Source organism: Haliotis asinina, chromosome 1 (assembly GCF_037392515.1).
Source record: "Haliotis asinina isolate JCU_RB_2024 chromosome 1, JCU_Hal_asi_v2, whole genome shotgun sequence".
Lineage (NCBI taxonomy): Eukaryota > Metazoa > Mollusca > Gastropoda > Lepetellida > Haliotidae > Haliotis > Haliotis asinina.
In genome coordinates, this window is record NC_090280.1 from 93,083,711 (window position 1) to 93,227,889 (window position 144,179).

The 144,179-nt window shown below is 39.6% G+C and overlaps 5 protein-coding genes across 5 annotated transcripts in view; 2 read left to right on the forward strand and 3 right to left on the reverse strand.

Annotated features, from left to right (window-relative positions):
* Positions 1-772: 772 nt before the first annotated feature.
* LOC137277208 (sulfotransferase 1A1-like) lies at positions 773-28,846 on the reverse strand. The gene is made up of 7 exons (XM_067808884.1): positions 28,763-28,846; positions 28,396-28,542; positions 12,420-12,582; positions 4,417-4,737; positions 3,557-3,660; positions 3,155-3,302; positions 773-2,747 (listed from the first exon to the last, which is right to left on the reverse strand). The coding sequence occupies exons 1-7, from the start codon at positions 28,844-28,846 to the stop codon at positions 2,635-2,637; spliced, it is 1,080 nt and encodes a 359-aa protein (XP_067664985.1). The 3' UTR covers positions 773-2,634.
* Positions 28,847-33,632: 4,786 nt separating this feature from the next.
* LOC137277218 (sulfotransferase 1A2-like) lies at positions 33,633-55,571 on the reverse strand. Its single transcript, XM_067808893.1, has 6 exons — positions 55,497-55,571; positions 52,837-52,999; positions 50,347-50,667; positions 45,905-46,008; positions 45,207-45,354; positions 33,633-34,010 (listed from the first exon to the last, which is right to left on the reverse strand). Exons 1-6 carry the CDS (start codon positions 55,569-55,571, stop codon positions 33,898-33,900), a joined length of 924 nt encoding a protein of 307 aa, XP_067664994.1. The 3' UTR covers positions 33,633-33,897.
* Positions 55,572-57,259: 1,688 nt separating this feature from the next.
* Positions 57,260-81,516, reverse strand: LOC137255519 (uncharacterized). The gene is made up of 23 exons (XM_067792955.1): positions 81,311-81,516; positions 80,024-80,100; positions 79,530-79,645; positions 78,858-78,947; positions 78,545-78,688; positions 78,162-78,274; positions 77,605-77,705; positions 74,439-74,527; positions 73,908-74,023; positions 73,657-73,781; positions 72,889-72,981; positions 72,439-72,611; positions 70,261-70,356; positions 68,878-69,006; positions 67,992-68,141; positions 67,424-67,508; positions 66,944-67,056; positions 65,757-65,913; positions 63,980-64,117; positions 63,407-63,592; positions 62,617-62,829; positions 57,712-57,825; positions 57,260-57,468 (listed from the first exon to the last, which is right to left on the reverse strand). Exons 1-23 carry the CDS (start codon positions 81,415-81,417, stop codon positions 57,338-57,340), a joined length of 2,856 nt encoding a protein of 951 aa, XP_067649056.1. The 5' UTR covers positions 81,418-81,516; the 3' UTR covers positions 57,260-57,337.
* Positions 81,517-83,946: 2,430 nt separating this feature from the next.
* On the forward strand, positions 83,947-107,862 carry LOC137284394 (uncharacterized). Its single transcript, XM_067816185.1, has 23 exons — positions 83,947-84,144; positions 84,440-84,516; positions 86,289-86,404; positions 87,229-87,318; positions 87,716-87,856; positions 88,282-88,394; positions 89,430-89,530; positions 89,857-89,951; positions 90,674-90,789; positions 90,938-91,062; positions 91,458-91,550; positions 91,710-91,882; positions 93,305-93,400; positions 94,018-94,146; positions 95,537-95,689; positions 97,488-97,572; positions 98,214-98,326; positions 99,005-99,161; positions 99,398-99,535; positions 105,402-105,587; positions 106,472-106,684; positions 107,281-107,394; positions 107,710-107,862. The coding sequence occupies exons 1-23, from the start codon at positions 84,047-84,049 to the stop codon at positions 107,835-107,837; spliced, it is 2,850 nt and encodes a 949-aa protein (XP_067672286.1). The 5' UTR covers positions 83,947-84,046; the 3' UTR covers positions 107,838-107,862.
* A 31,167-nt stretch (positions 107,863-139,029) lies between these two features.
* Positions 139,030-144,179, forward strand: part of LOC137284402 (double-headed protease inhibitor, submandibular gland-like) — a 5,568-nt gene continuing 418 nt past the window's right edge. The window contains exons 1-4 of the mRNA XM_067816197.1: positions 139,030-139,139; positions 140,509-140,629; positions 141,693-141,893; positions 143,680-143,749. Of these exons, the coding sequence (XP_067672298.1) occupies positions 139,103-139,139; positions 140,509-140,629; positions 141,693-141,893; positions 143,680-143,749 (429 nt within the window). The 5' untranslated portion in view covers positions 139,030-139,102. The remainder of the gene's footprint in view (positions 139,140-140,508; positions 140,630-141,692; positions 141,894-143,679; positions 143,750-144,179) is intronic.

Sequence of the window (144,179 nt, forward strand, 5' to 3'; positions counted from 1 at the left end):
GCCCTGTGTCAAAAACAGGAAAGTGAGTTAAGGTATATATATTAGAAAAATAGAGTTTATCCGTAACATCACACCGGCACCTTATACAAGTGGAATACCATAATTATATTTCTATATTTTTCACCTCTACACTTCTTGGGGCAACTGAACAGCGTCTGGTCGTCTGTGAAGTGAACATTCCTGGCCATTTTGCTAAAAATGTCATGAAGTTGCAAATTGAAATGATCAACAAAAGCAAGTTACAATTCTTTCTTGTTCAAGTGCCACCAAATCACTCACACAATTACAAATGACAAATAAAACCCCCAAAACCACTCCTCATCGCAACACCTTTAGCATAATAAATTGAGTATAGATAATACACAGAGTGAGTGAGTGAGTTAACATTTAAAGTCTCATGGGCAATGTTTCAGTCATATTGTGACTGAAACAAGTTGTAAATACACTAGAAATGCATGTAAATTATAACAATCTGCCAACGAAGGAGTAAAATCTGCTGGCATATCACGCTCACTTATAAATGAAACTAGCGTATATGTCTAAAACTTGGGTTCAAATGCGGACAAGACAGTATTAGAATCGACTACAGATCGCCAACAGCTGAAGGAAGATCACCATACTAGGGACAGATGACACACTGACAACTAGCACTACCACACACTGTTTTCTGATTACATTGTTAACAGACAGATACTAATGGTCATCTCGAAGACATAGACTTGATTTCTAATACGTGCTCGTGTATTAAACGTAAATAACAACACCACATAGATTGCCCTGAATGTATAATACGCAGATACATGTCATACAAGAACATTGTTTTCCGAGTGTGAGAAAAACAAATAAACCCACTTATAATCGTACAACTGAATCAAATGTGCAATATTTTGTGTGCAAGTGGGTGTGCATTTAAGTCTAAGGAAGTCTTTCATTCTTCAAAGCAGAAGTTGCAAATGACAATCTTAGTCTGCAGCAGTTTCCGTCCGATCCAGTTATCCAGAAAAAAATGGATGCACTTTACACAGCATAACATCTCATGTCTGTCTGTGTAATTACATACTGTGAGAGACAGAACTCAGATGTACAAGACATATATCGATGTTTTTGTTCATGATGTATAGCCTTATAGGTGTTAAGTTCAAATGCGTGCGGTCAATGATTGAAGTTGTGCACTGCATATTGTCACCGACAGACAGGCAGCCAGGCACATAGGTGTCAATAAAACAGATACTGAGTTTTCTGTGTGACCGAGAATGCTTATCGCAATCAACATATTTATCTATGTTTCCACAGACTCGTATTAAAACATCTCAGTTTTCAAGCTGAGCTATTTTTAAGAATGGAATTAGCATTTCTAATGCCACACTTTCTTGAAAAGCTGGTTTGCAAATCTGCAACCAAGTATGGGACCAGTGCATTGTTATTAAAGCAGACACAAGATGCTTGTAATCATAAGAAACATCTTTTGTTCTCCAACTCTCTAATCCTTGCACGCGATAACCACTTGCTGTGTTTTTGTGAGTCGTCGTCCCGGTTCAAGTCGCGCAAATCATTGCGCATGCTCTAGGGGGCGCAGCGCAGCACAGCTGTTGAAACCACTTTTATCCCCAACCCCGGGATGAAATTTGTGAACCAAATTCCTCTCGAGGTAATAAAGTATATCTTATTTAAATTTATGAATCGTTTGAACCCCGATTTCTCGGGGTTTTTTTATCGCGTTAATTTTCAACTTCATAAGTTGAATTTGCATTTTTTGTTATATCTTATTGTAACTCCATGCCGAAAGGTACCAGAATCTGCAAAGTTGTGTTTTGCGTCGCATTTCACTACGAATTTAAATACGAAACGTGCAATATAATAGCCAGTTTTAACTACATATATAACAGATTCAGCTTCGGATAAAGTGCAAATTAGTTGTGAAAGTAATGTGAATGGAAATGAAAATCGTTATTGATATCAGGAGTTCGCCAAAAGGCAACATATGTCACATCTGGGATTTCACTTTCTTAGTAAAGTACAAATTCGGAAGTGGCGGTGGCTGAGCGGGCTAGGCGGCTGACTTTGCGTGCTAGCGATTAGGTGCATGGCTGTGAGGGTCCGGGTTCGAATCCCGGATGGGACTCAACCAAAAAATTACTAGAATTTGTACTTTACTAAAAAAGTGAAATCCCAAATATGGCATATGTTGCATGTGACCACTTTCTAAATGGCAGTGTGTAATCTTCGCCAAAAGGGTCAACATTTCCTATTTACAGACAGGCGCCACATGCAAGACGGCGGCCAGTAAGCAAACAATTTACATTATGCAGCCAGATGTCATACCATTATAGCTGCGCATACGATTTTTGAAAGAGTCGTTGAAAATCAGCTTATCCTTTGGAAATGATAAATGGAACGACCAAACGTTTTACAATATCGCAACAAAGTTAAACAAATCTCAAAAGTGAATGGGCAATGTACTTACATATACAGTGAATATCATACACCCAAACAGTGTGTCTACATGGCTGATACACCAAATTGATGGGCAAAAAATATCTAGATTAAATATTCTTTGTGATAAGAAGAACAAACCAAAAAACAATGCCAGTAGGATCAGTCACACGGCATTGATTTGAATAGTCAACAGACAGATCACAGTGTGTATTTGAACTGAAGGGGACAGTCAGCCATCTTCTCCCAGTAGAGCTGATCAAACCACTCGTTCTGGGCAACGGTGAACCAGTTCTTCCAGTCACCAACTCCACCTGTAAAAGCACATGGGTATCTTGTCATATTTCACTGCTGATTATTTCCATTTAGTCTATGATTTGGTTGGTTAGTCTTTTATTTAACGCAATATTCTAGCTATACGACATCTGTGAATAACCGGCCTGGACCAGACTACGATCAACCGCATCAGCATGGATCTAGGCAACTAAAATACAATGTACAATGACATGCATGAGCGAGTCTGACTTCCCAATCCCGTTAGTCCCCATTTGCGTCAAGCATGGGTTGCTGAAGAACATTTCTAACCCGAATCTTCACCTGTTTGTAGATTATGAACCACATGTCCGATATAGTGAGTGAGTGGGTTAATATTTAGAGTCACTTCGGCAATATTTCAGCCATAAAAGTGCGATATATTTGGGTGACATAACTGTATCCTTACCCTTTCTAAACACGCCGAGCTTTCTTGCCTTGTTCTTAGTGGAACCCATGGCTTTCATTGTTGTGTTGTCGTAGACTCTGGATAGGAAGTCATCTGTTCTCCCAACACCCAGGAACTCGCATATCCTCCTCATCTCTCGCATCTGATCCTGCAATTACATAAATCCTGCAACAACACCTCCAACATGTACAACGGTACAAAGGAATAGTCCTGCCTGGACACACATCAATGTTCACATGTGAAGATCCTGGTTAGATTTGGTATTCAGCAACCAATTCTTGTAAATGGCGACTAACAGGATTGGGTGGACATACTCGCTGACTGACACATTTCGTCGAATACCATGATGAACAGTATACCAGGAATGTAGTATGTAGTTCTCCATGTGGAGCAAAACCTCACCTGCTTTATGTCCTCGTAGAAAAGTGTCAACACAGGCAAGTCAGGATTTGTCTTTTTCACTTGCTCCCAGTCAATAATATGATCTATCCACGATCCATACATAACTGTAACCAGAGGCTATGTTGGTAAAGTGAGTAAGGGATTTGTAAGTGATGTGTAGTCATGTTCTAGCAATATTAGCAATATCATGACACCCGAAATATTCTTCATGCAGTGTACCCATGTGGAGATTTGAACCCGAGTCTTCGACTTGACGGGCGAACGCGGAAACCACATGGTTACCACAGGCTATTATATATCTTAAAAAGATATATAATATTGGTTTTGTGGTGATAAAGTAATCGACAAAGAAACTTTTACAAGACTTACTAACAGCTTAATCAAAATTTAGGACCATGGGAAGTATACTTTAGTAGGTAAACGCAAAAATAGACGCTATTAAATTATAAAAATGCACTATAAAATTATATAGGACAATAAAAAAATCTAGTTGATCACAAATAGATTATTGTAACTGGCAAGCAAAATATACCGTGGACAATACAGTATACAATAAATATGATAGGGACCATGCTGTCATGCTACTTGTAAGAACCCTGGCTGCATTTATATCCTTATTTCAAATGTTGGTGACTTTTGCACAGATTTGCCATACAATGAAGGAACATATTTATTTCGATTGAAAACACATGTAATGGGGACAATTAGTTAAGAAAGAGTACAAAAGAGATGGTAATAAGAGAGAAGGATATGATATGAGAGGACAGTGGTTGTGGTAAAATGAGACAGATGAAGATAAATAGATACGGATAAGGGATGTCCTATTATTTGTTATCATAACAGGCAGAGAAAATTCTCACACTTTCCCTGGAACAAAGGCTGCAAATAGTTTTCCCACTTCCCTCCGTACTTAGCACCTGGAATCGTTTTCGAGAAATTGTAGAAGGAGACAGCAACGTCCTTTGGGTTTCTTAGAACAGTGATGACTTTTATTCTCTTCTTCAGGACGTCTTCTGGCAGATGTTTCATCAGCAAATGAGAGCAGAGGAGCCTTGGAGACTGAAGGTCAGCATAACTCTCCTCTGCTGCATACTCTATGTAAGTTTGGGTCATTGTGACATCATCGTTAGTTATTTCACCCGTCAGGAGTTCTCGTGTGATTTCATAAACCCAATGGGTTCCTAGAAAGAGGAAAGCAACGAGAAACAATTTGCTTACAACATATTTTCAGTATTTTTGTTCAGATACTGAGGTGAGTATAACTCGAGTGTAAGTCCGTGTGTGTGTGTGTGTTGTAAGGTCTTCAGGCCCACATACCACTCAACACAGATATACAACACAAGGCGTTTACTGGACGAATACAAAGGCAAGACTGACTATAATCGAAATAGATCACGCGTCACAGTTCACGAGTCCGCGTGCTGGCGGAAACTAGTGTTCCTTGATGACCCTCAATCCTTACTCCCATCAACCCCGCGGATGAACCATCAAACAAGGTGGAATTTCACTAAGGTCAATTGGCCAATATTCCAAATTTTATGTTCTGAAAATCTTAAACCTGACAATTTCAGAAATGATACAGATCCCATGGAGTGAGTGAGTTAATATTTAACGTCACATCGGCAATATTTTAACCAAATCGTGACGAGAACATTTAATACTGAAATGAAATATATGGATGCTATAAAAACCTGTCAACGAGGGACAGTAAAACAACTAGAATATCACAAATGGGATTAAACCTAGTGTAGAAAGTTAAAACTAATATCACTATTTAGACAATACAATACAAAAACAGACTATAGATCGCCAACAACAGACGGTAGATCACCACACTAGGGACCATGGGGACTTACAGTACCTTTGCTACCTAGTTGGATATACACCATCCCTTCAGCTGCTGGCGATTGTACGAAAAGTTAGCCAGAATTAAAATGACATGAATACTACGATTAAAACCCTGGTAGACTTAAATTTACTGTGATTGTTTGTGGACTTACGTACCCTCTCAGGAGGACAATATTTTTACAATACTTCAACCCCCTTTGAGGGTACAGCCACCAACAATCCAAGTTACTAATTCAAACCACCAATCATTAAAATACATCTATTTACAGAACATGCTATTCAAAATTCAACCCCCCCAAGAAAATTCTTTTAAAAAATCTATAATTAAATGAGAATTAACGCTGGTAAAAAGATCCTTCATTGTTGTAACTGTAAAATACTTATCCCTTGTGATGGAGAATTCAATACAGTCAAGCACAATATGCTTGACCGTGACTCTCTCATCACAAGGGATAGAAAACGGTGGATCCTCACCTTTTAACAGGTGCACATGAGTATATCTAGTATGGCCAATACGACATCGTCTTAAAATAACCTCTTCAAATCTGGACTGACAGCCCAAGTCGGTGTAACCAATATACGGTTTTATTTCATGTAATTTATTTATACCTACTTGGGTGTTCCACTTCTTCTGCATCAGATCACGGACGTAAGTTCTAATGCTAACTTTATAATCAGAGTATGGAATAAGAAGTGGTGTCACAGATTTGTTGGGTGCTGCCTTTGCAGAAAAATCGGCCATTGCGTTACCGGAAATGCCTACGTGGCTGGGTAGCCAACAAAAGACGATGTCGTATTGGCCGGTGGCAAGATCATTATACAATTCAATAATTTCAATTAAAAGTGGATGTTTACAAGAGATATTTTTAATAGCATGAAGGCAAGAAAGAGAGTCGGAATAGATTATATAATGTTTACGTTTAGGGTGTCTTTGAATATATTTAAGAGTTGTTAATATGGCGTTAGCTTCAGCTGTAACAATAGAACTGTTATCTGGTAATCTAGACGATATTGTTCTGGATCCAGTGACAGTGGCACATGCCACTGCACCACCGTCCTTGGACCCATCTGTAAATAAGGATTTATAATTACTATATTTATGTTTCAATTGATTATATTCTTGTTTATACTGTAATTCATTCGTTTCTGTATTTTAAATGTCGTTAATGTTAGGTCAACTTGTGGCCTAACCAACTGCCAAGGAGGAGAAGAAAGAAGACGGGAAGGAGCTATGTTTTCCAGCTCAATGCTGGCAGCAGAAATAAGTAGTATTATTCTCAAACCAAGAGGCAGAACAAGAGAAGATTTCTTATTGTATAAATCCTCATACAGAGGATTGAAAACACAGTTATATGCAGGGTTTGACTCATTTGAAAATAGTTTTGTTACATACTGTAAAGCTAATGCTCAAGAGATGGTTCATCAGCCTTGACATACAGGCTGTCAACAGGTGAAGTTCTAAAGGAGCCAAGACAAAGTCTTAGACCTTGATAATGGATTGAATCTAATAGTTTTAAGTTGCTTTTGCAGGCTCCACCATAGACGATGGAGCCATAATCAAGTTTAGAACGCACGAGTGATCGATATAGATGGAGAAGGGTCGCTAGATCCTCCCCATTTAGAATTTGAAACCACTTTCAAGAAGTCAAGTGCTTTCAGGCATTTAGTTTTAAGTGACTTCATATGCGGTAAAAACGTTAAGTGTGAGTCCAAAATTGAGACCCAAGAACTTAGCTTCCTTCACAACTTTAACTGGTGTGCCATTTAGAGATAGTTCCGGGTCCTTATGTGGTTTATATTAACGACAAACATGTATGCAGTTAGTTTTCGATTTAGAAAATTTAAAGCCGTTTTCAAGACACCATTTATTAATCTTGTTTAAACACAACTGTAGTTGCCGTTCAATGGCATGCATATTTTTACCACGACAAGAAATATTAAAATCATCCACAAATAACGATCCATCAATTGAAGACGATGTCGTATTGGCCGGTGGCAAGATTATTATACAATTCAATAATTTCAATTAAAAGTGGATGTTTACAAGAGATATTTTAATAGCATGAAGGCAAGAAAGAGAGTCGGAATAGATTATATATTGTTTACGTTTAGGGTGTCTTTGAATATATTTAACGAATATATTAACGACAAACATGTATGCAGTTAGTTTTCAAATCAGACAACAAAATTAACAAAATTACAGAGTATAAGTAATGATACAGCTGCGTGAGTGGTAGTTTCATGTTTAGTCCACGTAATAAGCAGTTAGCGTGATCAACTGGTCTGATATTTTTGTTTCGCTACCAGAATTATCTTAGTTGAATAAGATTAAACACCATCGTTATATAATTTAATATACACTTTCTTTAAATGATGTCGTTTTCCCTGTTTAAAGCCTATTAGTACCAACCGAGTATTTTACAGTGTGAATTTGACCGTATTTCATCATTGCTTTTACAATTTAAAAGGCTTATGCATTATTCCCATCCGTTTCATTATAGCATGGCTGTAACTACTTAGGGGGTTCACGTCGTGCAAGATTAATTTAACAGTATTGGGGTGCATTTTCGAATCCCAATAAGCCTACATTGTTTTTGTATGCGATATGGGTTAAAGGCGAATAGATACGAAACCGGACATATACTACATACATACAAAATAACAATGTAAGACATGTGAGCCATAATTTGAATTCATCAACATGACCGAAGAGACCAACGTACCAGATGAGATGATAAACAATACCTAAGCGACAATGCATCAGTGTTCAAAGTGTCAATACCCGCGAAGATGTAATTGCCTCGTTGAAACAATAATGTATGCCGAAGTGGCCACCGAGTTTTCACTCCTGTTAATCCCATTCAAGAATGACTAATGTGGTACAATATCCCCAAAATATTTGTTATTCCTACCTTTTTTTAACCAAGACCCTAGTGAGTGAATTATTATCCCATCATGACAGAAGCTAGTGAGATAAGTTGATCGGCGTGTTTTCGTAACAAAGGCCAGTGGTTGAAATGTTAAATTGCATAAATGTGTCTGTGATGATGACAGTTTATATCACTGTTCTAGTGTACCGTTACATGTTTTTCAAACAGGAACAGAAAGAATTATGTTGGTCACGCGTGGATTCGTACAGCGTTAAACAGTGCGACAATATTCCAGTCATAATGATTCATCCATCCACTTCTAAGCATACACAATAGAAGAAGTTGTTATCCATAAATATTATATATTTAAATGTTGGGTTTTGTACATAGAGACCTTGAAACTGACAATCTGAGTTTGCACCCAGTTCCGTCCGACCCAGTCATCTGGGAAAAATGGAGGTAGTTTGTTTGCAACCCACAGACGTAATAACATGTCATGTGTGCAGGAATCGCACCTACCTGTCTGTGTAATTACATAATGTGACAGAGACAGACCCCAGGTGCACGAGCCATAAAGCAATGTAGTTTGTTTAAGGTGTATAGCCTGATAGGTGTTAAGTTGGTCAATGATTGAAATTGAGTATTGCATATTGTCATTAGCAGACAAGCAGAGTGACAGGTGACATTACGCTTTCTGACATAGACTACTTGTCCCAATCAATATATTTTCTATGTTTCTATATACATGATTTAAAACATTTCGGGTTTTCAATGAAATAAGCATTTCTAATTCTACACATTTGTTTTTAAAACATGGGTTGCAAATGTGCAGGTACTGTACCAGTGTATTGTTATTATTGCCGAACCAGGATGCATCTCTTGTTCTCGTTCACCGCAACGATAATCTTGCACACATCACTTGTGTTTATACGAGTTGGCTTCCCGGTTCAAGATAATCACTGCACATGTGCTACGGGTGGTGAACCCACTTTTCCCCCCTGCGCCGGGGAAGCGTTTTTTTAATCGCGTTATTTTTCAACTTCGTAACTTTGATTTGCATTTTTGATAATTTGTTACCGAACCGAATCAGAATCTGCAAAGAACTGTTTTGTGTTGCATGTGACCTTGAACCGACAAGACGCACTGGATATACTCTATAAAACGTCTTGTCCATGCAGCACCAACTGGCATTGTTTCGCTGTATTCCCCAAGTGGCCGTTCTCTGGCTTGCGCAATTATTTACCGCGGTGTCAACTCAAGGACAACCGAACCGGAACGATGACCGCTTATAGAGATAACCTGACAAACCACCAATTAACAGGTGTGAATACTCGGTTGCCACTTCGGCATAAATCATTGTTTCAACGAGGCAATTACATTTTCGCGGGTATTGTCACTTTGAACACTTTGTCACGGATAAAAGACCAAATAGTGGTTTCTTAATCGGATTATGGAATAAGAAGTGGTGTCACAGATTCGTTGAGTGCTGCCTTTGCAGCAAAATCGGGCATCGTGTTACCCGAAATTCCGACATGTCTGGGTAACCAACAAAAGACGATGTCGGACTGGCCAGTGGCAAGATCATTGTACAATTCAATGATTTCAATTAAAATTGGATGATTGCAAGAAATACTTTTTATAGCCTGAATGCAAGAGAGAGAATTTAAATAAATTATTTACTGTTTATGTTTAGGGTGTCTTTTAATATATTTAAGAGCCGTTAATATGGCGTTAGTTTCTACTGTAAAAATAGAGCTGTTGCCTGGTAATCTAGAAAATATTGTCCTGTATCCAAAGACAGTATCACAAGCTGCTGCGCCACCGTCCTTGGACGCATCGATCTGTAAATAAGGATTTGCATTTGCTATATTTACTTTTTAATTGATTATATCCCTGTTTATATTGTACGTCATTTGTAATGGAAGCTTTTTGCGGGTAAAAACTGATTGATACAACATGTTGGTTATTTACAATGGATTTTTTAACAAATGATTCCAACCGAGCCAAATGATCACTAGTACTTCTGTTTTTTCGAAACCCACACTGAATGTTCGTGATAAGATGATTATTCGTTTCTAAAAACCACACCAGTCGATTAATGACCATGCGTTCCATGGTTTTACAAACTCAACTCGCCAATGAAATAGGCCTATAGTTTGATGGATCAGTATGATCCCGGCCAGGCTTCGGTATGGGAACAAAACTGGCATTACGACACGACGGAGGAAAGTATCCAGTTGTCCAAATATTATCAAAAAATATTTAAAAGTGTTTCAAGACATGAGTTCGGTAAATGTTTTACAAGCTGATAGTAGATATTATCAACCCATGTTGTTGTATCAAACTCATGTAGTGAAATCATTATAATCTTCACCATTGTGAAATTAAGTTTCATTTTTAACTTGTTGGTTTTATAATTTTGAAATTGAGGATTAGATTAGATGATGAAGAATGGGAGCTAAAGTTTCACCCAACATTTGTGCAATGTCAGATTTATTGGTTATTATACTGGAGCCATCTCTCAGATGATGAACACTAGATTTGGAACCTTTACCCTTAATTTGCTGTATTATGTTTAAAAAGTGCTTCCAAGACTGTCGCCTATTTTGCTTAAACGTACGTCTAGCCTTGGCACTATTTATTTCTACATTATTTAAATTGTGAACGGTAGGACGCCGGAGAAAGTATTTCTCTGCCTTCTTCCTACACTTCCTGGCCTGTTCCCCCAAAGGGGGTTGAAGTATTGTACAATTATTGTCCTCCTGAGAGGGTACGTAAGTCCCAAAACATTCGATGTAAATTTAAGTCTACCAGGTTTTAATCGTAGTATTCTTGTTGTTTTGATTTTGGCTAGCATTTTGTACACACGCCAGCAATTGAAGGGATGGTGAAAATCCAGCTGGGGTTCATGCAGGTAGCAAAGGTACTGTAAGTATCCAAGGTCCCTAGTATGGTGATCTACCTTCTGTTGTTGGCGATCTCTAGCCTGTTTTAATATTGTATTGTCTAAATAGTGATATTAGTTTTAACTCTTCATACTAGGTTTAATTCAAATTGTGATATTCTAGTTTTTTTACTGTCCTTCGTTGACAGATTTTTACAATATGCATATATTTCATTTATGTGTTCATTTAAGTGTTTTCGTCACGATATGGCTGAGATACTGCCGATGTGACATTAAATATTAACGCACTTACTCACTCCTGGCCTGTTTGCAATCGTCAGTAAACCATGGTTTACCAATGTGTGGTGTCGCAGAGGACTTAGGAATAGTTTCATCAGCTATTTGATTTAGTTTATCAGAGAATAACTGAATAGGGTCCACAGCATTGACAAAGTTATCAGATTTTAATTCGTCAGTACAAAGTGTCTTAAATAAATTCCAGTTAGCCTTCGCAATATTCCACCTTGCCATAGTTGGATCATCAGGAGAATTGTGGGGAAATGGTCACTTTCACAAAGATCGTCATGGACCCACCATTCAAATTCACTATAAATATTTGGATCAGAGAGCGACAAATCAAGTTCAGTATACGTTCCTGTACCAGGATGCAAATATATGTCTGATCCATCATTACATATGCATAAACTATTATCTGCAATAAAGTCTTTTAGGATTTCCCCCCTGGCATTGACATTATTACTTCCCCATAGAGGGCTATGTCCATTTAGATCCCCCATGATGATACAGGTTCTTGTGAGCTTGTCAAACAGATTCTAAAGATCGGACTGTTGTACGAGAGAAGATGGGGAGATGTACAAGGAGCAAAGAGTGAAAGTTATGTGTAAAGAAAGACGAACTGCGACGGCTTGCAAGTTGCATTTTGGAGGCACAGGGCTATGGATGACACAAAAAAGGATGCGCCACCTGTAGCTTTGTTTCCCGGATGGGACTCAACCTTCGCAATAGTAGAATTACTAAGGAATTGTAATCCCCAAATATACAATGCATGCTGAAAATCTGTAAATATGATGATAAGATAATCGAAGGAACGGAAAAAATATAAATACCCTACTATGAAAATGAACAGGAACTATCGAAAAATAATCGAAAAGGCTTAGTAATGAGAAAGCCCAAGACCCATTGTAAAATTAGTAATCTATGTAACCAGAAATTAATCATATTTGTGTTTAATACCAAATACCTGATCTGGGATACGTGCACAGCATGATGTCATCGTCGCGTATTTTTACAGAACGTACATCATCAATGGTCCTCGTGATGGGCAAGTTTGGTAAATTGACTCCGTTGTCTTTTATCAACGTGCAGGTATCACCGCCGTCGTCAGGAACTTCCACTAGGTGAGCCTGAAGTGAAAAAGAGCTAAAGGGATGATTTAGTTTTACGCCGCTTTTAGCTCTATTTCAACAATATCACAGCTGGGACCCCATAAATGAACTTCACAATCTGCATCCATGTGATGAATCGAACCAGGGTTTTCGACCTGTCTAGCGAATGCTTTAACTACTAGGCTACCCTACTTTGTTCTGCACATAATGTATTCATGAGAAAAGGGTTGGGTGCAAGTTAGAAAACTTTCAACACCTCTCCGTAGTATTTACAGAACATTATTTACATACATTATACACTATGGACAGACAAGAAGGGAAAGAATGGAACAGTTCCAATAACTAGGAACATTTTTTTATTGACACATCTATGTATGAACAATTTTAAATATATTTTTATTTATATGAACAACCAGATCTGCCTTGCCATCTAATCGTAACTCAAAGTTTATATTCACATTGATAACACTTGGTAAAGTCATCATGGTAGTTCTCTGTTTAGTATATGATTGACAGTCAAATAGGTAATGATTTCGACAAATTTCACAAACATGATGGTTTTAATGATTCTCGGTCCATAGTCATAGTATTTAGGGGCAGTTATATGTGTTACATCAATATTGGATTTTTAAAAACTCAGTGACATGCTTTTTCTCACTTCAACTGGAAGTCGAAAACTTTATTCGTGAGACAGGAAGTGAGACGTCATCAGAATTACGAAGGTTATAGTTACTTTTAGATGCTACCTTCCCAGGAACAAGATCATTACGCCACTGACCCGAAATCAGAAAGAGGATACTTAAATGTGAACTGGAGTCTGGAGAACATGAGGGTGCATGTATGATGCTCATGTTCCGAATGTTTAACCTTGCAATAAATACAAAGCCAAAAGACAATATAAGTGTTGGCCAGTGTAATACATATTTTATAACGACCTATTAGTCATTATAACAAGGATCCCTGAAGATTCGGGTTACATTTCGTCTTCAGCTACCCATGCTTCTCGTCCGGGAAGATCCGCGTTAGAATGGGTTTTCGGCAAATAATATTCCAGATCTCACCCTTACTTTTGTGTTATCTTTCTGTCGTAGGTATAATTGATGCCAGTGTCACCCGTAAAGGTCCGTGATAGAATTGGCCTTCAGTAACCCAGGCCTATAAGACGCGAATAACGGGATCAGATGGTAAGGCTTGCTGACTTGGTTGACACATGTCATCGGTTCCCAGTTGCGCAGATCGATGCTCCTACCAACAATTCGGTTGTCATCAGGTTCGTAGCTTGCTGACGTTTGCTACGTTCAATGAACAGAGCTCCTGAACGCAGTCGTTTAACGTTTGACATCACCTGCAATGCCTTGAATAGCCTTTGATACCACAAACGGGTTGAACTTTAGTGGCGTCTTATCAAGAGTGTCGATAACTGTAAAGCGTGGCCAGTAGTCAATTGATTGTGTCGGTATGTGTTCATTATCATCTTCATCAATATCAAGTGGACGTTTTGCTTTTTATGGGAGTTTCGTTAGCTGGTTTCAAATGGTTCACCATCGTAGCTCCCCACCCACCATGGAGTATCACAAGGACAATGCTGAAAACAAGCGGATCTCCAGCTTGCAGCACCAAGGATACCCGTATGAAATATTCCAGCTGAAAGATTAATAGTTCCACCAGATTGGGCCATGAGCCACCGCCTTCTGGGCATACGACTCTAGGCAAAAACATACATAAAATGATGCATTTGAAATTACAATCTCAAAAAGGCTGGTCATGCATAAACAATCAAATTAACAGTTTTAAAAATTGAACATTACATTTCAGCCAATTGATAGAACTGGTTCAGTTCTAGGTGAAGTAAGGGGGCGAAGTGATGTGTTAGCACATTGAGCAAACTTGTTCAGTCTCCTGTTGCCCTCAACCACCAGACTACCGTCCTCCACTGACACGGGACGCAACCCACGGCAAACAGGTAGCCCAATTCGGTCGCTCGTTGCGACCAGCAATGGGGCGCTATGGACCTCGTTGACTGGGTCCCCACGGGTGATTGGCGAGCTTTTAGCGTGCCAGCACCAAACACGAGGAGGTGGCTCGCAACGGGTGCCTAATGTCATAGAAGTTCTCTCGATTACATGCTCTCAGAAGATGTGAAAACTCACGAATGAAAATCGTGAATGGAATGAGTGATGAAAGTATAGTCCGTTTGACTGATGAATTGCAATCGTACTCGAAAACTAATGAACATGTAATGGTCAATGGCAGGCTGATCATAATCAAAACATGTGACCAACACTGTGAGTTTTATTTTCAGAATTTATGCCCTGAAAATGTCTAACAAACTATACTAGCCACATAAAGAGTGAGTGAGTGAGTGAGTTAATATTTAACGTCACATCGGCAATATCTCAGCCATATCGTGACGAGAACATTTAATACTAAAATGAAATATATATCTATTGTAAAACAACTAGGATATCACAGATTAGAATATAAAACTAGTAACTATACCTAAAACAATGTATCTATACAGGACAATACAATGTAAAAATGGGCTATAGATTGCTAACAACTGAAGGTAGATCACCATACTAGGGACCATGGGGACTTACAGTACTTTTGCTACCTGCATGGACCCTAGCTGGATTTACATCATTCCCTCAACCGTCAGCAATTTGTGAAATCTAGCCATATAATAAAAAGACATTTATTCTACAATTAAAAATCTGGAAATTTAGAATTTACTTTCACTGTTTGTGGACTTACGTACCCTCTCAGGAGGACAATAGTTTTACAATACTTCAACCCCCTTTGAGGGTACAGCCACTAACAATTCTAGTTACAAATCTAAACAACCAATAATTAAAATATATCTATTTACAGCACATGTTATTCAAAATTCAACCAAAAAATCAAGTTCTTTTAAAAAAACCTATAATTAAATGAGAATTAATGTTTGTAAAAAGATCCTTGACAGTTTTGACATTGAAATATTTATCCCTTGTGATGGAGAATTCAACACAGTCAAGCAGAATATGTTTGACCGTGACTCTCTCATCACAAGGGATACAAAATGGAGGATCCTCACCTTTTAAAAGATATGAATGGTTAATCTAGTATGGCCAATACGACATCGTCTTAAAATAACCTCTTCAAATCTGGACTGACAGCCCAAGTAGGTGTAACCAATATACGGTTTTATTTCGTGTAATTTATTTATACCTACTTGGGTGTCCCACTTCTTCTGCATCAGATCACGGATGTAACTTCTAATGCTAGCTTTGTAATCAGTGTATGGAATAAGAAGTGGTGTCACAGATTTGTTGAGTGCTGCCCTAGCAGCAAGATCAGCCATTGTGTTACCGGAAATGCCTACATGGCTTGGTAACCAACAGAATACGATGTCGTATTGGCCAGTAGCAAGATTATTATACAATTCAATAATTTCAATTAAAAGTGGATGTTTACAAGAAATATTTTTAATCGCCTGAAGACAAGAAAGAGAGTCTGAATAGATTATATATTGTTTACGTTTAGGGTGTCTTTGAATATATTTAAGAGCTGTTAATATGGCGTTTGCTTCTGCAGTAAAAATAGAGCTGTTATCTGGAATTCTAGAAGATATTGTTCTGGTTCCAATGACAGTGGCACTAGCTACTGCACCACCGTCCTTGGATCCATCTGTAAATAAGGGTTTGTAATTGCTATATTTATGTTTCAATTGATGATATTCTTGTTTATATTGTAAGTCATTTGTTTCTGATTTTTTAAATGATGTTAATGTTAGGTCAGCTTGTGGGCTAACCAATTGCCAAGGAGGAGAAGAAAGAAGACGGGAAGGCGATATACTTTCCAGCTCTATACCGGCATCAGAAAGAAATGGTTTAATTCTGTGCCCAAGATCTGGTACGAGAGAAGACTTTTTGTTATACAAATCCTCATAAAGCGGATTGAATGCACAGTTATAGGCAGGGTTAGATTCATTAGAATATAATTTAGTAATGTATTGTAAAGACAATTTTATACGACGTTGAGTAAGAGATGGTTCATCGGCCTCAACGTAGAGACTATCAATAGGTGAAGTTCTGAAAGACCCAAGACAAAGTCTTAAGCCTTGATGGTGGACAGAGTCAAGAAGTTTAAGGTAGCTTTTGCAGGCTCCACCATATACGATGGAGCCATAATCAAGTTTCGAACGCACGAGTGATCGATGTAGATGTAAGAGGGTTGCTTGATCCCCTCCCCACTTTGAGTTGGAAACAACTTTCAACAGGTCAAGAGCCTTCAGGCATTTAGTTTTAAGGGACTTAATATGAAGCAGAAATGTTAAGTGGGAGTCAAAGATTAGGCCCAAGAACTTGGCCTCCTTTACAACTTTGATGGGAGTGCCATCTAGAGATAGTTCAGGGTCCTTATGTGGCTTATATTTTCTGCAAAAATGTATACAATTGGTTTTGGATTTAGAAAATTGAAAGCCGTTTTCAAGACACCATTTATTTATTTTGTTTAAACACAACTGCAGTTGCCGTTCAATAGTATGCATGTTTTTACCACGACAAGAAATATTAAAATCATCCACAAATAACGATCCATCAATTGAATCGTTTAAAACTTTTGATAAACTATTTATCTTTATGCTAAAAAGTGTAACAGACAAAATACTGCGTTGTGGAACATCCTGATTGTAATGATCAGACAGGGTAGAACCCACTCGAACTTGAAATTGTATATCATTTAAAAAGTTGGCTATAAATTGAGGTAAACGACCTCGCAAGCCGAAGTCATGTAAATCTCTTAAAATACCATATTTCCAGGTTGTGTCATATGCTTTTTCGAGATCAAAAAAGATAGACACAGCATGTTGTTTATTAATTAGTGCATTTTTAACAAATGATTCTAAACGCGCTAAGTGATCAACAGTACTTCTGTTTTTGCGGAAACCACACTGTATGTCAGTTATAAGGTTATTTGTTTCCAAGTACCAAACTAGTCGATTATTTATCATGCGTTCCACGGTCTTGCAAACACAGCTAGTTAATGAAATCGGACGATAATTGGATGGATCCGTATGATCACGTCCAGGTTTAGGTATTGGTACTACTATAGCGTCACGCCATGAAGGAGGAAAGTTGCCCGATGTCCAAATACCATCAAAAATATTTAGGAGAGTTTCCAGACAGGATTCTGGTAAATGTTTCAGGAGTTGATAATGTATGTTATCAGTTCCTGTAGCAGTATCATGAGCTTGATCAAGTGCAGTATGGAGTTCATGAATAGAAAATGTTTCATTATAATCTTCCCCATTATCAGAACTGAAATTAATAGTTTTCTTTTCTTGTTGTTTTTGATATTGCTGGAATTTTGGTACATAATTTGAAGAGGAAGAATGTTTAGCAAGGGTTTCACCCAGTTTATTAGCAATATCTGATTTATCAGTAAGCAATTGATCTCCCTGTTTAAGATGATGGACACTAGATTTAGCACCTTTACCTGTAATTTTCTGGACCATGTTCCATACCTTGGACATAGGTGTCCGAGAATTTAGTTTGGATACATAATTTTGCCAAGATTGGCGTTTGTTCTGTATAAAAGTACGCCGTGCTTTAGCATTTAAAATTTTAAATTTATTTAAATTATGCACCATAGGATGGCGACGGAATGTTCTGCCTTTTTCCTTGCCTTCCTAGCTTGTTTGCACGCATCGTTGAACCATGGTTTTCTTATGTGTGGAACTACAGAGGACTTTGGTTTACACTCATCAGCTATGGAATTCAGTTCATCAGAAAAGCATTTAATAGCATCGGGAACGTCAATAAAACGTTCAGGTGTAAGTTTTTCAGCACACAGTGTTTCATATAAAGCCCAGTTAGCCTTTTTAAAATTTTGTCTTGATGATGGAGGAACATCGGATGGAGTTACAGCTTTTAATACAGTAGGAAAATGGTCACTTCCACTTAGGTCATCGTGGACTGGCCATTCGAATTCATTTAGTAGTTCAGAATTTGTCAATGACAAGTCGAGAACAGAGTAGGTCCCTGTACCAGGATGTAAATATGTGCTGGAACCATCATTATAAATACATAAATCATTGTCAGAACAAAAGTCCTTCAACAATTTCCCTTTAGTGTTTATATTCACACTACCCCAGAGTGGGTTGTGCCCATTTAAATCTCCCATTGTAATACAGGGTTTTGGGAGTTGGTCATATAGAGCTTGCAGATCAGTTTTGGCAAACGTCGAAGACGGCGAAATATAGAGCGAGCATAGTGTAAACGCTACATGTAAAGTAATTCTCACAGCAGCAGCCTGCATATTAGTAATAAGTGGAACAGGGCTTTGAATAACGTTTTGTCTGACTAGAATGGATGATCCGCCAGTGGCTCTATCAGCCGGAGGTGAAAAACAATGATATGCATTAAAATGACGAAGGTAAAATGTATCTGTTTGTTTTAAATATGTCTCTTGGAGACATATCGCTGAAGGTGTAAAATCCTGGACTAATAGCTGTAATTCATGTAAATTAGTCCTCAGTCCTCTACAGTTCCACTGTACAATATTAGTGGAATAAACTATCTTTTGGGGGGATTTATTGGGGATCTACCCCGCACTCTTTTGGAGGGCGACAAGCTATGTGCCCTGGGATGGATGTGATCCGATACATCCATTTCCTCAAGTGATCCAAACTTGTTAAACAATTTGATTTTATTATCTGACCCCTTTGGTGCTCGATTTGATTTCGAAGTTTCTGGCCTTGTCTTGAATTTCGATTTTACAGTTTGTTTATCATGTCTATAAGACTGTGAAGGAGTTGTAGTCGAAGGAGTTATAGTCTTTTGCGTAGACTGAGCTGAGATAGACTGTGGAGGATCAGGTGAGATAGACTCAGGAATATCTGAATGTACCCATGTGAGGTCAGTCTGACATGAGCTTGACGAAGTTAGTACTGGCGTAGTTGTTCCTTTTGATAAGGTTTCAGATGTTTTTGTGACAGAGGCGTACGTTTCAGTGTGCTCAGTAGATTGTACAATCTTTCTTGCTTCAGCAAAACTGACGTTCCTGGAGAATTTGACTTTATTAATTTCCATTTGCTTTTTCCAGATGGGACATTCTTTTGGAAAGGATGAATGATTTCCTGAACAGTTTGCACATTCTTTGTGAATACTGTCACAATCTTCGGTTACATGTGTATTCTCAGCACAGTGAGCACATGTAACAGACAATGTGCAAGTATTAACACCATGTCCATACTTTTGACACTTAAAGCAGCGCAGGGGATTTGGAATATATATGTCAACATTGAGATTGCAGTAACCTGCTTTGATTGACTTTGGAGGTGTTGGAGCTGAAAATGAAAACAAATATGTATTGGTTTGGACAGTCTCATTATTTCTCCGTGTTGTGAAACGTTTGACGAAAGATACTCCTTGATCTTTCATCTCGGACATTATATCGAGCTCAGTCATGTCTGCTAGAAGACGCTCACGGTCTCGAACTATACCTTTGCTTGTATTCAGTGTTCTGTGGGCAGAAACTACTACCGGGACTCCGACAAACATATCAGTTGACAACAGGTTGGTAGCTTGTTGTTTTCTGCTACATTCAATCAGCAGTGAACCTGATCGCAAACGTTTGATATCTTTCACCTCACCTGCAATGCCAGAGATGCCTTTTGAAATTGCAAAGGGATTTAATTTCAAAGGAGTCTTGTCAAGTGTTTCAATAATCAAAAAACGTGGCCAGTGATCAATTTGTACAGAGGGTCGATGCTGATCGTCATTTTCCAATTGACGTTTGGTTTTTTTGTTAGGAGTTTGGTAATCCATGATTACTGGTATACTGGTTCGTCATCCGAGCTCCCCACCCACCACGGAGTATCACAAGGACAATGGTAAAGCAAGCGGGCCTCCAGCTTGCAGCACCAAGGATACTCGAATGATATACTCCAGCAGAAGAATCAAAAGATTAATAATTCCACCAGATTGGCCCATGAGCCACCGCCTTCTGGCATAGGACTCTAGGCAAAGTTCAGAACAACATATTTCAAATTACAAATATTTTACACAATGACGCCAAGACCAAAGTACACCAAGTCCAAATGATATTTGTGCAATGATAAATACAAGTATAATCCATGCACAGGGCTTGGCATGACCAGCCGATTGGTCGAACAGGGCCCATTCGACCACCCGTCTAGGCGAAGTCAGGGCCAAAGTGGTGTATTGAGCAACAGGAACACGGTTGCAAGCTCCTATTGCCCTCAACCACTAGGATCCCTTCCTCCGCCGACACAGGGCCGCAACCCACGGCAAACGGGTTGGTGGACCAAATATCCCCCCGGGTCCACTACGGGGGTGTCGGCGAGCTCTTGGCGTTACCCAGCACCCACCACGAGGCGGTGGCTCGCCACGGGTGCCAGCCACATAAAGAAACTGTGCATTGTCAAAATATTATCCCAGTTGACAAGTACGATAACAATGTGAAAGGTACATTTAAATGGAACTTTAATGGAGAGATCATGATACCCTAACAAGTCCGGAGAATTTCAACTGAAATGTCAGTCAAAATGACGTCACAAGTCCACAAACGGGACAGGGGTCAAAAGACCATGTCACAAGCTCAATAACGGGTATGTCCACCATCGGCATTGAGAACAGCAGTGTACCGACGACGCATACAGCCTATCAAACGTGCAAAGAAGGCTTGTGGGATGTCTCTCAAGTTCTGTTGCAAGGTCAAGGACGTCATCTGGTGGATGAGGAAGACGGCGTAGACGTGGATCCATCTCGTCCCAAACATGCTCTATCGAGGAGAGATCCGGTGAATTTGCATGTCAACGTTGTGGTTTTGCAAGAAATCCATAGCAACCCTTGTCGTATGAGGGCGGGCATTGTCCTGTTGGAAAGTTAATCCAGGACCATGACGTTGCAAAATGAATTGCCACAGGTTGAAGAATCTGATCCCTGTAACCCACAGTAGTTAAGTTGCCTTGAATAACCACCAAAGGAGTTCTTTGGCGTGCAGTTATTCCACCCCAAATCATCTAAGAACCACCTCAAAGCGATTCCTCTGTAAGACACAGGCCTGTGCATAACGTTATCCCATGCACGTTATCCCTATAGGCACGTAGACGTCCATCAATATGAGAAACCTGGACTCGTCTGTGAAAATAACATTTCTCCACAAAAAAGGCCTGCGGACATGTTTTCGGCACCATATTTGGCGAGCTTGTCGATGACGTTGTGTCAGGATAGGTCGAATGGCGGGACGTCGTGGTGTGATCCCGTGATGACGTAAATGTTGTCGAACTGTGTTGGGGTGAACACAGCGAAGTCCTGGGATGGTCCGGGCAGTCATCACTGCAGTCTGAAACCTGTGGCGACGATGGACACCTTATCCATGTGTCCTGTCTTGGCGTCGTTACACGTGGACGTCCAGAACGTGGCCAGTCAGTGTTGTCATTTGTGTTCTGGTAGCGTCTCACCAGTGCAGAAATTGTGTTCCGCTGGCAGTTGAAATGTGTAGCCATTTGTCGTTGAGACATTCCCCCACGTAACATCACAGTGGCCTGATGACGCTGTGTAGACGTTAGCCTTGGCATGCGGTGCGTTTCAATAGCTGTTTAATTTACAGAACGATCGCAAGGGCAGGGCTTGAGCTTTCTAAAGTGGCAGTATTGTGTGGCATTCATTTGCTCTGTTTCTTTTTCCCGGAATGCAGGTGAAACAACGTATTGCACGTCTCAGGGACGAAACCACTGATGTCAAGGAACGTGGCACGTGCATGCAATTTGGATACATGTCACTAATCTCTGGGTTTAAATCCTTAAGTGTCTACTCAAGTTTGATAAATTTAGATTTTAAATTAGTGTATGCACAGTTTCTTTATGTGCCTAGAATATCATTAACATTACTATTGCAAAGAAGGGAACAGTCACATGTTCGAGAAATGATGGCAATTCATCGGTCCGATTTTAAACCAAACGGAATATAGTAATGTGAAAGTTCACGTTTAAACCAAATCACACGGTGTTATGACACATATGTGTCATAACACCTTGTTATGAATCCATTTTACGAACTGCCATGTGGTACAAATGTTATTCATGACCTCATGTACTTTTGTAATAAAGTAATGAAAGGGTATTTTGTCTGGAGAGGCATTAATATAGGCTTTTTGCTTGTTTGCACAGTGCATCAGAAATTAATGTATAAATATGCCAGTATGAAAGAAGATTCGTGCGTCAAAGATTGAGTATATAGCTTTACGTTCAGCCTATCCACACCCTGCCGGTGAACAGTGCATAGTTCGAATGGCTGCCGAGCGAGCTTTCACCAAAGAAGGCGTAAGTGAGTTAAGATTTCAAGCCACATTTCCAATATTTCATCCACATCGTGACCACAAACAAGTTATAATTTTACAATAAATAAAGTTAAATTATAAAAATAACCAATGTCAGCAAAGAACAGTAATACAGCTATTATATCGCGGATCTCAGTTTAAAACCAAAAACTAAAGACGAAAGCATTTTACATATTGATGACATTGCCATATAGATCGCCAACAAGTGAGGGTAGTTCACCATGCTGGGGACCGTAGGAACTTTTGCCTACATTTGCCTCCTCCATGGGCCCTAGCTGGACAACAGAGAAGGAAGGTGGGGTGGGAATCACCCAATATTAGATGTGCACGAATGTTCACTCGCTAGGGCTGACTGCAGATATAGATAATAGAGATCGATCATCATTAATTAAATAGCGATCTATTGTCGATATCGGAGACGTAATTGTGAGCAAATATGAGAAGAATGTCCCAAAGTAATGAATATATTTCATGTCATCGGCGAGTGCCGGTGACATGTTTTTGTATGGAGTATTCATAAAACAGTCTATATTAGAGGCAGAGCATGAGTAAAGTCTGAACTTTGCATTTTCTGTGAGAAAAGTGTACCTTATTTCTACCTTCAAAGTTAGTGTATGATATTATCGATAACACAATTTCATGTCGACACTCACTACCAACTCTTCCTATAAACATAGATCCTTATACCCAGAGTCATCACTCGCTGTTCCAGAATGACTTTGCCGAATGTGGAAATGCAACGATATACTAATTCACACTCCTCAAACTGATATCGTGCTGAAAACTTACTTGAGACATGGTTCCAATATTTTAACAGTTCCAACGTATGTCGAGAAGTATGGCCTAAACGGCTGTCAGAGATCGATGTGCATACCAGGCGAGGTGTTGGATGTGAATAGTTAAAATTAGTGATAGTTAAATCCAGATTACAAGGGCAGCTGCAAGGTCAACTGCAGACAGCGAAGCAGGGTCATTGAGATTGGTTGGCTGCTTAGGAGTGAGTGAGTGAGTGAATTTAAGTCGAACTGGGCAATGTCTAAGCCATATTGTGACTAAAACAAGCTATAAATTTATAATTATTGAAAAAATATACACACTCGTCAACAACGCGAGTATCACAGATATATATTTAGAACTAGTGATTAAATGTGAAACAGTTTTGCTATAGAAGACGGTACAATCTGAAAACAGGGTACAGATCCGTACAGAACAACTTAAGGTAGATCACCATATCAGGGACCATGAGGATTTACAGTACCTTTGCTACAATGCTTGAATTCATAGCATCCCTTCAGCTGGCGTTAGCCAAGAATAAAATGTAAAATTTTGGTAAGATTAAACTGACAACGTTTTGGGACTGACGTACTCCTGCATATGAATGTGTGTGTGTTGCACGAACTGGACTGTGTTTAGCCTACATATGTGAAAGACAACAAATTGTTTTGCACTACACATCTGTAATAACATTATAGTCAGATAATATGATTAGGCATTCGGGTTCTGGATAAACATTGTGATGATGTCTCAGGACTAAAACCCCCTTGCAGATCAGGGCCATGTGTGATTTTGACAATCCCTGCTTGTCGTAGGAAACCATCAAAGTGATCGTGTTGTCAGACATACTGCATTAAAGTCTCGTCGATTGCCAAATTAGAACAATGGAGCAATGCAAGTGTAACGCCCAGAACTCTGTTCTAAACAGGAATCAATTCTATTATATTTCATGCTGGATGATCGGGGGAAATTTATATTACTGCATTATTTGTCTCATTATTTATAATTTTAGACGATCTTCGTTATATGTTTCAAACTAAGGAGAAACCACGTGTTGAAACTATGGAGAGGAACATGAAAAAACACAAAGATTATATTCAAGTTTGCAATCAGTATTCCTTCACGCAACCGATGATATGTGTCAACCAAATCAGCGAGCCTGACCACCCGATCCCGATAGTCGCCTCTTACGACAAGCATAGTCGCCTTTTATGGTAAGCATGGGTTGCTGAAGGCCTATTCTACCCCGGGGACCTTCACGGGTCATTGCTAATGAGAGTAATTGAATCGCCAACATTTCTTTCCTCTGCTCTACCAACTGCGGCGAGAGAGGCGATGATGTTGGGAATATATATAATGGCATTGAGACTGTATTGTAGATTCGTTGTAACCGGTATGGCGACATCGACATCCTCGATTGTTTTTTTAGATGTTTTACAGATGTTAGGGACCTATAATAGAGGCACAGGATGTTAATAGCCCTTAGTACAGGTATTGGATGTGGATGACCAATATGGCAGTTTGGTGGACAATATTTTGCAACGGCCGCCCTGAATGCTGATTTTTTTTGTTGGTGAACCTCTCACAGGCGCTAGATGTTTCTGAAATTTATTTCAGGTGGCTGATATTGATGGCCTGTATGGCAACTGTGTGACCCCGACGTATTAGAAAGTACCTTCAAAGACTACCAAAATATATAGTAAGGATGCAAATAAATAGTAAACATGGGGCAGGTACTCTGGTGGCATTGTGGTACAAAAATATCAAAACATAAACTGTCACATCAAATGGTGCAAAATCTCAGAAAATGCTGTTTTCATTTTATATGATAAAAAATTATTTTGACATGATCATGATTAACTCTACTCATGTGCCTGTATCCATTCAGAAGTTCAACTTGGTATGACAAGATGAGCGCCCAAGATAACTTATTAGAGCTGTTAGTTGTTTCTGTTAAAACTTTGCAGTGACAAAAGGCATAAAAAATCCCCTCAGAACAAGCAAAATATAGCACAGAGAAGTCTGAAATTTTCAAGAATTTGTATTCAGCAAAAACAAAGGCAAGATACAAAAGGTTCACAACAGAGGTTTCCTGTACAATGAGTCAAATCTAAAGTAATGGGGCACCAAATATTATGTAAACTCACCGAAGTCTTGGTGGGAGAGAGAGAAACAGTTTTACTGAATGTAACACAGCTACAGGTCAGGCAACGGTTGTGTAGGTCAAGCGTTGACAGATACAGGAGATGTATATATACCCCAGTTAATTTGTGTCCCGTCGTCGACATTATAACCAGCCTTTATATACAGTCACCAATTCGTGAATATTTGAGCGCAAACGACCATCACTATCAATGTGGAATTTTCTCGACCAGCCTCCCGGAAGTCAAAAGTTAATCAAAAGTAGGTAACTCTAAAGTGCTACCTTAAATGCCTGTCGCTAAAATACTAATAGGTCTGAACATTTATGAGTTCTCACTTAGACTTAGGTACTGGAAAATGTACGATTGCTTCAACTTTACCATGATCTGTCTGTACCTGGCTGTGCCCTACATAATACCCTAAAAATTCAACTTGTGCCTTCCCAAAGTCACTCTTGGCTAGATTTACAGTCAATGTTTGCTTCAGACAGTATTTCGAAGAAAGTTCTTTTCTTTTCAGATGGTCTTCCCACTCCATGTCGTAATCATGTAAGCCTTGGCACTGTCAAGACAAGAGGTCACCATGTCGGACCTGTGAAGGTCCCAGGGTAGAATAGGCTTTCAGCAACCAATGCTTTCCATAAAAGGCGACTATGCTTGTCGTAAGAGGCGAGTAACGGGATCGGGATCCCAATTGCGTCGATCGATGCTCATGTTGTTGGTCACTGGATTCTCTGGTCCAGACTGGATTATGTATGGACTACTGCCATATAGCTGGAATATTGCTAAGTGCGGTGTAAAATAAAACTCTCTCACTCACTCACAATTTTGATGAGTCTCTGGAACGTCGCGCAACACTTAGTATTGATACAGTCCATCTGGTGTAGTGAATGCCAATATTTTCCTTGCACAGTCTATGAGTGGAATTTGCCAGAAGCCCTTCTAAAAGTCAAACTTACTTATATATCTAGCTTGACCAATGCGATCGATGCAATTGTACACTCTTGGAATAGGATACGAATCAGTTCGTGAGAGTGCATTGACAGCTTTCATGCCAGCACAGCTGCGCCAACCACCTCCTCCATTCTTCGGCACAAGAACACATGGAGAACTCCATGGACTGTCACTGGCTTCAATAATGTCATTGTCCAACATGTATATCACTTCATTCTGCAGAATTTCACGTTTCACTGGATTCATCCGATATGGGTGCTGTTTTACAGGCACAACATCTGTATCATGGCTATTAACATCAGTTCGAGCAGGCACATCAGGAAATAAGCGACAGAACTCAAATCTGACATTTGAACTTTCTGTTCAGAGGGTAAATGTTTCTCATCAAGGTGAGCAAACACATCAAAATTTCTCAATTTTGGTGAAACATTATCACTAAGGTCATCAACTTTCACACTGCCAACACCATCATCAGTGTTGTCAACATGTTCACCATTGTCCTCAGTACAATCAGTACCTGGGGAGAGTTTGTCAATACAATTGACATTTTCGTTTCTCACCGGTCATGATATGTCATAATCATGTTTACATGACACTACCTCTTTTGTTTACGATGGCCATAGTCGGTGTCACTAACCTTATAGACAACGACATATGGACATATCTTGCTGTCAATGACTGACCAGGAATGGGAAGTGGAACTTACACTTTTTCACCACTAGTGGAATTTCTCTCTTTTGCCTTTCTGTCATACTTTTGTTTCATTTTGGCTTGCATGTTTTGTCTGGCCAACTCACTTACTTTTGAAAGTCTGACCCCAAATGTAGACACATAGTCTATTGATCATATTCTTTAAAGTTTGATAAAACCTCTCTAAAGCTACCTGTGACTCTGGATGATAAGCACTAGACTTAACTTGCTTAATACCTGACTGGTATATAACTTGTTGGAACACCGTACACATAAAGTTTGAGTCCTGATCAGACTAAACAAATCTAGCAAACCAACCGAGGTGAAAAACTGGATCAATGCCTTGATAATCACAGGAGCAACAATCCTATTAAGTGGAATGTCTTCAGGAACTCTGGTAGAAGCTCACATGATAGTGAGCAGATACTGATTACGAGACATAGTCTTAGGTAGTGGACCAACACGATCAATAATAACTCTACTGAAAGGTTCCTCAAAAGATGGTATAGGTTTCAAAGGAGCGGAAGGAATTTTCTGATTTGGTTTTCCAACAATCTGGCCTGCATGACAGGTCTTACAAAATTCAGCCACATCTTGTCTCAAACTGGGCCGAAAGAAATGTGCCAAAATTTTCCCACATGTTTAATTCACAACCAGATGACTTGCCATGGGACTTTTCATGCCTTTGAAATACTTTCGGTACCACTATTTCATAATACAATGTCTATTCATCCTCCACAAGAACATCCGGCGACCTATATTGCCTCATCAGAACACCACCCTTGTAGTAATAACAAACTGGAACCTTGTTAACCTCCTAAAAAGAAATAGCCTTGCTAGCCAACTTCTGTGCTTCAACATCCTCACTCTGCACACTAATAAGCTGCTCTCTGGAAAGACTGTGATCACTTGGTTCAGCACCAACTGTGGCCCCCATAAGGTCATTACCGATCAACAAATCGACACCAAGAGCTAGGAGAGATTCAAAAACACCAACTTTTTCCTCACCTGAAATCAGATCTGAAGTCAAATTCACAAAATGGTGATGAGCAGAAGAATTGCCATCTATAGCCTGAAGCAAGACATCAGAGTTCACAGAAGACTCATCAGAAAAAGGCAAAATATCCTTCAAAATCAGAGACTGAAGATAATAAGAGATCCACCAGGAAATGGACCCTTCTCAATGATATTACACTGGGGATAGGCAGCACCATGTGTTCTTCATGTATTCTCGACACTTTCGTACGACCATCTATAGGATAAAGCAAAACAAAAACCTGCTTTCATCTGACCTGTGGATACGTCTCCAGGTTCCAGTGTTCACGAGCTCTACACGACTGCTTGTGTCTGGCAGTAATGGCGGTGGTAGTAGCCATCTTGCTCTTAGTCCTGCATGGTTGAGTTGTTGATGAAACTTACTGGACGAGACTCCGTTACCTTGTTGCCATCCATCACGTAACTGCCCCTTTTCAACACTGCTGAATCCATACAGTGATTTCAAGCCCACTATAAAAAGTAATACTCGGGATCTCATGCACATAAGGTGGGACATCAATGTAGGAAGAAATGAATAGGGCTGTGTATTCAGCCATATATTGTATAGCGATGTATTTGCGATACATGTTCCTGAATTGCGATATATTATAAAAGAACAACAATTGATATTCACCCACATTGTAATTGTCTGTTCCCTTCAGATTGTATCACAGGATATTTGAATAGTGTGCATTGTATCGCTTCTTTCAAAGTAAAAAAGAAAAACCACAGCATTCTTCTGTATATAATTTTATTTTAGAAAACTTTGCAGAGATCGACATTCTCTGAGAGGTGTAACTGGTCCTTCGGGTAATGGATTGTGTATGTCACTAGTCCTTTCCAAAATGACTAGCCCAACACTTAACTTTAAGAAAAACTGTCAACAAGTCTTTCTTTTATCTTCAACTGCTGTCCAAGGAAAGTTAATACAGATAGTAATACTATTGTATGATCGTACATTTCATATATATGACAAATTCAACTGAAACTAGCTTACACAATGTCCGCCATCAACACACCCATATATGTACATATTTTAACCTCGCTAAATAGCAAAGCATGTTGAATTTAAAATAATTTAAAGATGATGAGCTAATGTGCATAGCTTTGTTACTCAAGAAACATGTGACTGAAGCCACAACATGATCTTGAAGTGCACGTTGTATTGCTTTATGTACTTATGTCTGCACCTATATGTTTGAATAAACATATCATTAACATGACGTATTTCATGAATGACGTTCGGTACACTTTCTAAAAAAGAAATGGTTTTACAAAACACCCCAGATGGGCAAAAGTCTGCAGTAGGTGAAGTGCACTTTTTAGGCTTAAGAATAATGAAAAAATAAAATAGTCAACTATACAGTCACCTGCTATCCCCTTCTTGGGTTGCCAGTCAAGACGTGATGAGGCAATTATACGACGATGTCTTGGCCACTGTCGGTTTACACACGACTATGTGCTGAAATCGGATGGGGGTAGACCTTCCATGTGTGTCTGTACAGTCGCCTGTTTCCCGATAGCCATGGCGTTTTTACCCCGTAACATGACACAACATTGAGAAATACCTCCGGTTTCGAAGCTCCATGTGAATAACACTCGGGAACGTTCATTTGATGGCGGGTATCCTTCGAAGTCTTAATCATAATATCACAATAGCCTTGCCAGGAGTAATTTCGCAGTTGTAAGAAGCGATGTTATTGGAAAATATTGGTTTCTAATGACGTTTTTTTGCTACAGTATGCAATAAAGTTTAGGATTGGTAAGAATCATGCACGTAACCTGTGACAGCCAATCAAATTACATCGATTGATACTGTCGTAAACAAACAATAATGCTATCATGAACGGGTTAATAAACAATCGCCATATGTATGTAAATTATGGATCATATTTGACGTATCGGGCTAGTGGGCGACCGATGGCAAATATCTTTTATGCAATTGTTTTCGCTTTAGTCATAGTGCTCAAACATGAAGCTCGTGGCGACGAAGTCACGTGACTTACCTAATATGATCACAAGAAAAGATGGACACAGTAACTTAAATATACGTTTGATCATTTTTTTATTTTGTTGTATTAGTATGCTTAATTTTAAGGACTTCCTCGAAACTATGATTCTTAGCTATTTGATAACTTTAAAGTGGACCCGTTGCCAATCATTTGGAAAGATTTCTGCCCAATCCCCACACACCACCACCCATATTAGGTGAATATACATCTATATATGTTTTTTTCTCACTATTACAATGTAGGGGGCATACGGACAGAAGTTTTGAGTGCGGTGTTGAATGGGATTAAATAGAACAAATGTATGTTGGTACATGATATACCTTTCGCAATACTAATTGTTGCAGCTGAGGTTTCTGTCACAAGGGATAACTATCTTAAATCACGAACCATGAAGGATCTTTTTAATAATGTTAATTATTGCATTTTAAAAAATAATTAGATTTGTTAAATGATTTGTAAATAGATAAATATTTTATGATGAGAAGTTTGAATTAGTAGCTGAGCTGAACGGTTAGTGACTGTATCCTCGAGGGGGTTAACACACTATAAAATTATTGTCCTGAGAGTAAGTAAGTCCCAAAACATTCAAAGTTCATTTGAACTTTCCACTGTTTTTAATCGCAGACTATGAGTGGTTTTGATTTAAGGCTGTAGTTGTGTCCAGTCACTAATGCCTAAAGAGATGATGTACCGTGAGTCCCCATGATCCCTAGTCTGGTGATCTACCTTTGGTTGTTGGCGATCTTCAGCCTGTTTTTATTTTGTACTGTCCGTACTATTTGTCAAATTTTACAGCTCCTTGCTAGTTTTAATTCTCTTGCTGTGATAATCTAGTTATTCCATTGCTCTTCGTTGGCAGTGTGTAACAATGTGATTGTGTTCCTTATGAATTTATTACTTTCAAGTTACAATATAAGAATGAAGATTTTTATGGATATCAACTTCTCTATTATGAGAACACAACGTTTCGGAGTTAATGCTTACTCCTTCATCAGGTTCTCATAATAAAGAAGTTGATATCCATAAAAATCTTCATTCTGAGGTTGGATTCTTTTAGCTGGTTGACGAAGGATGAAGAGTCGCTGATGTAGGACTTGCCATCTTTGCCAAATGGAGCGAGGAGACGTGAGAGCAACTGATGAAGGAGTAAGCATTAACTCCGACACGTTGTGTTCTCATAATAACACAACGTTTCGGAGTTAATGCTTACTCCTTCATCAGGTTCTCATAATAAAGAAGTTGATATCCATAAAAATCTTCATTCTGAGGTTGGATTCTTTTAGCTGGTTGACGAAGGATGAAGAGTCGCTGATGTAGGACTTGCCATCTTTGCCAAATGGAGCGAGGAGACGTGAGAGCAACTGATGAAGGAGTAAGCATTAACTCCGACACGTTGTGTTCTCATAATAACACAACGTTTCGGAGTTAATGCTTTCTCCTTCATCAGGTTCTCATAATAAAGAAGTTGATATCCATAAAAATCTTCATTCTGAGGTTGGATTCTTTTAGCTGGTTGACGAAGGATGAAGAGTCGCTGATGTAGGACTTGCCATCTTTGCCAAATGGAGCGAGGAGACGTGAGAGCAACTGATGAAGGAGTAAGCATTAACTCCGACACGTTGTGTTCTCATAATAAAGAAGTTGATATCCATAAAAATCTTCATTCTTATGTATTTCACTTCTAAATGCCCTTCAAAGACTTGAAGTTACAATATGGCTGAAATATTGCCATTGTTATTATATATTTCAACTCACTAACTGTTACATTTTCGTACTGCTGTTTACCGGTAATAGCGGTTATAGAAAGACATGAACTTCATGAACTGAAGCCATCAATTTATTGTACCTACTTGGGTTGGCAGTCAAGACGTGATGAGGCAAATGTAGGACGATGTCTCGGCCACTGTCGGTTTACACGCGACTATGTACGGAAATCGGATGGGGATAGACATCCCATGTGTGTCTTTACCGATAAGCATATTCTGCGTCATGTCGCCTGTAAAGTGAACATTGGTGTCTGGTTTGCTCGAATATGTCATGATTTTTGCTATATTAAATGTTCAACAAGTGCTTGGTTTGATCACTTCAAAAGACCCTTTCTCTGGATCAAGTGCGAAATAAATCACACGGTTACCAATGAAAAAAATCTTTCTCACAGTACCTTTAGGAGAATAGATTGAGTATAATTTATCCTTTGTCACTATTAACACTTTCAATCACAATTTTCCGTTTCCATTGTTAAAAGAAAGATACGGTCATCTTCATGACTTGGACTTGACGTGGGCTAATACGTGCTCGTGTTTATTAGACGTAAGAGACTACACCACATAAATTGCCTTTAATGTATAAAAGGATAAATGTCCTACATGCACATTGTTTTCCGTGTCCTTCAGATATGAAACGTTTGTGCAAAATAATACCCAGTCTTGACTTGACATCTAACGGATTCAGTTTTGGGCAAATTAGTTGTGGAAGTCAGGGAAATGAAAATCTGTAACAATATCTGGAGTTCGCTAAAAGGGCTAACATTTCCTGCACACTCGCTATTTAAATAACTCGTCTACATATATTTACAGACCGATGCCACATTCCAGCACTTCTTCGATGTGGAGGCGGCCTATCATCGAACCATGCAGATAAAACAGTGAGTGAGTCTATTTTTATGCCGCACTGAGCAATATCCCAGCTATATGGCGGCGGTCTGTAAATAATCGAGTGTGGACCAGACAATCCAGTGATCAACAACATGAGCATCGATCTGCACATTTGGGGACCGATGACATGTGTCAACCAAGTCAGTGAACCTGACCACCCGATCCCGTTAACTGCCTCTTACGACAAGCATAGTCGCCTATTATGGCAAGCATGGGTTGCTGAAGGCCTATTCTACCCCGGGACCTTCATGGGTTCGATAAAACAGACAAATGTAACATTATAGTTGCACATAGGTATTTCGAATGAGTCATTACAAAATAACTTGAATGCGTACTAAGCTTGCATATGTGGCCAATGTCATACTTTCAAACAGTTGTCTACGGGGCTGATATACACACATCCGATTGTTAAAATAGTGTGGAATAGACATTGATATTGATGAGACGTAAACAATACCAATGGGATCAATTGCACAGTATTTATTTGAATAGGGAACAGACAAATCGCAGTGTGTTTTTAAACCGAAGGGGGCAGTTGGCCATCCTCTCCTGGTAAAACTGATCAAACCACTCGTTCTGGGCGACTCCAACTGAGGGCAACATTGTTCAGGTTGCAATTTGTTGTATACACTTTGTGGATTGCAACGAATTTCAAGATGTGAACCTCCGAGCTGGACAATTTGCAACCTTTGATCATAGGCAAGGCTAATGTATAGTGCCAGTTAATCACAGTGTGTATTTAAACTGAAGGGGACAGTCGCCCATCTTCTCCTGGTAGAGCTGATCAAACCACTCGTTCTGGGCGACAGTGAACCAGTTCTTCCAGTCTCCCACTGTCCCTGTGAAAGAACATCAGCATTTTGTCATATTGTCATGCGACATATTCATCTACGCCACCACATGAGATCACTGTTCATTATTTAACATGTAATAATGCCTTTTAGCCTATGATTTGGTTGGCAGTTTTGTTGTTTAACGTTGCACTCAGAAATACTCCAGCTATCGTTCATCTACGCCACCACATAAGATCACTGCTCATTATTTAACATGTAATTATGCCTTTTAGCCTATGATTTGGTTGGCAATTTTGCTGTCTAACGTTGCACTCAGAAATATTCCAGCTGTTCGGTGGTGGCCACTATGTAATCGGCCTGGACCAGACAACCCAATGATCAACTGCATCAGCACAGATCTACGCAACTGAGATATGATGACATGCGTCAACGAGTTTGACCACCAAACCCCGTTAGTAGCCTCTTAGAGGTGGTGGGTTACCCTTCTACGTGGTTAAAGAACTGGCTCGTCACGCCGAAGATCCGAGTTCAATTCCCCACATGGGCACCTTGTGTAACACCCATTTCTGATGTCCCCACCATGATATTGCTGGTATATTGCTAAAAGCGGCGTAAAACCATACTCACTCACTTCTGAGAATCTTACGTCAAGCATGGGCTTCTGAAGACCAGTTCTAACCCGGTTCTCCAGGGGTTTCTAGCTGATGATCTACGAGTGCCACATATGTGGGTGAGATCTCTAAAAAACACGTCACAATTTAATTCTGGACTCACAATAGTCCAGAAACTCTCAGCACTGTGGCCACTCTCTCACAAGGGATTTCGCAAAATTAAACAGGCAGCTGTTATGTATGTGTGCTAAGGATGAAAAAATGAAAAAAAATTTTTTCGAAAACTCAAAATTTAAACTCGTTCGCCCATGGGCACGCCCATGGGCGAACAGTGGCCAATGGGTAGGCCCATGGGCAGGCCCATGGGCGAAAGTGTTTCATTTCATCCAGAATGAATGTTTTGGAGGTTGTAAATGAATGAAAAAATGTTAATAAGTATCATGACACAAATTTCAGCTTGTTGTGACTTGACTCTGCTAACTGACAGCGATTTTGAAAAATCTCGCCCATGGGTGAAAAACATATTGGCCCATGGACGAGAATAATTAATTTCATTGAATCTACATGTTTTTTTTCCAGGCTGTGCAGTTTTTCAATAAATGAACGTGTATTTATTATTGTCTTGACACGAGATTAAGCTTATTTTGACTTAATTCGGCTAATTAAGAGTGATTTTTCAAAAAGACTCGCCCATGGGCGAAAACCATTTGGCCCATGGGTGAGAATATTTACTTTTACTCAAAATACACCTTTTCCCATGTTTTGGAGGTTGTGAATGGATGAAAGTATGTTCATAAGTATCATGTCACAAAATTCAACTCATTTTGAATTAATTCCGTTAATTTAGAGCTATTTAACAAAATCTCAGCCATGGGTGAAAAACATTTTGGCCCATGGGCGAGAATATTTCCTTTTACCCCAAACACATCTTTTCCAATATTTGGAGGATGTAAATGAATAAAAGTACATTTATGAGTATCATGACAGAAATTTCAACTCACTTTGACTTAATTCCTCTAAATGAGAGCAATTTTGAAAACTCTCGCCCATGGGAGAAAGACATTTTGGCCCATGGGCGAGAATATTTGCCTTCACTCAAAATACATCTTTCCTAATGTTTTGGAGGATGTAAATGTATGAAAGTGCCGTTGTGAGTATCATGACACAAAATTCAACTGATTTTGACTTAATTTTGCGACTTTAGGAAGATTTTTTTAAAATATGCCAGAATAATCACTTTTACTCAAAATACATCTTTTCCCGTGTTTTGGATTTTGTAAATGAATGAGGATATATTTGTAAGTATCATGGCACAAAATTCAACTCATTTTGACTTAATTCTGCTAATTTGTAACAAGTATAGGATCTGGATTTCCACTTAAATTTTCATAGTTTTTTTTTTATTGTCTTGGGGGTTGTAAATTTATGAATGAAAGTGTGTTTATAAGTATCACGACAAAAAAAATGAAATCATTCCGGTCTTAATTCGACTAATCTCTCTCGTGGACGAAAATATTTTCGTTTGCTCGTTTTCTTTATTTTGCAAACATATGGTTTAAAAATAGATGAAATTCTAATGAAAATTCAGTTTAATTTCGTGAGTTTAGTTTTATGTCGCACTCAGCAATATCCCAGCAATATGGCGACGGCAATCCAGTGATCAACAGTGTGAGCATCTACCTGCACAATTGGGAACTGATGACATGTGTCAGCAAAAGTCAGCGAGCCTGACCACCCGATCCCGTTAGTCACCTCTTACGACAGGCATAGTCGCCTTTTATGGCAAGCATGGGTTGTTGAGGCCCTCTTCTACTCCAGATCTTCACGGGTCCCGAACACAGAGCTTTACTTCCAGCAACATATACAATACACTTAGAATACTAAGCCTTGAGATTCTTTTGAATTTAGGTATTCTATAAATATACCAAAATTCAACCTATATCTATGAAGCTGAAGTTATTTGTGAAAGCCCTAATCAAGAGTGACCAAACTCCAGTGACTATGCTGGGACACATTAATAAACGGTGTTGTGAGATCTTTAAACTGTATTGAAATATGTCTTGTCAATTCCACTGACATTCGCCAAATGTATCTACCTAGTAGTTTTAAGTGTACCTACCTTGGTAGGTCACTCGCTTGTTTTCTTTACCATTTGTACTAATTAGTATGCGCCTCCTCATGCTCCAATGCACACAGTGACCTGATTCGTCTCCATCGCAACTTAGGCTGCGTTTAACAGTACTTCAGCCAGTTTACTGTATCAGTCGAAATCTTACAATGAATGAATGAATGAATGAATGAATGAAGAGCAAGAAGTATATGTGAATGAATGAGAAAGATATAATAAAAGAAAGAAGTACATATGTGAATGAATGAAAGAATAAATGATACATCACGGCCATCCCTTCCAAAACATGCTAAAGAACGCAAAACTATCGTTAGATCACATGTGTTAACATCAGCTTGTTATTGTCTCCCTGGTCAGGCGTAACAATTGTCAGACAGGTTAAAACAACAAACTATCTGGTTGACTGCACAGCTACCTGTTGACGTAGTATACCCACAACACCTACTTTTCCTGCGTAACCTTCATCTACATCACCACCCTTAATATATTGAGCAGAGAGCACAGAAGGCCCTACAGCTGTAACCAATGAACCGTGGCGTCTCTCTGCTCCCAAGTTCCCAAGTGGGGGTGTCCTTTTCTACCTATTCCATTGATCTTTAAAACATCTAACACGCTCAACGCATGCATTTTTTTACTCAAATGTGATGTTATACATATCATAAGAGTATTTTTTATGTGTTAGTCAGTTGATAAATTATTATTTCATGATACATATATGTACAATATTTTGCTTCGATTCTGTAACTACCCACATTATGACATTGAGACCATTCTGATTTATCTAGTAAAATACGATTGTATAGTTTTGAGTTTGAATCTTGGCATATTTTACCGGTTTGCCACTTTTGCACTCTACCTATTTAAAGGGGGCGTGCATATTTTGGTGGTTTTTAGTATTCCATCTATTCATTTGGATTTATTAATTTATTTGTTTTTGTTTTGTTTTTTACAGCTAGTGGGCCTGTTAGTCTGCTTTGATAACTGTAAATTTATTCTGACGTTTGACGAGCGGAACATGAAGTGTTGTTATCATGTATGTTATGTAATTATATTATTGGTATGGAGCGGCATTGATATGTATGTTTATGCTTGACAATCCAGTCCCGATTACTTGAGGAGATTAGTTTAAACTATACATTAACGTATCCATACTATTAATGTGTAATCATTATATCGGGCTATGAGGAATACGTAATGTAATCAAGATTGACTTTGCGTTTACTTTTCTATTTTTTAAATAAATTTTCACTATTTTTGCTACACAGATTTACTTTGGCTTCCGTGATTGTTGTCTCTAAGTATTTTAGAAATTATGTTGTTGAGACAACTGGAACAGTTGATCTGCAGTCTTTCAAAATTCATTTTCACGAGATATATTCTCCCTTTTTACCAGTTCTCAGAATGAACATATAGCTGTTTACACAAAGGTATCTTCCCGTAAAATAAGTAGGACGAAACGTGAAGCATAGCAGCGCATTTGCCATAACTGAAGTTGTTAAAATGATCCTGAAAACTGTCATTTTCAACATTCACCTTGCAAGCAATTTTACCAAGAAACTAAATAACTCATTACTACTGGAAGGAGTGAACTGAAAGCCCATTTTAACTGAAGTCACTGATTGAACTCGCTAACATCGATTCACTTACATTCTGGTACACGTGTCTTATTTCGTTTCCTGAGGACACACATTTTACTTTTTTATAGAAAAGCCGTGTCTAATCCCACAAATCAACACCGTTGTCACTACACCAAACGATTTTGACCTCGACCCAAAACAAAGGTTTAACTTACAGGACTACCTGTAAGATATTCCTTTCTTGATAACGAGTTTAACAGCTACGCCGAAATGCTGCTTACCTTATAAGAAGTTGTATATCCATAGAACTTTCGTATTTTTTTCCAAATGATCATGACCTGAACAGATATTACTTTGTCAGAGACTTCATGAGTGATTTTCAAGTTCTAATCCACACACTGATTTCCACTTTTTCATCATTTTGACTTTTATCTCAGTTTGTTGAGTATCTCAGCATAACTCGCAAAGACAATGGAAACTGAGCGGAACGATGACGCTTTCTGTTTCTTCCGCGTTCACTTACGTAATTTCCGCAAAGCGCCTACGACAATTTGCACCGAAAAAGTCATGTCTCGTCCGCTGGTCTTGTTTATTGGAGTATAACAGCTGCCGCTTTCATGTGTATTTTACTTGTCATTTACAAAATTCATCCATGGATCACATTAGGTCATTAGGAGACACCAGCTTTGAAATGAACAGGTGTTCGTGAGTGTATATGGATGAAAAAGACTGATTGCGCAAGACGCGCAGCCAAATATCTCACATTCAAAGGAAATCTCGAATTGATTGTTCTATAAGGCGTCGAGCTGACCGGTTGGTTTTGGTGTTGTGTATAAACCTCCTTTGCAAGAACTTTGTCAAGCATACCTGCTTTGTCCTTTTGCAAGACCTGCACATATTAGTCTTTGAAAGACATTGACATTTATGTGCAGGTGCTCTGGAAAACCTTGTCCGGCACGATATTCCTTCCAATTTAGTTATTGTGTGCATGCTGCATTTCAATTTTGGAAATGTGCTTAAAACATATTTTGATTCTCAAAAAATGTGGTTCGTTTAGCAAGCAAAATATTGCTTTGATTAACACTTCACCAGTACTATACAATATTACAGAATACACAAAACCGGATACACAAAAACGACAAATTATAGCATTGTGATTAGGGGTATATGGGGTTATAGGAGTCCCTTTTTATTCACCGAGACAAGTCCTACACGCCCTGGTGGGGTGTGGATTCGGGGAGGGGATAGCGGAGGAGATGACCAAGACACACGTACTCCATACGCTATCATGGTCTTCCTTACTGCTTGAAGATCGACCTTTTCTCACTGTGGTCTATGATGACTTCGGTGAACGGAAAAGAACTTATTCACTGTGAAAACCAGAAAATAGTTGATCCGTCCACGATTTTATCATAAAACACAAAGCTTGATTTTTTAAATTTTTTAACAGGAAACTAATTAACTTGTCAAAAACCTTCTCACAAATGTTCAGTGTTTCTACAAAGAGCTAGTCAGACACAACAAACCATAATTCTATTTTTCATGTTTACTTATATGAAAGATGTATTTGATGTAATGATATGTATGCATATGTTATTATATGATAGTTCATGTGGATGACGACACATGCTTCATTTATATTTTGTATTAAATGCTGTATGGGTGAGGTACTGTAAAGCTTGTTCACCAGTCCCTATCAGAGTTACAAAACATACAAAAATACAACATGGAGATGTGTGGAGAAAATAGAGACATATGGAGAACAGCAATGTCATAACTGAACAGAAATCATTCCCTCTATTGGTGAAGGCCGTGTGGGATTAGTTAAACAAAGAAATCTAGTCGACCATGCCTCCTAATCCTCTTACTCCTTAAACAAACGACTTGCCTGGGCTGTCTAAAATTGAATTGAAATTTTTGTAAATTCGAGGTCTCGGGTAATACGTAAGGAGGTAATCAGGTGTCAACACTATGGCGTTCGACGCTCCGGACATGAAGGAAAACCAAATACGTTATAAAGTACAGTAATGTGGTCACTATGAGCGAGGCAGACAGTCTGATGAGCACAGCTCATTACGGAAATCTCTTGTCTTTGGAGCTGCTCGTTGAGACGCTGAAGCCTTCTGTCAAGTTCTTCTTTATTCTTTATTGTGGCCACTGTCTCACAATATGCAGTTTACATTGCTCACAGACCCTCGATTCACGATGACGCCAACTTTCTCGACTACTGTTCGTGCGACGACTATCATTCAGGAATTGGTTCCGCAGCTCATTCTTTCACCGAAGTCTGTGTGTATGTGTTTTAGCTCGTTAATTAGCGTAGAGACGAGTCTTCTGCTATTCACGGGCATTCTCGGGCACAAGTTCTCCAAGGTAGTCGACGCTCCGGGTGTCATTAGAACAGTGTTGAGCACTGTCACACTCCACTGCTTTTCGACAGTCCTGTTGTGTATTTGATAAAACAATCGACAATCCGGGTGTGAACCAAAAGAGGATACCACCATTCTCATCGGTGGATGAAATGGGATGAAGAAACCCGCATACTCTTCATCACATTGCTACACCGTATTTACCATAACGAATGTTTAAATATCACTTTATGTAAAAAGAGCATCAAAACAAGCTGAAACCATGTATTATATTTAAGAATGAAGATTATTATGGATATCAACTTCTTTATGAGAGAACACAACGTTTCGGAGTTAATGCTTACTCCTTCATCAGGTGTTGTGTTCTGTCATAAAGAAGTTGATATCCATAATAATCTTCATTCTTATGTATTTTCACTTCTAAATGACATTCAAAGACTTCATGTATTATATTAACATGGTACTAACTATAGTCGATTCGAACCACTGCTTTACAGTTCACTGACTGGATGCAGGCTTTTCCCACGTGGCGGGGTAAAAATTATCTATTCTCCCTCGCAAGGCCACGTGAACCAATCAGAAATGGACATTCTTAAATGAGGTAGGAGAAATGTGCCTTGTACGTTCTTATGAACCTTGATCTTTCAGGTACATTTCATCACTTGTGTACAAATAATGGTCTAGCATAATGTTTCAAACACTTTAATACGTATTGATGCAGGGGCTCCATATATGTTCTTGTTTACGTCCCGCTCGTCAAACGTCAGAATAAATTTACAGGTATCAAAGCAGACTCACTCGCTGGGCCACTTGCAATAAAAAACCCAAACAAAGCAAAAACAGGTAAATCAGTTAATTTAAACAAATAGATGGAATACTAAAAACAACCAAAATATTAGTATGCACGCCCCATTAAAAAAGATAGAGCGCTAAAGTGGCAAGATTCAAACTCAAAACTCTTCAATCGTATTTTACTAGATAAATCAAAATGGTCTCAATGTCATAATGTGGGTAGTTACAGAATCAAAGCAAAATATTTTACATGTTTATGTACGATTTATTTAGCAAAGCCAGAAAAATCCCCGACAAACACGGCCGCTTCTCCTCAATACGTGGGTTTGTGAGAGTGAGGGTACTCCCTGCAAGGCTCACTCCCATTAGTTAACAAGGCGTCCTCCCATTTTATGTATTTTTTACTCGATAGGTACGGAAAATTAATTAGGCGATGTGGGTATGTCATGACTGGTTGATTTCTCAGGATTAGGTGAACTGGGTATGGCAGAGTCGATATACTATGATCATAGGGGATTTAGCAACCATGTTGGAGTGAAGGAATGACAAAACTCTGCGATAGATTAATGAGTGTCTTTTTTAAGCATTATGAAAATGGGAATGGTAAATTAACACAAAATGCCCTAGACCTGTCCAGCGTGTCATACATACATATATATATATATATATATATATCATAGAATAATAATTTATCAACTGAATAATACATAAAAATACTCTTATGATTATGTATAACATCACATTTTAATAAAAAGATGCATGCGTTGAGCGTGTTAGATGTTTTAAGATTAATGGAAGAGGTAGAGAAGGACACCCCCACTTGGGAACTTGGGAGCAGAGAGACGCCACGGTTCAGTGGTTACAGCTGTAGGGCCTTCCTTGCTCTCTGCTCAATATATTAAGGGTGGTGATGTAGATGAAGGTTACGCAGGAAAAGTAGGTGTTGTGGGTATACTACGTCAACAGGTAGCTGTGCAGTCAACCAGATAGTTTGTTGTTTTAACCTGTCTGACAATTGTTACGCCTGACCAGGGAGACAATAACAAGCTGATGTTAACACATGTGATCTAACGATAGTTTTGCGTTCTTTAGCATGTTTTGGAAGGGATGGCCGTGATGTATCATTTATTCTTTCATTCATTCACATATGTACTTCTTTCTTTTATTATATCTTTCTCATTCATTCACATATGCACTTCTTTCTTTTATCATTTCTTTCATTCATTCAGATATACTTCTTGCTATTCATTCATTCATTCATTCATTGTAAGATTTCGACTGATACAATAAACTGGCTGAAGTACTGTTAAACGCAGCCTAAGTTGCGATGGAGACGAATCAGGTCACTGTGTGCATTGGAGCATGAGGAGGCGCATACTAATTAGTACAAATGGTAAAGGAAACAAGCGAGTGACCTACCCCTGTTGTGGATAAGTTCTGGTCTGACAAATAGGAGAATACCCCATAAAACCTCGGACGAGGAAAAACCGGCACGGGCAAACGGGAATTACTAAAAATGGAGACCACACTATTAAAACGAAACATGCTAAACTGGGTAGGTACACTTAAAACTACTAGGTAGGTACATTTGGTGAATGTCAGCGGAATTGGCAAGACATGTTTCAATACAGGTTAAAGATCTCACAGCACCATTTATTATTGTGTCCCAGCATAGTCACTGGAGTTTGGTCACTCTTGATTAGGGCTTTCACAAATAACTTCAACTTCATAGATATAGGTTGAATTTTGGTATATTTATAGAATACCTAAATTCAAAAGAATCTCAAGGCTTAGTATTCTAAGTGTATTGTATATGTTGCTGGAAGTAAAGCTCTGTGTTCGGGACCCGTGAAGATCTGGAGTAGAAGAGGGCCTCAACAACCCATGCTTGCCATAAAAGGCGACTATGCTTGTCGTAAGAGGTGACTAACGGGATCGGGTGGTCAGGCTCGCTGACTTGGTTGACACATGTCATCAGTTCCCAATTGTGCAGGTCGATGCTCATGCTGTTGATCACTGGATTGTCTGATCCAAACTCGATTATCTACAAACTGCCGCCATATTGCTGGGATATTACTGAGTGCAACATAAAACTAAACTCACGAAATTAAACTGAATTGTCATTAGAATTTCATCTATTTTTAAACCATATGTTTGCAAAATAAAGAAAACGAGCAAACGAATATATTTTCGTCCACGAGAGAGATTAGTCGAATTAAGACCGGAATGATTTCATTTTTTTTTGTCGTGATACTTATAAACACACTTTCATTCATATATTTACAACCTCCAAGACAATAAAAAAAGCTATGAAAATTTAAGTGGAAGTCCAGATTCTTGTACTTGTTACAAATTAGCAGAATTAAGACAAAATGAGTTGGATTTTGTGCCATGATACATATAAATATATCCTCATTCATTTACAAAATCCAAAACACGGGAAAAGATGTATTTTGAGTAAAAGTGATTATTCTGGCATATTTTTAAAAATCTTCCTGAATTCGCAAAATTAAGTCAAAATCAGTTGAATTTTGTGTCATGATACTCATAATGGCACTTTCATACATTTACATCCTCCAAAACATTAGGAAAGATGTATTTGGAGTGAAAAGGAAAGATTTTCGCTCATGGGCCCAATGTTTTTCGCCCATGGGCGAGATGTTTTTGAAAATCGGTCTCAATAAGCAGAATTAAGTCATAATGAGTTGGATTTTGTGCCATGATACTCATATATATATCCTCATTCATTTACACCTCCAAACCACAGGAAAAGATGTATTTTGAGTGAAGGCAAATATTCCCGTCCATGGGCCAAAATGTCTTTCTCCCATGGGCGAGAGTTTTCAAAATTGCTCTCATTTAGAGGAATTAAGTCAAAGTGAGTTGAAATTTCTGTCATGATACTCATAAATGTACTTTTATTCATTTACATCCTCCAAATATTGGAAAAGATGTGTTTGGGGTAAAAGGAAATATTCTCGCCCATGGGCCAAAATGTTTTTCACCCATGGCTGAGATTTTGTTAAATAGCTCTAAATTAACGGAATTAATTCAAAATGAGTTGAATTTTGTGACATGATACTTATGAACATACTTTCATCCATTCACAACCTCCAAAACATGGGAAAAGGTGTATTTTGAGTAAAAGTAAATATTCTCACCCATGGGCCAAATGGTTTTCGCCCATGGGCGAGTCTTTTTGAAAAATCACTCTTAATTAGCCGAATTAAGTCAAAATAAGCTTAATTTCGTGTCAAGACAATAATAAATACACGTTCATTTATTGAAAAACTGCACAGCCTGGAAAAAAAACAACATGTAGTTTCAATGAAATTAATTATTCTCGTCCATGGGCCAATATGTTTTTCACCCATGGGCGAGATTTTTCAAAATCGCTGTCAGTTAGCAGAGTCAAGTCACAACAAGCTGAAATTTGTGTCATGATACTTATTAACATTTTTTCATTCATTTACAACCTCCAAAACATTCATTCTGGATGAAATGAAACACTTTCGCCCATGGGCCTGCCCATGGGCCTACCCATTGGCCACTGTTCGCCCATGGGCGTGCCCATGGGCGAACGAGTTTAAATTTTGAGTTTTCGAAAAAAAATTTTTTTCATTTTTTCATCCTTAGCACACATACATAACAGCTGCCTGTTTAATTTTGCGAAATCGCTTGTGCGAGAGTGGCCACAGTGCTGAGAGTTTCTGGACTTTTGTGAGTCCAGAATTAAATTGTGACGTGTTAAAATGTATCCTTACCCTTTCTAAACACGCCGATTTCTCTTGCCTCTTCCTTAGTGGCACCCATGGCTTTCATTGTTGTGTTGGCACACACTCTGGACAGGAAGTCATCCGTTCTCTCAACACCCAGGAACTCGCATATCTTCCTCATCTCCCGCATCTGATCCTGAAGTAACATACGTCCTGTACCAACATCTCCAACATATACAGCAGTACATTGGAATAGTCATATTACGTACACTGTATCTAAGGGCTACCTGGAAACACTTCAGTCTTCACATGTGGAGGTCGATATACTCAGATATCCGCGTTTGAATCGATCTTCAGTAACCCATGCTTGGGATCGGGTGGTCGGGGTCTCTGAGTTGTTTGGCACATGTCATAATTTCCAAAATGAATACACCAGTGCTCATGCTGTTGATCAGTGGATTGTCTTGTCCAGATTCGATTATTTACAGATCGACACAATGCAAATTTAATATTGCTGAGTGTGGCGTTAAACATAGCATTTGTTTACTTGTTACATCACCATGTCCTGCCGAACGAGTCCATCACTTGTCCTATTGAATCTGCTTAGTTCAACTCTACGTTGTCTTTTCATTTGATGTGAATAAATTTCACGTTTACCTTTTATCTACATGAATGAACCCAGTTATCAGTATCACGCATCGATAGTGTCACAGGAATATGGTTCTCCATGTGATACCAATCCTTACCTGCTTTATGTCCTCATAGAAGAGAGTCAGCACAGGCAGGTCAGGATTTGTCCTTTTCACTTCTTCCCAGTCAGTGATATAATCTATCCATGATCCATACATAACTGTAACCAAAGGCTATATATTGTCTATATTGGTAAAGTATGGTGAGTATGAGAGTTGTAATGAGCTTTTCGCAATGTTCCAGCAATATCACGTGCTTTACACAATGTATCCATGTGAGTGAGTGAGTTAATATTTATCGTCGATGAGTTAATATCGGCAATATTTCAGATACTAGAACAATTAACGATTATTTTTCATATAGCAATAAAATTAGAAATTAAAACCCTGTAGACGACCGAGCAATAACAAGACAACCTGTGAAAACAGGCTATAGATTGCCAACAGGTGAAGGTAGATATCACCATACAAGGACCATTGGGATTTATGGTCCATTTGCTACCTGCTTTGGTTTCCCATGAGGACAATATTCCTACAGTACTATAACAGCTCCATCCCCTGCAACCCACATACACCCTTTCCGAATACAGCCACTAACAATATCAGTTACGTATCAAAGCTTTTAAAATATTTATCCATGTACAAATCGGCACCCGTGATAAGCCACCTCCTCGTGGTGGGTGCTCCGTTGTTATTTAGTCCAGCATCCCCTTTGCAGTAGGTTGCTTCCCTGTGTCGGTGCTTGACAGGAGCTTTGCGCAATCCAACACTTTGGTCCTTACCCCACATAGACGGGTGGTTGAACAGGTCCGATTCTGATACATTTGATTTAAAGCAATGTAGTTGTTATCACTCTTTTTCTACTCCAGGGGATAAAGCGACTGCACGTGCAACTATATTAGCTAGACATAACATCATTCATAACAGTGTTCATCTTAATACCAGTCTCCATGCCGTAGCAATGCACATTGCGGTTACTCTTTGTTCTTTGTGCATTACACCTTGGTTTAAATATATTTTTATTTCAAAATGTGATGATATCTGGATAGGTGAAGAAACTAAGAAGCTTATATCAACGCCGCTCCAGTGTTCCAACAGGTCGACATGTAGTTTAAGTTGTTCGACGACAAAGATCAATAGTAGGACCAAATAATATACAACTGTTGGTTACGCCTAGTAACCAAGTCAGTTGCTGCAGAAGATCGTGTTACATCTAGTTTCTCTTACATTCAATATATATGCATAGATCACAATCGATAAAAACGGTTACTTTTTGAAATGGTGTGGTGTAATGAGTTGAGAATATCACTATTTATTACGTTATTCAATGCACCATTGCCGTATAAAGTTGTTTTTTGGCCATAAAAATAGTTGACATTAGATTCGTAATATATAGTTATGACAATTGAAGAGATAGTGGCGAACTTTCATGTTTCCGCTATATGCCGCTTATATCTGTCTGCGTTTAGATCGCTACAGTCGAGCTTGAGGCGACAGTTGATGATTAGACAAAATCTCGTTCCAGCATTCAAATCAAAGTACGAGAGTTTTGAGTCTTGAGCATTTTTCATGCCCAGGTGTCACAGCCTGTGGTACGACATTGAACCTTGGGGTGTAGCTGATGTGATATATAAGTTTTGGTATCCTACTCTCAGAAGTTATCGAACAGCTCACATTGACAGCAAGAGACCCCCCTCACAGCAGTGAAAATGAATAAAATTGAGTATGGAGCAGTAATTAAGTTTTTAGTTCTTGAAGGAAACTCGGCGAAGAACATTGAAGAAAGGCTTTCAGCAGTGTATGGGAAGTCTTCCCCTTCATCTGCCAATGAATTTAAGCATGGTAGAGAGAGTCTTGAAGATGACCCCCATCCAGGTCGCCCAACAACAAGCACTAGTCAGGAAAACATTGACAGATGCATAGACTTGTGCTTGAAAATCGTCGAATTACACTCCACGAGTTAGAGGAGACCACAGGCATTTCACACGGATCCATAGAGGCGATTCTTCATGAACATCTCCTCATGTCTAAGGTGTGCGCAAGATGGGTGCCAAGAATGCTTACAGATGAAATGAAGCAAACAAGGGTCACCATAAGCAACTCCATGCTAACCAGATACAACAAGAATAGCAAAGGCGTCATCCACATAGATTATTTTACCAAAAGGAAAAACAATGAATGGGGAATATTACGCTATCTTGTTGAGGCAAGTACACATCTCTCGCGTTGCAGCCGCTGCTGTCCAGGAATGTACGAAATCTTGCCGCCCCCTCGCCCCCCTACTCTCTAGACCTGGCACCAAGTGATTACCATCTGTTCCCAAATCTCAAGAAACACTTGCGTGGTCGTAGATTTTAGGATGATAGTGAGCTTATTGCTGCTACTGAGGCTTGGTCTGAAGACCAAAATGGCGCCTTCTACAGAGATGGCATCAGCGCCTGGCAGAAAAAATGGAACAAGTGTCTTGACTCACAAGGGGACTATGTTGAAAAATAAATGTGGTTCATACCAATATTTTGTATTTTTCTATGCAAGGTTCAAAACTTATTGACATCCCCTCGTAGTTATGAGTTTCTGCTGGGTTTATCATTGTTTTAAACTGACTGAGCATTAACAAATCCATCAGGCAATGCATTCCACGACATAATCGCACTTGGTAAGAATGGTTGTGAATATCTTTGTGTTCTACAGTTAATAATTTGAATAGAAGTACTATTCCTAAGATTATAGTTGCTTTGTTCAAATACTCTTCCTGGTACAAGGTTGGTCAAATAATCTGGAGTCAGACAATAATACTGGTGTCATCTTTCTTTCAGTGTACTATTTCTGGTTTCCCTGTATAGTTTATGATCACTTGTGCCACGAACCGCGCCGCATATGGACCGTAAGGCGTCAAAATGCAAGTTCTCCAGTAAGTTTGCCTGTTCAATCGTACAATTATCCCAGACATGACTACAGTAGTCAAAAAGTGGTAAGATAAAAGAATTATAGGAGTGTTCCGAGATAAACGGTATTTCAAATTTCTCAGACAATTGATCATTGGGCTAATTTTCTTCATCATGTCGCCTATATGAACTTTCCAAGAACAATCGCTTTGAAGTGTAATACCTAGATGTTTATGGTTGTCAACTTCTTTAATAACTTCGCCATTCATTAATAAGTGGGGTCTGACAAAATGTTTTGCGTGAATTTTTTTGCCAAATCTCTGTTTAAAGTTGCGGCTGCTGTGACTTGGTCATCTATTATCGCATATATCAATGTATCATCTGCAAAGAGGCGAATGTTGTTATCTATACCGTCACCAATGACATTAATATAGATGATAAAGAGAAGCGGATCTAAAACGGAACCTTGGGGAACACCAGCTTACACTGTTTTAATATCTGAACTTTAACCATTTATTACCACTCTCTGCATTACACCTCTGTGATCAATTACCAAAGGAAGACAACAGAAAATACTTCCTCAGACATCCTTTCGCTGATAACTTAAATTAGGCACGAGAACATTAGAAGGCATTAGAACTACATAGCATGTGACTTAATAATTAAAAATAAATTTTGGACAAGATGTTACAGCAAGAGCTGGAGATCCCCAGCAACTGAAGGTTTTCTTGCTACCTTCATTGACCCTAGATGGATTTACATCGTCCCTTCAGATGTTGACAACTGTGCTCAAATTGCTCTCCAAGCAAGATAAATTTAGGCATCTCTCCAAACAAGATAAACAGACACACAGACACAGACACACACACACACAGACAGACACACACACACACACACACACACACACACAGAGAGAGAGAGAGAGGTAGATCACCAGACAAAGGACCATGGGGAATTAAGATATCTCAGCTGCATGGACCTTTGCTGGATTTACACCATCCCTTCAGGCACTGGTGACTGGACACAGCCATAACTCAAAACCACACATATTCTGGAATGAAAACAGGGGAAAGATCAAATGAACTTTGAATGTTTTGGGACTTACGTACCCTCTCAGGACGATAATCATACAGTACGTTAACCCCCCTAGAGGATACAGCCACTAACAATCTCAGTTACTAATTCAAACTTTCAATTATAAAATGTTTATCTATTTACAAATCATTTAACGAATCTAATTATTTTAAAAATGCAATAATTAAAAGATATGACAACCAACATTGTTAACTTAACCTCGGCATCATTTCATTATTGTTGTAGTGACAAGAAAGGTTTCATATTTATTAAAAGTCATCAAAATAACCAGTCATCGAAGGAAAAATAGCCAACGTATCACAGATGGTGTTTACAAATAGCATGCAACTATCTTGTTTACGATGACAATACAATGTAAAAACGGGCTATAAGTCCCAAACAGCTGATGGTAGATCACCACAAAAGGGTTCATTTTAAGGGGGAACAGATGAAAATAAAAGAACAGGACGATGAGAAAACAGAGAACAATGGTTGTTTGTCATTGGAATTTTGATCATTATAGATAGAATGAATACTTACACTTTCCCTGGAACATAGGCTGCAAATAGTTCTCCCACTTCCCATTGTATTTAGCATCTGGAAACGTTTTCGAGAAATTGTAGAAGGAGACAGCTACGTCCTTTGGGTTTCTCAGAACAGTGATGACTTTTACTCTCTTCTTCAGAACGTCTTCTGGCAGATGTTTCATCAGCAAATGAGAACTGAGGAGCCTCGGAGACTGGAGGTTGGCATACTTCTCTTCTGACTCATATTCCATGAATCCCTGGACCATTGTGACCCCATCGTTCGTTACTTCACCCGCGAGGAGCTCACGTGTTATTTCAAAAACCCAGTGGGTGCCTAGGAAGAGGATAGCAACGAGAAATGATGCCCTTTGAGCATGTTCTCAGTACTTGTGTTCTCGAGTATTCTTGACGCTGGATTGAATGAACACGATTTACGTCGCATTAGCAATGTTCCAGCGGCATCAAGACAACAGAAATGGGCTCCACAAACTGTACCCATGTCGGGAAATCGAACCTAGGTCATCAGCGTGACGAACGACCGCTTTACCCACTATCTTAACCATATTGTCTGCTTCCTTGAACGGCATTGAAGGAAAATTAAGTTCTCTGAAAAGTCAACTTCTTTACTGCAAAGACTGCGTGAGTGCGAAGTTCCGGTTCAGGTACTATCCGAGCAAGTGGTAGATAGGTGGGGTGGGTGGGTGGGGGGGTGGGTGGAGTGGGGGAAGCTGGGGTTAGTGTTGCCTTGTGTCCTAACGTTACCCTGTGTTACGTACCAATTTCGCCAACAGGGTCTAGGTGGGTAGGTGGGGGCTAGTAAAAAATGAAATTATTGGGATTAAGGAAAACGACCATATCAAAAAAAATTAAAAAGGAATTGGTTTGGTAAGACAGATACAAGGAGAGAAATTAAAGAAAGAAAAAGGTGGGGGGAAATGAAAATAATTGATTGAGAGCAGAGACAGGCGGTGAGAGTACGTTATCTGAGGTCAGCGCTATTAAGGTGGTGACCTTGACCTAGGTTGACCTACTGTTTACATACAGCAAGTAAGGCGAGGTTGGCGAAGCAAGCTAGGTTGGCTGTAGATGGGGTGGGGGCGAACATCGGAGAAGCCGACCTGTCGATGTGTTTTGGGTAGCTTGAGTATATGGAGATGTGTTAATTTGGGTTGTTTATTTATGGTTTAGATTTGTCAGCAAGGTTTGATTGTTGAATATAGGTAGAGATTGCCTGTAAGGTGTAAGAGGATTTAAGAGTAGTGTTGGGTTGTAGTGGTATTTACCTTGTGAAGGTTTGTGATATGTGATGACTGTAGCTGGCATTCTGTAAATATATAGGTGATAGTTTCAGGTAATTTACAGTGGGAACAGACCCCATTGGTGTGTTTGTTCTGTTTATATAGATTATGGTTTATGTTTGTAGAGCCCGAAATGAGCCTCGAGGTGCATTTATCTATGAATTTATTTTTGGGGACGGCCTGTATTGATTTAAGTGGTGAAGTAATGATATATTTGTTTGACGTAAAGTTAGCTTCGTAATTTCTTTTTTGTGTGATATTTTTGATGATTTGTTTGAATTCTGCGTTAGAGGTGTGTTGATTTAAGGATGCTGAGGGGTGGGTGAGGGCAAGTTTTGCAGTGGTATCTAGGCTATGTGAGTGGTCAGGAATAGGAAAGTGATGGATTTATTGGAAAGGCTTACATAGTGGATCTGTAGTGCAATATTGTGGATGATGTCGTTGCGAAAGTTAGAGTGTTTATTGTGTATTTGTTCGACAGCATTTAGTGAGTCGGTTATTATTGGAAATTGTGATTGTTTAAGGTTGGGGATAATATGGAGGGCAGATAGGATTGCAGGCAATTCAGCTGTGGTGGTTGTGGTATAGTTTGTATAGTAAAGGTTAGTTTAATGATGAGGGATGGGGATGGGTTGTTGCTGTACATACAACATGATACATGGACTTGTAGCAAGGAGAATAAGGTTGAAGAGAGTAGTTTCGTGTACATATTGATTCGTTGTGATTACAACCACAAAAGGCATGTAGAAACCAGTGGACGAGGTATGGGTGTATTTGTGGAGATCTTTTATTAGGTGGTGATAGGCTGATCCTTGATCCCTGTTCAAGGTGGGGTTCTATCCATAGAACTTGATTTGCCTTTACATTGTCTGCTGTTTTCTGCTGTATATATTTAATCGCACAACTTAAACATGTCTGACTATAATGAGGAGATAACAGAGGGACGAGAAATGCATGTGTCTATTAGTCGAACTTAAGACAAGATAGTCAAGACAAGTTAAGAAAACCCAAGACATTTTGAAAGCAAAACGCAAGTTCATTATTATACCGAGAAATCAAAATGAATGCATATTTAATTGCCAATAGTTCTGCACCAATGAAGGCTTTCGTAACTATGCTTACAAACATCAATAGTTTTAACTGATGTACGTTATCTTTCATCGCACAGGGAGGTAGCGGAATTCATGATTCGAAAATGTTTTTACCTGATTTGGGATACGTGCAGAGCATGACGTCATCATCGCGTAGTTTCACAGAACGAACATCATTGATGGTAACGCCGTCTGGGAAGACTGGTAAATTGGCCCCGTTGTCTTTTATCAACGTGTAGGTATCACCACCGTCGTCAGGAACTTCCACAAGGTGAGCCTGAAGTCAGAAAGACGATTCTGAAATGTGGCACTAGGTTAAGCAAGTTTCCATTATCATTCTTCAGAAGCCCATGCTTGCCACAAAGGGTTATTAACTGGATCGGGTGGTCAGACTGACTTGTTTAAAACATGTCCCTCAACGTATCCCATTTACGTACATCGATGCTCATACTTTGATCACGGGTTTGTGCGGTCCGGGCTCGATTATTTCTAGACAGCTGCAACATAGCTGGAATATTTCGGCGTTAAACGAATAAGCAAACAAACTACAACCATTTTACAAACGTTTCAGCAGCGTGACGAAAGTACTTCTGGAGGTAGGGTGAGATAGAAAACAGTCAAAATGTGTTTTAGAGACTTTATTTATTCAGACTAATACAAAGAACATACCAATGTTCACATTCCCTTTTGTATATGTGGTAGGTATAAATCCCAAGGTTCCCATCATAGCTTTCTATAAGGACTTCTCACTTTGTGTGATGGTGTGGGCTCAAATCCCTTTAGGAACTCAATCCAGCAACCGTACAAGGACCAGTACTTTACTGACAGAGAATGTCAAATTGATTTCACTACATTCGCCAGGGACTGAAGGGATGTTGTAAATCCAACTAAGGTCCATGCAGGCAACAAAGGCACTAAAAGTCCCCATGCTCCCAAGTATAGTGATCCACGTTCAGTTACTTGATCTATTGTCTATTGTACTGTCTTGCATTATAGTATAAGTTTTAGTTACATGCTACACTCTTCACCGGATACAGTTGTATAGCTTCTAACATTGTTGATCTTCAGTGATAAATAATTGTCCTCGTCATGATACTCTGCCGATATGGTGACAAATGTGAACTCACTAACTCATAGTAGTGTGTTGTTTTGTTGTTGGTTGTTTTAGTACAGTGTACTCCATTCACCGTCATCCCGTATAAAATCAAGTCTCAAATCAACATGGAGTGAGTGAGTTAGTTTGTTTTACGCCGCTTTTAGCAATATTCCAGCTATATCACGGCGGGGGACACCAGAAAAAATCAACATGGACGCCATGGAGACTGACTACGGACTATACACGAGATATGCTCAGTCATTAACACAGTCACTGTATTGAACTTTGGATAGTGTATCAGTATGTAAAATGTGTGAGTATAGTTCAGTGTATCAGTATATAAAACACATGCTTCAGTGTGTGAGTATAGTATATCTCATAAAACAAGACGTGTGAATATAGTCCAATGTATTATCGGAGGATGAGAGTGACCCAGTGTCAAATATGCACGAATGTTCACGCTATTGCTGACCGTTGCCATAGATCATAGAGATCAGTCACACAACTGGAGAGTTGTGGTGTCATGCATTACATAGATAATTGGTAATACAGCCTCCTGAACAAAATTTAGAAGTAGAATACAATAAAGTCCGAAAACTGTATTTTTTTCACTCGCTAGGACTGACCGTTGCCATAGATCATAAAGATCGGTCACACAACTGAAGAGTTGTGGTGTCATGCATTACATAGATAATTGATAAAACAGCCTCCTGAACAAAATTTAGAAGTAGAACACAATAAAGTACGAAAACTGTATTTTTTGTGAGACCCCAAAACTGACGTCAGTGTATGATATTGTTCCTATATACGACATTACGACATTTCCGATGGTTCATCGATGGTTATAGCGAGGCCTATCACTCGCCATGTTCGACGGACCTTGCTGTGATGTCGGTATGTGATTCATCCTACCCAACGTCCTGACAACTTACTTGTGACATGGTTTCAGTATTTTAACAGCTGCAAAGTATATCCAGAGGTGTAGACAAAACGGCTGTCAGAGATTGATGTGGCCTCCAGACGAGGTGCTGGTACTGAACTGTGTAATGGTGAAAAAACCCAGGTACAAGAGTAGCTGCGAGGCCATTAATGCAGGTCAGCGTCACAGTAGTGACCAAGTGACCGTGACCTACATCTGCGGGTTCAGGATAAGTGATGATAGTTCCTGTTGCAATGTTACTCCCTAAGGTCTCGTGAAAATCTATCTATCTACATTGTACCTGCCTGCCCGCCTGCCTGCGTACAATGCAGCACGTCCGTAACGCCCAGGGTATGCAGTCGGGGTCGATTCCCCATATGGGTACAATGGCTGTTCTCAGCCGTGATATTCCCAAACTATTGCCAAATGCGGCGTATAACTAAACTCAGTCATTGGTAAATCTGTGCGCTGATATATATTGACGTTCTCGGCTGTTTAATGACTTCATGGCATATTGAATGTTATAATAAAACTTATCTTGGGAAATGGAAATGTCTAGTGTCACGGAACTCTGGTATTGTAGTCCAGTGTAGCTGTGTTACAGATCTCTGGTATTGTAGTTCAGTGTCACAGATCTCTGATATTGTACTCCAGTGTCAAAGGTCTCCCATATTGTAGTCCAGTGTAACTGTGTCATAGATCTCTGATATTGTAGTCTTGTGTCACAGATCTCTGATATTGCAGTCTAGAATCACAAACCTTTGATGTTGTAGTCCAGTGTCCCAGATGTCTGGCATCATAGTCTAGTGTAGCTGTGTCACAGATCTCTGACATTGTAGTCTTTTGTCAGAGATCTCTGGTAGTGAAGTCCGGCGTCACAGATTTCTGATACTGTAGTCTAGTATCACAGATCTTTGATATTGTGCCTAAGGGCAGCTGTGTCGAAGACCGTTGATACTGTAGTCTTGTATCACAGATCTCTGTTCTTGCAGTTGCTCAGTGTCACAGATTTCTGATACTGTACTCTAGTGTCACAGATCTCTTATACTGTACTCTAGTGTCACACTTCTCTGATCGTCTAGACTTGTGTCACAGATCTCTGATATTGTACTCCAGTGTCAAAGGTCTCCCATATTGTAGTCCAGTGTAGCTGTGTCACAGATCTCTGATATTCTGGTCTTGTGTCACGGATCTCTGATATTGAAGTCAAGTGTCACAGATCTCTGATACTTAGTCTAATATCAAAGATCTTTGATATTGTGGCTGAGGGGAGCTGTGTCACAGATCTTTGATACTGTTGTCTTGTGTCACAGATCTCTGTTATTACAGTCCATTCTCACAGATCTCTGATACTGTAGTTCAGTATCACAGATCTCTGATATTGTACTCCAGTGTCAAAGGTCTCTCCTATTGTAGTCCAGTGTAGCTGTGTCACAGATCTCCGATATTGCTGTTTTGTGCCACAGATCTCTGATCTTGTAGTCCAGCGTAGCTATGTCACAGATCTCTGATACTGAGGTCCAGTGTCACAGGTCTCTGATCTTGTTACCCAGTGTTCCAGATCTCCGATCTTGTAGACATGTGTAGCTATGTCACAGATCTCTAATATTGTAGACATGTGTCTGATAGTGTAGTCTAGTGTCACAGGTCTCTGATCTTGTAGTCCGGTGTCACAGATATCTGATATTGTACTCCTGTGTCAAAGGTCTAGCATGTTGTAGTCCAGTCTAGCTGTGTCACAGATCACTGACATTGTAGTCTTGTGTCACAGATCTCTGATGTTGTAGTCCGGTGTCACAGATCTCTGATGTTGTAGTCCGGTGTCACAGATCTCTGATCTTGTAGTTCATTTTTAACTGTCACAGATCTCTGATATTGTAGTCTAGTGTCACAGATCTCTGGACCCGTGAAGGGCCCGGGGTAGAATAGGCCTTCAGCAACCCATGCTTTTCCCCAAAAGACGATTATACTTGTCGTAAGAGGCGACTAACGGGATCAGGTGGTCAGACTCGCTGACTTGGTTGACACATATCATCGGTTCCCAGTTGAGCAGATCGTCGTTGTCACTGGATTGTGTGGTTCAGACTCGATTATTTACAGGCTGCCGCCATGTAACTGGAATATTGCTGAGTATGGCGTAAAACTAAACGCACTCACTCACAGATCTCTTGTAGTCCGGTGTCGTAGATCTCTGATATTGTAGTCCAGTATAGCCGTGTCACAGATCTCTGATATTGAAGTCCAGTGTCACAGATCTCTGATAGTCTAGCTCTGTGTAGCTGTGTCACAGATCTCTGATATTAAAGTCCAGTGTCACACATCCCTGATACTAGAATCAAGTGTCACAGATCTCTGATCTTCTAATCTTCTGTCATAGATCTCTGATGTTGTAAGTGTAGTACAACGTAACGAGTCCCGGTGGCGTGAATCGATGCTCATTACGTAGTGCACTTGTTTGGCTATCGATACCTTGTAAATCCGAAATTATTGCTGACGTGTTAAACAACACTTGTAAATACAACTTAGCTATATAGAGATTAATTTATGAAAAAACAAAACAGAGATCACAGCTTCGGATACATTTAGTAGTCAGTAGACTATTAGACGCTTGATGGTACAGTTCTTTGAGTAGCATCGGGACGGAAGTAGGCAGTGACGGGAAGGTTCCGGTGAGAACCACAACGTTGCCAGAAGTACGTCGCCCTCTCGAAGCAATTATCACCAAGGTTATCTGGAAATCAGACTCACGATTAGGAATATACCAGTGGCGTTAGCCTCTTCTAGCTGTTGCGAAACTTTCAGCATGGAAACGGTAGAAATTGCCATATTTTGTTTTTGTGTATTTTCAGTAATTTCAAGAAAAGAGATCACCATCGTTGACATCAAATCCATGTTTCTGTTCAGACCTCTAGCACAACAACCCATACAACTAATGCTAAACAATTTAAAGAAGACTAAAAACAGAAATTCTTACCAGATCCAGCGTTGGTAGCGCCCCACGCGTCATAGAAAAATGGTTTCAGCTGCTTGTCACCGGGACAAGACGTTATCTTGATCCAACATCCCGCACCTGCATTACGGACGGTACCTGCAAAATGTGTCATACGGGTCATCAACATTCCGCACCTCCATTACGGATGGTACCTGCAGTATCTGTCATACAGGTCATCACCATCTGCATTACGGAAGCTGCGTGCAATATGTGTTATGAAGTCGTCATACAGGTCATCAATACGTGACACCTTTAATAAGTTCACAATAACAGACACCAGCATTGATGGCTGTACCCTGAGGGTCATCCAAATTGCCATATGCATCCGGAACCTGTATTGTAGGTTATTAACATCGGGAACCTGTATTGTAGGTCACTAACATCGGGAACCTGTATTATACATCATTAACATCCGGGAACTTTCATAAAGGTGAACAACATCCGGGATCTGTCATTAAGATCATCAACATCCAAGGCCTGTAATAAAGGTCATTATTACCCACGTGGTACTTCTGAAAGGTGTTTCATAACAAAGTGACACATATGTGTCATAACACATTCGAGTGATTTGATTGGCTAATACGTGAACTTTGACATTACTGGTACTACTTTCACCACTCATTCCAGTCATGATTTTCATTCAAGTTACAAACGAAAACACTTCTATGGAATTTGATAAAATTTATTTCATTTAGTGTGGTTACGAGCATTTTTTTTCAATTCTATGATAACTCAAGTTTCTGTAATAAAAACGAAAATAAAACAATCTATAAAAATACGTAAACAAATACATCTAGCAGGTCTCTCATGAGTGTAAACAAATATGGCGTCGCCCGTAAAAGTTATTGATTTCGTCAAAATTGACTGACTATTGGTTGGAAGAGTTGTGAATGTTATCAAGAGATTGAATACCTTCTGCGTGTATGTTGTCAGGACTGCACAGTAACACACAACATCAAAAGACGAGCGGCGCTCTTGTATGTTTATCACTGCCACTGTCAGCCGCATCCATTCGCGTCCTCCCGCACAAACATATTGTCACTGCCATACCTCCCGTCGTTTCTTATGTAGGGGTCAAAGGCACTTCCCAGAATCTGAACACAATAGGCTTGAAATCGTCTTCGTTCGAGGTTGTAGGCTTTGTTTTCAGACCCAACTTTAGGTGGAGTCTTCAACATAAACGTCGAATCTCGACAAGTGGGATTTCCAAGCCGAGATGAGGCGTCACTGGCATCCTGCGCACAGCGTCACCGAATTATTTACAGTAACTCGTCCTCCGTTGAAGAACATTAAGCTCAACTATTTGAGACGTACAGTTCCCTGTTATTCATATTCATCTTTTCTGTTGAGTTTGTTGCTCCTAATTAAATTCTTCCTATAATCTTTTTCTTTGTGAACACTATTCAACATGATGACTAGCCCGACAGTGATGGCCGACTGACGTTCAGGCAAGATTTAGGTCACGTAGTCAAGTTCAAAATATTTACACTTCACAAGTGTTTTGATGAATTACATTATTGCTCTTGAAAAGAAATCCTCAACTGAAAAGAATTAAAGTTTGATTACGACTTGATTCTGTCTTAATTTGTTTATTTTCTTGTGATTAGGTACGGTATAGGAAAATTAATACATTGCCTCTACGCAGCGTATGTTTTCCTGGAGTGAAGCGGTTGACAATCCAATCACCAATATGGTGTATTAATCAGCGTTACATGGTTCTATATAGAAAAGCAAAATATTGCTTTATTTTAACGATATTTTCACTTTTTAGAACGTGGGTAATAAAAAGGATACAAAACTTGTTCCCCTTTCATATCAAGTTTATGTCCCTCGCTAAAGAAGCTCGAGACAAACCAAAATTATTTCACGAGGCACATAAACTTCATATGAAAGGGGAAGCTCGTTTAACATCCTATACTTAACATCCAGCACCCGAGGGCCCTCGGGATGATATTGTTTTCAGGGGCTGACATGACTGCCAAAAGGGAAAAAAAGTCTTATCGTAACCTTTTCATTGTCGCCGATAGACTTTTTATTTCTCTATAATTTTATCAGAAGGCTACGTCGCCACTGTCTTTTATATATAGGTAGTTGTACGTCCTACCCGCATTTGACTCACCTCCATAATCACAGGCTTCTACACCAGTGACGTTTGACAATTTGAATTCTCACTCAGTTGTCATCCGTCAGGCATCACACACACATGCATGACTGACACAAGTTATCGATGTTGTATAAGTCACAGATGAGCACCCTCTCTATGTTTTTTCTCTATTTCGTAGTTCGAAATGTTTAATTATTATCAGTTAAGTACCTTAAGTTGCTTATTGTTACTAATTGTACATAAAGTAAACATATCTATCACGCATCACTTACTAAGTTAAGCACCAGCACGTAAAACAGTGTGTGAAATTATAATTAGTATCTAGTTTGTAAACCTTTTACTATCCACATAAACAATATTTAGCAATAACAATATGTATCACCTCTATGTGACGACGTCATGTAAACAATGACCATTATTCAGTTGTTATCATAATTATAACGGATGACACCGTTCTATGTAACTGTCAATTAATTAACATGCTTGACTGATTCACAGTCAGTTGTCATCCGTCAGCCATCAGATATGCATGAGTAACACAACATCTTACTAATGTATAGTTCACAGGCAATAAACGAGACGTTTTACACACATGAGGATCTCTGTCCGGTATTTTGTCTGACTTGCAAGACTAAGGCTTGAGCCCGCCACATCATCGTATAACACATTTGTAAATACTGAAACAGTCAATTACGATTGAAAGAAACAATTGTAAACTGTTTATTCATAGCAATTACACTGGGATACCCCTACACCCATTGCAATGCCCATTACCATTTCTTGATTGACAGCAACACGAGCAGACAATGTAAGCTACTTAACTGTAAAATAAACTAGAGTCCGTCTATAGACGTTTGGAGCATTTTCATTCCATACCAGTTTAGTAACCGGGCAATACGGTCGATACGTATTTTCGACCTTGTTGGTCAATATGGCCATATGCCGAAAGCCGGCATTGTATGTTCCAAATGGTGAATGTTCTTGATAGGACGTGGTATAGGATAAAGGTCCATAATACCCAGCACCTGTAATAAAGGTCCTTATCATCCAGCACCTGTAATAAAGGTCCTTAATATCTAACACCTGTAATAAGGGTCTTCACCACCCAGCACCTGTAATTAAGGTCCTTATCATCCAGCACCTGTAATAAAGGTCCTTAATATCCAACACCTGTAATAAGGGTCTTCACCACCCAGCACCTGTAATTAAGGTCCTTATCATCCAGCACCTGTAATAAAGGTCCTTATCATCCAGCACCTGTAATAAAGGTCTTTACCACCCAGCACCTGTAATAAAGGTCCTTATCATCCAGCACCTGTAATAAAGGTCCTTAATATCCAACACCTGTAATAAGGGTCTTCACCACCCAGCACCTGTAATTAAGGTCCTTATCATCCAGCACCTGTAATAAAGGTCCTTATCATCCAGCACCTGTAATAAAGGTCTTTACCACCCAGCACCTGTAATAAAGGTCCTTATCATCCAGCACCTGTAATAAAGGTCTTTACCACCCAGCACCTGTAATAAAGGTCTTTACCACCCAGCACCTGTAATAAAGCTTCTTAACATCCAGCACCTGCAATAAAGGTCATTAACATCAGCACCTCTGAAAAAGGTCATTAACATCCAACACCTGTAAGGCACAGAATATGTAGTACATGTCATACACTTCCGCTAACTTGAATACAGCTATCGACTATGTTGTATATAATACACATAATTATAATGGGCAGCTATTCATGTCATCAATATACGGCAGTTGTAATATAGTTCACCTTCAGTCAGCAATTCACAGTCTGTGAAAGTTCAAACGACATTTCTTTCAGATTTTATGTAAAAGGTGTCAGAACTTATGAATTCTCAAGGTACGTCCCACCGAGATTATTCCAGCTGTAAGTCATGATCTTAATGCGCCCATTTTATTAATGTGAAAAATGCGTCTGCACTCTTCTCGCATTATTACAATGACGCATTTCAGTGACCTTGTGACGATGTGATAACTAGCCGCCCTCAACAGGCAGCATGGGTTGATTACTCCCCAGAGCGTTGAGCTGGTTGACATCCCTTGATTAAGGGGACACTCCAGCGCCTTGAACATGTACTAGTTACATCTACATGTGCGCTATACAAATATCATAAACGATATTATCCCATGAAAACATGCAGAATAATTGTTGTGATACAGGCATACCCATTGTTTTAATATCCAGGACACTTGTTCCGATACAGATATACCCACTGTTCTAATACTCAGGTCAGTTGTTATGATACGCACAAACCCATTGGTCGAATGTACAGGCTAATTGTTCTGACAAAGACACGCCCATTTTTCGAATAGTTAGGTCAGTTGTTTTGATACAGACATACCCACTGGCTTAATATTCAGGCCAATCGTTCTGTCATAAACATACCCATTGTTCTAGTATTGAGACCAGTTGTTCTGATACAGCTACACTCATTGGCCAGTTACTCGGATATTAATGAAACCATTCTTTCGGCACGTTTGTTCTGATATAGAGACCAATTGTTGTTCCACTGATCATTTGTTGCCTTGAAAATACGTGTTTTATTCATAATGGTTTGAGTCACACAACATATGCGTATTCAAATAATTCTGTATATAATACGACAATAGCTACTTGTATAGTTTCCACGCACTTGTGCATGCTCAAAGTGCTAACGCGTTGTTAGATGGTTAACATGAATGGGTGCCACCGGTCCGGGTACCCATTCACCGCTGGCATAAGTGTAAGTGATGTTCACAAAGACGTGAGAGCACCTACCTGTTGGCATAAATATGCTTGAGATGGGATACTGGGGGTCAGATCCACAATAGGTCCAGATTGCTCTTGCCCGTGATAAACAACCCTCCACATCGGTACTTGCATTTTGGGCTTGTTCTGCATGGGAATCGCGATGTATACCAGCATGGGCGTAATGTTTGGGGCACTGTTCAAATGCATTGTAGCAACCAGTTCCAGCAATGGTCATGGCACCTGAAATGGATGTCGTAGATTGCACCTCAGTCTACATGTTATGTAGGTCTTTTAGTGGGTAAGTCTGGCGAGGCGCTATTTCCGGTACCACATTTCCGGTGGCACGCGTATATTCAAGAATCAAGTCCTGGTTACAAACTGCCCTAAATCGTATGTTACAATTGATCAGACTCTAAATGGCACTGTGTGTTCATACACAGCCACTTGTCCGACTCTATTTTGGAGGAAGCCACGGGGGTTAGTTGGGTTAGACGAGTGATATATTTTGTGTTCCAGTTCCTAATTATAACGTGTGTTTCAGAGACGAATTCGTTGGATCGAAAGTGAAAAGTTTTGGTTTTTTTTAAATTATCTAATCGTCTCAAAAGAGGCATTTAAGAGCATTAAATATTACGTACGTAAGATCTTGAAGTAAAGGAAACATATTGGCGTGGCACTTTCTTGTTGTCTCAAGGATCAAGGCTGTATCTTATTTTCTACACATTTACACCGTGATTTAGGCAAGTCTCATTCTGTTATAAACGTATCTGAGACTCCGATCCATCCCACATACCGACCGTGTCTTACATATACCAACCTGTTGGACCGAACACAGCCGTGAGTGAATGGCTGCCACTGGATCCACAGTATTTCCACTGGTCAGCAGCCCGAATGAGACACCTTGCCTCCCTTGTCCACACAGGGTCATTCTTCTGGTCACCCATGTCCCGGAACACACGGGGTCGAGGATGTCTGGGACACTGGTCAGTGATGAACCAACACCCTGAAAGTGATTAGTCAGTTTCAGAGACGTATCCAGGATTAGTACAAACGAATACACCTTTCCCAATCAGGAAGATTTATTGTTGTTTAACGCCCCACTCAGCACTATTCCAACTTTATGACGGCGGTTTCCAATAAACGAGTCTGGTGTATTCAGTCCAATGATCAACATCATGAGAATCAGTCTGTGCAATTGGAATACGATTATATGTGTCATCCAGCAGGCCAAACCACCCTAGACGAATCTTATGAAAAGCATCGGTTGCTGAAGACCCTTTCTACCTTAAATCTTCATGGGCATTGTCAGAGATACGACTTGTTCCTTAACAGCGGCTTGGCGATCAGTGTTACAGGATCCTCGCCACACGTACATAATGGAGAATCTCACCTTCTGTAATATTTGGGTATAACAGGTTTGGTCCAGACCCGTCGGAGATATACGGTGTTGCAGGAACCTTTGTTTCCGGGGCAACCGTAGACTGATCACACGGTTGAGGAGTCGGAGATGCCGGTATTGTTGGCAAGACTGAGGAAAGAGTCATATACTGACAATTAGTAGTTATATTTTGTGAATGAAATGGTGGAAACACATTGAAACATTTTATTCGAGTAATATTAAAGGTCACACGCAACGTAAAACACAACTTTGCAGATTCTGATACCTTTAGGTATCCACTTACCGAAACAAATCATGAAAAGTGCCAATTCAGTCTATAAAGTTGAAAAAAACGCGATGAAAAAAAGCCCGCGAAATCGGAGTTCAAACGATTCACTAAATTCTCTCCCCCCCCCCTCCCCGAGCGCTGGGGAAAAAAACTGGTTTTAATAGCTGTGCTGCGCTGCGCCAATAACGCATGCGCAGTGAATAGGTTCGCGGAGCTTGAAACAGTATGCATACTCGGAGTATGAGGTCGTGAGCAGTAGTCTAATCTTGGTTGTGTACACAAACAACTAAATAATCTACTCGTTACATAAACAAACTTTTTGATTGTAGTAAGCAGCCTCAGAGAAAGCTCAATGCCTGGTTTATTGACACCTGTATGTCTGCCTGGCTGTCTGCTAAAGACATTATACAATAGACAGCTTCAATCATTGACCACATGCAATTTGAACTTAATACCTATCAGACTATAGGCCATAAACAACACAAGTTGATTTATGACTCGTGCACCCGAGTCCAGTCTCTGCCACATTATGTAATTAGGCAGGTATGATACTTGTACACATGACATGGTTTTATGTCTATGGGTTGCAAACAAACTACATCCATTTTTTCGGATGACTGGATTTGACGGAAACTGGTGCAAACTCTTTCAAGTCCTGGTTTGTATTTGGACGAATGACAGTTTCCTCTCACGCAGTAGTTCACCATCTCTGCTGAGCTGATTTTTTATTTGATCGAACTCAAATTCAGAGAACGGGTATATACAAAACCCAACATCTCTATATAAATTTCTCTAGGGATAACAACTCATTCTAGAGTAAATGATTTTGTTTCACAACAGTATATGAATCCATACTGAAACGATGCATCAAGTACAATAAAAGAAGTTGTTATCCATGTTATTCTTGTGACTGGCTATACTTCTAAAAAGTCCATCAAACAGATCATCTTTCTGTACACACAATGAGCCCTCAGCGTATCAGCAAATGAACCAGCCAATCGGAAGTCGTCGTTACCCTTGAGTGCACCGCCACACGCTATGACTGGGTTCGGTCTCCCGAGGGCTTCGTTTCGAGGAAAGTAAGCCCAAGTACATAATATTGCACGTTTGAATCGCGATTGTACGCTCATAATTTTGTGTATTTGTTTTTTAACAAGCAGCAATGTATATTAGGTGTCATGAATAAGTGATAACTGTGTTTTAATTATGTTTGATTTTTTGGTTGCATGTGACCTTTAAGGATTAACTGCAGCATGTAACGCAACATTAGTTCTACTTACTACAGGATAACATAGACATTCATAAAAAGTTGTGTTAAATAATTGTAACCAAGTTCGGTTAAGTATTAACGATGAAGCATACATATCTCAAAGTGAGTGAGTCAGTGATTTAACGGAAAATCGACAATACTGAAGATATATAGTCATGTTTCAAAAAAGTTAAAAAAAACTCCAGTTAATGTAACGCTATTACAGGCTGGGGTGATCGAAATACCCTCACCTGTCTTCAAGTACGTTGGACCTGTGCTTTGACGTGGTCCGACATTTTTCAGAGCTATTGGTTCTTCAAAGTTTACACCATTTGCCCATTGTTTGGCGCCACAACGAAGTCGGAAATCCCCGTTCTCCGGAGAGTAAAAACTGGATTTCTGGAGTACCTAGAAACCAGATACCTCCGTCAGACGCATGTCCTGAATACGTGTTATATTTTAAACACGCAAGTGAGTGTTTTGATAATGGAAACTCACCATACAAATAATACACACACGTGGAGTGGGGAGTTGGATAATAACCAGATGTCTTTTCATGTAAACTCTTGATGAAATTGGTGTCAAACACACTTCGCTTCCTCGATACGAGTTTCAGGTAAGGGAGTAATGTCATTTCGGTGTACAACTGTGAACAGGTTTTGGAATAACCCAATCATGTTGCAGAAGGATGTCTACTGTGCGAGTCCGTGCCGTTCATTACCATGGAACACCAAAATATCACATTTATTTCAAACTATAAGCCTCACCTCTGCTTTTTGTTTTTTAGAAAACACATCTTGCAGTTGAGTAACAGTGAATTCTTGTGTCAGACACTTCAACTGCAGTCTGAAGCACCTTTTTCGCAATGCTCTTGGACAAGTTATTAGTTTCGATAACATCTCAGTCTCCCCACATCTCCACAATATCTAATGAGCGATAACATATGGAAAGAAAGTGCAAATGGATGATGATGGAGATGAGGACGACGATGATGAGGATGAGGATGAGGATGAGGATGAGGATGAGGATGATACAGTTATATCTAAATACATTTAATATTCGGTAACATACGAAAGGTAAGTGGACAAGGAAAATGATGATCAAGATGATCAAGACGATGGCGAGAAGGATTGAGTGAGTTTAGTCTTATGCTGCACTCAGCAATATTCCAGTTATATGGCGGCGGTCTGTACATAATCGAGTCTGGACCATACAATCCAGTGATCAACAGCATAGGCATCGATCTGCACAACTGGGAACCGATGACATGTGTCAACCAAGTCATCGAGCCTGACCACCCGATCCCGTTAGTCGCCTCTAACGACAGGCATAGTCGCTGTTTGGAGCAAGCATGGGTTGGTGAAGACTTATTCTACCCCGGATCTTCACGGGTCAGGATGATGATGTTGATGACGACGACGATGACACAGCCACTTACCACATGGTCTTCGTGGACATCGAAATATCTCTTGTAAGCAAAGTTTGGCTGAAAGTAGAGGACCCCCTTCTGATTCCCCTGGTTCCAGAAGATGTTCTTGTAGATCTGATTACCTGTGGATACCATGTCTACTTGTACACATTCTGGGTGAGATGGTCGAATTTGTCAAATTAAAGGTTTACTTGCACCTATGTTCTGAACGCCATTCACAAACATGCATTATTGCGAGTTATGACACTTTTTGATTGTTTTGTAAGGGCGAAAACGGGACAAGGTAATACCTAGGACTCCCAACATAATATGTCTTCCTGTATAAAGGAGCGGTGGGGTAGGCTAGTGGTTGAAGCGTTTGCTGGTTACGCGGAAGAGCCGGGTTCGATTCCCCACATGGGTACAATCTGTGAAGCCCATTTCTGGTGTCCCTCGCCGTGATAAGCGGCGTAAAATCGAAATCACTCACTCACACACTGCATGGTTTACCTTCAGGGTAAAGAGGCGTCCCAGTTTCTAACGTACTCATCTGAGGGTATTTCGCTTTCCACAGAGCACCTTTGTATGGAACAGACTGAAATAAAGTGAAATTCATATATTACCCTTTCCAGTTATAAATGCATTATCAGCCAGCGTAATATCTGTGTCAGTACATGTACAATCCATTTCTCGGTACCGGTTGTGAATGAGTTAGTGAACCACAACCAGTAACATTTCAGTTGATCGTGTGGTCTTTCAGGGAGAGGGTGAGGGCCAGAAACGATGGCATAAATTCATCCATCATTAATCTTCACGTTATTTGGAAAAGCACAAAAGCACACAATTTGGTGGTCACCCGGCAACGAGGTCACATAGTTTGGGGAAAATGTTCATACGAATTCTCAATGGGTCCAGAACAGTCACTTTTTTACTGTTCACCTGCATCTGTTACGAGGAGGACAACATAGCACAATAGTTACAACAAAATAAACTTGTAGGATATGTAACATCAATGTCTAATTGCCGTCACATACACGTGAAAACAAGTGAATGTGTATTATGGCACATATCAACCTACAGCCAGATCTTGGTCAAGTACTAGATGAACGTCGAAATTAGGCGATGACCCTCTGGCGTCTACTTGTATGCTCTCCGATACACTATCGTACATGACGTTGTAGCGGATGATGTTGTCACGGCCGCCACCGATGTTGGCATGGATGTCGTTCTACCAAAAGAATCGTGAATGATGTGAAGCTCTTATGATAATGAAAATTGTAGTTCAGCGTTTTGATACAGGTTCCTATACGATCCTATACGTTATGTTGTAACTATGCAAGCATACTTGACAACTTGGACAAGAGTCCGCATGAAAACGTCGGACAATATGAATAAAGTTGTAGAAGCTGCCGCTTTCTCCTCTCCCCATCCAATCTGTAAACCTAATCTGTAGTCTCCCAGCTATATGGTGATCATAACAATGAACATAACGATCTAGGTAACAGGGATATACAACGTGAATCAACCATGTCAACGTGTCTGACCACTGACCCTGTTGATCTCGGACATTCGTATTCACACACGTTATTGCTGTTGTGCAGGTCATTAACGAACACGCGGTCCCCTGCTCGAATTGTGGCTTCAGTCTTTGGGGTTGACACATTTTTGTAACTGACTTGGTACCTTATGTGTCTCAGTTTTCAATATGCGGACATAAATTCTGTACATTTGGCATACCATTATGAAAACTTAAACATCAACATTGCCTTTCTTGACACCGCCTTTTGCCCATACAATAAATCCGGTGTAAGTCTATTGCACCAATGTGTCGAAATGGTATGAAAGTGGTATTTCATTTGGCTGTTTTTATCTGTGTCTTCGTGTTTTTTATCACAACGTGGTTTCGTCTGATGGAGATACAAGCATGTTCTGCAATTAACGTTGTATTTTAATGTTATACTCACGTGGTAGAAGACGTTGTGTTCAACGGTGACGCTGGAGTACTGGTCGTCCAGCATGATGCCCCTGACACCGGACCCTGGCATTAACCTGATAGTATCGTGGATGTGGTTGTATCGGATCATGTTGCCTCGCTGCCATTGGGGAACATAAAAACATACAAATGCCCTTAAGAGAAAAAAAAACCCCATCAAACATACATACGGTATTACTGGGCACAGAACATTCGGCACCATCATGGGGAGGAGGGATAGCATACTGGTTAGAGCTTTATACAATATCATTCAATATTTCATGGTGTCCTGCGCCGTAATATTGCTGGAATATAGCTAAAGGCGATGAACAACTAAACACACTCACTCACTCAACCCTGTTCATACAAGTGTTTCTATTCAAAAGAACCCATTTGTGCATGCAAAAGCATGCGTTTCGACCTTCAGACGTGACTATGTAAATTTGAAAAAGTCGGATAAGTACTCAGACATGTACAATCGGTAATGGTATCGCGCAGTTTGATTTTCATTGTCAAAACAGACACTGATTGACACGAACAGGTCACAGGTCCTGGGAGCGTTAAATGTATACGTACACAGGGTTTTCCAGGAATGTATCATTTCTTTTGTCATAGCATATAGTTACGACACAATGACAATCGTCCGAATTGTTTTCAGCAAATATTTCTGATTTACTGACGTTTATTGAAAGGGTCTTGCCATTTTTATGTTTTGAAATTAGCGTGACCATTATCTTGAATTCAAAAATAAAATGGGATTTAGCAGGAAGTCCGTGTTCATGACGAGGTATCCATTTCGCACCTGGCAGGTAGACACGAGACAAATCAGTTCTCAAACGCCCAGAGTCGCTGTCAGCCAGATAGAGGCAGATCTCAAGAAACTGTTGGATCTCAAATATATCGAACAATCATACACTGGGGAGGTTACTCTTTATTCCAGATACTTCGTACAACCATTCGACGAGTACTTCAAAATGCCTCCAGATGTGCTTCAAAATGCATCACTTCAAATAAATAAACACACAACACAAAATTCTGTGTTATGGTCAGTTTTCTGTTGTCATGTTTAATACCAGGATCCAGTGATTTTCGGTGTGAATTCCAGATCCGTCAAGATTGTAATGTTTGATCTTTCAGTACTTGCATTGCACCTATCCTTCTAGTATATTACTGTAATATCCGAACCAAATAATATTCCTAAAAGCAGCGTCAAACCTAAATAACATTTTGTGTAATTTTACTCAGAGTAAAAGTAATAGCCTCAAACCTAAATAACCTTTTGTGTAATTTTACTCAGAGGTAAAATAACAGCGTCAAACCTAAATATAATTTGTAATTTTAACACGGAAGATGCACGAGGTAGATGAGGACTTACAAAAGACCAACTCCTTGTAGCATGGAAAGCACCACAGTCGCTGGCATTGAGGCAGGTGTGGTGGACGTGATTATACTCCATCACGTGGTCGTTACCCTGGAGAGCAAGATACTTTTATGAATATTCTTTAGAAAATGCAAACATTAAAGGTCACATGCAACGTAAAACACAACTTTGCAGATTCTGGTACCTTTCGGTATGCACTTACCGAAACAAATCATAAAAAATGCCAATTCAACCTATAAAGTTGAAAAAAACGCGATGAAAAAAAGCCCGCGAAATCGGAGTTCAAAATTCACTAAATCCCCCCCAGCGCTGGGGGGAAAACTGGTTTCAACAGCTGTGCTGCGCTGCGTCCATAACGCATGCGCAGTGAATAGGTTCGCGGAGCTTGAAACAGTATGCATGCCCAGCGTCTGAGGTCGTGAGCAGTAGTCTAATCTTGGTTGTGTACACAAACAAGTAAATGATCTACTCGTTACGTAAAACAAACTTGTTGATCTGTCACAGAGAAAGCTCAGTGTCTGGTTTATTCACACCTAGATGTCTGCCTGCCTGTCTGCTAAAGACAACATGCAGTACACAGCTTCAATCATTGACCACGGGCAATTTGAACTTAACACCTATCAGAGTATACGACATAAAGAAAATACGTTGATTTATGACTCGCGCACCCGAGTCCCGTGTCTGCCACATTATGTAATTCGGCACGTGTGATACACATGACATGTTTTTATGTCTGTGGGTAGCAAACAAACTACATTCACTTTTTTCGGATGACTGGATCTGACGGAAACTGGTGTAAACTCTTGTCAGTTTCAAGTCCTGCCTTGTACTTGGACGAATGACAGATTCCAGCCACGCTGTTGTTTACCATCTCTACTGATAAGATTTTTGATTGGATCGAGCGCAAATTCAGAGAGCATGTATTTTCCAAACCCAACATCTCTATATACATTCTTCATGGATAACGACTTGTTTTAGTGTATATGATTTTGTTTGACAACAGTATATGAATGCATACTGAAACGACGCATCAAGTACACAAAAAGAAGTTGTTATCCATAAAGAATCTTACTTTCTTGTGACTGGCTATACTTCTAAAATGCCCATCAAACAGATCATCTGTCTGTACACACAATTAACCCTCAGCAGATCAGCAAATGAAACAGCCAATCAGAATCCATCGTTACTCTTGAGTGCACATCCAGGTGCTAAGACTGGGTTCGGTCTCCCGAGGGCTTCGTTTCGGGGGAAGTAAGCCCAAGTACAAAATATTGCACTTTTGAATCGCGATTGTACGCTTGAAATTTTGTTTATTTGTTTTTTTAAAGCAGCAATGTATATTATATGTCATGAATAAGTGATAAATGTGTTTTAATCATGTTTGATTTTTTGGTTGCATGTGACCTTTAATGAAACAATTAATTAAACAAACAAAAAGACTTAATCTTGAGTACACCTTACAACCCGACATGCCGGCGTTATACACACTGGTATTCTATTTATTAGAATTGGTCGGGCTCGCTGACACATTTCATCGTATCCCACTTGCGTAGATAGGTGCACATGCTGTTGATCACTGGGTTGTCTGATCCAAACTCGATTATTCACAGATCATTTCTCCATATGCCTGGTATATTGCCGCGTGCAGCGTTAAAGAACAACAGACCAAAAAACTACTATCTATTTCTACCTTGGCCATGATTTTGCGTAATACGGGTGCTATTTTGTCAATCCAGCCCATGTACAAGTTACGGAAATAACAATTTTAGACCAAATCTTGGAGAGCTACTAGGAATGATACTACACTGTGCTGGTTGATTAACGTTTGTATATACCAAGGTAATTCCTGATTAGGCTTGTTAGTTATATAAGTTTGCAGTTGATTAACGTTTGTATATACCAAGGTAATTCCTGAGTAGGCTTGTTAGTTATATACGTTTGCAGTTGATTAACGTTTGTATATACCAAGATAATTCCTGATTGTTTCGAGATGTTGTCTAGAGCAATCTGCTTATATAGTCGCAATGGCATTTTAAGTAATGGGTGGTAACACATTCTACAGTTTCACCAGTTGGTTGTGTAAGAAAACAATGGAATGTTACGTGTTTTGCCAGATTGTGTGAACACACCGCGAGAAAAATACGTATCCACTATTCCTGAAAAGGTACACACGTCGAACTTGATGGCAGCATACTGTCCATCATGGATGTGGTTGTACCGTATGAGGTTGCTGACACCATCAACGTGTACTGCGTCCTGTCCAACTGCCCCCACCCGACTGTAACTCCAGATGTGGTTGTCTTCAACCACGTTACCGGAGGCGATGAGGTTGACACGGTCACCGCCTGCAGAAATATGTTTCATCCTACAAATTAGCTTGCTTTATTTTTAGCTATATAAGTTTGCAGTTTACATTCATTCGAAGTCTTCAGCAGGGTGAAAACGGTCACCGCCTTAAGAAATATATTTCAAGCAGTAATGTATATTTCATGTGTAGGAAATCAGAAGTTGTAAGCTGAAAATATACTTTTGTAATTCACTACTCAAATCAATCAACAATCCACTAGACTCAGACCGAAATACAATAATGTACATGTGATGAATACTATCGACAATAATTACCAAACAGATCTATTCCTCCACCCCCATGATGTATTTCACACCTGGACACGGTGACGGACCGACAGTCTCCTCCACAGTGGAACACGTACGAACCTGGAATACATATTCTTTGAAAATGACTAAATAAAAAAGGGAGAGAGGAAAGGAGTTTGTGGAGGGGGGGCATATTTTTAAAAATCCCGAAGGAGTTACCAAAGCAGTATGTTATGGCGTGACTTTAGGAAGGTGTAAGGAGATAAACATACTGTGCTGGAAATATATGGTATGTAACGAAACTGTAATAGCTCTAAAGGTGATTTAAAACCGATGCCGTAGCCAAGACGATACTAAATTTTATTTAAAACCGAACGCGTACAGTGAGGTTATAAATACAATATTTAGAGCTATTCTAATTTCGTTATATACGTCTCCTTTTCCAACACAGTACGTTTATCTCTAGTCTACCATAACCGCGTTATTCAGATCTTAAACACTTACAAAATGGAATGGAAAATCAGAGGTATATAACGTGATTATATACCTCTGAATGACTTTGATTAACCAATCACAATCCAGTATTTACTGAAGTCATGGTAGAATTTGCGTTCATCTGCATGCACTTGAAACGTGTTGAGATATCACTGTGACTTAATCTTTCGTGCGTCACGCCGAAGATCCCGTTCTGATTTCTCACGCTGTACAATGTTTGAAGCATATATTCTGGTATAATATAACACAGGAAATACAAATTATTATTCTGCGTCACTTAATCGATTGCAAATTCGTTACCTGTATTTTTCAGCTCAAGTTGCCTCAGTTCTACATTGGACACGTTTTGGGCATTGATTCCGAAGTGTCGACAGGCTTCAAGGGTAAAGTCCTCAAACCTCAGGTTGGACACACCAGGGTCAAGCCTGAAAAAGTTTTTGATAAGCTGAAAGATGTGCATACAAATGTATACACATCTTATGCGTTGTCCTTACATTTTCGCAAATCACAATAGAGTGTAAATGAAGGGCATGTGATGTAATCAGACTTACTTGATACAGTCATCAAGCATTGACGCATACACAATATCTGATGACTTCAAAGAACCTGTCTGTGTATTGGGCCACATGTACAGAATCCCTGTACTTCTGTCTATGTAGTACTCCCCCTGCAACAAAGTACACAATATATGATGACGCCAGGGTACCTGTCGGTGTATTAGGTCACATGTACAGAATCCCCGTACTCCTGCTAGTATTCTCCTGCAACTACGTACACAATGTCTAATGACGTCAGAGAACATTCCGATATGTTGGGTCACACGCACAGAACCCCCGCACCTTTGTCTATGTTAGTACTCGCCCTACAACAAAGTACACATAATCTGATGACGTCAGGAAACCTGCTTCAAAATGTTTGCCCCTGGAGTTATCGTGTTGGAATGTTGCTTAAAGTGACGTTAACCCGTACTGGTGTAAATCTATGTCAAAGAATAGAAGCGTCACAGTCATGGATCGGTTTTTGCATGCCAGTCCCAGAACCGGTGATGATCAATGATCTGTATACAACAATGTGAAACTCACGGGTTCGTCAATTTCCGAGAGCATGTTTATCACCCGGAAGTAGCCGCCTTGTGAGGTGATTCCAGTCAAGTTGCCGTGGTTGTAGGTACCTGTCAGAATAAACACAGCATATATGCTCTGCCTGCACACATCTTTCACGAAAATATCCGACATACCTCCATTATACACAGAGGTATTCGTCACTGTTTATCAGAACTGGTCTTCAGCAATCCATGCTTGTCTTAAAAGCCGACTAAAGGGATCAGGATTGCTGACCTGGTTGACACATGTCATCGTGTCCCAGTTGTGTCAACAGATGCTCATGCTGATGATCTCTGGATTATCTTGTGAAGACGCCAATATTTACGTAATCAATAACGTTACTTTTCTCCATAGTCATTACATGCATTCACCCTCCAAACCTTTCAAATTACTGGAAGCAGTGTGTGAGTGAGTGAAACATTAAATTCCAGATCTGAATTGTTCCACCCATTTAGCGAACAGACTGCGAGTGGGAAAGAGAGTTTTTAACACCACTTTGAAAAATATTTCTGTTGGTGTCAGTTTAATGTTGTAAAAAGCAGTAGCGATACTTTCTTAAATGTTTACCATTGTGGTGAAACGTACAAGCTCCAGATATCGGGGCGGTGGGGTAGCCTATAGCTAGTGGTTAAAGCATTCGCTCGTCACGCCGAAGACCCGGGTTCGATTCCTCACATGGGTACAATGTGTGAGACCCATTGTCTGGTGTCCCCCGCCGTGATATCGATGGAATATTGGTAAAAGCGACGTAAAACCAAACTCACTTACTCCAAATATCAGTCTAAATAACGCGAACCCAGAGTAAACCCATGATTACACCTGTCCTGCGTGGTCGCAGCTGGTTCCGGCGATTTACGCCGCCGTAGACGACAAGATCATCAGGGCCACAGTGCATGGTTAAGTAGGTTTAACCTGACTTCAACCACACTGTCCAGTAACTCCCGGCACAACCCGAAATTAAACATACACAAAGAAACCTTTGGTACAATACAGAATGAGAAGACTCACACATTTCTCATATGTATTACACATGTGCACTGTAAAGCACGCCATTTGCGAATTGAATGGAGCAATTTGTTTGTCAAACGCAATAATCAAAATATTCATGTGAAATCATTTACATTCAACTTAACATTAAGAACGTCATTGATTGTAGCTAGTATCTTCATAGAAAAGTTCACATGAGCACACACACACACGCACACACGTTTGTTGACTGAAACCTGACATCTATTGATGAAACTAAACGTATTCTACACTTGTGAGGATTAATAACGCACTTTCCCCCCAAAACACTCAAAGTAAATTAAGCTTACCAAAGGTAGTAATTTTCTGATTTTATTTTTCAGATTTTTTGCTAAATATACCTGCAATCACCAAGGGCTGAAGGGATAGTGCAAATGGGACTGGGGCCCATGCTGGTAGCAGGATCCTTGACGATCACAGTTCTACAACCCGTTTTGTATATTTTATTATCTTGCATAATAGCATATGATAGTATGTTGTATAAAGTTTAAATTACATGCTACTTTTATATCCCTATCTGTGTAGCACTATTCATTTTACTGTTCATAATTAACAGTTTCTTAATTAATAGTTTTATTAATCTTTAATATAAAATGTACATGTTCCCGTCACGATATGGCTGAAATATTGCCGATGTCAAAATAAAAATTAACTCACTCGCTCCCTTATGTCCATAATATGGCTAACATATAGTCTACGTGACCCAGTGACTCTATAAAGGCAGAAGCAAAATAACACGAAAGACGATTCATTCATTACTGTTGTTGTTTACATTGCTAACGCATTATCAGCGATAAACAATGAACGCCTTCTCTTCATAAGTGAAACAACCCTGGCCCCATGCCCCGGTGGTCCTTGTCAGCCAAAGTGATGGTGTGGTTCACAGTATCTGTTGTACTACAACTAACCTGGCCGCATGCCCCAAAGGTCCTTGTTAGCCAAAGTGATGGTGTGGTTCACAGTATCTATTGTACTACAACTAACCTGGTCGCATGCCCCAAAGGTCCTTGTTAGCCAAAGTGATGGTGTGTTTCACAGTATCTATTGCACTACAACTAACCTGGTCGCATGCCATGGCGGTCCTTGTCAGCCAAAGTGATGGTGTGGTTCACAGTATCTATTGTACTACAACTAACCTGGTCGCATGCCATGGCGGTCCTTGTCAGCCAAAGTGATGGTGTGGCTCACAGTATCTATTGTACTACAACTAACCTGGTCGCATGCCCGGCGGTCCTTGTCAGCTAGAGTGATGGTGTGGTTCACAGTATCTATTGTACTACAACTAACCTGGTCGCATGCCCCGGCGGTCATTGTCAGCCAAAGTGATGGTGTGGTTCACAGTATCTATTGTACTACAACTAACCTGGTCGCATGCCATGGCGGTCCTTGTCAGCCAAAGTGATGGTGTGGCTCACAGTATCTATTGTACTACAACTAACCTGGTCGCATGCCCGGCGGTCCTTGTCAGCTAGAGTGATGGTGTGGTTCACAGTATCTATTGTACTACAACTAACCTGGTCGCATGCCCCGGCGGTCCTTGTCAGCTAGAGTGATGGTGTGGTTCACAGTATCTATTGTACTACAACTAACCTGGTCGCATGCCCCGTCGGTCCTTGTCAGCCAAAGTGATGGTGTGGTTCACAGTATCTATTGTACTACAACTAACCTGGTCGCATGCCCCGGCGGTCCTTGTCAGCCAAAGTGATGGTGTGGTTCACAGTATCTATTGTACTACAACTAACCTGGTCGCATGCCCGGCGGTCCTTGTCAGCCAAAGTGATGGTGTGGTTCACAGTATCTATTGTACTACAACTAACCTGGTCGCATGCCCGGCGGTCCTTGTCAGCCAAAGTGATGGTGTGGTTCACAGTATCTATTGTACTACAACTAACCTGGTCGCATGCCCCGGCGGTCCTTGTCAGCCAAAGTGATGGTGTGGTTCACAGTATCTATTGTACTACAACTAACCTGGTCGCATGCCCGGCGGTCCTTGTCAGCCAAAGTGATGGTGTGGTTCACAGTATCTATTGTACTACAACTAACCTGGTCGCATGCCCCGGCGGTCCTTGTCAGCCAAAGTGATGGTGTGGTTCACAGTATCTATTGTACTACAACTAACCTGGTCGCATGCCATGGCGGTCCTTGTCAGCCAAAGTGATGGTGTGGTTCACAGTATCTATTGTCCGTATCTTGAACGCCAAGTCCGCCCAGCTCCAGTACCTAGTGCGGCAGCCAAGACACTCGTGTTATCGTTCTCGTGTTTACCAAACGATTATAAGTCAGCATTTAGAAACTAAGAAGGAAATTAATTATGATATCTGATTTCTCCAATGCTAAGTGAGTGAGTCAGCTTAGTTTTTACGCCACCTTTGGCAATATTCCAGCAATAGGGAAACACAGGAAATGGGCCTCACACCTTTCAGTTTTTGAGTAACCCAACCTGGGTCTTCAGCGTAACGAACGAAGGCTTTAACCAATAGGTTACCTCAGTGACCTCAAATCTTACGAACATTAAGGGGTTTTAATTCGTCAACTGAGGATCAGGCAATGTGATGTAATAATAAACTTCACATGAATGTGCCCATTTAAAAGATTTCGCGAGCATATGTACTATTTTTGTTAAGTGCTTATATTGAAGTAGAAAGGTCGTTTCACTGTAGTGTGAGAAAGACTCACCAGAATCCATATGCCCATGGCTCCTTTTCATTCGCCCACCTCGAGTCACGGTTCGTGTTGTACGAGAACACGTATCCATGCACATCCGGTACAGCCGTGATATCTATAAAGTCCTGCAACGTTAAAATAGAAACGTTAAAATAAAATAGGTCGCATTACTTTGACTCATTTGGGAATCCTCTAAAACATTTTGATGAAATACTTTAAACATGTAATTAATAAGCATCTCCATTTTTGCTGCTTTTAGCTCAAACAATGTTTGTAACATGAACAGTTGCTATTATTTTTTCGATTTTTGATCCGCAGAAACTGGCCCCATTCCGATTCACTCAGAGTCTAGTGTGCGTGTCTTACGATATGATACGCCACGTGTCATGACTCACGTGGTTAGGCCACCTGGCCAGGGTGAGGGGTTTACCATTGATGAACAGCTCCAAGGGGGCCAGTCTGTAGGTGAACCAACGGTCTATAGACGACAAACGGCCATAGTTTGTGATTCCCACATTTGGCAGGTGAATCTGTTTGATCTGGCCAAACAATTATTCAAACATTAAACTAGCGCTCATAAAGAAGAAACTGACGTTAAACAACATAAAATACATTCCCTTATTGCATTTAGATTATCTTTACAAATTTGACAGTAAACGTCACTATAATGAACCAGATAGTGTTGCTCTTAATGTGCGAGCTACTCACATGTGTCCGAGCTTCATTGGTCCACATTCGCAGGAGCGATTGGTCTGTGACGTCCTTGAACTGACTGACGGGAAGACGTCGTCCTCCTGTCTAAAACGTAGCAACAAGTTTGGTTTCATTACCACCAACTAAGCAAATTGACGAAGAAGTTCCCTTGTTCCTAGTACACATTTATATCACGTGCACATCCTAGCGTTATTATCCAGGAACAGGCAGACATACATACGCCTCCTGTCCTTGGTAAACATACCTACCACGGGCACCTCGTCTCCTTGGTAAACATGCACATCACATACACCTCCTCTCCATGGTATACATAAATACCACGTACACCCCCTCTCCTTGGTAGACATACATACCACGTACACCTCCTCTCCTTGGTAGACATACATACCACGTACACCCCCTCTCCTTGTTAGGCATACATACCACGTACACCCCCTCTCCTTGGTAGACATACATACCACGTACACCTCCTCTCCTTGGTAGACATACATACCACGTACACCCCCTCTCCTTGGTAGACATAATACCACGTACACCTCCTCTCCTTGGTAGACATACATACCACGTACACCCCCTCTCCTTGTTAGGCATACATACCACGTACACCTCCTCTCCTTGGTAACATACATGCCACGTACACCTCCTGTCCTTGGTAGACATACATACCACGTGCACCTCCTGTCCCTGGTAAGCTCTGAAGGTGACTGGAGACTGGTAGCCTTGTGTGAAGTGAAGCGTTGCCGGGAGATCATAATACCCCTTCATCATCTCAACGTTGATGGCTGTCAATGTATATATGAAACATGGCTAGTGACCAGATAGTGGTTGTGGGGTTAAAATGAAATCTAGACAAAAACAAATATAATTCATAACTAGAACTATACCAATAGCAATCTATGGACGCTTAGAATTGGACGACCGTTTATATATACAATTATTGCAAGAAAGTGCATACGAAGGACTAAATCGAGGTAAAGTCATACATGGTTATTAAATATTTGATCCATTTAAAGGTATAACTCCATATAGTCTGCATTGCCTGTTATGACCTGAGCTGCCTACTGTTACAGCTATGGACATGTAGACATTTGGGTGTTACGGATTAACAATAACGTGCATCCATATACTGCTTTTTACGTTTGATATGCAAAGTTACTCACTATTTCCTTTTACCCCGGGGCTTTCCAACAGCTGAAGCACTTTTGGGAGAGTCTTGACTGGATGGTGCACATCTGACCTGCGTATGTGTACGTGAGTGAGGCAATGGTAATAACGATGAGAACAGGAATTACAATATAAGTACAGCCTTGGTCACATCGATAATGAGCATGATCAACATCATGAGCATCGGTCTACACTGTTGGGATGCGATGACACGACTCAACCACGTCAGTGAGCTTGACCACTCTAGTCTCCTAGTCTGACAAGAACGGGTTGCCGAAGATCTATTCTAAGTCGGATCTTCAGGGCTGCATGTGAGAGTTATAAACACAAATAGATTAATTATGACTAAAATTGAAGAAGGATGGGAACATGTTTCATCTGATCTAGTCGTTCATCACCACTCGCCGCTTTCCGTAACCTCCAAGAAGTCTCATGTGCTAGTTACGTGCGAAAATACGACAAACCAATCAACGCAAAGAATGATTGCAATACTTTGATAAAAATAATCACCTGGGCCAGTATTTCAGTCGTGGCATTATGTCATTGTTTGAAGATCATGGAAAATATATATCATCATATTTAAAATACAAACAACATAGCTCACAAAACTATGAATTACTGAGCACAATACCACGGATGGTGAGAGATTCGAATACACGCAAGCGCTTTTGGTTATATAACAGCTTACAGTGGCCTAACTGAATATATTTCTGACGATCTGACGCCTTGCTTTGCTTCTAACCCCAAGACCGGGTTCGATTCCTACATGATTATGATGTCTCCACGCCGTGATATATGTGTGGAACCAAACTCACTAACTCATTCAACATTACAACACCGCCCAAGGTTTTTAAGTTACGGACAATGATATCAGCTTGTGATGATGAATAAACCAGGGCAATCCTTGTCTCGTCATTATTATCGGATCCTATTTCACTGAGATTACACGAAGGCTGTGCCTATCGGTTTTGTAAGGCGTGTCACATTTATTTGTGCGTGTCACATTTTTTTATTTCCATTCAAACAAAATTATTATGATCTGGCCGTGTCCCGATCATCAATCTGTGCACAATAAGAACGCGTGTGAGATCGAGTGTGGCTCAACTCATTGACAGTGCTAATCTTCCCAAGCTGTATTTCTGAGAGAAAAAGAATGTGTTCCTCCCTCGTCACTAATTTTCTAATAAAAAGTTTTTAAAAAGTCCAACCGTCCTAGTTACGTTTGAAAAAAGTGTGCCCCAAAAACATTTCTTTTTCATGTAGCCTGATAGAAATGAACGTACCCAGTATTGGTGTCGGACCCAGTGGGGGACACATACAATTCCACCGTCTTCCCCAACGACGATGTCAGAAACGTCAAAGCAATGGCGAACACCACAAACCCAAACATCGTGCTAGGTCAGTGAATGTCCGACTGTACTGTAATTTGCATTCACTGCTTGACTGCCTCAAGGTCCCTCGGGGGACTGTCATATGGTATGCAGACTGTACGGTTTGAGATAGCCTACATACCTGATAAGCTTGGATACATGACTGTCAAAACGTAAGAAAACTCAACTTTTATTCATGTCGTCAGCATTGTTAAGTTATGCATTTAAACTGTTCTGAAATACTTTCACGGAAAAATACTGAGATAAAATCCAATGACATGACAGATTTCTTCCCTTACTTTGTGATAATAATCCGCTGGTTTCATTTTAGACAGATGAATTGCTTACCAACTCAAAATCAAATAATTGCAACAAAATCAAATTTACAGAGTCGCATGAAATCGGCTGAACAAATGTGATGATTTGTGTTATAATTTTGGACACCCAAATAAAACATTTTTAAACACTTCTAGCTGTTTCTTATCGTCACTTCTAGCTGCTTCTTATCGAGTGGGTAATCAACAAGCGTGTGTAGTAAGATTTCAATTTCACACATGTAACGCGCGATAGGACACTTGGCTGTTCTACCAGCAAGTGGGGACAGTCTGCTAATAATCGAGTCTGACCAGACAAGCGAGTGAGCAGCATCACTATTGAGCAACGCAGATTGGTAGAAGTCAGCGAGTCTGCCTTCCCGATCCCGCTGGTCGCCTCATACGACAGGCGTGTTACCGAAGACCAGTTCTTACCCGTATCTTCACGGATCGACGACATATATTGCGTCATGTATAGCGTATTGCAGTCTATTGGCCATATTACATTCAAACCTTGCTACATGATTGGAACAAAATTCTGCGATATTCCATCATCAATAGATTTGATGAACAGATTTTCAAATACGGTTGTAATAATACCGATGTGACTGTGACGTTTAACACGATCACTAAAATCACTGTATTTAGGCATCTATAGTCCTCACAAAACGTATAGCGACACAATTTTTTATTCTCGTTACATTTTCATTTATTGCAATTGCAAATCATGGAATAATGCAATAGAAAGATGAAACATATGTACCTACGATTAACAAAATGAAATGGCATTAAGCAATAACAGATTTACAAATCATCAAAAGCATGTATCCGTGAAATGTGTTGCACTGATGAAGAAAAATGTTAATATCAAGGTTAAAGAAAGTGAAGCAGTGTTCAGTTAAGCAGTGTTCAGTAACGCGAACGACCACCATAAGCACAAATACGAGCTTTTACACGTCTTTGCATTGACCAAATGAGACTTCAAAGTTGCTGTTGTGGACTGTTCTTCCATTCCCTCTGGAAAGCCTCAGCAAGGCCATCCAACGTCTGAGGGTGAGCATGGAAACCGTAAACAAAAGTTCCAATAATGCTCCAACTATGTTGAATGGGATTCAGACCAGGTGACCTTGCAAGCCAGTCCATTGGTGTGTAATGTTGCTGATCTAACAAATATCATTAAGAACTCCTTTTCTGGCGTTATTATCCAGGAACAGGCATTATCATCTATAACAATGATCTTAGGACGCGCGTGTTGTAGCAGAGTAATGATTACACATAGGTTTACAACGATCAGGTGTATGTGTGAAGAGTGGAGCACATTCATGCCACACATCTTTCACCCTCTCTCAATGAGGGTGGTTTTGTTCGATTGATGTTGTCAATGTTATCATAAAAATCAATTTGACAATCACCAAAGGTTATGTATTCTTGGAATATTCACCTTTTGGTAACATGCAGGCAAAAGTCTCTATCGAGATTAATAAAATTAATTACGCTGTAAATACTTGTTGTTTAAGTTTTTGTGAGATGTATACATACATGTTTGTATGCCAGCTAATCATACATGCAGACCGGATAAGAAAAGATAACAAATCAACAAAATTACATAACATATGTTAATCTCTCTGATCTAGTCATACCTTCAGAACCCTGAAGATCCGTATAAGGATCCGTAGCTCAGTCTTTGAGAAAATACCAAGTCTAAGACCAAATTTGATCTTAACTCCTAAGACTGCCCCTGAGTAGACTTAAGACAATATTTGTTGCAATAAACATGGCTGAAGTGATTCGACTCGTTCGTCGGCTTCGTTCTAGGAGAAAGAGACTACATATTCAAAGGACATTCAGGGATCGTTTCAACCGTATGGAATTGTACAACGACGATCACTATTCGGGCGATACTGATTTCGTCGTTTTACCATTTTTTTCATAGTTGATTTAATCGGCGATGAACTTGCACATCCCACTCAGCGTTCTCACAGTCTCCCACCCATCATTCAACTACTGATATTCCTTCAGTTTGTTGCGACTGGTGCTATTCACCTTTTAGTTGCACAGTCATTTTCTGTAAGCAAGGCAACAGCCGGCAGGTGTGTCCGAAGAGTGGCAGATTCACTCTGCAGACTCGCCTCCCGATTCATCGCATTTCCGACAAACAAGCAATATTTTATGTCCACTGACGAATATTTACTGGTGTGTGTGTTCTAGCTTATCGTGTATGTAGACCAGCTAAGTAAAGATAACAATTCAACATATGTAACATGTGCCAAATTCCCTGTGAAGACCTAGCTACACAGTGGCATTTCTGTTCAGGGGACATAGTGAATCTGTGACCATGCTTGGGTTTGTGGTGTTCATCACATTTCTGACATGTTCGTTTGGGAAGACGGTGGAGTTGTATGTGTCCCCCATCGGCTCCGACAAAAACACAGGGTACGTCTGTCACCAATAAGGATAGATCTCGACAGATAAATAGCGTTTTATGGATCTCAGAGAAAAGAATGCACCAGTATTGACATCAACGGATCTTACTATTGCAGTCTATATTGTACTTTTTCTTGCATAATCGCAGATCTTGGTCATGAAGTCAAGAAAAAATATATGTTAAGGAGATACTTTAAAATAGTTAGAGCGAATCAGTCGGTAATCCTTTACGAAATTCATACGAAGGAGGTTGAGGAAGAGATCTAGAAATTACGTTTTAACCCACACCAACTCCTACACCTAGGTTAGATGTACACCATCCGGTGAAGACTCTCCACAGAGCACTTCAACTGTTGGAATCACCCGGGATAAAAGGAAACGGTAAGCAAATGTTTGTCTTTCTATGCCAGCTGTAAAAAGCATGTTTGTATTTATGTGATAGCTGTGACACTAAGAGCAGATGAATATATTCTATAAGAATAAATATATATTCTTTTCAAAACAGCGAAGGGCAATTTCACTTTAAATTTACGATTGAATGAGTGCAACGCCACTTGCAGTGCCTCATGGCCATGGTTATCTGTACAGTAATGCCCATGATTATCTGTACAGTAATGACCATGGTTATCTGTACAGTAATGACCATGGTTTTCTGTACAGTAATGACCATGATTATCTGTACAGTAATGGCCATGGTTATCTGTACAGTAATGCCCATGATTATCTGTACAGTAATGACATGGTTATCTGTACAGTAATGGCCATGGTTATCTGTACAGTAATGACCATGGTTATCTGTACAGTAATGGCCATGGTTATCTGTACAGTAATGGCCATGGTTATTTGTACAGTAATGACCATGGTTATCTGTACAGTAATGCCCATGATTATCTGTACAGTAATGACCATGGTTATCTGTACAGTAATGCCCATGATTAACTGTACAGTAATGACCATGGTTATCTGTACAGTAATGCCCTGGTTATTTGTACAGTAATGACCATGGTTATCTGTACAGTAATGCCCTGGTTATTTGTACAGTAATGACCATGGTTATTTGTACAGTAATGGCCATGGTTATCTGTACAGTAATGGCTATTAAAAGATGATTGGGGGAAATGTGCATGTCTACAATTTTCATTTTCAATATAAAAAGAAATATTACAACTGTGTGATGCATGGTGATTGCCAAAATCAGTGGTCTAAAGTGATTCATCAACCTTCTTTGAAACTGTCAAAATCAAGAATGACACCCCATGCACACGTATGGGGCTGCTGCGTCATGAGTTGTATTATGGATGCTGACAAATGAAGTGTGTGAGTTGATATTTAACTCCACATCGGCAGTGTTTATGCCATATCGTGACGAGAAAATGTTTGGCATTAAATGGAATACGTGTATTGTAGAAAAACCTGTCGTCAAAGGACAGTAGAAGAACTAGAATATCACCATCACTTAAAACTAGCGTGGAAAGGTAAAACTAATTGCACTATTGGGACAATACAATATAAAAATTGGGATAGACATTGTCAACAAGTGAAGGTACATCACCATGCCAAGGTCCAAGAACTAAGCGCTCTTCTAAATTTATTACTTTCAAAGTACCGCACATGTAAGCGAGATGCATTACAGTGTACCCCGCTGTCAACGGCAAATCATTCGGTACTTCGAGGTAGTACGTCACTATCTCCAATAACATTGACTCCGCATGATGTACGGACGTTACCGATGTTTTGCTAAAAGGGAGATAACTCTAAGTTTGTTTTGTCGTCTGTGAAAAGTATCGATGGCATCGGTGGCCTCGCATTCCAATAAATAAGTGTTTTGACAAAACGTTCAGATGTAGTCCCTGTGAATATTAAAAAGGGGAACTGCACCGCGCCGATTTTACTAAGACAATTCTTTCCGGAAAAACAGCAAGATGAAATATTCCTATTCACACAGGTTGGTTGAAGTGTACGACCCGGTACCCATGTTTCAAACAGTTCAAAATTAACATTGAGGTTTTCGGTAAGGGAAATACGTTCGTTATTGGTCCCTCGGGACCCATGGGTTGGTGTACCCTCCATGTTAACATAAACAAACATCGATTTTACATCAACCCATGCCCCCCTAGTGACCAGTGAACAACTTATGATATATACATTGACAGCCATCAACGTTGACATGATGAAGGGGTATTATGACCTCCCGACAACTCTCCACTTCACACATGGCTACCAGTCTCCAGTCACCTTCAGGGCATACCAAGGACAGGAGGTGCACGTGGTATGTATGTCTACCAAGGACTGGTGGTGCATGTGGTATGTATGTCTACCAGGGACAGGTAGTGCACGTTAGATGTACATTTGCCAAGGACAGGAGGTGCATATGGTATGTACGTCTACCAGTTACAGGTGTACGTAGTGGTGCACAGGTGGTGCACTTGCTACGTATATTTACCGAGGACTGGAAGTGCACGTGGTACGTACGCTTACCAGGATCGTGAGGTGCACGTGGTATGCATGTTTACCGAGGATTGGAGGTGCATGTGGTATGTATGTGTACCAAGGACAGGAGGTGCTCGTGGTACGTACGTTTACCAGACTCGGGAGGTGCACGTCGTATGTATGTTTACCAGGGACAGGAGGCGCATATGGTATTATGTTTATCAAGGACAGGAGGTTATGTGGTACTTATGTTTGCCATGGACATGAAGTGCGCGTGCTACATGTGTGTACCAAGGACATTAGGTGCATGTGGTATGTATGGTTTTCCACAGGCGTTGACTACAATCTTAGAGATATTGATCTAGACAGATAATTATATACGCCCCAGGTACCTTTGTGGGGCGATAAAATAGGTAGGCAGACATAATATTTGCATGACACATGACATTTAAGCGATTCGGGTATTGTCGAAAACTATCATCGGAACACGTGGACAGTGTGTACCAGGTCGCTCGCTTCATGTCAATAGATTAATCGAATGAAAGCCAAATGGGTGTTATGTTTCGCTATGATATTCACTGACACATTGCACAAACAAAAGCAGCGTCCTTGCCGGTTCGTTTACATGCTGATGATGGTGTCAAACCGATCCCATTGGTTTAGACAGGTGGAAGTCGTCTACCTGTCAATCAGTTCAAGGACGTCACTGACCCAGCGCTTCTACGTTTATGGGGCAAGGACGCTCAGAGACACGTGAGTCAGTGGCGGTTTGTGTGACTTACGTAAGATGTCACACGGGCAGTGTTTCGGACAAACAGCATTGATAAGAAATATACTAGCAAAATAAGCTGAAATCTGTCCACAAAACACAGTAAACAGTCTAAAGCAAATGTGTATTTATTAAGTACGTGGTACTGTATAAGTACAAAATATTACAATGCATTTCAGTACATGGTAAAACGAAATATGGTTTTGATAACAAGAACAACTGGATCGCTGAACTGGTTGGATTGTTAACCACTGTTTCTTTTTTCTGTATAATTGTGAAAAAATAACAATTAGAGGACGTTTCAAACGACGAATGCATGTTAACTAACAGAGATTTCCTTGTTATGATGTCAGTGCTTAGCTTCAAATAATTATTTGGCAGATCAAACAGATTCACCTGCCATCTGTAGGAATCGCAAACTATGGTCATTTGTCCTCCTACGGTTGGTATATCTACAGACATGCCCCTTTGGAGCTGTTCATCAACGGTGAACCCCTCACCCTGGCAAGGTGGCCAAACCACGTAAGACACGGACACTTTACATTGAGTAATGTGTCGGAAAGGGACACAAGTAGCGATTAGGCGTGTTACAAACATGTATATGCTTGTTCTTTTGGATCGGAAAGAGACAATTGTGTGCAGCTTAAAATCTGCAAAAGTTATTGGTAAATCCATTAGATGTTACGCATGTGACAAAACTAACGATGTGTAGTACGTCAGGAGGCTATGATCAAAATTTTGTTAGTAAACCAAACACACAACAATATTTAGTGTGTACACACCGGTACATACACCGATATTTCCACCCGTTCGCGTTGATTCCCTGGTATCAGGCTAACTGCACCCCGGCTAACTGCCTCCCGGACATCTGTCCCTTGACAACTGGAGGGGACAATGGACGCAGTTGTCCAGGAGGCAGTTAGCCTAGGCCCGATTCCCTGCTGCAGGACTTCATAGATATCACGGCTGTGCCAGATAGGTATGGATACCAGTTCTCATACAACACGAACCGTGACTCGAGGTGGGCGAATGAAAAGGAACCATGGGCATATGGGTTCTGGTGAGTCTTTCTCACACTGCAATGTGACTCTTCTGTTTCAAGAGATGCGTTTTCCAGAAACCCATATAAGATATAAATAAACGGTCAAATTGGCGTTAGGCTTGTAATGATGTCGTTGAAATGGAGTTTGATACAATTCTCAGTTAAGCAAATCTTACTTATCCTTTGCTTATTCATTAATTTCGAGCATAACAATCCATTGACAGTATGCTCTAAGCGGATAAAAAGACATCGTCGGCAATATACTAGCATGCACAGGCAACCGTCCTGCCTCGTACATACATTCATAAATACGGCATCCTAGTGGTGTAATTTTCGCTTCCTGCTCGCACTGTTCGTTATGAAGGGCTCTTTCGGTCACCCACGTAAAGATTTAACTACTTTGGTATGATGAACATGGTTACACATGACTTTTACACAGATGTTAAACGAAATATTCCTGCAAGATTGGCACCGCGCCCTGTTTTTGTCGAGGAAATGTTTTTTATTATAAACAGCGAAAATCCACTACTGAAACTGAAACCTACCTCAAGGTTATAAATGTGAAGAATTTACGGTAGCAAGACTAAGAGACTCACACCATGATCTCTTTGTGGAAACAGGAAGGCACACAAATATCTCTAGGGAAAATAGCTATTGTAAACTTTGTATTATGCATATCATACAAGACAAATATAATCTACCTCCTGTATGTCCATTGCAGAGAAAACAGAGAAAAATATGTGTCTAATTATTATAATAGACACCCAAACACTCATAAATTTATCGCTCTACTGACTTCGAATAATTCTCTAATTCCTCGAAATGTATCAGCATTTATATTCAATGCTTCAAACTTTAGAAAGGTTGTCATGTCTTAATTGTGTCATGTAATATTCACGTACTGTGTAATTGCACAACACAGGCTTGTGGCCTCCTTAGTAGAGAACGGATTGAAAGCCTCTTCTGTACAAATGAAACAAATCTAGATTCATATTTATAATTATATATATGTTTATTCTGAAATAATGTCAATATCATATTTCATATCATTAGGTACTGGAGCTGGGCTGACTACTCTGCGAAGATAAGTGAAATAAATACCGCGAATCACACCATCACATTGGCTTCCAAAGATTCCCATGGTATGCGACCAGGTAAGCTTCAACGCTGAAGGTAACACACCCGTTACTAGTTCATTATTCAAAGGGGTGGTGGGTAGCCTGTTGGTTAAAGCGTTTGGTCGTCACGCCGAAGACCCGGTTTCGATATGGGTACGATATGTCAGTAACACATGCTTGTCGTAGGCGGCGACTAACTGCTTCTAGCGGTCAGGCTCGCTGACTTGGTTGACGTGTGGTATGACGCACATGCTGTTGATCACTGGATTGTATGGCCCAGACTCGATTATTTACAGATCGTCGAAATGTAACTTTAATATAAACGGCAATCAATCAATAATATTGTTGTGATGCTATATTAGGTGTCTATAACCATGGCAACTTGACCGGACTCGCGTTCGCCAACCAAGGTGGCTACTTCCGGGTTATGAACATGATCTCGGAACTTGACGAGCCTGTGAGTTTCAAACTGGACATTATATTCAAACAGAAACTATGATTTGCGCTTGTGTGTCCACTGACGTTCCTGAAGCGATCTCAGACCTAGTGTAAATTAAATAATTTCAATACGGCAATAACAGCCTTGAAACGTCGTTAAGAAGGGTTGAAAAATTCAATCCTTTCCAAAGTGCTATGTATTCTTGCTTTTACCCAGATTTTAAATACATTCTATATGTATTTTAAAGACTACATACCATTATGCAAAAGACGTACACAGATGTAAATCGTGCTTCAGGTTCAGCAGTATGTGTCTAGCTACATTAAGCACATGACATCACTACAGATCTGTAGTCTAGACTATCACCACAAATAAGTTCGTTTTGTTTAAATAACACAAACTGGGTGTGAAATCTAAATGAACGGACCGCTGAAAATCAATCATGACACAACATACAAGCATGTGTTGCGGTAACGTCAGTACTCGTCATACACAAAACGTGCCCCAATAGATAACAAACAACGGAAGGTGGTGTAGCCCAGTGGATAAAGCGTTCCGGGTTCGATTCCCCTCTTAGATACGTTGTGTAGTGTCCCATGCCGAGATATTGCTAAAATCGGCGTAGACCCACTCACTCACTACAAACAGCCGTAGTTTTAAGACGACTTCATACGTATGGTGTTATATTCTGACAGTACATGTTCATCTGACGTCATCGGATGCTGTGTCCTTTGTTGCAGGGAGAATACTACATAGACAGAAGTACGGGGATTCTGTATATGTGGCCCAATACAGAGACAGGTTCTTTGACGTCATCAGATATTGTGTATGCGTCAGTGGTTGATGACTGTATCAAGTAAGTCTAAATACGTCATGGAATTATCCACCAGTTCGTCCCCTATAGTTCCTTCAAACGTGTTTTGGTTAAAACGTGATATTTTACACATCAAACTGTCTGTATGTCATTAATGAGCATTTTCCCATTTCACAAATATGTTTTTCAGACTTGACCCTGGTGTGTCCAACCTGAGGTTTGAGGACTTTACCCTGGAAGCCTGTCGACACTTCGGAATCAACGCCCAAAACGTGTCCAATGTAGAACTGCGGCAACTGGAGCTGAAAAATACAGGTAAACAATTAACAACCGATTGACAATGAAATTACGATATTTCTAGCATACTGACTTCAAACATTGTGCAGAGTGAGTAATCACGATTTCACTCATACCTTGTCACATCTTTACTATACCTAGCCCTGCCCTACTCATATGTAGTCACGCCTTCACTCATACCTAGTCACGCCTTCACTCATACCTAGTCACGCCTTCACTCATACCTAGTCACGCCTTCACTCATACCTAGTCACGCCTTAACTCATACCTTGTCACACTCATATCTAATCATACCTTCACGCATACCTAGACTAGTTATTACATTGTTTCACCATCTACCCTCTACCTTTTCGCATTGTTTTCCTTTCTCTCCCTGTTTCATTTAGTCATTTACCAAAAAACCTGTATTCCAGGTTCCTACGTGTTCCACTGTGGAGGAGACTGTCGGTTCGTCACCGTGTCCAGGTGTGAAATACATGATGGAGATGGAGGCATTGAAATATTTGGTAACTCTTGTTGCTGGTGTTTATCTCATCTATATCTTTCGGTATGCGTTTAGTCTGTCTGCTGACGTCATGGTGCATTGAATTGTAAAGTGCAAAAGTATATTTTCAACATTACAACTTACATGAATCATACATTGCTAGCTACATGGATATTCTTAGGCGGTGACCGTGTCAACCTCATCGCCTCCGGTAACGTGGTGGAAGACAACCATATATGGCGGTACAGTCGGGAGGGGGCAGTTGGACAGAACGCTGTGCACAGTGTTGGAGTCAACAACCTCATACGATACAACCACATCCACGACGGTCAATATGCTGCCATCAAGTTCGACGTATGTACACTTTCACGAATATGGGAATATTTATAAATTGTTCGTGTTGTACAACTCTTCACACATTCTGGCAAAATATGTGTCATTCCATTGTTTTCTTCCACAACCACATTAGCGAAAGAGTTGAATGTATTATCACACATTGTTTGAAATACGAATGCGATGTGGCTCCAACATCAGACTGTATGAACTGATGGTTCTAAATAACATCTCGAAAGTATCAGGAATTATCTTAGCATAATACAAATGTTAACCAACCAGTGGAGTATAGTATGATTCCTATTAGCTTTCCAAGATTTGGTTTGAACATGTTGTTTCCGTAACTTGTCCACAAGAGATTGGATCGGCAAAGCAGCATCAGTAATAATCAATTTTACCGTCAGTAAATAATACCAGATTCATAAAAACCAAGGCATGATTCATTTTGCTTATATATACACCAGTGTGTGTAATGGCGTAAACATGTACTGAGTAAACATTTAAAGTCGCAATATGTGACTATGACACCTACTGATTAATAAAGACTATCTTTAGTGATATGTCAAACCGTGACTATGACACCTACTGATAAGTAAAGATTATCTTTAGTGATATGTCATGCCGCGACTATGACACCTACTGATTAATAAAGCATATCATTAGCGATATGAAAACCTATCAACAAAGGGCATTAAAATAAGTAGAATATCACACGTTTTAGATTTAAACAAGCAAGTAACCATACAATAAATATTCTCTAACCGAAACTATGGGGACTTACATTACCTTTGCTACCGGCATGACCCCTAGCTGGATTTATATGACCCCCTCAGGTGTTGTTAATCTGATTCAGCCAGCACTGAAACTAACATACTGTATGTGTATGAGAACCCGGTAGACATCTACAGAGGGAAAGAGGGGGAGATCACATGAAGGCGCAAGTGTTCCTATACTTATTTTCCAAGGTTTCATCAAAAGCTTTGTATCGCACATGAAGAAACCTGGAAAAAATATAGGGACACATGTGAGCGAGTAAAAAATTATAGTCACATTGGAAATATTTCATGGCGTGACTTAAAAGTTTATAGTCCACACTAGACACAATTAAACTGTGAAAACCTGACAACGAAGAGCAGTAAAATAGGGAAAGCAGGGAACACGCGTGCTTTCATGTGGTCCCCTATTTTCTTTCCATCTTTAGGTATGACCCTTACCTGGATTTATGTCATCCTCTCAGATGTTGGCCATTATGAACAAAGATAGCCATGAACTAAAGTCTTCTTGTATTGTGTAGGCATGGGGGATAAGCTTTATACACCTATACATTTTTGTAATCAGGGTTTAATCTTATTGTTTGTTAAAAATGATAAAATCATGAACGGATGCCTAAAGTTTTCAATATCGTTTTCAATATGAATATATATAAAGTATCTTGGTCTCCAGGGTAACGACCACGTGATGGAATATAATCACGTCCACCACAACTGCCTCAATGCCAGCGACTGTGGTGCTTTCCATGCTACAAGGAGTTGGTCTTTCGTAAGTCCTCATCTTCCTTGCCTTGTTTGATATCATACGTTCACAAAGGGAAGTGACTGTATGCCTAACGCCAATTCAGTGTAATTTAGTGTAATATCATGGCGGGTCCACTTAGTGTACGACAAACTGCTTAATAGAAACCCGTAAAGATCTGGGATAGAATTGGTCTTCAGTAACCCACGCTGTGAAAAGGCGACTGACGGGATTTGGTGGTCGGCTCGGTGATTTGGTTCACACATATCATCATATGCTGATTGCGTAGATCGATGCCTATGATCTTGATCACTGGATTGTCTGGTTCAGACTCAGTTACATGTATTTACAGACCACCTCCATATAGCTAGAATATTGGGATTAACGACAAACCAATCAACCGACCAACCAACCTCACTAGAAACCATAAACCAAAGATGGTATATATCTATAAGACATTTGAATGGCTATGCAAACAGTTATATGTTAATTCATTTGGCTGAATATCATTTAAACTGAAAGCTACACTAGCCTGAAGATGTTTCAGACTTCCAGATTGTGTATTCGTCATCCGCATATGTAGTACATATGAGCCATGAAACAGACTCGAAATAGCTATGCTCCTTGTAACTATTACCTGGCAGCGAGGCAACAAGATCCGGTACAACCACATCCACGATACCATCAGACTAATGCCGGGAGCTTCTGTGAGAGGCGTCATGCTGGATGACCAGTACTCCAGCGTCACCATTGAGCACAACGTCTTCTACCGCGTAAGTTTTATAATGTGAATACTGTGTACACGCGAAGCTCGTACTGCACAACACAACGTTAAAACGTATCTGCCATGTAAAATCACGGGGCGATAAAGACGGATTAGACAAAGAACAGGAAGTGACGTGCGTTGGATCTACATGATGTGAAGTGAGGTAGTATTTTAAGTCACATCGCTGGTATTTCAGCCATATCGTGACTAAAGAATGGCATCATGGCTGCTAGATACATATCTGAAATGAGTGACCCGTGGATGACACGTCATTGTATTCAAATTGTTTAGATCGATGCTCATGTTGTTGATCATTGATCCAGTTGTTGATCATTGATCCAGAATCGAATACATACAACCGGCCTTTATATAGCCGGAACAAACATACAATAAACTGATATGTGTCCACAGCAGGAAGAACTACCTATGAAAATCAGCCCAGCTGTTGAGATACTCCAATTGTTTTTACATAAAGGACCGAGAACTGTTTCCATGGTCAGCTGTATGAGGGGTGTCCCAAAAGTGGTCGGCCTCACCTGGGGAATTGAAACTGCTTTTAAGTCTTGTTTTTTCTACATATACTCTTAAATGAAAGTACGTGAACCTGAACTTTGGAGTCGAGAAGAAAGAAAACTCTTTGAGGAACGTTACATTGACCTATCTATGCAGAATCATTTCACGCTTTCACCACATGTAGACACAATGTATGGGAAGAACGAGCACAACGTGGGAGCCTCCTAAACGTGCATGGGGTGTCATTATGAATCTTGACGTTTTTCAGGCAGGTCGATAAATCACTGCAGACATTTTTTTCCGATAATTATCCTGTATCTGTGCATGGTCAGGGATCCAGGGTCAAATCACACACTAGTGACTGAAACTTGTAAACCTGAAATTTTCATTTCATACTCCAGTCACCTAACAAGGGGGATAACTGAACAAACAGCTTTGCTTTGAATGAAAGCCATGTGGTGATGAATTTTCAAAACATCCATTCTTATTGTATCAACACTGATTCAACCCTATATATCTTCCAATTTCGGCAATCGTACATTGAAAGTACAGTTCCCTAATATGTTTGAGGAGTGTACTATCTGTCACGTTCACGCAAATTGCTTTTGTCATGTTCCAGCCTCACGATGCCCGTTTTCTTTGACTTTTATTCTTGCTAACGTCTTTAACCACATATGTGAAATTCTGGATATGTCTTTGCTTATGATTTCTTCAAAATAAAAGCCCAGTTTTTCTTACATTGGACATCGAGAATATAGTGAGGCCGATCACTTTTGGGACACGCCTCGTAACCTGTCACCACGACGAATGACAGTGGCTGTGCGCAATATATGTGCATTATTCATGTACTGAGTGTATGTAATAGTGTCCCTTGCATTTTGTAGAACGACATCCATGCCAACATTGGTGGCGGTCGTGACAACATCATCCGCTACAACGTCATGTACGACAGTGTATCGGAGAGTATACAAGTGGACGGCAGGGGGGCAACGTCGCAGTTTGACTTCAGAAACAAAACACTACAGAGAGACCTAGCTGTAAGACAATGACTAACCATAACTATACATGTGTATGTCATATCCATAGTGATATTTGGGGCTAAATTGTGAAGCATGTCACTTATAAAGCCATGAACCGGTTTCAGATCAAGTAACTGAGTCCTGACCTTGTGGTGTCGCCTACGCCAAGCGATATATAATATATACTGAACAGCAAAAGAAACGCAAACTTTTTCTCAAGTTTCTTAAGATGGAGGCATGAAAATGAAGGCTTACTTTATTGAGATTTCATTATTGTAGCAGGGCGTGGAGTCATCCCATCGATGACATCCTTACCTTGCCAGCTTGCTGACGGGATTAACCTCTTTGGTCATGTGGACAAGGCATCCGACTTCGGAACAAAAGGTCCGTCGTTCGAATCCCATCACGGGACTCGGAAATTTTTTGGCCGCGACATCGGTGCCCAACATTGGTGGGGCTGAGCACGTTCATATCATATGAGAGGAAAATAAGTACCCAACTATGTAGCTCTGGACGTGCCTTCTGTTGACAGGGGAGTATGAAGCAAGGCGTGGAGTCATCCCACAGATGACATCCTTACCTTGTCAGCTTTCTGACGGGGTTAACCTCTTTGGTCATGTGGACAAGGCATCTGACTTCGGAATATAAGCACCGTAGTTCGAATCCCATCACGGGACACAGACATTTTGTGGCCGCGACATTATATTTTCGAAACTTGCGTTTCTTTTGCTGTTTAGTATACTTCAGTTCACCCAGACGTAGATGGGTCAGTTAAAACGTTTAGAGACATCAGCAGTAGTTCAGCCATATCGTGACTAAAACAAACTGTGCATCGATACGAAATAAACCTTCATGGTTATATCTGCCAGGAAACGTAAAGTCACTATAATGTCACAGACATAATTACAACTGGAAGCATTAACATAGAATATAGGACATAAATGAATAAAACCGGGCTATACATCGCCTGCAAATTAAGGTAGAGACCCATACTAGTGCGTTAGTTTCAGCTTATAGTCACATCCAAGGTATGAATTATATTTGGAAAGTCACTAAACAGGAGGGATAGTTAAGTAAAATGTTGCTAATCAATTTCCAATATCACACTTTACTGGTCCTGCAAATATCCATATTAAAATGCAACAAAATGCTCAACTCTAGTAAGCTTTTTGTACAGATCTTCGTGTGACAAGTGGTAATCACTAATTTAAACATTTAAACTGGCACACAACTGTAAAATTAAACCACAATTACGGACAAGACAACATAAAAACAGGCTATAGATTGCCAAGAACTGACGGCAGATCACCGTGGGCATTACAGTACTATTGCTTTCTGCACTGACCCATCTGGATTTATATGATCCCTTCAGCTGTTTTTCGGTTGTTCAGCCACATTTCTAACTGGTGATAGTTTTGACCTAATTCTGCTTCTTGTTTGTCATCATATATTCAAAGCCAAACTGCGGGTGAAAAATCACCAACTCTATCTCTAAAGATAGTTTCTTGATCTTAAAGAAAAAGAATTATGATTACGAATTAAGAAAAAGAACCAAAAGAAAAGAAAGAAAAGAAAAGAAAACAAAGCGAAAAAACCCAACAAAAACAACAAAAACTCAAAAACCACAACACAAAAAGAATTCTGGTTGCGAATTTTAAAAAAATTACGAGGGTGGTTTAGATATGTCTTGTGTAGCATTATCATTATCATTATAATTTACTTGATTAACCATTTCGTATGTAATATAATAACAGTGATTCGATCTCCAATGCAAGTACGAAAATATACAAAGAAAACATCCCACTCTTTTCTTCAGTCTGTTGCATACCCAAATGCCCTGTGGACAGCAAAGTACCCCGAAATGGCGACGCTGTTCACAGGAACGCCGCGCTATCCAGAAGGTAGCTACATTTATTACTCACCTGTTCAAGATGTCACTTCTTAATAAATCTACAGTGTTATAGTTCATTGTGTAATAACATCACAGCTGCACATTGAACATTACATCGCGTGCTGCCGGACCCATTTGCAATGGGCCACATGACCAAGTGTACGCGTGGCTCATTTGTTTTTTAAATATGTTGCCATACTGGACATTATTTAGTATTCTCTATATACAATGTGTATATGACGGAGGTGAGGAATCATAACCGCTTTCCATGTACATGTCCAGGTGTATATCAAAGGCAGATAGTACATGCTTGGAACAATGAAATCGGCCACAATAATACGAAACGTTTGAATGTATGTGTTCAGGTGTATATGGAAGGCAGATACTGTATGCATGGAATGTGTGAGCATCGTCCTGCATTTCTACTAATGTATCTATATCTGCTTGCGTTTGGCGTAGAATTGGCCATCCTTTAAATAGATATCGATAAAAATATTAAGAAACTCTTTCAATGTATGTGTTCAGGTGTATGTGCAAGGCAGATATTGTATGCATGGAGTCTGTGTGTATCCTTCTGTGTTTCTACTCATGCATATATCTCTTCTTGTGTTTGGTGGTATCAGACCAATCATACTCTACTCGGATTCACAGGTAACCAGATCTACAAGAACGTCTTCTGGAACAGGGGGAGTCAAAAATGGATTGTCTACACAAACATACAATTTCTTGACAGAAGGTACTTCGACTCCCATGATAACCATATGGTAAGTAGTCCTATCATCATCGTTATCATCATCGTCATCATCATCATCATCATCATCATCATCATCAAACTACGAAGGTTGATTGAGTCTGAGATGGAAGGAGGGTAAATCATTTGTTTGGGGATTGCTGATTATATCATAGGTGAGTGGGTTTACCTTTACCCTAATATTAGCAATAATCAAGGAATATTACGCCGGAGAACACCAAACCTAGGCTCTAGATATAGTACCTATATTGGGTATAGAACCCGGGTTTTTCTCGTGACAAAGGTGTCAGCTCATTGGGTTGAAGAGCATTTAACACACTCACCAGTAACAGCACGATCTGCATCTAAGATGACGTTTCTACGTGGTCGTAACATCATGCTTTAAGTTAAGTCTACATGAACGTCCAACTTTGCATACAGAGGAAATGATTTTAGCATTTGAGACACATTCGGTAATGGCCACCTGTAATGGTCAAGTACAAGCTTCTTGTCTTACAGGGGCACGTTGACAATGTGGTGGGAGCTTTCCTTTTTGCAGAGATGCGTCCTATATTGGTTCGCCAGAAACCTATGATTATGTAATCGTGTCCCAAACGACTGACTCAAAACCAGAAGAGAAGAAGAAGATATCGAGAAGACACAATCATAATTACTACGTTGATCGATTCTAATGCTGTGTCTCTGGTTTTAGGCACGTCGAAAATCAGACTTTTACGCCCCGGATAATGGTGATTTACGACTTCGCTGCAGCGCCAAACAATGGGCAAATGACGTTAACTTTCAAGAACCAATATCTCTGAAAGACGTTGGCCCACGTCAAAGCACAGGTCCAACTTACATGAGGACAGGTTAGGGACATAATAGCCAGCATATATGCAACAGAGTCGTTGTTGGTCTTATGTAAAAGTGTTCGTTTTTTACTCTAAGGAAATATACTCTTATAGTCTTATAGTCGATCATTCAGTTACACAAAATTGGGTCCTGTCCATATCAATACTTAAGGTTAATTAAGGACTGAATGCACATACATATATCTTTGTCATTGTATATCTCACTGCGACTTGTAATGTGTATTTTGCCTCAGTGTTACCAACATTCCCAGCATCTCCAACTCCAAAGCCATGTGATCAGTCTACAGTTGCTCCGGAAACGAAGGTTCCTGCAACACCGTATATCTCGGACGGGTCTGGACCAAATGTGTTATACCCTAACATTACAGAAGGTTAGGTGAACGTTCGACTCCACTAGTTAGCCTGGTGATGGTGAACTAGGTGAAGTAGGTGAACTAGAAGGGTGATCCAGTGGGCTGAAAATGATTAGTGATAACTGAACTCCCTATCCCGACGCCACGATCATCCGAACCCTACACTTTTGCAAAGAAAAGTGAGTGAGTGAGTTTAGATTTAACGTCACATCAGCAATATTTCAGCCGTATCGTGACAAAACACAAGTTAAAACTACATAAAAAGTAAATGATAAAACACTGTCAACTATGGACAGTAACATAACAACTATATCACAGATTTCAGTTGAAAAATGAACTCTAAAACATTTTAACATTCATGACAATATCATATAAAAACATAGACTATAGACTGCCAACAACTGAAGGGAGATCACCATGCCAGGGACCATAGGGATTACAGTACATTAGCTTCCTGCATGGACCCTATCTGATTAGACAGAGATTAAATCATATCCATAAATTAATATATACTGAAGGTAAAATTTGAAGCAACACTAAATGTTTAGTTATATCCTACAAAAATCTACATCATTGTTCAACTCCTGAATGCAATTTATCATACGCCCAATATGTTACCTTAACATCTAAGCACATGTTTTGCACGTGCATTTCTCAGCATACTCGTGCACTAAACAAATGGAAAGGTGGTGTCTGATTCGTGAAAACACGATATTGAGCACAGGGTTTTGAGAACTGCGTTCGTGGTGAAATGGCGCGAAATCGGATGTCTGAAGCTCAACATGGCAAATTGTTGGCATGAAAAACGGTGGAATGTCTTTGAGACAGATAGCGAACCGTATGAATGTTTCTCATTGCGTTGTCAGTAGACTCTTAAAAAAATATCGCCAGACGGGCGAGGTCAAGGTCAGACCAAGTCAAGGTCGTCCACGAAAGACGTCTGCAAGGTATGATCGCCTGTTGCTACGGATGGCACATGAAAACCCATTCCACTCCACTAACCAGTTGCGTCAGAGCTGGCAGCATGCAACTGGCGTTAACGTTTCGCGGGAACTGGTTAATAAACGTTTACTCCGTGGGGGTTTAACAGCACGCAGGCCTATGAAAAGGCCCAGATTGACTGATCGTCACAAACATCAACGTTTGTTATGGACTCAGCAACGTCAACGCTGGAACTTACGCACATGGCGTAGGGTAATACGGTTCGATGAATCCAGGTTCAATCTCTACGTTAGTGACGGAAGTCGCCGAGTTAGACGTGGCAACAGAGACGAACCTAACCCACGATATGTTGTGCCTACAGTAGCTTAGGGTGGTGGATCAGTGATGGTGTGGGCAGCCTTTACCTACGACGCCAAGGTTGATATCAAAGTTGTCCAAGGGACAATGAATACTGCAAAATACGGTCGTGACATCATTTAAAACACCGTCGTTCCATTCATACACGCTTATCCAAATGCTGCCCACATTTACCAAGATGACAATGCTCGTCCTCATAGGGCTAGGCTTGTTCAGGACCTTAAACAACAACATGGCATTGATTCTATGGATTGGCCAAGTCTGAGTTCAGATTTGAATCCAATTGAACATGTCTGGGACGCTATTGGGAGGCGTATTTATCGTCGTGGTCAACCAGTTAACAATCTCAGAGAGCTTTGAGATGCAAATGTGTACGAATGGAGCCGCCTTCCTATGCCTTTCCTGAGGAACCTGGTACTGTCTATGAGAAGTCGTTGTCAAGAGGTGATTAACAGTCATGGCGGATACACCCGTTATACACCCGATTCTGCATAACTTTTGACGCAATTAATGACGTCATTCTGCTTCTCTGAATGCCATAGAATGTTTCCCGAACACTTACTGTACAATAATATGGACCTTTCTTCAATGAATTGACAAACATTTTCAGGTAACATTTCAGTGATTTGACACACCTGTAAAGAAAGTGCTGCTGTTCAGTCAACTGAAAGAAATGAACGTTTCCTTCCTTATGTTGTCATTATCTATACCTCTTCCTCTGTATATGTCATAGATATGTATAGATGTGAGAAACCCTTACTTTTGCATAGAATCGAATATATCTAAATTAAAGATCGTGAAATATTGGTGCTGCTTCAAATTTTACCTTCAGTTTAATCTATATTCTAAGGGTAGAAAGAATGGTATGTTTAAAGTTACTGTGAACGTTTTAGGACTTTTGTACCCCTACAGTCTACATGCACAGCAACTCAGATGCTCATTTAAACTACCAATAGTAAAATATATATCTATTTACAAATCAGATATCAAAATTTATGCAACAATTCAGTTTCCCTTAAAAATTTAATGATTGAGTGATACTTGACGTTAAAGAGAGCCCAAACTGTTTTGACACTGAATTACGTATACTTGTGATGGAAAACCCAATCAAACAGGACATGCTTGACTCACAAAAGAAACATCTGGAACATGTTTTCGTTCTGTTTTGATATTCATTTCGCTGAATTCTGAATCACTGTATATAGCTATTTTCCTTTCTTCCGCTTTAGAACAGTTGAGAGATCCTGCATTGCTAACCTATTATGTAAAATCAAATTTATTGCTATGCCTGCCGATAACCCGATCTAGTACCCGCACGTACATCCACATAACAACAGGAAATCAACAAGACGTATGGTTAATGACATAATGCAACACCATGTGGCAATCGGGTTACTCAGCTATTTCACGTGTTCTAGTAGCAATAGGAAATGTTTGAAAATCAGTAGCTTACGTGCTAATAAACATGTATTATTCAGGTTCCTTAGTCTGTCGTACAGACCCTGAAGTATATATATCCAAGAAAGCCCACGCAAGTCTAGAAAATGTGGCAAGTCTAGATTTCAATAGCTTCTGAAAATGAAGTCGCAGGGCTCCATTTCATTGTATTATTTTTTTTCTCACTATGAACGTTTTTTCAGTAAAATATGTTCATTTCAGAGATAGTTTACAGGTTCCTGTGAAACTGAAATTGCGTGTAACATACTATGATTGGAATTGAAAGCTTCTTGCGACTTTTTGTTCTTGTGCCTGCTTTAATCACATGCTACAAATGGTGGTATCATCCTGATTTTACTATTGTTACTACAGCTTGCTGGTGACACTGAATCTAATCCAGGTCTTGTTGTTCAGACACACAACTTGTCAATCTTTCACTTGAATGTTAGAAGCATTCGGAATAAGCAAGCTTATTTGTCAGAATTTCTATTTGAATATAATGTTGTTTGTTTAGACACAAGTATAGATAATGAAACATTAGCCTGGGAAAACTTTCATGACCCGATACGTAGAGATAGAGATGCTTTTGGGGATGTGGTTATGATGTATATTTCTCGACATTTAACTTTTGACAGACTTCCAAATCTTGAACATTTGTGCGATGAATCTGTATGGGTTAAATATATATCTTCCTCAAAAGCCATTAATCATATGTACAGTTTACAGGCCTGAGCGTAATGCTGCCAACTTTTGGAGCAGATTTGACAATAGTATTGAAAATGCTTTAGATATTTCAAGTAAAGTTACTTTTGTCGGTGACTTGAATGAAAATTTACTTTCCACAGCCAAACTGAACCTAACACATATCTTTCTCAGAAACAACTTACGTAATATCATAACGGAACCAACACATGCCACCAAGACAACCAGCACTCTACTTGATCCAATAGTTGTTAGTGATGAAGTTGATGTTGAAAGTGTTGTTGTTGATTTTGACAGCAATATAAGTGATCACAAAGGCACGTTTGTCCACGTTTATGTACATGTATCAACCAAAGTTGCCTATCCCAGAAAGGTTTGGTGTCACAGTAATGCTGATTATGAAAAACTGAACGCACGTGTTAGCAGTACTCACTGGGTGTCACTGTTTACTGACTGTTCCAATTTTGAAGATGTTTTCTGTATATTTTATGAACGTTTTAATGATTATACTAAACAATGTATTCCTTCTAGAGTCGTGATGATAAGACCTAAAGACAAACCATGGTTTGACTCAAATATTCGACGTGAAAGTAGGAAGCGGGATCGACTGAGGAAAAAAGCCAAGAGAACACAAAATGAAACTGATGTTATGAAATACAGAAAGCAGTGTAATAAAGTCAATAACAAAACGTTATTCAAAATTGCACTTTTATTCAAATCTTGGTGAATTTTTGAAATATTCGAACTTTATGGTGTTACATAATTTGATCAAGACGTCAGGTTCTGCTTCTTTCATTCCCGCCCTGGAAAGAAATGCTGACGAAGATGGTCCATCAGCTTTGTCAGATTTTGATAAAGCTAACATGTTAAATAAATATTTTGAGTCTATATCAAATTTAAATGGTGCCGATACCACTTGTTCAACACAGTTTGAAAAGCGTATCGATGTGAAAATAGAAATTATTAAAATCGAGGTTAATGAGGTTTCAGATATCATTATCATTTTACCTTTTTAAGAACGCTCCTGGGCCAGACTAGATTAGTCACCACTTACTCAGAAAAAGTGTTACTTCCGTTAGTCCTGTTTAGTGCATATTGTTTAACTTGTCACTTAACTTGTGTGAGTATCCTCAGCAATGGAAGCATGCAAATATTATGCCCTTGTTCAAGAAAGGTGATCATTCGGTTGTGTCGAATTATCGCCCAATTTCACTCATTAGTTGTGTTGGAAAGTTATTTGAAAGAGTTGTGTTTAAGCATGTTTATAATTTCTTTGTGTCTAATGATCTTTTATACAAATACCAGTGTGGCTTCCGGAGAGGCCATTCTACCGTGCAACAAAGTGTAGAAATGTATCAACAAATTTGTACATCACTTGATAACACAGAATACTATTGTATGGTCTTTTGCGATGTACCAAAGGCTTTTGACAGAGTTTGGCACAGAGGGCTTATGCTTACATTAGAGATGTATGGAGTTCGCGGAAAGCTCCTTGATTGATTTAACAGTTATGTAACTGGTCGAAATCAGTCAGTTTTTGTTAATGGGTCGCTATCCAAGCCTGTGGTATTGAAAGCAGGAGTTCCCCAGGGATCATTTCTAGGCCCTTTTTATTGTGCATGTAAACGAGAAAGCCGATAAGTTACATTGTATAACTCGGCTTTTCGCTGACGACACTTCATTGGGAACATTTTCAAAGGACAAACAGGTGATGGAGAGGATCATGAATGAAAATCTTGAACTGTTAAGTGATTGGACAAAGGCCTGGTTAATTTCTTACAATCCGGAAAAAAACTGATGCTATATTATTTACTTTGAAAGATGGCCGAATTGGCAACAATTTTAAGTTTGATAGCTGCAATATAAAAACAGTCCACTTTCATATTAAACATTTGGGTTTAACCTTCACGTCTAATGGACGCCGGCATCGTCATATTGAAAACATTGTTCAAAAACATCTATAATGGTCGGTGTATTTCGGAAATTAAAGTTCCTACTAAATAGAACAAGACTATCCAAAATATACACTGTATTCATCCGTGTGCGCATGCAAGGTATGGGATGGATGTTTGGTAGAACAATCCAATAGACTGGAGAAACTCCAGCTTGAAGCAGCTCGCATTGTTACCGGTCTTCAAAGAAATGCATCTTCCCGTGCGTTGTACTACGAAACTAGACGGGATGAACTTTCCGAGAGGAGGAGAAAACGAAACTAACATTATTTTATAAAATTCAAAAAGGTCCGACACCAGGGTTTCTACAAGATTTACTCCCACTTGTAGTAGGCAACCAGACAAGTTATGAGTTAAGAAATTATGATAACTTTACTCAACCATGTACTAGACTACTAAAATATGTTTAAATCAATCATTCATTTCGCAGCCATGGGTCTCCTCGTTTAAACAAAATACTGGATACGCCTCTTAAATTGACTAATCATTTTCAGGGTGTTGGTTCATCACTGACCAGTGTCCGAGACATCCTCGACCCCGTATGCTCCGGGACACGGGTGACCAGAAGAATGACTCTGTGTGGACACGGGAGGCAAGGTGTCTCAGTCGGGCTGTCGACCAGTGGAAATACTGTGGATCTAGTATCAGCCATTCACTCACGGCTGTGTTCGGTCCAACAGGTTGGTACACAAATACAGAACCGGGTCGGTGTGTAGGATGGATTGTAGTGACAAATACATTCAAAACAGAATGTGACTTGTCTAAATCATGATGGCACAAGTCTAATGTGTAAAATTCCAGATAGAAACAGTGCAATGGTACTCTAGCAACAGTTACTTCTAAACCAATGAAACTATGAGGCCAAGAAACTTTGCTCTAGTTGAAATTCAAATCGTTTCGCATGAATTATTTAAACAACGAATAACATGAGTCTTATAGAGGCCTTGACCCTCTAAAGGCCTCTATACTACTAATATGGTCTTTTGGACGAATGTGTACATCCGGTCCCTAAGCCAGATATACATTATGTGATTGTTGTTTTTTTTTTGGTTTTTTATTTAACGCTGCACTAAGCAATATTGTAGCCATATGGCGGCTATCTCTTCAGAGAGTCTATAGCATCGCAAAATATGGACAAAATGTTTCGATTTGTCAAACAAAACCATTTTATGTTCAAGTACCAAATGTCATTTCTAGAAGTCATTAAATGTCTAATCATGGTTTGTGTGGCAAATAGAATTAAAATCTCTTGCACAAATTACTATATCATTTTTGGGAGCAAATTCCGGGTTGAATATGGAATATTTGATGTTTAAAGTTTCAGGAAATGTCCACTTAATGACTCGCTTATTGTAATTAATTGGCACGAGAACCCAGTGATCGACATCATGACCAGTCTGCGCAGTTGAGATTTGATAACATGCAAGACCCAGTTCAACCTATGAAAACTACGCTATTTGTAACTTATAAGGTACAGCACGGTACACAACAGCAAGTCACGTTGACCTAAGAGACCATAAAACTGTTTATATGAACGTGATGCAGATGATGGACTCTCTTTTAGGAGCTATGACCGTTGCCGGAAGTGGGTGCTTCATGGCTTTTGAACAATGCCCTAAACATCCCGCAAGACCCGGACTTCATCATGATGTTTATGCAGAACGTACACAGAATGCCAGTACAAACATCGACGGATGTTTATCACGAGCAAGGGCTCAGTGGGCGTATTGCGGAGCCGACCGCCGGTATCCCGTCACGAGTTTATTCCTGCCTACAGGTTAGTGCACTCGATTCATATTTTCACATACTGTAAGCCCGATTCATATATTCAGGCAAGAGATATATATAGTCGAGCCCTAAAGTCTCGAAGTTGGTTAACGTTTCGAACACTCGAATTGTTCCCTACTTCCCTAGATCCGGACCAGTTCTACACAACGACAAGATTGTTTTCTGCACGATTCGAAAATGACGGTTATTAGACGGTTGTTCAAGATTCCGTAACGTGTGTACCCATCGTTGACATAACTAGAGACCACTACGTCTATTGACATTGACCAAATTAAATTAGAAAGGGCCATAATGTTTCATCAAGTTGATTAAAAGTATGGGGCTGAAAATGGAGACCATAAATTATGTCCCAAGGTGCAGAATAACCTTTGTGGCAGGTGTTCTTTTGTTACTGAGGCACCTGTATACAAAGGGTGGTGCGCTGTTGACCCATATCACATGTACCGTTTGCTGACGAAGGGTTGTTATATGCTCTTGCATATCTTACCTGTATAACAGGTATTGATTTCTGGTGATAGGTGCCGATGTTTTAGCATCTGTATGACGTACGTAACGGACACTAAAAGTGATCACAACATATTGCAGGTGCTGTCCGCAGTGCAGGTGCTGGATGTTGGATCAAGATATCTTCCTGTCCAGCCGATAAACATCTGAAACCATTCTTCTATGATGCATGGGGGGCCTCCAACATAGGATCAGGTGAACATTTCTGCCCAATGAGTTAAAGAAGAAAAGATATTTACTGCGTCTTGATAACAGGTCTTGGTTTTAATGTCTGCTTGATCGATAGCTATATCTCTTTTTGTCACTGACATTGTCTATATTATAAGATATAAAAGGTGTGCCGAAGATTTTTTTTACCTGCACGCTGAATGTGTGCTTATTTGACATGGAGGTTGTCCAAGATGGCTACGCATCAGCCACTAAATTTTGAAGGAAACAGACGAGTAGCTGATGGAGCTTTCACAGAACGCTGTTTCATGAAATTGGCTGAGTGCATAAACATATTTCCAGATGGCCTTGAGGACGAGTGTTTCGAGAGGGCGACATTCTTCTGGCAACATTGTGGCTCTCACAGGAACTTCCCTGTCACCGCCTACTTCCGACCGCTAGCTACTCATAAACGTGTACCATCGAGCTGAATACATTCTGAAGAGCATTGAAATATATACTATTTCGTTCTGTTTTGCCACTGCATTGATTTACTTTACTGTCTTTGCACAAGCCAGTCGTTAAAAAAACAACTATTGCGATAGCGAATAGTCTGGTGCGACATAGTATTCTGATAGCAATTGTCTTTTTCAACATGCTACTGCAATTGTCTAATGCGACCACCGATTACAATAGTTTTTCTCTCCTTGATTTATCTCATTTGACGTCCTTTCCCAAATGGATGTTTAATTAATATGAAATGAAAACATGCTGAAGTCTCTTTTAGTAACCTACAAGAAACTTGAAACACAAACCAAGTAAAAGGTTAAAACATAGAACTGAAGCTGCAAGCCTCCACCCAAATAGCCTGCATTATGCGCAAGAAAATTACTAAACTATCGATAGTCACTCACGCTATCGATGCATCGATAGTTTTTCGTTTCTACCATCGATTAATACCTATTGGAGATTCAACAAATTTAATCCAAATTTAGTCCTCTGAAAACCACTGCTGATCGTAATTTGCGACCGAATTGGGCGAAGTGTTTCTTGTGGGCTGCAATCTTGTATCTTTGGTGGAAGTGATTCTGTTAGTCGAAGGTACTGAGATATAATCAGTTTCCGTTTGCTCAATCCAAGACGTCTGTCCTGACTAAACCTAAATCGGTGGTAGAATGAGCCCCTGGTCTCTCCTAGCCCTGTTGTTAGGGTTAATCTGCCGTGACAAAAGGCTTATTAGTCCCTTTTGAACCAGCCATGTAAAACACAGCTAATGATGGTTATAGTTATGTGATGAGTGATCACTATGTTCAGTCCCATGTAATTGAGTGATCACTATGTTCAGTCCCATGTAATTGAGTGATCACTATGTTCAGTCCCATGTAATTGAGTGATCACTATGTTCAGTCCCATGTAATTGAGTGATCACTATGTTCAGTCCCATCTATTTTTTTTAAAAATCGTTTATACGAATGAAAGATATGCACTTCGAATCTTGGTCGGAATCATTACTCCTATCCAGAAACTGTTCATATTGACATCAGAGGAAATCGTACATAGGATTTAAAGAATCGAAACAATGAGCAAGGTTACAATGAATGGCAGTACAACTTTCAAATACAGTGTTATGAAGTCACAAATTTTAACAGCTGGCTCACAAATCTACAATACCAACTAAATTCTATTGATTACCACAGGCTTGTCGACGTACTGGCTGAACATTTGTTGACGGCAGTTGAAATGGGGTGCAAACGATGATGAAAAAGGTGAGCTAACGATGCCAGCAGACAGACGAGGGTAAATCCAAAGCAGACGTGTGTTAGTCCTGTCATGCTTCTCTAACTGGAAGCGCCATAGTTACTCTGAGTTTTTTAATGAGGATTCATTTCAAGTTTTTGTTCAAGCATGATTGTACCCAAATGGTAGGCATAACCTCCAAATGATAGAATTTTCTGCTGACCCAGCAAAATGGTTGCCAGTTTACCCAACGTCCTCGCGCTGACAAAACTGTAAACCTGACAGCTATTGTAAATAAAAGCTATTATGTAGCAGTTTAATATAAACTTTTGTAATCAATAGCAACAAACAAATTATTATTCAAACAATGGATTCATTACATACGAGGGGATGTCAATAAGTTTTGAGCCTTGCCTAGAAAAACACAAAATATTGGTATGAACTACATTTATTTTTCAACATAGTCCCATAGTCAAGACACTTGTTCCATCTTTTCTGCCAGGCGCTGATGCCATCTCTGTAGAAGGCGCCATTTTGGTCTTCAAACCAAGCCTCAGTAGCAGCAATAAGCTCATTATCATCCTGAAATCTACGACCACGCAAGTGGTCCTTGAGATTTGGGAACAGATGGTAATCACTTGGTGCCAGGTCTGCAGAGTAGAGGGGATGCGGCAAGATTTCGCACCCGCATTCCTGGACAGCAGCGGCTGCAAAGCGAGAGGTGTGTACTGGAGCATTGTCTTGATGTAGATGAATACCACGTCTGATCTTACCTCGGCGCTTCTCCTTGACTGACTGTCGCACTTGCCTCAACAAGTTATAAGCGTAATATTCCCCATCCATTGTTCTTCCTTTTGGTAAGTAATCTATGCGGATGACGCCTTTGCTATCCCAGAAGACTGTCGCCATTACCTTCTGCACTGATCTGGAGGCTTTGAACTTTTTGGTTTGGGGAGAAGTGACATGTTTCCATTCCATGGATTCTTGTTTGCTCTCAGGATCATAGTGGTGGATCCAGGTTTCATCACAGGGTACTAGCCTAAAGTGAAAATCTTCTGGATTCTTGTATCTGGTTAGCATGGAGTTGCTTATGGTGACCCTTGTTTGCTTCATTGCATCTGTAAGCATTCTTGGCACCGATCTTGTGCACACCTTAGACATGACGAGATGTTCATGAAGAATTGTCTCGATGGATCCGTGTGAAATGCCTGTGGTCTCCTCTAACTCGTGGAGTGTGATTTGACGATTTTCCAGCACAAGTATATGCACTCTGTCAATGTTTTCCTGACTAGTGCTTGTTGTTGGGCGACCTGGACGGGGGTCATCTTCAAGACTCTCTCTACCTAGCTTAAATTCATTGACCCATCGTTTGATGGTAGCAGATGAAGGGGAAGACTTCCCATAAATTGCTGAAAGCCTTTCTTCAATGTTCTTCGCCGAGTTTCCTTCAAGAACTAAAAACTTAATTACTGCTCTATATTCAATTTTATTCATTTTCACTGCCATGAGGGAGTCTCTTTCTGTCAATGTAAGCTGTTCAATAACTTCTGAGAGTAGGATACCAAAACTTATATATCACATCAGCTACACCCCAAGGGTCAATGTCGTACCGTAGGCTGTGACACCTGGGTATGAGAAATGCTTAAAGCTCAAAACTTATTGACATCCTCTCGTATATATATATATATATATATATATATATATATATATATATATATATATATATATATATATATATATATATCCACATATGTCCTTGGCCATTTGACCTTGACGTAGCAGTCCATGGTAACGTACGGTCTGGTAGTAACGTTGACACGCCTCAGTACGGCTTCTCCAGCCCCACGTCGTGAAGATGGATTGGCAGGTACTGGATCACAATTCTGAAAATAGCCATTGAATTGTTCATGGTTGAATTGGTATTCTCAGCATTCCGATTTCATAAACTTAAATAGGAGGAGTCTCATTCTGTCTAACCGTGCATGTATTTTGAAACGAATTTTTTTAGGCCATACCCACAAACGCTCGACTGTTTCATGACTAGCTAGTAACAGAATGTGCTAGCGTTTGCATTACTGCAATGCGCGATATCACTGATTTTCTTTTGTCGTCTACAGTTTTCGATATCACTGATGTTCCGTTGTCGTCTACAGTTTTTGATATTATTGATTTTCTTTTGTCGTCTACAGTTTTCAATATCACTGATTTTCTTTTGTCGTTTACAGTTTTCGATATCACTGATTTTCTTTTGTCGTCTACATTTTCGATATCATTGATTTTCTTGAAAATTTGACTTTTGATTGAATTTTGATTGCAAAATGCTCAAGGCTCAAAACTTATTGACATCCCCTCGTAGTATTAACTGATCCAAATGTCATATTGCCACAACAATTTCACCTTCGTCTATTCGCGATTGAATGTTCCACCCTCTTAACCCTTCGAAGCATATCTGGGACACGACTACCCCTTAAGAGGATCAGGAGAGAGAGAGAGAGAGAGAGAGAGAGAGAGAGAGTTTCTGAAATAATTACACGTCACGGGTCTTCTTCTACATGTTTCAGTTGTATCTTCAGTGACAAGTCTGGAAGACTTCATATGTACTACTGTACTCGGTATTCTCATTATATATATACATGTCATACCAGCATGGGGGTTTCACCTTTCATGATTAGGTCGGTTGGACACAAAAATAATACATACTATTATGATCACATGCAATTTTAATGATCGGGAATATATTCCGTATTGATTTTGGAAAGATAGCTGAAATACCTTATCCAGATCCTAGAGGACCAACAATTTTTGTCAGAATGAAGTATCTTCTGTTTTTCGTCTTGAGTACACATTGTGTTGCCGTTACACAAATTTACCACACACAACTGATCAAAGTACGTGATAGCCTTACAGTAAAATCAAACACATGTTTCAATGTAAGAAGGAGAGTGGAATGTGCCGTGGCTTGCTGCACGGGAGACAAGTGCTATGGCTTTTACCATGCTGAACCTGGACGTTGTCAGTGTAAAGGGGATGTGTCCATGTCCCGTGACGCTTCCGAAGAAGGTGCTTTTGAATTATGGATGATTCCAGAAAGAGCAAAAGAAAAATCAGTAGTAACAAGTAAGCGTAGGTTATTTTTTGGTTTGCTTGCCTTTTGACGTAGCGGCATTATTCCAACTATATCACGGCGGACTGGAACAGACAATCCATGACAATCCCGCCATGATTTTGATTGAATTTTGCTATAAACGACTTAAAGCTCACTCGGGTTTATCCCTGCATAGGTATAGCCGTATATCTTATGTTTTACCCATAAATGACTGCTGCACAGTCATAGCAAATTTTAATTGAAGAATATAGTTCATTTTAATTCATGTCTACATTTATCAGGAGCATTCAATATGTTGAATCCAGATAATCCAGCCAGGGTCAAATAAGGTAGCTAAAGCATTGTAATTCCCCATGGACCCAAGTATAGTGAATAAGTGACTTGCGATTTTAAGTCACATCGGCAACATTTCAGCTATATTGTGACTATTAAGAGCCTATAATGTCATAGGAAAACTCATCATCAAGCCTGTCGACAAAGAACAGTAGAAACAGATACAATTGTAAAACTAGTGTGAAAATTTTAAAAAATACAACTGTGAAAGACAAATGAATACAATATGAAAGGGTATAAACAGATCGCCGACAGCTGAAGATAGATCACCATACTAGGGACAATGGAGATTTACTCTACCCAAGGACGGTGATCTGTCTGCAGTTGCTGGTGCTCTATAGCTTGTTTGTGGTTTGTATTGTTCTCTACAGTGAATCCTTTTAATGATAACATGATAGTTTGAATTTAAATCATACGATACTGTTGTTGTTTTACCGTCCTTTGCCTTCAGGTTTAGTTTGTTGGAACTGACATATTTCAAGATACTAATTGCTCTCGGCACAATAGGACTGCAATATCAACGATGTGACACTAAACTCACTCACTCTCTAAAGTCAAATATTTTAGCGCTATCTGAAAACACATTTTTTTCCATTTCAGAACGACAAGAAACGTACTTTCTAATTTGTGGTTTTAATACAATCCACTGGTTTAGGCATGGCGAGCAGTTAACTAAAGGAAGCCGTTCATTTACCCAAAATATGGACACATTTAGCTTAGACTACGTTCATTCTACCAACACCCTCTATTGGTTACAAGGCAGAACAGACGGGATTTTTTCTGCTGTCATATCTTTTCTAGACATTGATCCGGGGAACAAAATACTTACAGGTAAGTAATGGGAGGTTGATGAAGCGCCCTTTATTGATAAATTCTTAGTATGCAATTTCTACAAGACCTATTAAATACTTCTTAAAAAGCAGGGGAATCTGAACTCTCAATTTCGATAGGAAGTATAAACGTCAATAATCATTTCGAAGACAGACATCTTATGAACGCACCAACAATTTTCTTCATCACCATGCCTAAACTACCACGCAGTAGTCCCATCTTATATCACATTAAACATTGAAACGATCATGTCAAGTGTGCGTCAAGTCAAGTGTTGCCAGGCTTAACACTTAATTTAGAATTGTTTTTTTTTTCTTATATACTGAAACATAATGAACTCGTGTTGCACTCTCTATTGCTTATCAGCCGGGTTAGAATTTTTTTCAGCATCCCGTGCTTGTCGCAAGAGGCCACAAACGGGATCGGGTGACCAGCCTCAATCACTTGGTTTTCACATATCATCATATTCCAAATCTGTCGAGTCTATTATTCAGAGACCGCCGCTGTCTAAAGGTACGGGGTTACAAAAACAACGTACTGGAACTCAAGGAGACTTATAATAATAATTCATTTATATTGCGCAATTATCCATGCACATTGCATGACTAAATAATATTACATATTACCCCTGGTCAACGAGTACAGAACACTCCATGTGAAGAATACTGTCGGGTGCCTGAAGGGCTCCTAAGGTTCAAATTCGTACTACTATCGTATCATACCGGGTACCCACTTTTACTGATGGGTGGACAGGGGCATTTTCTTACAATCTCGCTTGCCTAAGATGAGACCGTATGCGTCAGTTGAGGTTCGTTGAAGGGCAGGACTGAAATCCTAAAAAAACTCAGAAGCTACCGAACACCGTCACCCATCCGAGCACCGTCCGCGATGACCGTTGCTTATTTTCAAATGACAGTGACCTAAGCTCTAAGCACCGCCTCAACATGCAGAGAAGTTGTTTTCTTCGTAGATTTATCTCATCAGACTGGTGTTACTGGTGATCTCCGTTGATTGTATGCCGTGTTTCGTAATGAATAGAGCGTCATCGAGTTTCCCGTAATAACACTGTCTGTAAATGTATGCAGGCGTACTGTTGATTCTGTTGTGTACAAGGTTTCTGAATGGCAATTCCGATGTGATAAATCTCTGGCTGGTGACCTCGAAGCGAATAGCTGTACAATTGCTGCTGCGGTATAACGCTGCAATCACTCACATCAGACTAACGATAATCACAATTCTTTATCTCTTCAAAACTCCGTTACATGCGAATGAACGCCATTGAATATAACTTTCAAAACGATTACGTGTCTTTGTTTATGAGAGGCAGTTTGCCCGTCACGTCGAAGATCCAATTTCGATTCTCAACATGGGTGCAATGTGTGAAGCCTATATATCAGCAGAGACCATATAATAGAGGGACGGCCCTCAAGCCAATGCGCGAAACCATCCGCGCTACGGCTTGTACTGCGCAGCCTATCCGGAAGCTTCGAGGAACATGTGTTCACCTCAGTCATAGATTTTGCGTATTTTCATAACAAAGGTAAGATTTAGTTTTTCTCATTTATTCGCATGTACATACATATATTTGTAAGAGTGCATCTGAGGTTTTTAGTGGTGCTAAAGCGTATACATTTCTTTGTATTTGATGAATGCTGTCATGTGTGATCGTTGGTCAGTGAGGACAATGGCGGCGGTGCAAAATCGGCGAAAGTCCCGATTTTAATTTTCAATAACAGCTACTAATTTTCAATACCAATCCTTAGTTACCGGGATGTAATAAAAGCAGATTAGATAAAGTTTGGTTTAGTGGTATTTATAAATCTGTGGAGGACGTATAATTCCTTATTTTGACTCCTGCAATACGACGAAATGTGAATGTTTTCTGAAATATTTACTCCACAACACTTGATTTCCGCACGCTTTCACAATAACAGCATACTACTAGCATTTTTAAAATAAGTATGTGAACATGTACGGCGAATTCCTCTTTTGCTTGGTACTAAATTTATATGGCTATGATCGGTAGTTTATTTTTTATGATTTTTTACGTAATCCCGCATTTGCATCATGTACTGCACATTTCAGATACCATGTAGCAGACGACACAACATTAATTTTGTTTGTTAATATGACCCGAATATATGTTTAATCCATTCTTCAAAAGTCTCATGCACTTATGGGTTGTAAATAATTGTACATATTTCCATTTTTGTTCATTGTGATGATTATGCTTGCAGCAAATATCCTTATTTTTCATGAAATAATATATTTTTCTGTTTTTATCATTTTTCTTCTTAATGAAGTTTAATTATGATTTGAAGTACCTTATTCAACTTTATACTTATATCATTACACCAATCATAGCATAAACTTATTATTTTGTCTTGTAGATGCCCAGGAAAAAGAAATTTCAATGAACAGTTCTTGATTGCAGGTAAGTAATAATGGAAGTAATATTCAAAATGGTTGAAAAATTGTTGATAAAAAGTTGATAATTTGTAGTTATTGGTATTTATTTATTCTATAGGTGTTTGTATTATCCGTTATCTGCAGAAAAAAAGTTTGAAATATCAAAACGTTTGCATAGTCAAGAATTAATTTTGCTTCATTTCTTATGTAAGGAAAGATACAGTGTTAATTAAGTGCAATATTCCCATCTTGAGAGTAAGTAAACAGATCTAGTTTGAAACAGCATTGACAACCAGCTATCATATAATTTCAACAAGTATTTAGAGCACTGAATTCATGTTATTTTTTCTTTAATATCAAAATTGTTCCTCTCCTTTTTTCAGTTCAATAGATGTACTGTGTGACAAACAGTGGAAGTCATTCTTCATTGACCTCACTGATGAACGCACAGACACCCCATGCCAGTAGGAACAGATTATGATGGCTGTTCTGCCATTAATTCTGCGGTTTAGCAAAAATGTGTGAAGATGTGACTAAGTCTGTGATGGCTGCTGACTTTTTCTATACAGGTGTGCATACTCTAAATAAAATCTTCCTGTATGCACATCAGATGATATATGATCCAAAGTACCTCTGGAGAGCTTGATAATGAGCTTCAATGGCAAAACCCATTGAACATATAGTGTAACTGTATTGTCACAATAACTATGAAATAAAGAAATTGACTGTCCAGATAACTTGGTTTTGTCTTCAACTATAAAATCGTTTGTGACATGGGAATCTCTACTAAGGGCTTTTACAGTTTGAATCAGATCATGACCAAGTATTGAACCTGGCTGTGATGCATCCATCATAGGGATGCAAATACACTATCTTTCGGGCATCCATCATTTGAACATCACTTGCAAGACGCAAGACCTTTGAACTGTGTTTTTCATCAGGTTTGAAACTGTGGTTTGATGGTTATTCTCTTAAAGATATCCCTGGACGAAGTTGTGTACAGATTTGATATTTTTCATTTACAATATCATGTTTTAATATTATAAAAAATTAGTATATTCTTTAGTGTTAGTCTCAATTTCAAACAGTTGACATTCATATTTGTTTTTAATGAAAGCTTGAAAGAATAAATAGTTGTATTTAGCAATACATATACATTTATTGTTCTTTTATAAAACATATAACATAACATCACAATCACACCTGCACAGTGCCAGTCAGTTGCAATTCTCGGAAAGTTATGTGACATATTTTTCATGGTAAGTGTAATGATAAAATTAAAGTTATGAACCCTATGAAAATAATTAATTTCATTGGGTGGTGTGTTTGGGGGGATGCCTCACGACCTCTATATCATGACAAGTTCAAGCTCTCATGTCATTGCTTCATTCCCTCTTAATCTACTGTGAAAGAAACGGTCAAATGGTCACAAAATCAACTACACGTGGTTACTGTATGTAATGTACATTGACGTTTGTGAAAAATGGTCCTCGTGGCTCTAGTAGTTCTGAGTAGCTTTCCTTTGCAAAAAAAACCATATTATAATGTGCGTATGTCTCCGTACGGCTCCGAAAGCGTTATCACTGTCAGCCCCAAACTTGCGTTCAAACAAACATTACTGTAACGTTCGTGGATAACGTGAAATCGTCTATCGCTGAATCGTTGGGACTATCAGCTTCATAAAGTTACGCAAATTAATATGAAATCAAAATCAGAGACTAATAGCGTCATTTAGTGAACCACCAACCAGTGGCAACGGATACTTAAAACAAAATCTAGAGGTTATGTATGAAGTTCAGCGAACATCGGGGATATTGACAACAGTACTGTTACATGACTGGCCTAAAACGGCACGGATTTTGCGAACGATACACATTTTCAGCGATTTTGTCAGCTGACATGTGGGACAGTTGAAAAGTCTTGTGACATCTTGTGAGAGACAAGATAGAGATTACGATTATTGTAATCAGTTTATTGGAGCTGTTCATGTAATCTTTGACTGTCAGTCGCAACCGGTGAAATCCAGCTAAGGAATTAACTCTCGGTCCAGATATTACGCAATATTGTTTACGTGGTTACCAGAGTGTTCATTTGCGAATGTCTGCGCATCTGCTGCGCATGTGTTCCGGTAACCGGAAGTTAGCAGCAGGGTGTCGATGTGTATCAGTTACATGCCAGACCGTAGCGCTGATGTTTAATGATGAACTGTTGGAGAGGGCCGTCCCTCTATTATATGGTCTCTGATATCAGGTGTTCCCCGGTGTGATGTTTAAAGCGTAAACCTTCCTCCCTCAGTCATTTGTGTGTGTAAAAATGGTTCAAAAGATTAACTTTGCCACACTTTTGGCAACTATTCCACATAATCTAATTACAGCATAAAATATCAGAGTTACCACACACATTGGAAGAAGGACCAGCTCATCATTAAACTCTGACGTTGATTAGGAATACAATAAAATATATTCAGCCCACGAACTGTAGACTGCCCATGGGCGAACTTGGAGATACTGCAACAGACATTATTAGAACGCGGAAAACGTAGCTGCACCTTGTATCTTCTCTTCGTGGGTATGAGTTAGTAATATGCTTTTGTATTTATCTGTGTGTGTGTGGTGTGTGTGTCTGTCTGCCCCCCCCCTCTCTCTCTCTCTCTCTCTCTCTGTGTTTGTGTTTGTGTGTGTGTGTACGTGTGCCACAAAAGGCGATTGTGCTTGACCAAAGTATTTCTTGTTAATCAGTGGTCCAGACGCGATTATTTACAGACCGCCGACATATTCATAGCGTTCTGCTGAGTGAGGCCTTAATCAACAATCAGTCAAGCAGTTAATCGGTTCCCATCAGCGTCATACAACTCGCTACATAATATGACACATGAGAAAAACGTTAATACCTTTCTTTACATAGATGTGTTTTTTGTCATTTACAGGAAACCCAATCTATCATTTCAAAATCGATTTCGACGAGGACATCGTCATTTGGGCAACACAAAAGAAGTCGAAATCAGCTACCTTAAAAGGAGAAAGACTTGAAATCATTTACAACGTAGTAAACGAAAGTTTGATTGTATCCATATGTATTGACAAACAAAGCAGGTAAGACTTCATGTACTCCGTACTAAATCTGAAACAGGCATAATTTAGAGGCAAGTATTTTGTTTTTTACATTCGCATCAATCGTTTTTCAGGCGAATATATTTTGGACACAGTACGGGAGAAATCTACATTACAGATTACAAAGGAGGACAGAGAAGATTACTTGTCAAATTCAACTTTCTGCATCAGTTTTATAACCAGGAAGGTAATTCAAAATGTCTTACTGCAGATTGTTCATTAATGTGGTGTTTGCTGGCAAACGGCTCGGTAATGCATAATCGTTTGAATAATTTCTGTTTGTGACATAGGTTTTATTGTTGATAAACTATGATTTAACATAAAATACAAACATCCGTACATAAACTTAACGAAATTCTATTTCATGTAAGAAACCAATTGTTACATGTTAATTAATACTCATTAAAAATCGTGTATTGTTTTAGACACTAAAATATTTATCTCTTGCGATGGAAAAATCCATACAGGCAAGCAGGAAATGCTTGAGCGTCATTCTGTCATTGCAAGGGATACAGAATGGAGTTTCTTACCAATTTAACAGCTATTCATGAGTATATCTAGTATGGCCAATACGGCATCATCGCATCATGGCCTCTTCATGACAACTGACAATGTCAGATATGCCACTAGACTGCCAGTGAAAACTGTTTGACCAAATTGTACAACCCATATTACTGTATGCCTCAGAAGTATTGGGATACGAAAATACAAAGATCATGGAACGTCTCCATCTAAAGTTTTGTAAATACATTCTTCAGGTTAAAATTCCTGATTACATGGCGAGCTGGGCCGATACTCGCTAGGTATCTCTATAAAAATCCGAATGCTTTCCCATTGGTGCAAAATGCTATTACTCCCATACAAACTGTCATCCAAAATATACTCTCTCATGTATACCCTGAACTCAACCTGTCCTAATTATACGTTTTGCTTACTTTCGGCAAAAGAAAATATCTTACGGGATACTGGCTTTTTCCATGTATGGATGTCACAGTCTATTGTTTCTCCAAATGTTTTAAAGACTAATGTTAAACGGGTTCTCATTGATCAGTTTTATCAGTCATGGAATGCAACAGCAAATGCTTCCTCAAAAGGCAAATATTACATTCTTTATAAAGAAGTACCTAATCTAAATCCCAATCTTCTGGAACTGTCTCCAAATCTTAGAATATGGTATACACGCTTCAGGACAGCTAACCACAGATTACCTATAGAAACTGGAAGATGGACTAGTATCACTGGTTCTGACAGGAATAGCACACTATGTAATGATGCAATGGGCGATGAATACCACTTCCTTCTAATATGCTCATGTGTAGCAACGCTAAGACATAAATATCTGCCTTTTAATATCTGTCTTTTTTAATAATCCTTCATTAGATAAATTCATCTCAATGATGAAATCATATTATAAACCACTCACTTTGGAATTAGCTAAATATATCAAGGAAGGCTTATGTCTGTACAAATGAGACTACCATGTGCAAAATTGTAATTGTCTTTTTATTGTTGACTTGCACAAGCCATACTGTGCATATTGTAAATCATTTGTATGTTCTCTGTGTCACTACATGTGATTTATGAGAATAAACTTCTTCTTACTCTTCTACGACAAGCCGAGTAGGTGTAACCAATATAGGGTTTTATGGCATTTAATTTATTAGCCTACTTGGGTGTCCAAATTCTTCTGCATCAGATCACGGAATAAGATCTAGTGGAAGCCTTATACTGAGAGAACGGAACGAGAAGTGGTGTCACAGATTTGTTGAGTGCTGCCTAAGCAACAAAACTGGCCATTGCGTTATCAGAGATTTCAAAACACGGCAGCATAACCGTGAGAGGACGATGTTGTATTGGCCAGATGAAATGTCATTATGTAATTCAAGAAGTTCTATTAAAAGTGGATGGTTACAGAATATACATACTGTAAGGATGGTGAGTGAGTCAGTTAATATTTATCGTCATACCGAATGTGAGGGATAGGAAAGAAAATGGTAGGCTCTGAGAGATAAAACCGCAGTGGACAACAATTTCAACCCAACATTTGTCCGAATAAGTACTTACACTATATTGTATTGTTTGTGTTACAGCAGGTAAGGTTTTCACAAGAAACGTAATGAGTTTTTCGCGGTAAAAGTTATCAACCTAACGCTGCACATGTCAACAATTTATAGCATATGGAACATTCAAAAACGCAAATATGTTTTTTTCAGACCAAACACTGTATCTATCACCGCGGTACAGACACCAAGCTGAAGTCAGTCCCCAAAAGAGAGCTGAAGCCAATCCCCAGAAGAAGACTAGAGCCAATCCCCAAAAGAAGGAATACGTAGTTCTGAAACAACTTGCCGGAGTATCGTACTTCGTGGTTCATAATCAGACTATTTATCGTCAACCTCGAATTACTGGGATGTAAGTTGTTAAGCGTGCCGTCTCGAGGGGTGTTCAGTTGTCATGCCACTGTCTGCGTGAAATTTCGGTCACCGACATTTTCCAAAAACTTGAGAAATTAACCACATACACCTAATTTAAGAAAACAAAAAACTGCCAAGCAACCCTGTTAACCCATCTTCGTTACATAGACCTGCAAGGTCAAGCTGAATATATGATCGCAGTAAAGTGGCGAGTAGTCCTTTGAAAAAGAACCCGGGGGGAGGGGGGGAGTGTACCGTGTCCGGCAGGTCCACTCTTGAGAGCTCCTCAGATTTCACCACAATCTGCACATGAGTGCTCTCTCTCACTCAAAGAAAGCGAGTGAACGGATATCCTACCGCCCCGAGAATACTTTGGACTACTTTAGAAATTTCTTTATATTGTATCTATGACAACTCATACATTCACGTTTTAGGGGCGGCCTTGATGTAATACGACTGGACGGAAAGGAACTACCCCCGGTTGGACGTGATGCCATGATGGACGCTTCAATTGTTTTTCTTTGACAACTATTCATATTTGTTGCTTCTATTAACAGGGGGGCAAAAGCACATTGTTTCCGAATATCTTATGACAGTTTGTGTTAATGAAATATGGAAATATTACAGACTAACTGACCACGTTTCACAATCTGCAGTTGGCCATGGGTCACACTGATAACGAACGCCCGAGCCCAGTATCTTGTATGGTCAGTAGGTAGAGATAGGCTAATCAAATTCAGTGTGAACTTCACTAATCAACACGGACGTTTATCAAAATCTTTAAGTAATCTTGTCAAGAAAGAGTAACTTAAATGTTCAGTAGGCACCTTATCGTCAGTCGAATTAGGCAATTTATATTAAGATATAGCAACTGAAGTTCACAACAACAACTTTATGGTCTGTTTTATCAGCAAATGGGATTAGCAGTGATAACAGGAATAGGTATACAAGAGGGATGGCACACAGTCACAAATCATCTGGTGAGCGCTGTGCATTAAACTCCACGTTTGTTTTACCCAGGTAAGAGACTTTCCTTTCTTCTACTCTGACAAATTTTTACCATTGCTATTCTGTATTAACTGTAATCTGTTGTTGATACTTTACCTACATGTTCCGACCCTTGGCACAACCGTTAGCATTGTTTATTTGATAATGCTTAACTTTACATTGTTTTGTAGCTATTGCGGATAGTATAGAGTGTATCGTACATTGCGTTGTCAGCATCTTGCTGTCTGTGCTGCACGAACGCCTGTTAGGTTAACGTTGTATGTGACATATTTCATCTGTTGTATTACGTTGTGAATACCATGCTTTGTTGTAACTGTCTACAATGTAGATTGTGTAAACGCCCTCTGACTTGAAGTGTAGAGTATGTGACAATGACATTACGTTGTACACTTTTGAATGTGTATCGAGATTGATGATTGTAGTATGTATAACAAATCTACGTATGATGTTTATGTTCCTGCAAAACTGACTGATTGCTATAATTGTAACATATTACTATTGAATTATCATGTAAAGATCATCTTGTGATTGCTGTGCATTAAACTCCTCGTTTGTTTTGTGTTGTGTTGTGTGTGGGTTGGTATTGTCATACCTCTTGCCAAGCGAGCCAATTCCCCGAACGCGCGATTTAATACTTCAGTGGCTGAGTGAATGGGTAAGGGTTTACGCCACTTTAAAAATATTTCAGGAATATCACAGCAGGGGACACCCTAAATGGGCTTCCCATATTGTACCCATTTGTGGATTCGAACCTGGGTCTTCAGCGTGACGAGTGGAGATTAACACATGGCATGTTCGCGTTGTACAAACAGATGAGTAACCCCAGTCTTTGAAACATAACATTGTTTGTCACACAAAAAATACACTATATATGTGAAAGCCCAAATAATACAACGTGATAATAATAATGTTCCCTTTCAGGGTGACCCGTGAAGGTCCCGGGGTAGAATAGGCCTTTAGCAACCCATACTTGCCATAAAAGGCGGCTATGCTTGTCGTAAGAGGCGACTAACGGGATCGGGTGGTCAAGCTCGCTGACTTGGTTGACGCATGTCATCGGTTCCCAATTGCGCAGACAATGTCCATGTTGTTGATCACTGGATTGTCTGGTCCAGACTCGACTATTTACAGACCGCCGTCATATAGTTGGAATATTGCTGAGCGCGGCGTAAAACTAAAGTCACTCCCCTTCAGGGTGGTTTGGTGTTGGTTACAGTCTTACATACGGACCCTCCCTACTTTATTAATCTGTCAGAGTGTACATTGGTACTACACTTTAGTTTCTTTGCTCAAATATGAATAGAAAATATTGTCAAAGTCTTTTGACATGATGAATGTCATCTATTCGGAATACATTTGACCCTTGGCGAGCTAACCAGTATCTCTAATACAAAAGACATACCGACCTCATAATCTCTTTAACCTGTTATGTCACCATTACAGGACGTACCAATAACACTCATTAACCTTCACTAAAGGACAGCGGTTTTGAGTGAGTCAGTCAGTTAAAATGTAACGTCACAATATTGCAGCCAGATAGTGACGAGAAATGTTGTACATACACAATAAATATGAGTACTTAAAAAACCAGTCATCGACGGACCGTAAAATAACTAGAGTATCACAAAAAGAGATAACTACCTAGTATGTATTATTCAAAAACAGAAAATGTTAGACAAGGCCATGAAAATATGGGCTACTGATCACCAACAACGGAAGGTAGATCACCAAACTAGGGGCCATGGGGACTTACAGTACTTCTGCTACCAGCATGGTCCCTAGATGGATTTACACCATCCCTACAACTGCCGGCGATTGTCAAGATTAGCCACGAATTAAAATGACAAATATACTACAGCTGAAAAAGTGGAAGATTTGACTTCAAATGTTTTGTGACTTATAACAGTATTGCAAAGACCCTGAACGTTAACTGAAAGGTGTAAAAACGCACGATCAGGAGTTCTTCTGATAGAATGTTCCAGAAAAATCACCAGTTTGATGTCGTTCGCTAAATTAGCTGATTGTCAGATAAGACCCGAATTTCAGTAACGGATTAATCCAAGAGCGTGATCGCAGTTTCGGTGATGAAACTATTGATGAATATCAGAACTTCGCAGTCAAGGAGTGATCGAAGCTAAACGAAGGGTGCGTGTGTTTTCCCCCAATTCCTGTGGACCTATATATCCCTCGACGTCCTAGCTGTTTCAGATGTCAGCTATTTGAATATGGGCAGACTTCATGAAATTAAAGGCAAAGTTAATTGCTTCAGTTGTGGTTCTTTTCAAAAGTCAAGACCAACGGCATGCCATTTTGCAGAAAATATAAGCCTCATAAAGACCCCGAGTTGGTATTGCATTGGGCTCCCATCAAACAAACCAAGTGTCCTGGTACAGACCATCACTTGATCTTCTTATAAATCATTTAAAGACTATATGCCCGAAAGTACTTGATTGACTCAAAGTAGCTTTCCATTCGAAATAGGGATAAAACACATGAATTCTAATCTTGATTAAGTCTCCATCATTTATTGCAGAGCTTATAAGAGCAAATTGAAAAAAATAAATTCTATTCCTCATCAGGGCGTAAGACTTTGACTTGGAGCCTTTAGTGCACCTCCCTTTCAAAGTGTATATATAGAGACTGATGAACCTTCCTTAAAGCAGCGCCGAATTAAGTTATTCTCACAGCATACTTCTAAATTACGTTCCCATAGATCGTTTACTCCTCTTAATCAAGAACTCTACTGAAAAACATATATCTTACCCCACCCCTTGGGATACGAGTCCAACCACAAGTTTCTGTTGCTGAAACAGATCTTGGAAACTGAACTCCTACCCGACCGTTGTCTTCACGACCACGGCGATTAATAAAGCCAGAAGCAGACATAACATTGACTAAATGTAAGAATGAACTATCAACAAATATATCATGAATTAAGAAAGACATATGTTGCTTAGAAAGCTTTTTCACACATGGTACAAACATGGCGACACTGTACCCAGCACCAGTGTTACTGGAGACACAGCTACAACGTCAAGGATTTCAGATACGTTTTCCAGTTATATGGCCGAAACAAACGCAACATTAGCAGCAATAAAGTACGTAAACAAACAATCTAAATATAAACAGTTTATTGTATAATTCTCCTTATCTTGTATTCGGACAATGAAAATCAATGTTGTAACCATCCAGTATTGAATTATTAAATGCCCTCCTACTGGCCTATTCCACTGGAATTGCTGGTGACACAATGGCGGATGCTGTTGCAAAAGCAACATTCGACAGATCAGTGACACTATTCTTGTTGCCATGAACTGAGATGTCATGCCAGATTGAAGGTCATATTAAAATAATACCATATTGGCCATTCGTGATACACTAATGAATCAATGTTAACAAGTAAAGATCATCCATTCTGTATGCCTTGTGGTGAAAGAATTACGGTCAAGCATGTCTGAATGTGTGGACATTTTCAATGCATTATCGTTGATTAAGGGATAGTTATATTGGGTCACAATGTTTAGAATTTTGAGTTCTGTTATGGGTCACATTTCGCTTCATGTGTGTTTAATGACAACAGTATTTTAGTGGCATGCCGGGGTTGCCTCCCTTGACTGGTTGTTTATCTTGTTGAGTCCCGGCTATCGAGAAATATTTAAGTGAATGGTGATACACACTTTTCTGGAATGTTCTAGGGAGTGTGTAAGTATAATAAAGGCTGGCTGTTGTGTTGTGCCAAGAGAAATCACACATGGTCTAACACATGGAGTTACACTTATACTAATACGACTATAGTCGGAAGTATACTGGAGTTGTGTGCCTCTGCCTGTCATTGTCTGTTTGTCAACAACATCTGAAATGCATTCAAGATTGACACATTATGCCTGATTACTCTGTGTGGAAACAAGCTCCATTTAGTATATCAGGTCTCGTTGTATATGCCAAGACTCTGGTGAGTTAATATCTAATATTTGTGACCCATTACCTTTAACTTGTGACTCAATTAACTTTTACAAGAAATCTGTATTGTACTTCATTGTAGCCTGTTCATTGTTTGCTCAATATATTATTGAATATGTTTTACCAGTCTGTGCTGTTTTGCTGGTTCAAAGGGGATTCTTATACCTTTTGTTAAGGTAATTTATTTCACCATGAAATACTTAATATATGGATTTTATGATTGATCGAATGCATTTGATAAGTGAGATGTCCATCGAAGGAGGCTTAAGTACTGTTAAATTATTGCACGAATCATGTATGAATGACATGTCTTTGTCGTTGATCGCCGTCTTCATTATACAATGGCGACGGTCAGACATAGATACGTATACCGAAACGTCACTATTGTGCAATAAATAAGTTGATTGTAAATAAACACATGTCATTTCTAGGACTTACACCTTCTAAAGTGCCCCATGATTAACCAGTTAGCTATCCTGGTTCTTACAAGAAACATTCAACTGTGAACTGCACAGATTGGCTACGTGAAACACCAATACAAATGAAGGTCAAACACAGCAATTTTCATCCTCGATATCTCCAGGGTATACGTTCCGATAAGTCCCCACTATACCCTCGATGCATCTACGGCTGAGCCCGATATATTTATTAACTCCCTTGGCTGGCTTTTTAACCAATCAGGTGTATACGCTGGGAAGTTGAGCAAACCGATCACAATACACTTTCGCTTTTTAAATTATCTAACCGATTAAACTTGGCAACACGGACCATGCACAAATTCTCTGAAAGAGGCAGAAGGAGTTCTTGCATATATTTTTTTAAATTTTCGGACCTATCAATGTGTCTGTGTGGTTTCTCCTAAGTCTGAGTCGCACTGCGAACAAATCTTCGCAGTTGCAGCCGCTATCTTTATTGACACTGGCAAGTTCAGTTGTAACGGCGGCTAAGCTGATTGGCTGATTGTGAGAATGCGAGCCAGTAAGTGGGAGGTAATGAAATTTTCGGACCGAGCCGTAGATGCACCCAGGGTATAGTGGAGATTCATCGGAACGTATGCTCTGGAGGACTTTATTTGTAAATGAACCAGGAAGTGTGCATGCTCTGTGATCTGGCAGAGAGAAGTATCCGCATCAAAGGCAATAAAAAACAAACGTTGTATGTTGTGAACGGTATCGCATGCTCTTTAGTGCCATCTGGTTTGTCATTGTTCATTTAAGTATCAACAAGAAGAACTAATCATTCCGTGTGCCAGTCTTAACAGAAAGTGCCAAAACATTTTGTCACAGATATATTATTGTAACAAAAGATGCAGAATCTCTAGTCAACTGTGCCTTGTTCTTTCCATCCATGGTCTTTACAGCTACCCCGCAGGAGCTGAAAAAGTAAGAATAATGATCGGTGATGAGTGTGTTTCATGTTGCTCCATAGACTAAAGACACTCTTAAGAAAGGTAGATGATAATCAGAACTTCATTCTTTTTATAATAATGACTTTTTGAAGATTGCATCACCACTTGCACTTCCTTATAACCATAGATGTTTGTGCAGTATTCGCTCTTGAAAGATGATTGGAGCATAATGTAAAATTTGCCAGTGTACAATTGTCAGTTTCAAGGACGAAAAACGGTTAGAAACAACACAAACAACTGTGTGAAGATGCAAAATGATTGCCAAAATATAAAAAAAATCGAAAAACGTCAAAATCCAGAATAACACCCCATGCACGTTTATGGGTCTTCTTCGTTGTGCACGTGCAATTCATGCGTTGTGTAGGGTTGGAGATCAAAGGCGGGTAATTTGCGACAAGAAGGAACCAGGAACTGGATCCTCGGGTTATGTGTTGCGTTCATAAGATATCCGTCTTAAAAAAACTCTGTGAATGCTTACACGCTTTCCTGTTCGAATTGAACGTTCCGGATCTCCTTCTATTTATGAGTGTATAATCAAGCTCTTCAGACAGTTCTGTCAGTTACACCGCATTCAGCAATATTCCAGCTAGCGCTATATTCTGCGCAATTGGGAACCAATGACATGCGTCATTCAAGTCAGCGAGCCTGATCTCGTTAGTCGCCTCTTACGACACGCATAATTGCCTTTTATAGCAAACATGGGTTGCTGAAGGCCTATTCTGCCCCGGATTTTCCCGGGTCAGACCAGCGACATGAGTGAGTTAAATTCTATAGTCACAGCGGTATTTTTGAGTCATCTCGTGACTTAAAATAGTTGTAAATTCATGATAAATGCACACATTTTGGAACACTAATAAATGAGTGACAATATATCCACGAGCAGCAATGTACGGCTCCATGGAATTTCTTTCGTGTTCCACGACAGAATCCAATTATTCTTCAGACCTTAGCTTACGTTTTGGGTACATTTAACATGAATCTCAGCATAAAAATGATCAGCAGACTTTTGAAATATATATTGCCAACTTTTATTGTGCTCTGAAGAGAACCGATGAGGAATGCAACTACAGTGAGCGAAATAGAATTTGTATTGTCCTACTGCTGGAACGTTTTTGAAACTTTGGTCCTGAAGTAGCAATGAATATGACGCCATTGAAGCCACATCCTGGCACTTTTCGTGTAGAATGTGCACTATGGTTACTGGACATCAGTCATGGAAAGTTTGAAATGTCTAGAAATGATGGTTCAAGCACATTTTGGAAGCAAACTACTGAGAAAACCGATTAAAGACATGGCCAAAAACTGAAAACAAAAATGACATTTTCGTGAATTGATTCACCCAGCATAAGTTGTTGGGAATTCGATTGCGCATCTGTTTTCATTATTACTGTAATTAGTCTTAGTATTTTATTGTACAAGACAGTTGGAACTGTTGGAACACTTTCTATGTGCCAAGTTTGGTGAAAAAAATAGTGCACGGTTTGGAAGTTCTGGTCCGGAAAAGATGAATGTGCACTTCATCACAGAAAGATATTACTGGTCAGAAGACCACATAACTAGTAATTCAGGTTCAAACTTAATTTGAGCAGGTACAGATGTGAGCATTTTCTTTTGATTTCTTAATAATATGTATTGTAAATAGATATCATTTGTTAGATTTGTCCACAGCTGCTCACATATGGAAGGATGGTGTAAAGCCACCTAGGGTTCATGCAGTAAACAAACGTAATGTAATTCCCACTGGCACTAGTGTTGTGACCTACCTTCAGTTGTTTTTATATTGTATTCTTTTCAATACTTAAAATATTTAGATTTTCAATTTATATTTGTGAAAATCGAAAATCAGGTTATATCTGTTTGTTAACAGGTTTTAATAATTTAACGCTATGTTTTCGGAATTTGTGGCTTGTTTTGTTCACGATATAGCTGAAATACTGCCGATGTGAACTCATTTCCCCCAAGATACACAATTTGCATGCATTTAAGCATTTAAAGGATCAAGGCATGGCGTATCTTTAAATAAACAAACAAACACACGCACAAACACACACACACACACACACACAAACACACACACACACCATTCCTGGCGAGATTATATATCCAACACAAGTTCACAAACAAAGATATCAAAGGTATGCAGAATGATGCAGAAAAGCATTCATCATCACCGGACAGTAACTAAGTAATGAAGCAAATATTGTTAGCCAAACACTTATCTTATGAAACTGTGAAGCTCTATTTCAAAATATAAAACTGTAAGCGAAATGAACTTTCACTTTCGTCACATTAATATATACTCCTCCTAAAAGGTTCAGTTAAACGTGGGAAAATTTAGGAAATATAAAGATGAAAATAGTATGACCCCGTTAACACTATCTCAGAGTGAGTATATGATGAGACGATGAAGCAAGAAAAGAGAGCTACTTCAGATGTCAAAATTGTTGGAAGAGCACAGAAACAATACCATTGGGCATCTGCAAGTGAGAGCTCCTCTAACTAATGTTGCCAGGCAAATGGGTGTCTGCTGGTTTACAATCAACGGGTTTTGGTCCCGCTACAACATGACCGGAAGTACCCGAGAAATACCAAGGTCAAGTTGACCCAGGTTCGGAACGCAAGCCCAGGATCGGGATATCCCGTTACTTCAAATTCGTCATCGACTCAAGAGAGTCAGCTCTACTATGAACCAGATCCCAGATCGCAAGGTCTCCAGCTTCCACGTCACATTTTACAGCCATGTCATGTTGCAGTCCAGCTACATCGGGTTTGGCGTCAGGGTTAGTGGAGAACTGTCCTTTACAGTGACGAGTCAAGATTCATGCTCAGACGAGCGGACGGGTTCGCGCCTAAATTGATTATCAGTTCTCTGCAAGAAAGAGACAGATTCGAAAAAGGCATCTACCATCAACCCTGCAAGAGCAAGAACAACGCCAACCAAAACCTGAACCATCCCCAGTTAGAATTAACATTCCCTACCAAGGTCAGATTAGCCACCACATCAGCCGACTGCTCAAGAAAACTGCCGGTGTAGATGTGACCTTCAAGTCTGAAGGCCAATGGCAGATGTACACTAACCAAGACCACTCACAAGCCCAGGGGCTGCTTCTACAAGCTTATGTGTGACTGTGGCAGTAGCTATGTAGTAGAGACATCTCGCCTAATAGACATCAGGCTGAAAGAGCACAGAACCTCAGTAGAAAAATTAGATCTAAAGTCAGCCCTTTCTGAACATATTATCAACAATCCGTCACACTCCATTGACTGGCAAGCAACTACAATCATAGCGTCGAACGTCCATGATTGGCGACGACGCAAACTATCAGAAGCCATCAACATCAAGAGATTAGCCCCACAGATGAACAGAGACCAAGGGGTTTACCTACCCAATGCCTGGGAAATCAATTAGACATGAGGCTTCACCAATCATCTGCTATCCACCGTTACAGCATCATCCCACCATTAGTATCTTAGCTTTTGTAAATTGTTAGTCTATCATCCCCCCCACCTATCAATACATTGGCTTCTCCTGATTAATCCATTGTAACAACACCATACCAGCTTTTGTATATTTTAATCCTCTATGTTTTCATCCGCTATGTTTCAATTGTATATACATGCTTAAACCACCTCTCTGCAGCTGGCTTCATGTACATTACTAGTATATATATCCTGTTTAACTGTTGGTTAGCATCCACCTGACGAAGGGGCAAGGAATAGCCCAGAAACGTTGTGAAAACAATAAAGAAGAAGTTGACATCCATAACATTTTGTCATATATTCTTTTTCTGTCGTCGTTTCCTTTTTCTGGAGGCATCCATAATTCAAAATCACCTTGTTCAGAAGTGTTACCGGAAGCTGATACATTGACAAAGTCCAGGTTCAGCATAGTAAAGTCCTTTGCACTTGTCTCCCATGCAGCAAGCCACGGCACATTCCACTTTCCTTTTTACATTCCAACACGTGTTTGATGTAACATTAATATCAGCGTGTCTCTTTTTCAGGACAGTTTGGTAAATCAACTAGACGACAACACAATTCAAACTAAGGGCAGAGAAAACGAGATCCTTCATCTGCAATCTAAGAACTGATGGGGAAAATGCGATTCGCTGCACGAACACTTTATTTGATTTGATATCATTTATACTTTATTTGAAATATGACAAGCAGGGTGCATTTCGTATCCAACATGTTCGTCTCCTGGCAACATACGCAAATAGACTTAACGTCTGTTCACTGTTTGGAAACTCTATGTCACGAGGTAATACATCTATATGTCAGAACTCAATTTCACAGTAGTAGAAACAGTTACACAATAACTACGCTTAGATCACGTATAAATCTCTCACTACAAATTAGAAACACAGCTAAATTATTACGGATCTGTTTTTACAGAGAGTTCGAAAATAAGAACTAATACCTGTTTAGACCGGCAGCAAGTGCAGATCGTTTGATTCTCTTTGAGACCGCGGGATTGCTCACTAGCACAAAGTCTAAGAACTGCAACAAAACCAAATTTTGCACAGACCAACTCTGATGATTTGTCTCCTTATTGTGGACACCTCAATAGAAACGTTGTTTAACCAACAACCATCAAGTTGTTGTCAATGTTCGCTTTTTGTTCATAAAGGCTAACTTTGTGCCAAAGGACGATGTATAAACAGACTTGACTTCATCTCAAACGTTTGAGGTTTACTTTCAGTACCAGATCCAGATAATTGTATGATAAACGTAAAAATGCTGAAATTTTACCTTCAACATGTGAAAAAAGGCAAAATATCTTTAATATTGCAATTCCATGTGAACATAGTATCTTTTCAAAACCCATAGAAGCCTTTCAACAATACCTTGTAATTTATGGTCAGAAATGTGACACATGGTTATTGGGAATGTGAATGTGTGAAAACATTCTGGTTAAAACAGAAAGTGTATATTGAAGATAAATCATCAGAAATTTTTATCCTAACAAAATATACAGTCTTAATTGGCGGAAAAAAACGACCTAATGAACAATACGCTCGTTTGTTTGGTAAAAAATACATTTACGTATCAAGTATTAAAAAAATAAGTTATCACTGGATATATTTGTAAAAATGGTGTATGACATTTTCAAGACAAAAAAGTTCATTGCCAATAAAAATAAGAAGAAATACATTTTGTCAGAAAATAGTCATCACGATCTGTCTGATGTGCATAGTAGAAATTGATAAGACATTGCCTAATTACATTCCCAGTGTAATATTAATGGAATTTCCAGTATGTGTAATGCCTACCCGTATGAAAATCTGTCTTGTGTGCTAGTTCTGTTGCAGTATGTATTTTATACATTTGTATCTACCGTATTGAATGAATGAAAAATAAATATGATACAAAAGTCTAACATGTGGTCTTGCAAAATTGTACTTAGTGCCATTATGAAACCGGTTGAAATGAAACGCATGCCATAACTTCCACATGTAACATGTGTTAAATAGATTATGTTACAGTTATTTCCACCATATGAATAATACATTGTGATACCTCTTGGAAATTACAAACTGTAACTTGAGAAATATCATTTCTGAAAAAGCAACTAGAACTACCTTTCACTGAATATTTTATCTTCAATGTCATGACATTTGACATTAGTATCGTCTGATCGTCAACGTGATTAATTACCATATCTATTTCAAAATTCCAGTATTATGTAAATATGCACACGATACAACATATGTACACAGCTAAATTGGTCCAGTAGAGAGACAAGGACATCGTCTGTTTAAAATGTTAAAGGTCTGTGGAGTGAGTGTATGTGTCCTGTAGAGAAAATAATTTTTGTTGTCTTTGTGTCTCAGATCGCCAGTATTGTGATAGGTCAGCGTCTGCAGGGGTATCCCGAATCTGTAGGCAGGAATTCATCATGAATTACAATGTATTATATTTATATAGCGCCAGACTCCAAGCACAGCTCACTATAACCCAAACTGCCACACTGCATACGACTTATCCCACCAGGTACCCATTTTCTGCTGGGCGTACAGAGGCAATTTTGAAAAAGACTCACCTACCTATGGAGGGATCACATGTACCAAATGTGCTTCGTTGCAGGACAGGACTTAAGTCCAAGAAATTCCCAGGAGGCAAGCCACCAAAGACGGTGCCCAAAGATGCTTAGCTTCCTCTGATTTGTGACCTGAGCTCCATGCACAGGGCCACACCCCTTCAAGACCTGAAATACATATTCATCATCAGTAGCCTTTAAAAGTTTGCATATGTTACCATATTCACATTAAATACAGATGATAATTTATTAAACAAAATTAGTATTTCAGATATGTCTCTGAAATCTTTCGCAAATGATTTATTGATTAAGAATTCAACTGGGGTCACACAACACATTGTAATGTCCGTTATAGCCTTCATTTAACATTACTTCATTTTACGTTTATGATATTGGGTAGTCACACAAAAGAGTGAAAGACTTTCGTTGTGTCCATGCAGGTAGCAAATATACTCTAAGTCCCCATGGTGCCTAGTATGGCGATCCACCTTCAGTTGCTTTTGGTCAATGCCATATTTTTAGGCTGTCAAATTTTAGTCAAATTTTACACATACGTGCTAGTTTTACTTCTAAAATACTGTGATATTCTAGTTGGTTATACTGTCCTTCGTTGACAGGTTGTTATAATTTACATGTGAATCATGGTGAATTTACAACTTGTTTAATCCACGATATGGTTGTAATATTGCCGACTTGTTTAAATGTAAACTCCCGCGCTCAGTCTTACGTCATGCATCAAGGGGTTGCTCTCGTGAATTAAATGCATGTCTGTATGATTGATGTGTATTCGTAAATTGTGCTCTACAATGTTCAGTACTCTTATCACACTACATTGTCCTGCATGTGACATTTCAGTTTTCTCGTTATGTATTATCACCATATTTTCTTATATCAACGGTAGATAGACTTAGTGGCATATTGTGCTTTGGACCCTTATTTTGTCTGAAGAGAAATCATTATGTTTTTATTTTTTGTCTGTATTGTTATAATCAGAGGACGGCATGGATGTCTAGAATGACACAGGAAATCCAGGCGATCAAGGTCAGCTGACGACGCACTTGGTGATGAGAAACTTGAGGCCACAAACCATCTGAAGGAAATGCATTCTGTTTGTTTATGAATGTAATTATTAGCTATCTTTGTCGACATCTTTACTGGTTTGTAAATACTTGTTAGTTCGGCTTCGTTCGTCTATGTCAAGGAAATCACTTCCTGATCATAAAGTCAGCATCCTTTACGCTTGGAGTCTCGATCCGTATCTGCTTGCTATCAACACAGCCGAGCACATTTGGAATTCCTAAATAAAGTGTTTAAAAAACAATAGAAGCGATCATATAATACTGCCTTGCTAGTATCTATTGTGCAACACGGAATGATTGGGGGTATCTCCGTTTTGGGGCTTCCATTCATGCACTTGTGTAAGTCATTTAGTCGTTTCGTACAAATATTAGCTCTGCATGTGAAGATCATTCAAGACGGCCGGCTCCATTATCACACATGTCCGTGTGAATTTGGACATACTCAGAGAGGTGAGATAAAGTTTTATTTGTAGTGTGTTCCCATGATCATGGATTGTCACGCACCTGTATGTTATGGTGTTTACTCAGAAACCACTACGGTATAATATTAACATTAATTTTCAAAGGAGGAGAGCGGGTGTACCTGGATCAACCAATGTGACAAGTCATGTGTGTCATGACTATGGGAAAGACGTCAAATTTAAGGGGAGATCACTCCAATAGGTTTTTCTTGGAATGTCTTTCAAATCTCCGTTTGTAGTGCCATAAATACTAGTTTTGTTACTGAATCTAAAACGAAATTTTCTCTAAAATGATAGTTAGGCAACATAGATCAATTTTCAAACAAGCATTTTTATGCTCTAATTTCAAAATGACTGAAGGCCGGCACTGAAGGCATATTCAATGCAAAGAGACGGCGTGGAAATCAACACCACAATGATCTTTATCGTCATTTACTTATGAATGGGATTAGAAAAAATACCACGCATGAGATCTTATTGAGAGGCTGCCATTAAAATTGTGATGGACAAGAACATTATCAGATTTATTAGAATACCATTAGTCCACTTTGTCATCGTAACGCCTCTCCCTGTTAACATGGAATGTACGTGGACTATCTCACGGCGGTGAATACATCAAGTAGACAATACAACAGCCTGTTGATGTTGTTACTATTCAGGAAAACTGGCTAACACCAGGTAACTTGGATTATCCGAATGTTACCTGTGAACTGAAAACTCTGACTTGTAACTGTGTGAGGTCAGACTCGTCATGCTTACGTGGATCACACGGTCCGGTACTGTTAATTAACTCAAACTCCGCATGAAAGCGGAGGGTATTATAGTCAATTCTGATTATGTCATAGCAGGCAAGCCTAGCTGTTACAACCATTTTCATGTTTATGTCATTGCTTGTCGTCTGTCATCAACTAATGTTTTGCATGCACGTTACTGTAGTGCTCCCAGTGATCTGTTAGATTTGAATAACTATCTATCTGAAAAAGGTTCAACCATTATTCTTGGTGATCTAAACTCTGACATGTGTAAGCTTATCTTATCACACAGAGACCAAACTTTAAAGTATGCCTTGTCAGGCAGAGACTTCATGAATGCACTCGTATGCCTACAGACTTACATAAATATATAGGTCAAAAATTAATTCATTCCAAAGTATGACTGACTACATTCTTACAGCATCTAAGCCCACGAGGGCTATGATAGTCGGCACGCGCCCATTTAGTGTCTAAATTCACCTGCCTTGCTTTATATCCATACGTATGCCAGTAAAGGAACGTTTCAGCAGTGCTCCCTATGTCATTCCAAAATGGAAATTGGCTAACGAAAATAACACCAACTCTTATCAAAGACTATGCAAGGACGTTATGTATTCTCGGAATGTTTCTCTAAATTTTAACCAACCAGGCAGTATAGATTAACAGAACGATATGATAACCTCTGCTCTAATGCATGGGTCCGCAAATTCCACACCTCATATAGTAACTACAAACCATACCTAAAACCTTTTTGGAAATCTAATCGCCTAAAAGATGCTCATAATGATAGGAGAGTAGCCACGCGTGCATGGGCCAATTCCGTCAAATCTCGAGACATGACTATGAACAACGTTTGACCTATAAAAATCAGAAAAGAAAATTTCTGTTTAGGAAATCGAAAAGATGTTATAAAGAAGAAATGATAAAAGAAAATCTGCTGAATTGTAAGTAAACACTTTCTACAAAACTGTCCGAAAGCAAAGAGTGGTAGTTACAAAATTTAATGTATCTACACTGGATTACGGAGGCGAGGGCGGCTCAGCGCCCTCTGATGTATGCAAAATATGGCGCAAATTGTATTCTGATCTAGCTCAACTACATGAATCAGAAACACTGATTTCAAACATCACATATCTCAGCTAGTCCAGAAAATTGAAAATAGCAGCACTGAGGATTACGATGAAGAACTAGTAAGAGATTTTCTATTTGATGAGATAAAGGATGCTATTAAGTCTCTCAACAAAAACAAATCGCCAGGTCCCTACAAAATTACAAACTAGCATATATATGCCTGTGGTGTACTCATTAACTATGTATGTAAACTATTCAATCATCTGATTAATTCTCAATATGTCCCACACGAATATAAAATTGGAATGGTAATATCAATATACGAAGGCAAAAATGATAAAAACGACCCTAGAAACTACAGGGGTATCACACTAACATCTTGCCTTGGTAAACTTTTTGAAAAGCTCTTGCTCAAACGAATCGAAAATAAATTGTTCAAATCAGATCCGGACTTTTCTGATAAGCTACAATTTGAATTTCGAAAAGATCATTGCGCCATTATATCTGTGTTTACTCTCATGGAGAGTACACAGTACTTTAACCATAGTGATTCCCCTGTCTGTACAGCTTTTCGTGACAATTCGAAAGCTGACGACAGAATTTGGGACGATGTTTTATTCTATAAGCTTCATGAACTTAGCGAAAATACTTGGAAACCGTTTCATCAGTGTCATACCAATCATCAATCATTCGTTGCATATCAGAGAGAGATCGGAAATGTACTAGGTGGTACAAGGTGTTGGACAAGGGATGGGTATAACATCTTGGTTTTTTTTTCTTTTTAATTAAATGACCTAATCGCATCTTTACGAGAAGCGAGTTGTGGTATCCATGTTTTTGGCATCTGTCCCATCTGTCGTGCTTGCTCGACACTCGTTAGCACACTCCCTAAAGCGGGCATCAATCTGTATTGTCTATTCATAAGCTTTTAAATGGCGTCTAACACATAACCGAATCAAAAAGTACCATCATCGTTTTTTCAGCAAAAGAAAACTTTAAGACTATGATCTAAACTTCCAATGCAGCCTTGGTGACATACCAATCCCCTCATCAGAATCTACCATAAAAGGGTGTACTCTTTACACGTAACCTCTCAACAAAAACTAGAAGTGAAAAGTATCGTCAGAAAGCAAGACAAAATGTAAACTCTCTTAGGTCTGGTGGACCGAACGATTCTGGCCTACACCCAATCACTTGTGTTAAAACATGGCTCAGAATGATTCTTAAACCTAGTCTCTATGGTTGTGAAGTACTGTCAAACATTCAACCAGAAGCGTATCCGTAGAGTTAAATATTCCTAACATCACCTTGCAGTGGCAAGTGGACAATGGGTTCTTTTATTAGAAAGGAATTGAACAACTAGAAGGGGTTGCTTTGCACCATATTGGCCCATAGTCCGGTTATCGCCTTCTGTGACTATATGAAAATATGAAAATATATATATGAATATTATGTAATTGGTATTATGAGCCAACAATTAAAAAAAATACGTTATCATATTCATTGTTTTCATGCAGTATCACACAGGTGGTGTGTTAAAGTTATTCATGGCTCCTCGAGGATTAATGGAGGTAATTCCAAATTTATTCCAGAATTTTAATTTCAAAACCAAATGTCCCCAAAACTCTCGGTTCAGCTACTTGTATATTACTGGTACAGGTCCAGAATTTGATTCCACACAATAGATCTTCCGATGAGGGAAAAAGATTAATCTATTACTGTGGGGCTTAATCGCATAAGGACCATGGTGCCCTACATGGCGCTCGCAATATTATTTATCACTACTTTCATGATGGACTCCCAACAAGTGAGAAGGAAAACAGCAGTGAAAAGTATGTGATGAAATCGCCGAAAACGTGTCCTGCCCTACTGGTAACTGCGGCCAACGACATACGTTTCACTGTTTTGAAGTACACACTCCCAACACACCTTCAAGGTAAGTTACAGATAAGGATACCATCTGGGAAATCACACGCTCCCAGTCCAAGTCACATCGTTCTAAGTTTCCAGACAGGGCCACCTCCCCTCAAGTTCACCATGCTGAAGTTTATCACAATCGCTGCAGTTTTTGCAGGTGAGATACTATTTACTTATCACACCGTTATCCTTACGTAACTAAACCAGTGATTGAATATATAAAGAATGTATCGACCGTTTTGAGGACCATGACCTTACCTAGAGTTTTATTTGTGAAATTCTGAATGTGACCACAGAATGTTAAAACATGAACCTGATTTTCAAGACGGTTGAATATTAATACATGACACATATTATGGATAATGACGTTATTAATCTTTACACGATATCACCCAGGCGACGACTTAGCAGAAATTTGCTTTCATACGTCGTGTAAAGAACAAAAAGATTTTCTTATTGCTAAACATGTGATGTATTCATGTTCGTCCAATTTCAAAACGCCTTTTAAGAACGTCCGTACATAGTTTCTAAGATCCATTTAGAAGATCGTATATTAGTGTATCAAGCTGAACTGTTTGGAGTTCATGATTACCTGATATCGATAAACGTTATCCTGTGCATAAGATAAGATCTACATTGATTTTTAATCAATGCCTTGGATTTATGTCAGATGTGTCAGATTATATCTAAAATAGTACAGAAGTACAGCCCCTACCCAGCTTGAACATCCACATCACCTGTCGGGTATCCAGTCCTTACTGGGAGACACCCATGGATGTCAGGGTTAGAACTGATCTACAGCACACCCCTCTTGCCATGAAGAGGTTTAGCGGGATCGGGTGGTCACACTGCAAAAACGTCCACATTTACAAGCTTGTAAATCCCAGTTGCGTAGCTCGATACTCATTCTGTCTATAACTGAGTTGTCGATTTTCTACACATCGCCGCCATATAGCGGGAATATTGCTGCGTGTAACCACCCATCCTTACAGAGTCACATGTGCAGAGTCACACCACTGTGTTAAACATTTACCGCACATTTCTAAATCTTTGAAGGGCATTTAGAAGTGGATGTCAATTTCTTTATTGTGAATAACTCGACGTTTCGGAGCGAATGCTTGCTCCTTCATCGTGTGAATAACAGCAGTATCAAGGGGGTAGTTTCTTTGTAACGCCTCTGTATATATACCCCCCTCGCACATTACTAGAACATGCCCTGAGCGTGAAAACTATAAACGCCTTCAATAATATTCTAGCAATTCATGTCAAGGGACACCAGAAATAGGCTTCACCCAAAGGACACATTTGGGACATTGAACCGTGGTCTTCAGCGTGACGCCTTAACGGACTACCCAACCGCCATATATACCTTCTGTGCAAAGGTAAAAGCATGCAGCTGGTGGCATCACTTTCTGAAGGAAGCTACCGCAGCGAATGGGTTCACGACATTGGTTTGATGGTCTTGGTTTGATTCACGTTCAATAGTATATTTTGTTCCTCTGTTTACCTACATGTCATTCTTCCAGTCTGCTACAGCCAGACCACGGCGCCCATCCGGACTATATGCAGAGTTATCAACCATACTGACTGCTCTATATTTGCCCATCATCCCGAGTGTGGCAGCGACGGCAAAACCTATGACAACAGGTAAAACCATACAGCGAAATGATCTGATGAATGTTGATGGGTATCATCATATACTCACTATTGGAATTCCGAGTCTCGGATAATTCCATTCGTCTTGGTTCTACGGATTGGGGTACATGACGCTCTGAGTTCCGATGTTTTGTCGTATCTAGTTGGCGTGGTTCGCTGAGTTTCAGGAACCAGAGTTCCGATCTACAAAGCGTTCGCAGCGCTCGAACATCCATAACCAGCGTTGCGAACTCCCGCCTGCCCGGCCGTCGTGGACGGTTGGTTTGTTTTGTGACCGGACAGTCGGTTTTAAAAAGTTGCACGCCCAATGGTCATGGACGAATCTGACTTTGAGTATAATGACTGAAAAACCTTGTCTGAAACAAATTTGAAAACATTAAGCAGTTTCCCTGCATTTGATTACCTACTTAATATTTTCTTAATCCAGAAATTTCTGGACTGGCAACTTTCCATGCCCTCTGATAACTTTGGGTGTTAACAGACCAGTTATCTGGCTGAAATTGTGGGGAGTTTACAACACTGGCATAAGCCTGTGATCAAGTTCATAGTTACGGGTCGTATCCTTATGAACGCTTTGTGGATCGGAACTCTGGTCTCAAATGCCAAGACTGTTTTCCACAAATCTCCCCGCAGACTGGATGCTGCTAACACTGACGTTCACACAGTGACTTCTATAGTCGAACCCTTTTTCTTCGATTTCAGGATTCCTTAAAGGATGTCTACCCTAGCGTTGCCTGCGAGTTTAGTCATAGCTCATGTTTTAATATTATATTGATTTGTGGAAGTTTAAGAATTCGGTATGAATGATTTTTATGCACGAATTCGAATGTGTTACTGTCGTATACGTGTAAAAATATTTACCACGTTGACTGAATCTGTTCTCAGCACAATGCAGCTGAAAACAACTAGAAGTGACGTTACATTTTAACGCGCCTACACTATTTCTACTCTGAGAGTCTACAAACTAACGCTTAAAGCAAAGACACTGTTTCTGGTTGCTTTCTATGTCGTCTTCTCTTTGTCATCTTTAGAACGTATACATTTTACTTTTCAGGTGTCTGTTCTCGAAGGCACACTGTAAGGACCTCACTCTTCAGGCTGTGCATAATGGGACATGTACCCCAACTTCCGGTACAACCGGAACATCCGGTTCCACTGCCATATACCAATTCTTCTGTACCCAGATGAAAACCAACCACTGTGGGAATGACGTGGAACACTTGTGTGGTTCAGACAAAGTTGACTACATGAACTTGTAAGGAACGATTTGTATTGTACACACTGTGTGTGAGTGACTTTGTGTGTGAGTGTCTCTCTCTCCCTGTGTGTGTGTGTGTGTGTGAGAGAGAGAGAGAGAGGGGGGGGGGGAGGGAGGGAAATCACTTTACGCCACTTTTAGCAAGACTGCGTCTATAACGCCATTGGCAAGGAATAATCAGCCTCCAGTGGTATCTATTTAAATAGATTCTACCAAATCAAACAAATATCAGTGTACGAGCATGAATCTCACTGGGTGGTTATGAAAAGTATTAATGTGCCCTGCTCTTTGGGTCGCACACGGAGTTCGCACGCCTTGCAGAGACACAAATAGTACTTTTCTAGCTGATACCCTGTTCCCTAGGAGTTAGCTGTATTTCTTCAGCCGTATAAACCATGATACATCGCTGCAGTTAGATTATTTGACAAAAGATATTTTACAGCATAATCTTTAACGTGATCTATTTAATTATACCAACCATTTGTCTTTATGTCTTTCATTTGATTTCTTGTTTATTTTTAGCTAGCGATCACTGTATGTAACATCATTTCATTCTGAACTAATGGTTAAAGTTTCCATTGTTAACACACTTAACAAAATCACGATTTAAGGTATTAAAATGAATAGGTCTTGTTTCAACTCTAATCTTCATAACGGGCGTTGGGGTAGCCTTGTGGTTAAGCCCCGTTAGGCCGAAGACCCGGGTTTGATTCCCCCTATGGGTGTAATATGTGAAGCCGATGTTTGGTGCCCCTCCACGTATGATTTCCGCAATATTTGTAAAAGCAACGTAAAGCTAAACTCACACCCTCCAATCCTGATAATTCGTACCTTTTGTGATATAAATGGATATTCCATAAACGAATTATCACGCATCCCCGAAAGCTTTTGAGAGATTTGAATAATACAGTCACGTCGCTTTTACGGCATTTCTGTTTAACTTTGATGCATCTAAGTTGCTTTGGTTGTCCCTATGTATTCCTTCTTTCGTCATTATTTTCAATTTTATAATAATCTTGAAACTAACACGGTGTAATGCAAGAAGAATTATCATGTCGTCTGATGATCGTAGAATTGGCCAATTACAAAATTCCGTGAAACAGACTCACTTTGCCATCAAAGTAGACACATCGGTATGGGCACAAGTTTGACCATGAGTAAGACAGATTTTATTGCACGATTCTTCACGAATCAGTACGTGAACAAAATATGCAGATTAAGTGAGTTCCCCAATACCGTTAAGTTTCAACCCGAAGAAAGTACTTGATTAGATCCAAAATAATCACACATAAAACATATAAGTATAATTTAGGCTACTGTACATTCTACATTCTATCAGCACATGTAAGGTGATTAGATTTCCTTGAATTCACTAACATTATTTTTTTTAATCTCTACCTTGGTTTCCCATCCGTAAATGTTGATATAAGATGAAAAAGTGATTGATTGCCAAAAGGTCCAAAAGGAAAAATGTTTATGCAGAGAAATCCTCGCCGTGCAGAAAATTCTGTACGAACCCTAACATTTTCTGATGCTGACGCGATGGGTACCATCAATATTGCCACGCATGCAACCCAGTGCCATCGGCCATTGAACTATAAAACCAATGGGTTTCCTGTCAATGAAGCATGGCGAGTCGTTGGTTCAGCATACCTCTGCTGAACTGCATTATTCCCGGGAAGTGGACATGCATAGTGTTTGCAAACCCGACGTTCCATTTTGTCAGGTCAGTTCAATGTTCAGTTCAACACATGCTGATGATGCATTCTTTTAATACTTGCAGCTGTCTTTTTGAGAAGGCCCGCTGCACAAACCCGGATCTGTACATAACCTCATACGCAAAGTGTGGTTGAGTGAGTTGCGATTCATTTGTTTGCTTTGGAGGTGGGTAGGGGTGACTTACGTATGTTTGTCCTTGCAGATGATAGATTCATGATGCGATGTAGTCAGAGACCATTATAGGGATATCAATTACAGACAAACTCAGTCAATTGAACATGGATCACATATATGATCATTCGCGTTTACGTAATGTTTCTAGGTAGGCTTTATTACGTTTGTGCGACCCGTGAAGTTCGGGGTAGAATAGACCTTCAGCAACCCATGCTTGCCATAAAAGGCGACTATGCTTGTCGGGAGAGGCGACTAACGGGATGGGTGATCAGGCTCTCGCTAACTTGGTTGACACATGTCATCGGTTCCCAGTTGTGCAGATCGATGCTCATGTTGTTGATCACTGGATTGTCTGGTCCAGACTCGATTATTTATAGACTGCCGCCATAT

Coding starts and splice junctions, on each gene's coding strand:
- LOC137255519 (XM_067792955.1), bottom strand. CDS start 81,417: ATGTTTGGGTTTGTGGTGTTCGCCATTGCTTTGACGTTTCTGACATCG. Junction 78,948..79,529: donor AGGGACAGGAGGTGCACGTG/GTATGTATGTCT, acceptor GCTACGTTTTAG/ACAGGAGGACGACGTCTTCC. Junction 67,057..67,423: donor GACGCCTCTTTACCCTGAAG/GTAAACCATGCA, acceptor TGGTATCCACAG/GTAATCAGATCTACAAGAAC.
- LOC137284394 (XM_067816185.1), top strand. CDS start 84,047: ATGCTTGGGTTTGTGGTGTTCATCACATTTCTGACATGTTCGTTTGGG. Junction 91,551..91,709: donor TGGAGGCATTGAAATATTTG/GTAACTCTTGTT, acceptor GGATATTCTTAG/GCGGTGACCGTGTCAACCTC. Junction 93,401..94,017: donor CTACAAGGAGTTGGTCTTTC/GTAAGTCCTCAT, acceptor ATTACCTGGCAG/CGAGGCAACAAGATCCGGTA.
- LOC137277208 (XM_067808884.1), bottom strand. CDS start 28,846: ATGGCTACTACCACCGCCATTACTGCCAGACACAAGCAGTCGTGTAGA. Junction 12,583..28,395: donor ATGACCTTATGGGGGCCACA/GTTGGTGCTGAA, acceptor TTTTCACTTCAG/GCTCACCTAGTGGAAGTTCC. Junction 2,748..3,154: donor GCTCGGCGTGTTTAGAAAGG/GTAAGGATACAG, acceptor GTGCTTTTACAG/GTGGAGTTGGTGACTGGAAG.
- LOC137277218 (XM_067808893.1), bottom strand. CDS start 55,571: ATGTCAGAGATCTGTGACACAGCTACACTAGACTATGATGCCAGACAT. Junction 53,000..55,496: donor ACTGGACTACAACATCAAAG/GTTTGTGATTCT, acceptor TTCTGACTTCAG/GCTCACCTTGTGGAAGTTCC. Junction 50,668..52,836: donor CTGCACGTATCCCAAATCAG/GTAAAAACATTT, acceptor TCCTCTTCCTAG/GCACCCACTGGGTTTTTGAA.